This window comes from Monodelphis domestica, chromosome 2 (genome assembly GCF_027887165.1).
Source record: "Monodelphis domestica isolate mMonDom1 chromosome 2, mMonDom1.pri, whole genome shotgun sequence".
Classification (NCBI taxonomy): domain Eukaryota; kingdom Metazoa; phylum Chordata; class Mammalia; order Didelphimorphia; family Didelphidae; genus Monodelphis; species Monodelphis domestica.
Window position 1 is genome coordinate 499998760 of NC_077228.1, and position 143847 is coordinate 500142606.

General features: G+C 41.1%; 4 protein-coding genes across 26 annotated transcripts in view; 3 read left to right on the forward strand and 1 right to left on the reverse strand.

Annotated features, from left to right (window-relative positions):
* The window catches only part of RAD51D (RAD51 paralog D), a 19044-nt gene extending 18918 nt beyond the window's left edge, over positions 1–126 (forward strand). Inside the window, 1 exon segment of the mRNA XM_001373702.4 lies at positions 1–126. This exon segment is cut by the window's left edge and continues 2785 nt beyond it. The gene's annotated coding sequence lies outside the window, so the exon portion shown is untranslated.
* Positions 127–9973: 9847 nt separating this feature from the next.
* RFFL (ring finger and FYVE like domain containing E3 ubiquitin protein ligase) lies at positions 9974–83965 on the forward strand. Of its 20 annotated transcripts, none has more exons than XM_056819452.1 (11): positions 29140–29250; positions 50497–50550; positions 59991–60366; positions 60704–60840; positions 61262–61372; positions 62207–62394; positions 68954–69364; positions 73212–73295; positions 74073–74283; positions 74770–74793; positions 81348–83965. In XM_056819452.1, the coding sequence occupies exons 6-11, from the start codon at positions 62215–62217 to the stop codon at positions 81527–81529; spliced, it is 1092 nt and encodes a 363-aa protein (XP_056675430.1). In that variant the 5' UTR covers positions 29140–29250; positions 50497–50550; positions 59991–60366; positions 60704–60840; positions 61262–61372; positions 62207–62214; the 3' UTR covers positions 81530–83965. The 20 variants fall into 20 exon arrangements, with proteins under 20 accessions (XP_007485595.1, XP_016284721.1, XP_007485581.1 ...); XM_056819450.1 differs by having other exon boundaries at positions 29194–29311; XM_056819453.1 differs by having other exon boundaries at positions 29194–29311; positions 61262–61317.
* A 3582-nt stretch (positions 83966–87547) lies between these two features.
* On the reverse strand, positions 87548–114891 carry LIG3 (DNA ligase 3). 3 transcript variants are annotated; one of them, XM_056819445.1, is made up of 21 exons: positions 114722–114891; positions 109896–110035; positions 109194–109750; positions 108167–108310; positions 103266–103463; positions 102790–102941; positions 102437–102603; positions 102202–102279; positions 101773–101941; positions 98949–99104; positions 96694–96825; positions 96145–96224; positions 94785–94872; positions 94336–94413; positions 93790–93913; positions 92834–92976; positions 92107–92181; positions 91873–92019; positions 89780–89987; positions 89069–89160; positions 87548–88272 (listed from the first exon to the last, which is right to left on the reverse strand). In XM_056819445.1, exons 3-21 carry the CDS (start codon positions 109744–109746, stop codon positions 88039–88041), a joined length of 3018 nt encoding a protein of 1005 aa, XP_056675423.1. In that variant the 5' UTR covers positions 109747–109750; positions 109896–110035; positions 114722–114891; the 3' UTR covers positions 87548–88038. The 3 variants fall into 3 exon arrangements, with proteins under 3 accessions (XP_056675423.1, XP_056675424.1, XP_056675425.1); XM_056819447.1 differs by lacking the exon at positions 87548–88272 and adding an exon at positions 88770–88899; XM_056819446.1 differs by lacking the exon at positions 109896–110035 and having other exon boundaries at positions 114722–114876.
* Positions 114892–137450: 22559 nt separating this feature from the next.
* The window catches only part of CCT6B (chaperonin containing TCP1 subunit 6B), a 72735-nt gene continuing 66338 nt past the window's right edge, over positions 137451–143847 (forward strand). For both annotated transcript variants that reach the window (XM_056819459.1, XM_001367903.4), the window contains exons 1-3: positions 137451–139561; positions 139711–139859; positions 143270–143333. In XM_056819459.1, the coding sequence (XP_056675437.1) occupies positions 138818–139561; positions 139711–139859; positions 143270–143333 (957 nt within the window). In that variant the 5' untranslated portion in view covers positions 137451–138817. The remainder of the gene's footprint in view (positions 139562–139710; positions 139860–143269; positions 143334–143847) is intronic.

A 143847-nucleotide genomic window follows, 5' to 3' on the forward strand; every position in this document is an offset into this window, starting at 1 on the left:
ATTAATTTGGAGTCAGGAAGACTTAAATCCTGCCTGAGGTACCATCTGAGTGACCCTGGACATCACTGAAACTCCTTTGGCCTCAGTTTCCTTCTTTATAAAATAAAGATAATAATTACACCATCACAGGGTTATTCTGAAGATCAGATGAGTTTTAAAGTGTCAAATGCTTTGCAAACCTTAAAGTGATACCTGAACATCAGCTAAGCATGTGCTGGATGCCCTGGATCCTAATGCTTATGAAGCTTTCAAGGCCTCAAGGAACCTCCAGGACGTGGTAGAGCGTGTCCTAGCAAACCAGCAAGAATCGGAGAAGGTGCCAGGCATGAAGCGGACACTCAACGTCCAGGCATCTCTTATGACCCCTGTGCAGCCCATGCTGGTAAGGAAAGCTCTCTGGCACTTCTGGCCTCTCTTCTTCCCAGACCCTGCCCTTGCCCCATTGTTTTGTCTCCAGGACACTTAGACTTACAGGCCCAAGTCCTTAATGTGCATAGAGACTGGAAAAGACAGTGAAGGTGGGACGAGAATGACTTTCCTATTGGACAGTTGAAAGATACCAACAGGGCAACCAACCCTCGGAGATGGGCCAGGAGACATGGGTGTTGTTAGTCTTTGCCCTACACCGATTATCTATGTGACTATGGGCGACTCCCTGTTCTTTGTTAGGCTTCCCATTTCTCCTTTGTGAAATGAAGGCTTGGACTATATTTGATGAGGTCCCTTCCAGGCCCAATTCCCTGTGATGTTCTCAAGCACCTCTCCCAGTGCCCAGGTCAAGGATGGGGATCAACCATTTGTAGCACCAGATTTTCTGCTCTGCTTCAGGTTCTTGGAAATCAGAGGCAGATTTGTGCCCCCCAACACCAGAATATTCAAGGTTCCCTCTGCTTTGAGACAGTTGAAGACATGAGAGATCTTGGTTCCACAGAGATTATTTCCAGCATCTGCTTATTTCATGGGAAATGAGATTTATCTTTCTGGTCTCTTAGTTTTCCCATCACATGAATTCACTACTAGAAGTCTTTGCTGACTTAGCAAAACCCCAAGCAGATGCCATGAAAGACTCTCCAGCACTATACTTGGCAGTGAGCACTGTCAGGTTTTCCCAATGGCTAAAAAGACGTCCTTGCCCTTGTGAGACATTTTGGGTTATTTTGTTTTTCTCTTTTCCTCCGTCGGATAACCCCCATGGCACATGACCTTATGTTTGGGGCAGGGAATATGAACTTAAGATGGAGAGGGAAAGGACCGCTAGACCTCAGAGACCAGGGGGCTTTTCTTGTGGTGGTTCTTTGAGCCATCCTGTCTCTTGCTTTAACACAGGTGGGCCATAAGGCTTGTCACATTTGGATCATAGGGCTAGAGTCTGAGATCTTCCCAGTTCTGATGCTATGACATCCATGACTTCCCTTCAAGAAGTTCAGCTTTCTGCCAGTTGAGGAACCAAGTAGTAGCTCCATCAGACATGTGTTATCACTGAGGGGTTCATGGAACTAGAGGCCTGTTTTGGGAAAAAGGGGAAAGTCACTCCAGATATCAGCTGGTCTGACCCCCTTATTTTAGACATACAAAAGTCGTGACCTGCCCAAGGTCACCCAGAGAACCCAGTTCCTTAGAGCCCCAGTCCATGTATGTACTTTCCTTTAAGTACTTTCTGGTCTATTCAAGATTATGACATGCGGTACTTCAGTTAAATATACCTTGTGCTGTATAGTGCTGTATAGGGTGTATGGGGTGCTCAGGGAGGGGTAGTATCTCTGGTATGGAGGGCTTGTCGTGCCCTCCTAGGGCAGCTCTCCAGCCTCTGACCCCCACCTGACACCCAGCTCTCACTTGTGGCTCCTAGTAGCTGCTAGCATGCAGCAGCTGCCACACCTCGGGCAAGGGCTTCGACGGGCCGGCTAAACCTTGCGAGGGTAGCCATTGGGTAGTCGACCCCTGGTGAACCAGGGCTTTGCTCACCCAGCATGTGAAGACTGCTCTGGCCGAACAGATGAAGAAACCAATAAGAAGGTTCAATGGCTGAGAGGGCGATGCAGCAAAGCACTGTGGAGTGCTTAGGGCGTGTTGGAGCACAAAAGACAACACGGCCATCCAGTGCAGCTGAGGAAGTCTCCAGGTGTAACGACCTTTCCTGCCACTGGACCCAGGCTTCCAATGCCGAGAGTGGGACTGTCTCTGTGCATCGACTTTTCCACGTAAATCTCCTTCACGCACAAGTGTCTTTGTGCACACTCATCTATACACCATAGATGAAACCGCACAAAGACAATCGTCATCCTCGGTTACCGAAAGACAACTACTGTATAGCTATTATTACTGTTCTAAGAGAGGAAGGCAAATAAGACTGGGAAATCTAGACAGAGGGGACAATCACCTGAATAAACAACAGAATATTATTTTTTAGGAACAGGAGGATACATATTTGTCTAGAATCTGGTGAGTGGGAAGGAGATTTAAGGTGAGAAAAGACCTGGATGACCTCATTGCTGATTTCTACACTTAGCTTCATGCCTGGCCCAAGACAAGAAAAGGGCATTCAATTTGTCCTGGAGGGGCAGTAGAGGCAAACCCTTGATGTTCTAATCTAGAAACCAGAGGGTGAAGTTCAGGTCCCAGGTCTGTCCTGGGATGCACTGAGATCTTGGACTAAGATACAGCTTCTGCCCCCTAGATAAGGCCCAATGAGGAGTGAAATAGAATAGCCTGGGATCTTTAAATGGTTTATTTAAGGATCATATGTCACTCCCCCTCCCCTATGATAATCATTCCATTCCAGCCTCTCTCTTCTCAGCATGATATACCATTAAAAGGTTCTAGGACAGATTCTTCTTTACCAGCATTTTCCAAAGCCACCAGGGAGAACAGAAAAATGGATGAAATCAAGAGTGGAAAACCCTTGGAAGGAAAATATTACATAGGTAACCCGGCTCTTTCTGGCCAAGGGAGAAACCTCTCCCCCAGGTTTTTTTTTTTTTTAATTTCCAGAATCCTAAGATTCCTTTGACTTGCCCTTTGGTCATTTCTAGGGGTGAAACCTATTTAATTCCTGACTCAATTTCTGCCAGAAGAACTAGGCTAGATCAGCAAAAGGGTTTGAGTGAAGGCCATCATGTTGTTCAGTCATTTCTGATTCTTTGGGACCCCATTTGGGTTTATTTTGGCAAAGACACTGGAGTAATTTAGCTATTTCCTTCTCCAGCTCATTTTTTAAATGAAGAAACTGAGACCATGTTAAGTGATCTGTCCAGGATCACATAGCTAGGAAGTATCTGAAGTCATATTTGAACTCAGGAAGAGGTATCTTTCTGCATTCGGACCTGGCACTTTATCTCCTGTGCCACCTAGCTGCCCTTCATTCTGTACCCTCTTTTTTTGGCACCTCTTGTCTTTTCCTTTTATCCAACCAAATGCTGGTATTGAGGGTTCAGTATGTTGTGGGTTGGTATAAAAAATTAAATGGGAGTTTTTAGGAAGCTTTGCAGAAGCCACAGATGGCATGCAAAGGCCAGCAGGTAACAGAAAAAGCTTAAAAACTAAAGTTTAGAAACATATATACACCTTAGGGAATATAGGCAAGGAAGAACAACAGACTGATTATATAGAGGCTTGGGAAAGAGAATGTAGCCAGAGGCTAGAATACTTGGAACCTGGACCTAGATAACTATAAGAGAAGCCAAGAAGACAAAGGATAATTAAGATTTGATTCTAGAATGATCTAGGGGTGATTGAGGGTTTAAGGCTCAGTTTAAAGGACAAGGGTCAGTAAAGGGGATTTCTTGAAGGCAAGTTATCAAAGACAAGGGTCAGTTTGGAGGTTCATAAAACAAGATAATCAATGATGACCTATATAGAGCATATGACCAAATGCAGAACCCAAATTTTACAATAAGATACTGTAACTACCCCATAAAGGAAAAAAAAAATCAGACTTCTCTGGTACAAAGGGAGGGTCAAAATATTTTGTACATTATTATTATTATTATTATTATTTATTATTATCCCTAAGACAACCTCCCACCCCCCAGGGTAGAAGGGATACCTGTATATGTTTCTTAACCTGAAATTCACCAAATAAATTCCTTTTCCAGGATTATTTTCCATGAATTCCCTACAGGTATCCTACACTTCAACTACCAATATGAATGAGTTATCAAATATTTGTGTACCTACTGTGTGTGTGTGTGTAGGTGGTGATGATAAGCTAGCAGATACAAGGTAGCTGTCCAGGAAATGCCCCCAGAATTAGGTGATACATTACTGAGTCTAGCCTACACGTAGTGGGTCAAGTAAGAGGCACTCAGCAGTGAGGATGAGGCAGTAAGGGTTGGGCAATGGGGCTTAAGTGACTTGTCCAGGGTGACCCAACCAGAAAATGCCTGAGACCAGAACTGAACACAGGAACATGTCTTTCTGACTTCAAGTCCCACACTCACCGTGCACTGTGGCACCACGTAGCCACTCTGTTTTCCACCTCTTGCTCTTGTACCACCATTGCTACTGAAAAATGTGGCAATCACCTTGTGATTCCATTCCCAGTCCCTGTGACTCCCCAGACCCAAACTCCTTTTCCTAACTCCACTCCCCTGTATGTGTCAGGAGGGCAAGGATTGATTCACTGTCTGGCACACAAGATGCTTAATAAATGCATGTTACATTGGTTCAATCACTCATTTATTCATCCCCCCCTTTTTTTTACCCTTACCTTTTATCATGGCATCAATAATGATTCCAAAGGAGAAGAGCAGTAAGGGCTAGGCAATGGGAGTTAAGTGATTTGCCTAGGGTCACGTTTGAACCCAGGGCCTTCTGTCTCTAGCCCTAGCTGTTCCCCATTTATTCTTTCTTGTCTGGGATCCTACAATGAAAGACATAACTAGGTTTCCTGACCCCAAATCCACTTCACCCTACTGTGGGTGGAATATTAAAAGTCTATCGAGCTCAGACGATATACCCAAAGGCACACGGGCACACAGGGGGAGCTGGGTAGGATTTGGATTTACTGACTCCAGGACTCTGGATTTCTCATAAGGAAAATGATGTGATTTATATGGTTTCACCACTAGTGGGGAAAAGCAGGCAATTCATAAATATGTATTGGGAAATACTTAGTAAATGAGTCGAAATAATGAAAATATGTCAGAGTAAACAACAGCCATAAATATGTCACTGGGTAGAGGAATTAGTGCTTTATGACTACAAAATGCCTATTGCTTTACCGGATAGGATTACAGATTACTTGCACAATGGGTGTGCTATTGAGTTCCTCTGAAGAAAAGCCCCAATAAAAAAGAAAAACAGCAGTGATGATTATAACTAACTTGGGGAAAGGAAGGTATCTGGGGAAATATAGTTCTGGGACCTCTCAGCCTTGGTGATATGCAAATTATTTAGCAGCATTCCAGTGATTTACCTACTCACTACATAGTCAGAAGATGCCAGTTAATGATTTGCCTTGAATAGTACTATTAAGAAAAGGTACAATCCTTGGGTCCAATGGGTGAGTTAAGTACACCCTTTCTTGGAAAGAAGTCAGGTGCTCTGTTCTTCGGTAAGCTCAATTCTTCCAGGAAGACTAGGATGACTCTGTCTTCTGTCCCACCAGGGTATTTAATTTTCTGGAATTGTAGGTAACACTCAGGGGAAGGGAGATGGGGCAAGAGATTGGTGGTCCCTGCTCTCTTACAGGACAGGGTAGGTACACCTAAAAGTTGGTTCCTCTCAATAACAAGAGAGAAAGAGAGTTTGGAATCTCAGAGTGAGTGGCCAGATGTGGGAGGGGGAGAGAGTAATAAATCCATCAATTCCATGGGGAAGGAAATTGATATTAGGTGATATAATTATAAGAACAGTCAGAAGAGAGAAAGTGGGATGTGTTGAGCTCAGGTAAGGCTCCCATTTGAAGGTACACTGTTTTATTCATTATTTTAGATTTTTCAGTAGTTTTGAACACTAACTGGAGGAAGTGTAGATGAATAAACTGAGGCATGAAAATGGAATTAATTACCTAGAGGGAGGGTTCACTTTACAACCATCTATATTTATGTTAGGGTTCTGCTTAGCTCAGGAGGTCTCGAATCTCTTTGGGATGTCTTCCTACACTCTGGTTCTTATCTTTTGAAATACAACCCATTCTTCACTGTCCAAGCTGTATATCACATCTTCAGGAAGCCTTCCCTGTTCCAATAAAGCTCAGAGTGATCACTGTCTCCCTCCCCTGAACTTCATTAGTATTACTCATGGCAATGACGACAATCTACCTTGTATTTATATTTTTGTACATAGCATCTCCCCTACTGGACCATGAGCTCATTGAAGGCAGGGTCTGTGCCTTACTGTCTTTGGGTCCACTAAGTGCTTTGGCATCAGTAAATGTTGAATGAGTCAATGCTGGTTTTCAGGAACAGGAGCCAAGGGAATGTGTATGGGTTAATGCAAACCCATTTTAATGACTCTGACCATTTTTTCTTTTAAATCTTTATCTTCCATCTTAGAATCATTGCTATGTACTGGTTCTAAGGCAGAAGAGTAGTAAGGACCAGGCAAACCCATTTTAATGACTGACCATTTTTTTCTTTTAAATCTTTATTTTCCATCTTAGAATCATTACTATGTACTGGTTCTAAGGCAGAAGAGTGGTAAGGGCTAGGCAATAGGAGTTAAATTACTTGCCCAGGGTCATATAGCTAGGAAGTGAGGTTACATTTGAATTCAGGACTTCCCTCCTCTGAACCTGACTCTGATCTTTTTTTCTAAGTGCATGTCCAATGGATGGAAGATTAGTCATATCCACTTCTGAGTAAAGATCAGAACAGTGAAATCACTTATTACTTATTACTACTTGTGCTAAGCATCTACAAAAAAATGAAGTCCATAGATAAGAGTCTCTGGGAATTTACATATCAATTGATCAATAAATTATTAAGTCCCTACTATGAGAGCCTCTGGGAATATAAAGAAAAATAAGATAATCCCTACTCTCAAGGAGTTTACATTCTACCAGGGGAGACAACATAAGCATATGATTCTTTTGTTTCTCTGGAAAGGTGCTAAAATGAGCCCATTAGCTTGTGAGTTCCTTGAAAAAGGGGACTGTCTTTTGCCTTTCCCTGCATTTCCCGAGTTTAGCATCTCCTGGAATATACTAGGTGCTTAATAAATGTTTATTGTTGATTGACTGACTAGCAGGGTGGGTGCTTGTGCCTGGCTTTGAAGGGAGTTAGGAGTCTGAAGAGGTAGCAAACCCCAGTTGTTGGGGGAGGATTACCTGTAAAAAGGCATGGAGACAGGAGTTTTGAATGTGAGAGCCAGTAAGGTCTACTGGACTGTAGAATGTGTGGAGGACAGTGATGGATCATGAGGCTAAAAATATAGGTTTAAAGTACTTTCAATACCAAGCAGAGGAGTTTTTACTTGATCCTAGAGCTAGAAGGGAGCACCTAAAGATTGTTGAGCAGAGAAGTGACCTGTACTTTTAGGAAGATCTGCTTTGGTAGCTATGTGGAAGATAAACTGGAAAGAAGAACAGACATGAGGGAAGGAGGCCTGCCAACTGATGAGGAGGGTATTCCAACAGACCTGGTGAGAGGTGGTAAAAACTAGAACCAGGGTGGTGGCTGTGTGAATAGAAAGATTTGAGGGGTGTCATGGAGGTAAAAATGGATAAAATTGACAACCAATTGGATATAGAAGATTGAAGACAAATTCTATCTGGCAGAAATTTTTTTTTATTAATTTAATCCAAGAATTATTCTATTGGGAAGAGAAATGTCCATAACAATGGAGTCCACTCCTGGCCTCAAATATACCTCTGACATTTTGTTGTTGTTGGGTTGGACTCCAGAGGGGGGTTGCTATATTTAAGTCACGTCTGACTCTTTGTGATCTTATTTGGGGTTTTCTTGGCAGAGATAATGGAATGGTTTATCATTTCCTTCTTCAACTCATTTGACACATGAGGACACTAAGGCAAACAGGGTTAAGTGACTTGCCCAGGGTCATACAGCTAGCAAGTTCCTGGGAGATAGGCACTATTATCATCCTCACTTTACAGATGAGGAAACTGAGGCATCAAAGGTAAGTGACTTGCCCAGGGTCATAAAGCTAATAAGTGCCTGGGAGGTATGTACATTATTAGCCTCATTTTACAGATGAGGAAACTGAGGCATCAGGGATAAGTGACTTGCCTGGGTCACAGAGCTAGTAAATGTCTCAGGCTGAATTTAAACTAGAGTCTTCCTGACTGAAGGGCCAGTACTCTAGCCACTTTGTCATCTAATTATCCAAACAGGAATATTAGGCAACTAGTTGGCACAATGGATAGGGTAAGACTATGAGACTTGAAGTCAAGAAGACCTGAGTTCAGAATTTGCCTCAGACACTTTGTAGCTGTGAGAACCCTGGGTATCACCTTTCTTTGCTTCAATTTCCTCATCTATTAAAATGGGGATAATAATAGCACCTACCTTGCAGAGTTATTGTTGGAATCAAATGAGTTAACATATAGAAAATACTTTGTAAGTCTTAAAATGTTATCTAAATGCTAGTTATTATTCATTAACACAAGACATTTTATAAGTAACATTTATGGGAATCACGAACAAGAAAAACTTCACAGTATGATGAAACATAGTGGCTACACTGAGCATAAGGAAAACATTAACATTTTGCATCATTCGATAGTGCAATTGTCCCTTAATTTTTCCTACACACCCTTATGGAGTCATTTCCTTAAAACCATTCATTCCTTCTATGACCACCTCCCTCTGGCTTTCCACTCCAAGCTAGGCAAGGGTGTATTGAAGTAATCAGAAAGAGCTCCTTCTTCTGATCAATACTGGAATACCTTCAAAAATGGAAAGAGAAAGGTCAGCTTTTGGGTAAGTCATTACTTTGTTCTCCAGATGATGGAGAAGGCAATGATTGGAACTAGATAAGTAGCCCCATTTCCTTTTCGAAGAGTGAGTACCACCTTTGATCTATGCAAGAGGGAGGGAGTGAGTCTTACCTTTGATTATTGACGTTTTGGGGGATGTGCCTAAAAAAAAGAGCATCTGGACATAGTAGAGGCCATTATTTCCTGAGAAGTTTGACTAAAGACTGATAACGTTTATTTCAGGTAAGTTTGGAAGAAATATTTATTTCTTAATCTTTTCCCCCAAAGAAGGTCTTTTAATATGCTTCCAAAGCAGGGAGAGTGAGTTGAAGTTGGGAGCCAAGATGACCAAGGGACCCAGTGGTGCTCTCGACAGAAACGAGAATGATTAGGAAAGGGGTGGGTTTTTGGGGAAAGATACTGTTTTGGATTTGGATACTGTGATCCTGAGACGCATTATAGGACATCCAGTTGGAAATGTCCAAAGGTAGTTGCAGTACCAGGTGCTCTGGTCCCAGGGCTAAGGAGAGGGCTGGATATTTATCTAGTCAAATCAACAAGCATTTATTAACATCTACCAAACTATGTGCCAAGTACCAAGAGGGCAAAAGACAGCCCTTTCTCTCCAGGACCTCACAGGCTATTGGAGAAAACAGCATGAAACTACTATATACAGACAAGATGTAGACAAGATAAATCGGAGTCAACAGAAGGAAGGCACGGACATTAAGGGGGATTGTGAAAAGCTTTCAAGTCACTTGATTTCCATTGCCTCTTGCCCTTACCGCTTTTTTGCTTTGGAACCAATATTCTAAGACGGAAAGTGACGGATTGAAAAAAAAAATGCTTGTTGCCTAGGCACTGGACCTAGAGGGCGAACAACCCGGCGGCTCAGCTTAGCCACCTGCCCACCCTTTCTCCTCCTTTAGCTCGGCTTTGGCCCTCTCAAGAGAATCGCACTCTCCTGGGTCCTCTTCGGGCCCTCAGGGGGCGCACGCGGGCTTCACGGAGCCTCTCTAGCTGCCAGCCTCCCGCGAAGCTCGATGGTGCCACTAGCGGAGGACGGCGCAAGCGCGACAAGCGCGCTCGAGGAGGGGCGGGGCGTGCGCGCCGGGGCGGGGCCGCGCTGGGCCTGGGGAGGAGACTTCCTGGGGCCGCCGGGGAAGATGTTGCGGCCACCCCCCTTGGCCCCTCATCCGCGGAGAAGCCGCCGCCGCCGCCCCCACCGCGGCGCTTGAAGCGGCCCCTCCCCGGCCAGGATTCGGAAGCTGGGTCCCCGCCTCTGCGCGGGTGGAGCGGGCTACGGTGGCAGGTGAGGCGGGGCCCCGGGGAACTGGGGGCCCTCCGCTCCCCCCGCTCAGTCCTGCGCCCCTCCCCCACCGTCCCTCTGACCCCGCCCCCTCCCCATCAACCCTGACCCCTGAAGCAGTCACTCGCTCTGGAGTCCCACCACCTGGGTTCGAATGTTGCCTCTCTGCTGTTCACTTCTTCGTGCGACCTTGAGCAAGTCGTTTCCTTGCGCCCTGTCTACTGTAAAGGTGCTCAGGCTGGGATTTGACACGGCTTCTTTCCTGAATTCAGACTTAGGCAAGCCCCCTCTTTGTATAGAGGTGGAAACTGAGTCCCACCTCGTCTCTTTGTTGGGTGTTCTGGGGTATAATGTGACTGGGAATAATTTTAGCCAACATTTATGCAACGCCTACTGCATTCCAGGCGGTGTGCTAAATGCTTTAAGTAGTAATAGCCAACACATAGCACCTACTATGTGCCAGGAACTGTGAAGGGCAATAATTAATAGCCAACATTTCTGTGCCAGGCATTGTGCTAAGTGGTTTACAATGATCTTATTTAACATTCATTGCACTGCCCTGTGCGGGGAGCTTTACATTGATTATCTCATTTGATCTTTGGGTTGGGCAGGTGCTACTATGCTCATTTTGCAGATTGGGAAACCTAGGCAGGCTGCAGTGCAGTGAGTTGCCCAGGGAACTCAGCAAGGAAGTGTCTGAGGCCCACTCCATGGCTCTCCTCATTACACTCTAGCCTCACCCCCCTCCCCCAACCCTGGATTTGGAGTCCCCTGCAACTGATTTGAGATCTGTTGTGAGATGAAGGTGATCATCCAGGCAGTTTGTGACCTCCAAGATCTTTTCCTACTTTAGATGAAAGATCTGGGCAGCCAAGTGGTCCAGTGGTTAGAGTGCTGGGACCTGGAGTCAGTAATTTAATTAGTAATAGCCAACATATAGCACCTACTGTGTGCCAGGCACTATGCCACATCCAGCCACAGACACATTTTTTTTAAACCCTTACCTTCCGTCTTGGAATCTATATTGTGTATTGGTTCCAAAGCAGAAGAGTGGTAATGGATAGGCAATGGGGGTTAAGTGACTTGCCCAGGGTCACACAGCTGGGAAGTATCTGAGGTCAAATTTGAACCTAGGACCTCCCATCTCTAGGCCTGGCTCTCAATCCACTGAGCCATCTAGTTACCCCTTCCCCTCCCCCACATCTTGACTGACTGACCTTGGGCAAACCACTTTACCCTATTTGTCTCAGTTTCTTCAGCTATCAACTGAGCTGGAGAAGGAAATGGCAAATCAGTTGGGTAAATCTCTGCCAAGAAAACCCCAGAAGGGGTTATGCCGAGTGGGACAGGACTGAAAATGATTCAGCCTCAACAGAGTGACCCAGCATTTGTGAAGTGGTTTTCTCTTTGAGCCTCCTGTACCCTTAGTTTATCCTGTGTACAGCTCATTTGGTTTTAGTTAATTTGCTCGTGGTCTCTTGGACTCGGGTCCAGGAGATCTGGGGCTACTTTTTCGCCTTTTTTTGCATTATTCCCAGTTCTTCTCTCTGTGGCTGGCTCAGAGATAGAGCTGAATAATGCTTGTTGACTGACACCCAGGGACACTGTAAAAGTTAGCTATTATTCAGTGAATGAAGGAGAAAGCATTCATTAGTGTACGGAGGGTTGCAAACTGGAAGCTTGAGCTGGGGACCCAGATATTAAAAGCAAAGATACTTCCTGCTCTGGAAGCCTCCAATCTAATGAGAGGGAAGAACCAACCCCCTTTCTCCCTCTTAACTTTGGGGAGTAGATATGGTATAATACCATCACCTCTCCCTCCTTGTTGATTCATCCTCAGAGACCACTGAGGGGAAGCCCAAGTGCTCCTGTTTCTGGAGGCTGATATTTTAGGGCCCTTCTCTCTGGGAATTTCTTGAATCACCTTGAGTTGAATTATAGGAGAAAGTGCCTTGTTTATGGCTGGAGCTAGAGGGAACTTGACTTTCTTTCCCTTGAGAAAGACCCTGTCTATCTTTGCTTTTTTAAAAAAATAATTGCCACATTGGAAAATGAGAGGATCACTCCTGGGATTTGATGGGGATCTTAGGAGAATTGGGGTTTCTCTGCAGTGTCCATTACCCTCCTGGGATCTTTTGCTCCCTGTGTGTGGAGCTGAAATGCTGCAGGAAGTGGTGGTTTCACTTCCCTGCCCCAGGAAGTGGTGGAAACCAGGAAATAAAGCAGGATTGTCTTCTCCCAGCCTTGGGTCCTAGACAATATGGTACAAACCCCACGGAGTGGATTCTTTTCTTGGCTTCTCCAGTCACTAGAACAGAGCATTCTGCCCTGAGCAAAAACTGCCATTGAAAAAGAATGAGGTGTTGTTAACATTACTGGAATAGCCTTCCCAGCAGGGAATGTAGTTGGTGCATTGCACATGGTTTTTCCCATTTCTGTTGGATTCTGTTTGGATTCTACTTAATATCCAGTGTAATGAGGTGATGAATAAACATACATGGGTGTATGCAGCTTGCCTGGCAGAAGTTAGGCGTGGGCTCTGTCCTTAGAGACTTGGACCAGCCTGGAGGGTGTCTGCACTTTTCCCCCTGGGCCTAGTAGATGGTGTCAGGGCCTCCAGGAGACCAAGGGGGCAGTGCCAGCTGATCAATGTCTGCCTTGTTGTGAATCCAGCCAGTGCACATATTTATGACTTTGAAAGAGAATTGAAGTTTGTCAGGTTAGACTTTTCTTCACAGACTTAAGGAAATAGGAAATGCATCTGAAAATTTGTTGTGCTTCCTCCTGGTGGACGAACAGATTAGAACAAGTTGTAGTTAGGTGGGGAGTCTTGACCAAGGTTGGCCCGGATTAGAGTCCAGAAAAATGACCTCTGACTTTGTCCAAGGGAGGGGCTTTGGCATTTTTGAACTTGCTGTCAGAGGAGGCCATGTGGTCACTGGTTTGGGGCAACTGGGAGGAGAGGGGAAAAGGATGTGTTGGGAAATGAAGATGAAAAAACCAGAGATAAAACAACTTCGAGAGCTACCAGTGGCATGCAGCCTCCATAGGCTAGATGGGGTTCAGGTAGCCTCAGCATCACAGGGGTTTGTTTCTAGGAGGCACTTTATGCCCATTTTTTTGTTTTTTTAAGTAGTAAAGGGAGTGGATTTTGCCCCATACAATTCCAGATTACAGTGGTATGGTGAATAGCAAAAAATTTGCTTTGGGCTTGAAGAAAATGTGACTGTACACATTTGAAAGTCTATATCTAATTACAGAGACCAGACCCCTAAAAACCTCAGTATTGATCAGCCCAAAAGCTCGTCTTGATTGTTTACATTGGAATGCAAGGTTGTAAATTCTCCATATTGATTAGTTAATTTAACCAGTTATTAATAGAGTAGAGAGTATGCTGAAAAAGAAAAGAGAGCATGCTTAGACATTAGGAAGTTTAGAAATCAATATAGTTCAAAACTTTGTAATGCCAAGTGAGTTTGTGTAGAGTCTGATTTAACACCTTTTAAGTAAATGCTAAGGTTAGTGGAATGGGGAAAAAAGAGCAAGCATTTCTGTGACATCTGCTTGTACTAAACATTTTACAAATATGATCTCAATTGATCCTTATAACCAAACTGTGAGGTAGGTGCTATTATTATACCCAGTTTATGGTTGGTAAAATTAAGGCAAATCAGGTTAAGTGACTTTCTCAGGATCATACAGTTAGTATATGACTGAGACCAAATTTGAATCCAAGTCCTCCTAATCCCAGGCCTGGTGCCACCTGACTGCCTCTGTGGCAGCTACTGTGGACATTTCTTGGCAAGTAAAGTAATTTGACAAGGAAAAACACTTTGGTAGGTAGTTATACTTTCTATATTCAAAGTAGTCTGTGTATTGTAAACTAGACACTTCTTGCCTTTTGCTTTTGTGTGACAAGCCTGAGAGGAAGTTGATCTACCTGGGCCTCAGTATGCTCATATGTAAAATGAGGGCTTGGACCAGATCTATGAGGGTCCCTTCTAGCTCTATAACCCATGATCTTGTGACTTCTTCAGATGAAAAGTGTTATAAAATTTTGAGTAAAATTGGTTAGGCAACTGATGAATTATTCACCTTACATATTTTCTCCATACTATTATTATTTTTACCTATAGGAGAATCCCTGATATTTTGGGGAGCACATGGAAGGATATATGTAAAGTGTTTTGTAAAGTAGATGCTAGCGTTTATAGAGTTGCTTGAAAGTTTGCAAAACTCTGTATTTATTATCTCATTTGACCATATCCTAAAGGTCATCTAATTCAGTCTCTTCATTTTACATATAAAGTAACAGGCATCAGGTGACTTGTCTAAGATCACATAGTAAATGACTAATCCTGGGTTATCCTTAAGTTCTGTGCACCCAAGCCCTGTCCCCAGGAGGAGCTGAGATGAATAGAATTGAGAAACTAGCAGGGACAATAGAAATGACTACTGCCATTATTATTGGGGTGGTCGGAGTGGGGTGGAGGGATAGAGGGATGGATGGACCTGGCCTGAAAAGAGACTTTGGCAAATTATAGCCCTTTGGCTAAATTTTGGCCTGCTTTTGTGCCACTTGTGAGTAAAGGGCAGTTTTTACATTGTGAAATCCGAGAAAACTATTTAAAAACATGAGAACCATTCTTAGCCACTGCTGCCATGCCAAACCAGGCATGCTACAGTTAGCAGATCCCTGTATAGACTAATTATATTGGTCTATAATGACAGTGGCTATTCTTTTACACATGCAGTTTTGCAAAGTGCTTTGCATGATAGCACCTGTCTTCCATGGTTGTTGTGAAGACCTACTGAGAGCATGTTTGTTATAGTCCTGTTATTACCTGAATTTTGTACATGAGGAAACTGAGGCAGAGAGAAGTTAAGGCTCTTGTTTAGAATTACATAGCTAGGAAATATGAGGCAGGATATGAACTGTGTCTTCCTGACTTTAAGTCCTGCACTCTGTCAACTAATTAGCAACTTACTATGTATGGATATCTACATTAGACACTGAGGAAGTATATAAATTAATGGGTCCTGGTATAGGAGCTTACAATGTGGAATCTCCCCAGACTCCCCAGAGTATATCCAAAATCCATGTAATAATGGTTGATGCTATAAGTTATATTGGATTACATTTCTAGAATGATGTATTAAAAACAAAATAGAGAATTATGTAACTGCTAATAGGGGAAATATTTTAACATGTTTAAAGGGAATGACTGCTTTTTTTTGTAGTTGAGATTTTTTGTAATGGAAACATTTTGAATGCATCTGATTAGAAGTTCTTTTGTAACAGGAAATTTTATTATAAACACACACACAGAGTAGTAAGATTTAATTATGCCTAGTACTGCCCTCCCCCATTCTCCCAGGAGGAAAAGCCAGTCACTAAATGGCTCCTTTGGCTGCTTATTCCAGTGTTGGGCAACTCTGATGGTCTGAAAATTTGTTGTATTTCATCCAGATATGGCAGGGTTGCTTTAAGCTGGTTTCCTCAGTGGATCAGGAGAATAGGTGTTCACCATATTTGGCATGCTTGAATTCTCTTACTAAATTGCTCCCTCATTTTTTTTCCACTCAAGAGTGAATAATCCCCAGTGTTGATATACTAAGTTTCATCATTTTGTCACTAAACTAATTTACTAGGATTCCATTTCAGTGCTTTTCAGCTGCTTCTTTTATTATTTTAAAACCCAGCATGAACTCTTAAGTTTCCTATGGGGAAAACTTTTTGAGCCTCTAGTACAGACAGTTCTCACTTTAGGTAATTCATATTCTATAATTTTTACTTTCCATAGAGAATTCCCAAGGAAATCTGAATTCCAAAAAACTTATGTTAACTTTACTGTATAGTGTAGGGCTCTCCTGGCTCCTGCCTCTGGGCTGGGCCTGGGACACCCACCCCACCTACCTCTCCAGTTACCATGTATCTGTCCCCTATGCTAGTTCTTTCTTCTGCTCTCATTTCTCTTTCCTTGGCCCCACATGTCCTTGAACTGTTTGTGGGCCCCTTTCCTCCTGCTTCCCTCCCTTCCCCATGGCTCCAGGCAAATTTGCATTTGTAAATCTAAAACCATACTGTTAGAAAGTTGGGTTAGCTAGCATTCTGTCAACTAGAAATATTTAACCAGCACTCCTGGGCTTTGCCAGTTTTAATACTGAGCTTCATTATGTTGACTCTGAGGCCCAGGAAGATAGTGACATGCCTTCCGAATCATTGAAGAAATGCTCATTATAGATCTTATTTTATCCAACATTTTTGGAAATTGGAGTATGAATATCTCCTTTCTTTACTTTGCCAGGTAACTGAAGCTTGCTCTATGCCTTGCTATTCAGTATGGGGCCCCTTTCAGCTGTATTCCCTTTCTTTAGCCAGGAGATCTGGGCTTGGAGGAGCTTCACTGGATTCCTGAATGACCAGTGAGCATTGCTGTCCAACCAGCCAGCAGCCTGGCCAGACCATCTGTTCTGTCTCTAGCAGTTATGTTAGGACTTCTCACACTGGGAGAATTTTGAAAGCAGCCAAAGTAGCTTTCCAAATTCTTCTATTTTGGAGGCCCTTGTAATAAAGTAGATTTGTGACTCCCCTTGGGGAAGCCACTTCCTCCAGTGGAAGGTCGGTTCATCTCTACCTATCCCTGGTCTTCTCTTTTGGTTTTTGTCCAGGGCCTTTCATCAGTTTGCAATTGAAACTGTGTCAGCCCCTGGCCTGAGGGAGGCCTTTCACCATCTTGTAGAGACCAGGGTAGCTGGAGGCCTCCTGTGCTTGTTATCTGTGTTTCTGTGGGATACCTGTGGCACATGACCGACCCACCTTTTCTGAGCATATATTACTTGGATGCCAATTCCTTTAGAAGCTCCTTGCCCAAAAATCGTCATGGGAAATAGGCTGCAGCCTACTGAAGCCCACCAGGTGGCTCTCCATTTCACTTACCTTTTTGGGGGCTAGATTTGTGATTTCACTGACAGACAAAAGAGAACTTCTCTCTACCAATGTGAATCAACCCTGCTTTATACCAGGCACTTCTCAAAACCCAAAGTATCCATGTCCGGTTCTCCAAAAGCCTGAATTCTAGAGTGAGTGTGTGTGTAACATGTGCCCTGTGCGCGTGTGTGAATGGATGTGAATCCCGGGGAACTGGGAGAGGAGGGATGAGATCTAGAAAGGCCCCACTTAGGAGGAGGCTGGGCTAAAGCTGAGTCTAAGGGAGGGGGAGGGGGAGGGGAGGCCAGGGAATGCATTCCTCAAATCAGGGGACTGCCTGAGCTAAGAATGGCCCAGAGATGAGACTCAGAGCAGCAAGACAATGCTTTAGAAGGAGAGAGAATGATGTAGAGCCAGGTCAGTCCAGCTTCTGAGGGGCTTTAAATATCACACAGGAGTTTATATTATATCTTAGCATCTGTTGGGGGTCACTGGAGTTTGTTAGGAGGGGAGTGATAGGGTCAGACCTGCACTTAAGGAAAAGGACTTTGGGAGTTGTGTGGAGGGTAGTTTAGAGGTTGACAATTTGTCATTTTAGAGGGTTGCCTGGGACATGAAGAGATCAAATAATTTGCTCCTGGTCATTCAGCCAGGATTTGGCTGGGGGCAGGGAGGGCTTGATCTGCTCCTTGAACTTCTGATTCCAAAGCCAGCTGTCCCTCCTTTATACTCCCTCTCCTTGATTATATTTAAGGAATTAAAATTTTGGATTGGAGCCTTTGCTGATTTCATGACTCTTCATCTATTTTTTGGGAATAAAAATGTATAAGAAAATGCTTTTAATAATCTCAGGCCACTTCCTGACACAAAAACTTAGATTTTTGTATTTTTAAAATATATTTATTTATTAATTTAGAATATTTTTCATGGTTACATGGTTCATGTTCTTTCCCTCCTCATCTCCCTCCCCAACCAGCAATTCCACTGGGTTTTACATGTGTCTCTGAATCAAAATTGCTTCCTGGGGCAGCTAGTTAATGACTTGCCCAGGGTCATGCAATAAGTACAGCACTTAAATACAGATTATTCTAGTTCAGAGGCTGCCTCTGTAATGCCTCACTGCCTCTCTATAGCAGTGGACAGCCTTTTTTTAATCCTAAATCTTGGAGTTCTTGAAAATCACTAAGGTTTAACTTGGGAAACTAGAAAGACAGTTGGTAGACATTTATGTATGGATTGAATGGATTCTGGGGGAAATATAATTTCTTTGGGAATGTTGAATTTAAATGCCTGTGGTGGGACTTCCAGAGGAGATATCCAGCCAGCAGTTGGTAATCTAGATCTGGAGTTCACGAGTGAGATTAATAATAGCTAACATTTATATGGCACTTACATGCCAGCCACTGTGCTAAGAACTTTGAAGATTCTCCTATTTGATCCTCATAATAATCCCGGGAGATAAGTGCTATTATTATCATCTCCATTTACAGATGAGGAAATTAAGGCAAACAGGTTAAGTGACTTGCCTACAGTCACTCAGTATTTCAGTCCAGATTATGGTTAGATATATAGTAGGGCTCCCATATGGTAGTGTGGTGGGAGATAGGCTTTGTTCCAAGAGAAACTTCCACTGGATGTGAACACCTACTGATCCCATATATATGTGCTCTTTCTCCCCTCTTGCCCACGATTTAGTGATTCCTGGCCTTCCCTTTTCTTCTCTAAAAACTGACCCAAAAGTGAAAGTGAAAGCAAAAAAAACTTGACCCCTTTTCCTCTGGGTGGCCTCTGGCACTTCATGGTTGATCTGGGATAACTGAAGCTTGGGAAAGTGAAGCCAGTGAATAAGGGGGGACTTAACTGTGAGGTTTGTGTAAATTGTGTGCATAGAGTAATTGTACTCTTGGGATTTTTGTGTAAGAACAAATAGAAGAGGGCCTAGGACAATGCCTTAAGGAATGAAGAAGTTGTGATATAGAAGATACCATTTTAGGTATGTGGGATGAGATAAGTTTATCTGGTTAAGTAGTGAGAAAAGACAGTCTCCAAACAAAAATAGAATGGCCTCTGCCCTTGCTCCAGGAGCATAATTTTTATTAGAGAAAATGGCACACACATAAGAAGCTTCAAAGCAAATACCATTTTGGCAGATTGAGGTTAGATCTGTACAGTCCAGGAGATGATGCTTGGGTTGAGTTTTTTTTTTTTTAAGCCCTTACCTTCTGTCTGAATCAATACTGAGTATTGGTTCCAAGACAGAGGAGTGATAAGGACTGGGCAACTGGGGTTAAGTGACTTGTTCAGGGTCACACAGCTAGGAAGTATCTGAGGCCAGACTTGAACCCAGGATCTCCCATCTCCATGCCTGATTCTATCCACTGAGTCACCTAGCTGCTCTTTTGGTTTGAATTTTAAAGGCAGTGAATGTGAGGAGAGGATATGTTCCAGGCATGGAGTATTTAGAGGTTCAGACACAGTAGATAGAGTGATGCATGTTAAAAACATCAGTTTGAATGAGTCATAGTGTGTGAAGGGGAGTAATATAATAAGTGTGGAAAAGGCAGCATTGGGTGAACGGTTTAGAGATCACATGCCCAAACTGCACCTGTGAGCCGCCTGAATTACACCAGAGTTCAGAAGAAGTCTTGCATTGGTCTACTGAATAGAGGGGTGGGGCATGCAAAAAATGCTATCAGGTGCAGTGGAGGGGGGGGAACACAGCAACCCCCTCCATGCTGCTGGGGCATGAGTGCCATGTCTTTGCCAACATGCTGTAGAGGGTTGAGGAGATGGCCATTTGAAGAGGAGGCATGCTACCCAGCCTCCACGTATCTATTACAGCAAAAACCTAAAGTTTTTATCAGGCTGAATAATGATCAAGAAATCCAGTGAGAAAATACAGAATATACTTTCACTCTAGAGTGATACAAAAAGGGAAGTAGGCAACAATTTTAACAGTACAGGGCACTCAGAGAACTATTTCTATTGAAGTCCAGGGTCTCTCAGTCAAGTTAACAGTTAAGAAGAGAGTGAGAGGAAAAAAGGGGAAGGTACATTGATTGTTGACTGCCTTTTCAAGGAGTTTAGACAAAAAAGGTAAGAGAGGTAGAAAATGACAGTGGGGACGCTAAGGTTCTTAACATTGCCCTGAGACATTAGTAGAGACCTTGAAGGTCTAGTGATGTTGGCCTCAAAGATTCAGGGGCTCAAAAAGTGCTGGATAGAGATTAGCACAAGAATCTAGGGAGCCTAGGCTAATTCCAAGCAGAGCTAACCACTCTACCCAAAAGAGCATTAGAAGGAAAAGCCTTACCAGCATAAAGCCCTAATTCAGGAACGAAAGCTGGAGAGACGAGAAAAATCAAACAAATACTATATAATAATGAAAATTACTCCATATATAGCTGTAGCAATTGTCAACAGAGACTTTTAAAAAATGGATTTTCCATAAGGTCTACACAAATATCTAGAATAAAGCAAGAGCTAAAAAAGTAGAGTAAAATTTCTCAAGAATTGGAAAGAGAATATTTTGCTTAGAAGAGAAAGTGGTAAACTTTACCCAAACAAATGGAATTCCTGAAAACAAGACTAAATATAGCAGCTAGGCAGCATAGTGGATAGAGTGTTGGGTCTAAAGTCAGGAAGATTGAATCTTCCCGAGTTCAAATCTGGCCTCAGACATTACTAGCTATGTGACCCTGGGCAAGGCTAATAACCCTGATTGCCTCAGTTCCTCATCTGTAAAATGAGCTGGAGGAGGAAATGGTAAACCACTCCAGTATCTTTGCCAAGAAAACCCAAAGTGAGGTCATGAAGAGTTGGACACAATTGAAATGATTGAACAGCAACAACAAAGACTGAATATAAGTCAGTGCCCCCATGAGGCATCAAGAAATATTAGAACAAAATAAAAACATTGAAATATAGTCATGTCCCCCAAAAGATGGCCATTGTAATGTTTTTTTAAAAAAGCACACAGAGAGAACAACGTTGAGAAAGAAGCAGTGACTAGCAAGAGGGTTTGAAAACATGTAAAAATGATTCTGTGCTTTTAAAAAAATCAGGTGGTGTGAAATGGAAGTTCATGGTTTCATATAGAATCATCTTTTTGTGTTCAATGAGTGTGACCATGCTTGGGGTTTTTTAGTTCATATTTTTAAAAAAATTAAAAGTAAAGGAAGGCAAACTGGAATGAAATGATGAGAATTTTAAATGCCAAAGGTGTTTATTTTTTATCCTAGGCATAATAGGGAGCCATTGGAGTAAGAAATGATTTTGGCAGCATTGTAGAGAATGGGTAAAAGAACAGACATAGTAAAAGCAGGGAATACAATTAGGAAACTTGTAATAACCCAAGCAAGAGTTGATGAGGTGCTTGAGTGAGAATGATGACAATGTGAATGGAGAGAAGGGGAGAAAGATGTTAGGGAGGTAAAACTGATAAGACTTGGCATCTGAGGGATGGTGAAGAGAGAGGAGGGCTCTGGGGATTTGAACTCTATAGTGGTGGTAAGGTCCACAGAGATAGTGGAGTTAGGAAAAAAGATGAATGGCAGATTTTTTTTCCCTTGGATGTAGAGTGAATTTTGTTTTGGATGTTTTGTTTGATATGCCTGTGAGACATCTAGTTGAAGACATCCATTAGTGATATGGTATTAGAACTCTGGAGAGTGTAGAGCTGGACTGGCTGGATTCCTCAGACAGACAATTAAAATCCAGACTTCTCAGACTAATGTTTTTGTTTTTTTTTAAATGGAAGGAAATGCAGTTACAGTTACAGATTAGTGTGAATAAAGGAATAATTTTTTTCCTCCATCTGACTTCATGGACCCAAATTAAGAAATCTTGAAGTAGAATTAGATATAATTTGCCTGGAGATGATAATTGAACATATAGGAGTAAAGATTACTGAAAGGAAGTGTGTAGAGAGGAAAGAAATCTGTGACATTCTTGTTGGAAGCCCAGCAAAGGAGCCTGGGTGATAAAATAGAAACCAAGTATCTGTATTATAAGAATCTTAAGAGAACAGGAGTAGGGGGAGAGGGGACTCTATAGCATCAAACTACAGAGGGGTCTAGAAGGATGAGGACCAAGGAAAGGTCATCTTATTTGGAAGCTGAGATAATTTGTAAGTTGAGAGAGAACAGTTTCAGGTGAGTGATAAAGTTGGGAGGCAGATTGCAAAGAGACAATGAGCAAGAGCTGAGAAAGTGGAGACCATGGAGGATAAAATAATGTTTTTTTGGTTTTTTTTTAAGGAGTTTGGTAACAGAAGGGGAGAGGAATAAGACTATAGCTTAAAAGGTTGATTTAAAAAAATTAATTCAGGGGACTTGTGTGTATTTGTAGACAGCCCTGAAGCAGCCTTTAGATAGAGACTGAAGATTAGAGAGTGAAGGCTGATTGTGGGGTCAGTCTGCTGGAGACTAGAGGGTGTTGGATCAAGGTACAGGTAGGAAAGTTGAGTAGGTCAACAAGAACTATGGGGAGTGTTGATAGAGCCAATTAGGGAAGAACAGGAAAATTACCTTATGACAGTGAGGGCCTAGTTAAAGTTTGAGAACAATTTGGGGGGGAGGCATTCAGACCAGTTCCCATACTTCCTGCTACACAGTTTAGCAGCAATTGTTAGTAGGGGTGGAGGGGGCAGATGTCAAGTGAGACTAAACCAAAATTTGAGTGTGTGGCAAGGTAAAGGGGGCAAGGGATTTGAGAGTAGAGAACAGTCAGTATACCATTTACCTGACCAATTATACAGTAAGGATTGGGAAAGAAAGTGAAACCAAAGCAGGGGTGATGGCCTGAGAATCCTCTGATTGAGGATTGGAGGGTATTGGAGGTCACAGTGAGGGGCACAAGTAGGTTTAGGAGGTATGAGGCATCTTTATTTATTTTATTTAGTCAATTTAGAACATTATTCCTTGGTTACAAGAATCATATTCCCTCCCTTTCCTACCCCCACTCTTCCCATAGCCCACGAGCAATTCCACTGGGTATTACATGTGTCCTTGATCAGAACCTATTTCCAGGTTGTTGGTGTTTGCACTAGGATGTTCATTTGGAGTCTATATCCACAGTCATATACCCTCCACCCATGTGATCAAGCAGTTGTTTTTCTTTGGTGTTTCTACTCCCCCAGTTTTCCCTCTGAATGTGGATAGTGTTCTTTCTCATAGATCCCTCCAGGTTATTCAGGATCACTGCATTGCAACTAATGAGAAGTTCATTACATTCGATTGTCGGTCTCTATGTAGAATGTTCTCCTGGTTCTGCTCCTTTCACTCTGCATCAATTTCTGGAGGTTGTTCCAGTTTCCATGGAATTCTTCCAGTTTATTATTCCTTTGAGCACAATAGTATTCCATCACCAACATGTACCACAATTTGTTCAGACATTCCCCAATTGAAGGGCATCCTCTCATTTCCCAGTTTTTTGCCACCATAAAGAATGTGTTTATAAATATTTTTGTACATATATTTTTCCTTATTATCTCTTTGGAGTACAAACCCAGCAGTGCTATGGCTGGGTCACAGGGCAGGCAATCTTTTAGTGCACTTTGGACATAGTTCCAAATTGTCCTCCAGAATGGTTGGATCAATTCACAACACCATCAGCAATGCATTAATGTCCCAACTTTGCCACATCCCCTCCAGCATTCATTACTTTCCTCTGCTGTCATGTTAGCCAATCTACTAGGTGTGAGGTGATAGCTCAGAGTTGTTTTGATTTGCATCTCTCTGATTATAAGAGATCTAGAACACTTTTTCTTGTGCTTATTAATAGTTTTGATTTCTTTAGCTGAAAATTGCCTGTTGATGTCCCTTGATGAGGAATCTTTAGATGTGGGATAACTGGAGGTTATGGTCAAATAGAAGAATAATAGGTTTCTTGATCATGGCTGGGAACATTATGGGTGAGGGTGAGGTCAAGGGAAGGCCCTGTGTTTGGGTGAGGAACTTAGTGAAGCCACTCAAGTCATTTAGGCTGGTGTTCTGATTTCCCTTGAAACCTCTCCTGAATATCCAGATCCTTTAGGAAATTCCCTAAGTCTGAAAAATAACATTGTTATGAGCTAAGAGAAAGATGAATAAATAAGTGAATCATAAGACAGATAATATATATTTTGTAAAATATATATTTGGAATGCATACCTAATGTTTATAATTAGAACCAAATTGCATTCTTTATCCAATGCATTTATTGCTCAAAGTCACTAAGCCCTTTTACTAAACCCTAATTTAAGTTGAGTTAGGCAGACGAACTCATGGGACAATTAATTGGTAACCTTGCTCCTTGTATTTCTCTGTTTTTTAAAGTATCACTGAATAAAGAATAAAGTTGCTTAAAACTAGAGGAAATAGACTTTATCTTAAAATATCTATCATCCTCTTCTTTCATATTCTTTTTTCCCACCTCCTTCCTTTTTCTTTTTCCCCTTTGACCATGCCTCTGTTTGGAACTTGCTGGTGATGCTTCCTGCAAGATTCAGAGGCCTGTTACTGACTGATGCCTGCCTTCCATCTAAGTGAGTTGAAGCTTTCTAGTCAGGATTTGTTTTTAAAAGCTGACTGGTAGAGTGCACATTTAAAAGGATTATCACTGATGCTTGCCCAGTGTGGTAAGTCATAAAATAAGAACATTTTTAGATGTAAGTTACTCATACAGAATATTAATTTTTTTACATGGAACTCTTTGAACTTTTATTCCTTATGTACCTATAGTAACTAAGATGTTTCATTTCTGTCATATTGATTGCGGTAATTTATATTCTGAATAAGTTAGAGCCCTTAAAGGGCTTTCAGGTTGTGTTGGAGTCTAACTGCTGATTTGTTAATACAATTAAAGTTTTGTTCACTAGGACTGCTGACATAATTAGTTTAATTTCTGTTCCTTCTATATTTCTTTTGGCAGCTGGGAAATTAAAGTACTACAAGTTGCATGAAACTGCCTTTTTGGGGTGGTATTACTATCAGATGAATGGACTGCATCCCCCAGGGAACATTCTTCAGGATGTCTTATTCAACTTTTTGTAATAGGCTCTTTCTCTTCTGCAGCATTAATGCATTAGGCACATAATTGGCTATTTAAGCATTCAGAAGGAACAATGTTTGCCCTTTACCCATGATTATATATTTTCCTTGAATTTCTTTTGAAGAAATATATGTAATTTTTAGAAACTTGAGGCTATTACTGCTAATACAAGTAAATGAATTTTTTTAGTCGTCCTTCCTGAGAAGCATGTTGTTCTCTGATAAGCTGCATTATTTTATTTTGTCTTTCCAAATCTTCATTTTGTTCCTTTCAGATACAGCTTCTGCAGATTGAAGGTGAAGGTGGAAGGTGTATAATTCGTAGTAATTCTCTTCATATTTTTCTAAGATATGTTTCACTGTAATGACCTAAATCCTTAAGAATTGTGGTTGCTCTCAAGGAGATTTTACATTTAATTACTCTAATCCATACTTAATTTCCTACAGAATTCTTGGATAGATTCTGTTTAGTTTGGTGATCTCATGGCTTTTGAGGTGTTACATAGTGACCTAATTAGATGACTTCTATCTCTGAAGGTTACATTCCTCTTTTCAAGTAAGAGTAACCTTGGCATAGAAATGTCCCCATTGGTTTTTTCCAGTAGAAGTTGATACAAAAATCCCTTTTTTGTTGCTTCTGCACTTTTTCTTTTTCTGTTGATAGGCTAAATTGAAGGGTTTTTTTTGGGGGGGGGGGTTATTTTGTATCTTACCTGTGTTTTCCCTCAGTTTTTAAAGATAGCTTTGCTCCAAATAAGTGGCATGTATATAATGTTTATACTAAAGAAATGCCATTTCAGCCTTGGGTTTTAAGATAATTCAGTGTATGTCTAGTTCTTGCCTGGCTTTGCTTTAATGTATAAATTAAATACATATTTTTAATTTTAAAATTAAAAAAAAATTTAATCAGCTGCATTATATTTGTTCTCTTCCATGAGAGTAATCTCTTTGAGGTCAAGGATATGTCTCAAGGATAGTGGCCAAGTTCCTTCTGGAACTTCTAGGCCAGAGTTGTTAAATCCTTAGAGGGCTTATGAATTAAGGAGGCTTTACTGTGTCCCACCAATATTTTCAGTGTTTCTAGTCTATTTCTTTCTTTCTTTTTTTAAACCCTCACCTTCCATCTTTTTAAGGCAGAAGAATGGTAAGGGCTAGGCAATGGGGATTAAGTGACTTGCCCAGGGTCACACAGCTAGGAAGTGTCTGAGGCCAGATTTGAACCCAGGACCCCCTGTTTCTGGGCCTGACTCTCAATCCACTGAGCCACCTAGCTGCCCCTATTTCTTTTCTAGTGATACAGATCTATGCCTTATTTTTTTACATTGCCTGACCAACATAATTTTGCTAATAGCCTTAAACATATTTTCATTGGACCTCACTGTAATATTCCTAGAAAACTTTTTTCCCTCACCATTGGATTGCCTAAAGTGAAAATTGTAATATTGTTCCTATAGAAACTACTTATTATAACATACCTCTTTTCCTGGAGCCAATAAGGAACACCTGTTCCTTAAAGGTGGGCTATACTTGGAGTGTTTGAAATAAAATTTCCTTAGAGAATTGGAAACAACACCAGATTTAGAGTAAATACTTGGGTTGGAATTCTGACCCTGCTATTTAATTACTTAATCCTGGGTGATCATAGACAGGATCCTGCTACTTTCTGGTATTAGTTTTCCTTATTTATAAATTGAAAAGATTGGATTAAATCAGGAATTCTTAACCTAGGGACTGTTGACACCAGATTTCAGGGGGTCTTTGAACTTGTATGAGAACTTTATTTTTCTTAACCTTTGTGTTTTTTTTAAAACTCTGATGAAAGAATTTGCTTAAAGAATGGTTTCATAGACTTCTCAGATAGGCATTGTCAATGATCCTGGTAACTTCTTCCCTTATAATATCTGAAGTAAAGCAATGTGTACAGGCTAAGAGAGGAGAGAAGCTTTAGGGTAAATCACTTTGTATTCTGCTACTAAAACCATTAGATTAGATCCTCTTGGCATGATTGATCCCCCTTGGAGTCAGTGACCAGGCTCTTGTACATCTTCAGAATTGTAAACAGATTCATTGGTGGCCCAAATTAGATTTGGGTCCTGTATTTGAGCAGACTGTGAATGCCTACCTCTATGGTTCTACCTCAATCACAGTTTTCTATCTTCTTGATCTGTATCTCTAGAACCCTGACCTGTACCTGGGCATCAGTTAGTGACATAATTCTTAAGAGTGACATTTTTGAAGATATCTTACCTTGAAGAAAGAGCCTTGAAGAAAGAAAGAGGCTTTCTTTGAAGATGGGTTGTGAAGAATAGCAAAGGGCTTATTAATGGTTGTGTTTTTATAATGTTAGACTGCTTACTGATTTGGAGCAGATAAAACTTCCTTTGCACGCTTGGCATCATGGGCTAATTGCATAGCTGGATGAAATGTCAAACTTGATAGATTATTGGAGTTGTTATTTTTGTGGTTAAACAATAATGAAACTGTTTGGATGTTTACAGAGAAACACTGCTGCCTGTGTTTGGACTTTGGACTGGAGAAAGTTTCAATTGTTGGGAAGCACTATTCTTCATGTGGCTCATTGCACAGCTGTCCAAATGACTCTATCTCTCTCGATCTGCCATTTGCACAAGTATGACCTAACATTTTTGGGAAACAATCTATGTTTCTGATTCCAAGAAAGGCCCATGGTTGACTTGTCTGGTCAGTTGGAAAACCTAGATACTGAAGAAAACAATCTTCTACATGAATTGATCAAATAGATCAAATACAATGTTTCTCATTTTCTCTTTGAATGTCTAGCTTCTAGCATAGGACTTACTGAATTGGATTGTCAAAAACAAGCATCTCTAGAACAAAAGCCTCTTTTTAAAAGTAGCACTTTGTACACACCCCAATGCTTTTTAAATCTGTTGTGTCAGATTGTACATTGTAGTTTTTATTTGGTCATTGTGAACTATCATATAGCAAAGATGTATGTTGCTGAGGAACAAAACATTTTTTAAAAGAAAATAATATTTGAGGCTTTAATTGAAAATGTTAATTTATTCTGGATCCAGATATATTGAAATTTGCTATTTGATATGAACATTTCATATATTCAAAGAAGTCTTAAAATTTTTTTTGCTTCCCATGATTTGAAGTCTGCTTCCCCCATTTCCTGTAATTAAACATTTTTGCACAGAAAGTACACGAAGCATTAGAATATTCTGCAGTTTATTTTGCTCTAATGAATTTTTCCAGGTGAGATTTGTTCTGGATGAAACAGGATTTTCTGGTTTGAATTAAGGGAAGAATTGCTTCTGTAAAAAAGTGGGCAAATTTTGTAGAATATGTTGACTAAAAAGTGTCTTCTATTTAGTTAGCACATTAACATATAGAGTTTTGATAGTGATGTGTGAATTGTTTTTAGGATAGGCTTTTAAATACTTGATGTCATTTTGTTACATTATTCTTGTTATTGTTGGCAGGCCAATTTTAAAATTATTGTGGTCATTATGTATTTAGTTGTGTTAGTATTTTATTGTTTAATGGTGATTTCCTAATTTCAAAATTTCTTGAGTGAATTTGTTGAGAGTCTATATTACCTCAAAATGTATGTAGCTAAAATCTTCCAGGCAATCTAATTTGCTGTCAAGAGTCCATTGCTAGTATTAAAATGGCTTCATAGAAGAATCAGAAGTGTGAGTTGGTGGTGAAAGCAACAGATCCCTTTGTTTGACATATTTGTGGGAAGGCCCAAAAGGGAAGGCCAAGTGGTTTAATTGGACACACCCAAGGGAGTAGGGGATAGAGACAAAGGAAGGATACTAGGACTAGCCTTTTATAAGCCTCTCAGTGGGACCAGGACTGACACCTCCAAACTAGGGCAGTCCTTTAACCCCCTCACAATGGGTATGGGATTGACACCTCCAAACTTAGGTTAGCCCACCAAACCCCCCTCAGGAGGGGGAAGCTAACACTTCAAAAGTGGGACTGGGAAGAGATACCACCTGGGATGTCACCAGAGAGCCTCAGGCAGGATGGTCTTCAGGTCATAGCTGGAAGGAATCTACCATGGACTCCTGAGGGATCCATTCTTCGAGTCAACTCAGGGAGCTTTTGGGTCAGGGCAGTTCCTGAATCAGCTACAGTGTTATGGCCAACTCCAGATCAGAGTGGCTCAGGTGTTTTTCTAGGGGTCCTACTCAGGAAGGTCTGATTGGTTTCCTACCTCTGAGGTCACAGGCAGGGAAATACCAATCACCTAGGAAACTGGAAGTTTCTACCCTGGAGTGTTCCAAATACAGAGGTTTCCAGATCTGGTGGGGGAAAAGGGAGTAGGGTAGGATTATGGAGAGGATATGAGTATAGAATAAACAGTCTGTTGTACAAAGGACTAGCCAGGAAAATCAGAGCTTTTTTCAACATTTATGCTCAGGGAGAATTAGGCTTAACATTGTCATACCTTGTACTGACTGTTGGAAATTCTACAATGGATGCTCCTATTTTTGGATTCCATTTTGCTGATTGTTTTTGTACTTTGATAATTTGTGGATAATATCTGCAACATTGAGAAGGGCAAGCCCATCCATGTCTTCTCATCCTATGGAGTTCTTAACTGTATTTCCTAGAAATCTTATGTGGGATAAACACCCAGTGTTTGGGGGCCTTCTTATAGATTTAATGTGTGGATACTAGTGAGGCATATGCATATCTGTCAGTCATCCCTGGCCTTTGCACGTCTATCCTATCTTGTTTTAGTTATATATCTTTCTCCACTTCTGTTACAAATCCTTAGTTAGTAATTTTTTACAGTTTATTCACCTACAACATTCACTTCTGCATTGTGGACAATTCAACTTTAATTCTTTGACTTAATTATCCATGTCTTGGGGCATGGAATAGGACAATTTCATTTAGGATCATCACTAGCAGATTCCCCCCTCCTTCATCTCCTTTCACTTATCAGTCTTTCCCTATCTACTGGCTGTTTCCCCTATTGCCTACAAATATGTATGTCTCAAAAAATCCTCACTTGACCCATACATCCCCACTAGCTATTGTCTAATATCTATCTTTTGGGGGCTAAACTTCTTGAGAAGACAGCTTCCAATCAGTGCTTCTACTTCCTTTCCTCTCCTCAACAAACTGCAATTTGGTTCTGGCATCATTTAACTGAAATCACTCTACAAAGTTACTAATGATCTTGTAATTGCTAAATCTGAGCTTTTCTCAATCCTCTTTTGACCTCTCTACAGCCTTTGACACTGTTCTTCATATTCTTCTTGATAGTTGTCCTCTAGTTTTTTGTGACACCGTCCCCTGGCCTTCATTCTACCATCCTAACCACTCAGTCTCCTCTGGATCTTCATCTAGAATCATACCAGCTTAACCAGAGATGTTTCTCAAGGCTCTTTTCTGAGCTTTTTTCTCCTTCCATATTTTTTCTTTGATGATAATCATCAAATCCCATGTTGTCTTAATGGAGATGATTCTAAGTCTATTTGCCAACCTTAACTTCTCTTTTGACTGCCAGTTCTGCTTATCCAACCATGCATTTTCATATTGAACACTTCAAACTGGGGATATCCTATAGATATTTTAAAGTCAACATGCCAAAACCTAAACTCATTATTTTTACTCTCTAGCTTTTCCTCTTCTTAACTTTCCTTTTTTTTTGTTGTTGCAAATACCTCCATTCCCTAGATACCCAGTCTTGCAATCTAGGTATGTCATCCTGGGTTTTTTATTCTTTCTATCTTTTTATTCAATCTGTTGCCAAAGCCTGACATTTCTACCTTTGTAATATCTCATATATATTCCCTTCACTCCTCTTACACTGCCATCATTGGCCCTTATCATCTCAAATCTAGAGTATATTGCAATAACCTTCTTGAAGTTGGTCTCTTGACCTCGTCTCTTCCAAAGTCTCATCCTCCACTCAGCTGTCAAAAAGTACAGTTCTGACAAGGTCACCTGACTATTCATACAGTTCCAAGGGCTCCCTATTGCCTTCAAGATCAAATATAGCATCCTCTATTTGACTTTTAAAACCCCTCTATAACTGACACCTTCCTATTTTTTTAATTAAATTTTTTAAAATTACACATAAAAATAATTTTGACAATTGTTTTGTGCCATTTTGCTATTCATATTCTCTCCCTACTTCCCAAGGCTGTCCCTTCCTACCTTTCCAGTCTTATTACACTTTCCCTTTCTTTCCATAACATCTCATCATGTATCTTTGATACACTAACACTGACTGCCTTGTTCTTCTTAAAACATGGTCACTCTTATCTCCCTCTTCTGGACATTTTCACTGGCATTGCCTCATACTTGCAACTAACTCCCCCTTATCTCTGATTCCTAGCTTCCTTGGCTTCCTTCAAGTCTAAACAAACTTATAACCTTTCTTAGAGCTTAGGATTTTTAGTACTTTCCTTCTGAGATTATCTCCAGTTTACCACATATATATTTTGTTTGTAGAGTTGTTTATATGTTGTCACTAAGCTGCTTGAGAGCAGGGGATATTTTTTGTCTTCCTTTATCTCTAATACTTAACACAGTGCCAGGTGTGAAGTACCATACCGGAAGTACCAGCACCAGAATAATATTGATGTTAAAAAGATGAGTCTTTGGAGAAGCTTGAGGGTCCTTAAAGGCACTCTACAATTTTCCTAAGGTGTTAAGCCCTACCTAGAACATTGTAAAGCCTACTACAGAAGATGCATAATCACTCAAAAGAATTGGACTTGCCCATCCACACAGGGAAAACCAAGTGGATAAAGAAAGCTTAGGAAGATTATATGATGGGCAGATGAATGAACACCTAGATGATACTGATCCATCAGTATGTCTAGTTTCGCCAATACTGTGGACAGGGAGCTCAGATTCAGAAAAAAACAGGAGTTGGAGATACGACTGGTGAAAGGCCATCTTTGTAAAGTTGTGAGGTGCTTTTAATGACTCCAAGCTTCTCTTAGAAATAGATCCATCTTATAAAATCACTGGACTTGAGGTGTACTTAGGTGTAATGAGATAATGGTGGTAGATCACTTTAATTCCACATTCTGTGTTGACATGAAGAGCCAGGTAAATAAGAAAAGTAAAACATGAAATTGATTTGTTTTGTGATCTTCATAGTGCTTTGGCATATATCTTATTGTCTGTGCATTTATGCCGTAAGACAGCACTGGAAGGGGAAGCATGTGGGAATCATCCTTAATGTTACTTTTCCCTGATCTTCTCAACCCTCTCATTGTTAAAATCGTTACTGTGACAGTTGCTGTAACTTTTGTAAGAAAACTATTTTCAGAAGCCTGTCAGATGTGTGGTACCACACCTGGTGAGTACATCTTAAATGAATTTTACTGCTTTAATTTGCCTAATTAGTGCTAAGGTATGTTTGATTCCAGGCAGATCCTAGTTGGATCATGAATTTAAATACTTAATTTTCAGGGGGGTGGAGGTGGCGGGGGGGGGGGGGGGGGGGGCTCTTCTAGCTCCATTATGGCACTAGGGTAGCTTGTATAAAAACATAAAGAGGGGAAAGAACTCAGATACTCTTAACTAGAAAAGTAATCCTGAAGGTCTTATTCCCCTGGCCATTTCAGATGCTACAGATTACTTAATAAAACTAGTAAAAATATAAGCTTTCTTTCTTGACTTTTATAGTGAAATATTCAGCTTTTTATGTAGTTCCAGCACTAGACTTTTCTCCCAGTATTTTCTCAAGCTATTTGTATGACTGCATCTCCAAATAAAATGAAAGTGCTTCAGAATGGATCTTAAAAACAAAACAAAACACACCTACCTTTGCTTAGTTTTAAAACTTAAATAAGGGGTTCACTGAATGGGCATTTCCTTCTGAAGAAATAGGGATGAAAACCTTAGCTTTGAAACACTTAAGTTAATTGCCTTTGGATTTAAATAAACTTGAAGTTTATTTCCAAATAAACTAGAGAGCATTTTGAGGAATTTCTGTATGTTAGCATATTTTTCTATTTTATTATAAATAATGCAAGCCAGATTTTATGATGCGAACTCTTGAAGAACCTCAGGGAGAGAGCAGTGTGCACAGTAATCTTTAGAGAATGTACAGTCTTTTGGGAATTCATCTCTTCATGAGCAGATGTAGGCAGATGGAGTGTTTTCTTAAGCACTACTGAAATGTGCAATTCAGTTCTGATTCTGGAATCTCTCCTGCCTTCTCTGCCTTTCTCTCACCTTGCTTGGATGGAACATTCAGGCTGTATGGCCTTATTCTCTTATTTCTCTATCCTGCAGAATCCAGTTTGAAGATTAACTGTGAGTGGACAGGTAATCCGATCTACTTGGTAGAAACTGCCTGTCAAAATGAAACAATATGGGTAACTGTCAACAAAGGTTCCACAAGGCTGAGGAGTAGAGGGAGGTTAATCTTTGGCATTTTTAGTGGAAATCATGGTGAAAATTCAGTTGGAAAGGCAGGGTTAACTAATAACAGAGGAATGTACAAGGAGACAATAGTAAGTGGCAGAAAGGACAGTCAGTAATTATGAGTTTCAGCAAATTTCCAATCCTTGAAGAACTCCCCATCTAGATTGCAAAGTTGCAGGCCAGAGTCATTCACTGAGAGTTACTGGGGTAAGGGGGAATGCTGGAACATTGTTGTATTACTTCATTTCCCTGCCTTTGAATTTATTAATTTATGGAGTCTTTTTGTTTGGGGTTTCATCCCTTCTCATTCCTGCTTTCCTATTACCTCTCCCCTCACCCTTTGATTGAGTAGAAACAACTTTGTGTAGGAAATTTCTTGCCTTGAAGGTTTCCAAGAATTCTGATGCTAGTTGTCTGAGCGGAGCTGCTCGAGATAATAATTTGGCCAAATCAATGAATTCCTGATTCCTGTTTCTGGCATCAGACCTCCATACTATGACCTTGTCTGTGTTGGACTTTTAACGGCCTCTGTTTTTTACTTTTTTCAGATACTGATTTTAGGAACCTAGGCATTCTGGTGTGCTGGAGATAGGTGTTTAAGCTTCAAGTTTGGTTCTTGATAGCTATTGGTCAGCAGTCACCTTCGTGCATATTTATAGCACCAAGAATTTTTAAAAAATCAAATCTTGGAGTGATCTTAGTACTGAGCAGATTCTAGTGACTGGCATTATGGGGGACCTGATTTACTAAGGCACAGCTTTCACTTTCTCTTTAAAGTAGCAGCATTGTGTGAACCCTTTGCACCCTTGGCTGCCCCAGGTCCCAGTGTTTGAAAGTGAAAGTGGCTCCTTAAAGATTAAAGGGACTGGCAGTCTTTCTGGCCCCAGGTTGAAATGATCCCTGTTATGGCGACAGGTTTTATGTCCCAGGAGAGGCCACTTTATACAGCAGGTCTTTGCTTCCAGTGTTACAGTAAGCCTGTATTTGCTGATGGTGCAGCGATAAGTTGGCATTGGGGTACTCTTAAGATACTTGAGCTGAAGTATACTGAGGTTTGAATTTCTAGGTAAAACTGGCACATAAGTCAAAAGCTTTCCCCCCTTTGTTTTATATGACCTAGAAAAGAGTTAAGAGGGCTTTAATTTGCACAGTGGTAAAAATTACATTATGTGACATACCAGGTGCAAAAATGTCTCTGAGTAATAAGGCTTCATTCAATAGTTGAAATGCTCAATAGTATTTAGTATTTAGGATCATTGGCTGAGGAGCCTCCTAAAAAAGAATGGTTTAACTCATAAAATAAATAAAAATTCAACTTTTTTACTCCCTGGCTATTATTAGGGCAGAGACATTTTATTTCTGGGCTTTTCCTGTAGAAAGTAAAATCTAGGGGGCAGCTGGGTAGCTCAGTGAATTGAGAGTCAGGCTAGAGATGGGAGGTCTTAGGTTCAAATCTGGCCTCAGACACTTCCTGGCCATGTGACCCTGGGCAGGTTACTTGACCCTTATTGCCTATCCCTTACTACTGGCCTTGGAGCCAATATACAGTATTGATTCCAAGATGGAAGGTAAGGATTTTTTTTTTAAAGTAAAATCTAGCTTGTATAATCCTCTTAAAGATATTTAATTTTCCTTTGTTGAAAGCACAGGAGATTTGGTGAGTAAGAGGAACAATGTATTCTGGAAAAAATGTCTACCACCAGGAAGTGATAGATGTTTGTATTGCCCCACTTTCCACCCCTGCCCCACTTCTGTGACTTGTGCATATTATAATAAAAGGATTTTTATGTTTAAGACCTTGTCATCTGGCTAGGGAGGAGAACACTCCAAATTTTTAAAAGTAGCATAAATCTCCAAACACTAAAGATTAAAAGTAAGTAACGTTTCATTTCAAAAGATGAGCGTTCATTAAATGAGGAAAGAATGTTACCATAGGAGAGTAAGGCAGCTTAGAAGCAGTAAGCTGTGCACATGATATTGTATAGTTTCTTTCTTGTGAGTATACAAAGATTGCCAAATAGATTAAACTCATTGTTTTCTTTGGTTATGGAATATTTCATAGCAGTCACTGAGAACTGATGTATTTTATTTCTGTTCTGACAACTGCTTATTGTTTATAATGTAAAATACATCAAAAGAAAAGGGAATGTGGGCTGTGAAGAACATTACATATTTTCTCTGGAGCAAAACAACATGGGTGTGTGTATATATAAACTTTCAACATCTGTTGTGACCATCCATGAAAAATAAAACAACCTGTTATAAATTGCTTTTGGGTGGTAAATTACCTGTCTGAATTCTAAAATATGCTACTGAAAGAGCTACAAGTCTAAAGCTCAGTTTTGTTTTCTCCTACTCACTGACTTTGTGTATTTTCATGAAGTCCCAGGTATTTGAAGGAATGGAATTTCTGAAATGTGGCAATAGTATATGTATTTGGATGAAAGTCAGTATTCTCCTCCCCTACTCAAAGAAGATTATTGGGGCTGCTTGTACAACTCTTTGTGACCTTGTTTTGGGTTTTCTTGGCAAAGATACTGGAGTGGTTTGCCATTTCCTTTTCTGGTTCATTTTACAGAGGAGGAAAAACTGAGACTAATATGGTTAAAAGACTTGCCCAAGGTCACATAGCTAGTAAGTGTCTGAGACCACATTTGAATTCAGGAAGATGAGGCATTTTGACTCAAGGTCCAGCACTCTAGCTGCTCCTTTGTACAAATTGTATCACTGTTGTCATTGTCTGTCTTGAAGATAGGATTATTAGTGTAGATGCTAAAGGTCATTTCCTAGTAGACTGCTATAATACATAGCTTGATTTCAGAAAATTTAATTGTTACTAACCAATTGTCTCTAATAGTAAACAACTATGAAATGGGAGTTCTCATCTTCCCAGTTACTGCACAGTGACATGTATGGAAGATGAATGGTTCTTGTAAAATTCCTATTTATTTCTGAGGGTCCCCATAGTTAACATCTGACCCTTTGTGTGTCCAAACCACTGAAGGATCCATTTTGTTTCACCCAATTAAAAGGGACAAGAAGCCCTTCTTTCTCCCAAGTCTGTTTTCCTTGAAGTTGCTCTCAAAGTAGCCAACTCAGAGAGCAGTTTCTTACCTTCTTAATAGAAGACATGTGACTCTCTTATCTTTAGCTACAGAACTATTTTAGCAGTGTGGCATGTGAGATATAGTTTTCACCAAATGTAGCTAAAGTAGACAACTCATCATTTTAAGACTGCTAATTAACAAATAAACTTTAGGGAATCTTCTTAAGCTAACCACTACCTTTTGTGAAGAAAGATGTAAAAAGAAGCAAATTATGTATTTTACAGAATGTTGCCAAACCTTAATCACTTTAGCAAATACTCTGCTCAAAGTCATTAAGGAGAATCCAAGGAGTTTGGAGATAAAGAATTAAATTGAACACAAATTACCTCTTCCCTTTCCCCCTTCTCCCCTCCCTCCTCTCTTTTCCCTCCTTCACTCTCCATCATCTCAGCTTCTGATTGGATGCATGCATTCTGTTTCCAGACAAAGTAGACATGTTATCTTTTAAGTGTTTTTTTTTTGTGGCACCATAGTTGCCACATGGTTGGGGAAATTTAGTAAATATTAACAAATAATTATTAACCAGTACATTTTAAGAAGAAAAGTGAAACAAGAAATAAGAATTTACCAGGCTTTCAAGGATTTTGGAAAGTAGTTATTGATGCTTCTGCTTGAATTTCATGATGATTTTTTTCATCGTTTTCCTTGTTTATTCAGTTAAAATAGTAGCCAAAAATTTAGTTTCTATTTACCTCACCGGAAACCTTTAGAGTAAATTAAAGCTGACAGAATAGTTGAAGTGCTTCTGTAATAATAAACCAGGCTTTGTGTAAAGAAAATGGGGAGTAGAGGCCTGGGGGGGAAGAGAAGAGAAATAGCCAGGTTTGAATTGACAAAATTCACAGGAATGATCCAGCCGTGCCTGGGATGAATGGACAAGTAAGTTCCCAGGGGCCAGTGACCCAGATGCAAAGTAACTTTCTTTATCCCTTTTCTTGGGAAATCATCAGAATTTACAAATGGAAGGATGCTGGTAACCTAGCACTGTTGAACTCCCCTGCTGTTCTCAGATGGAATTTCAGAAACTGCCCTCAGGGGCTCTCAGGAAAAGTGTCTCAGTAAGAGCAAGCCCAGGAGCAAGCAATACTGCCATTGTGAATGCTTTTCTTCTTCTGAGTCATTGGTTCTAAATTTTAAAAAGTCAACTCAACTCGATCATCTTCTCTTGCTCATGGAGGGCATCCAGAAGCTTTGGGTAAATTGCAGTTTTGCACTTCGTGAGTCAGCACTTCCCAGAGTAAAGTTTGCACTGTTACAGTATTGCTTGCCAAAGACATCCCCTGGAGGCCCCATTCACTTTTCCTGAAAGCTGCTGCAATTGGTTCCTGAGATGATCTCATCTGGAAATGGCTTTGGTGTCCCCAGCTGCAGGAATTGGAGGGAGCTCGCTTTCTGCTTGGGCAATGTTATGAAACAGGCAAAACCAGGTAAATATGGCATATTTCTTTGAGGCTCCTAGATCCTGTAGGGCCTGAGAAAGTTATTAGGTTGTCAGTCTAGCACCTTATACCTTCTATTTAGAAGTTAATAATAATGACTCTCTGAAGAAGTAGTAGAGGGAGGAAAGTTTAATTTCCGCCAACTTTCAGTTGACTTCTTAATTTAGCCTATTTTGACTTCAGATATCAATACCCGATAGAACAGAATTATAGTATGGCTAGTCCCTGCTTCTCTTGGGTCAATCTTATGAGATGTTTTTGTCAGACAGAACCATCCCAAAAGATAGAAAGGCCAGAGTCATTATTAATTTAACCCTTGTGATACTGAAGTGGTGATCTCTTCTATGATCAGAAGCCTGCATGGATTTTCCTCAGCATTGATGAAACAGCACTGCTGTTGTCAGTACTGTTGTTCTGCCATGCCCCATGGTTTTTTTTCTGCGAAACTAGGAAGGATATGTGGTAGAGTTAGGAGTGGAACTCTTGTCTCTGTTTTGACTACTTACTGTATTAATTACCCTTGGAGGGAAAGAGGGGGGAAGAAAAGGGAAAACCCTTAACTTGATGAAGCCTTCGAGACTTTACCTGCCAGCTTCCAAATTTTGCCCCACCCCCACCCCTCCCCAGAATGTTAATGTCAATCTCTAAAACAATCTCTCTGATCAGTTAGCATTAGTTTGAGGATTTTGAAGGATGTTCTGGAGCCAAGTTTTAATCAGCATATAGTTGAGAAATTGAAGACATGTTCCAGAATGCATTTATGAAGTATATTAGTTAATGGTTCTTTTTGTTTGTTTTGTTTTTTAGAAAAGGTTAAACACATTATAACAACATTATGGTAGCAAAGTATTTGTAGTTACTGAAGAATTTACTGTCATGGATTATTTGAGATCACTTCTTCATTTGGGCAGAAGGAACAGTATATACAGTGCCCACTTATACACTTTTACAGTGCCTAGGATCTAAAGAGACAGAATTTCTAGAGGGCCTAGAAATAGACAAATGCTCTGAGACTTAGCTATCCCCCTGCCCCCCCCCCCCCCAGGCATCTTTGGCTTGTCCTGGCTCAATTCTGTTAAATTTAACAAAAAGTACAGTCTGCACTATATGCAAGATACGGTGGACACTCTTCAGTAGATGCACAGAGAGTTGACACTAGCTTCTAGATCTGAGGAGAGAATGAATACACAAATTCCATTCACATCCCAATCCCTTGTAGTCTGACTTTTGTCAAACTGCATTTCTGCAAGGTCAACATTGATCTCACTTTTTTTCCAGTTCTCATCCTTCTTGTCCTCTCTGCTGAATTTGACACTGGACCATTCCTCCTTCAGTTTGCTCTTTTCCCTCTGGGTTTTCATGACACTAGTCTGTCTTTATTCTCTTCCTACCTCTTGGTTGAATTTATTCTTTTCTGTCTCCTTTACACTATTTGTATCCTGCCACTTATATGATAGGACTTTGTCTTGGGTTCCCTCTTCTTTCTTTACATGAAATCTTGGTGATCTCATTATCCCCCATACATTTGATTATCATCTCTATGAAGATGGTTCCCACATCTCTATGTATAGCCCTCATTTCTGTCTTGAGCACTACTCCTGAATTTCTTGTTGTCTGTTTGACACATCTCCACTTAGATATCACATAGGTATTTTCCATTCTCTTCTCTTTATTTATGCCACAATCATGTGAAACTAATCCCTGATAACTTCCTTTTGAACTCTTACAAAAATGTCCTCATGGTTACCTCTATATCCTCTCACTTAATGACCTTGTTTGCTTCCATGGATTTAATTATCATTTCTTTGCAAATGCCTCCTAGATCTCTGCATCTAGGATTCTCTTCTGAGCACCAGTGCTTAATCACAAATTTCCTACTAAACTTTTTCAGTTGGATGTTGTAAAGACATCTCTAACTCAACATGTCCAAAAGAGAACTCAGTGTATTTCTTGCCCATCTATCCCTTTCCCAAACCCTTGAGGTCATCACCATTCTTCTAGTCATCCAGTTTTTAAAATTTTGGTGTTATCCTTCTCTTTTCTCTCATCCCACATATCCCATTAGTTGCCAAACCTTATAATTTCTACCTTCCATACATCTTTCTTTCCACCCATACAACCATCACCATATTTCAAACTCTCAATCAATCATCAAGCATATATGAGGAATGTACTATGTGTAAGGCACTATGATAGGTGCTGAGGATACAAAAGCAAAAGGGAAACAACTCTTGCTCTCAATGAGCTTATAGTCTGTTAGGAGTAGGTGACAGCATGTATAGATATGTAAGTATATACAAAATAGTTACAAGATAATTTGGGGAGAAAGTCATCAGCAGCTGGGAGATTAGAAAGATTTTATATTGAAGGTAGTACTAAGAGTTGGAGGTAAGAAGGGAGTGTATTCCAGTCATGAGGAACAGCAGTACACAGGCCCTAGAGATGAGAAATAGAGTGCTATTAAGGCCAGTTGGCCTGTTTTTCAGACTTACTTTGTGCATTACTTCACCTTGTACACTCTATAGTCCAGGCAAATTGGCCTTCTTGCTGTTCCTCATCCACAACACTACATTTCCCATCTCTTGGCATTTCTTATTCTCCATTACTGGAATTTGCTGTCTCTTCACCTCTACCCATTAGAAACCCTTCTAAGACTCTTTATATATGTCACTGATTTTTCTAAAGCTTATTGTATCTTACCCTCCCAAATCATTTAATATCTATATTTTTTTAAGTCTTTTCTTTTTCACATATAGTATATAGTAGATACTTAATAACAAAGGAATTGCTTTGAAATTTTTTAAATTTTATTTTATTTTCAGGACCAAATTCTTTCTCTCCCATCCCCCCACCTCTTTGAGAAAACAAGAAAAACAAAGCCCCTCTATAAGCATATACAGTCTAGCAAAACTATTTCTAGATTGATCATGTCCAATTAAAAAAAGTCTCAGTTTACACTCTTGAGTCCATCACTGTCTCTTATCAGGAGGTGGGTAGCCTGTGTCTTTATGAGCCTTGTGGAAGTGTAGTTGGCTAGGAGTTGCTTTTTGATAGATTGATTTATTTGTTCTTAGTGCATCCAAGAAGGCTCTTCTTCTCCAGTCTGTTCCATAGCTATGCCAAAGTGTTATTCTTAAATTGTTGGTTTGACTATATCACTGTCTTGCTCAAGAAACTTCAGTGGCTCTCTGGTGCCTTGAGGTTATAATATAAACTTCTTTGTCTGATGTTTAAAACCTCTCACAGTCTGCCTTCAGTCTGTCTTTCCAAGCTGATTATGTGTTATTCCTCATATACTTTATGAACTCCAGCCAAACTGTCCTGTAAAGAAAGGGTATCCTTTCCCTGTACACAATATCGAGCCCCCTACCTTTATGCCTTCTCACATATTGTCTGACAATGCTTGTAATGCCCGTTGTCCTCAGCCTCTTGGAATCCCTAGTTCTATCCAAGGCTCAGTTCAAGCACTACATTTCTCAAGAGACCTTTCCTGAAACCCTAGTTGTTAGCAGAGTGCCCTGCCTACCTCTCCCTCCCATTTCTGTGTATGTGTATATAAATATGTTTACAGATAACATAAAGTATTACATTATGGGTATGTATATGTTTATATACAATATATGTATCCGTGAACATGTTCATCCCCCCTAGTAGAATGTCTCATTTTTGATATCCCAGTCTCATTGCTTGTCATAGTCTTAGCCCAGAGTAGGTACTTAATAAATATTTGCTGGCTGGCTCATTGAGAGTAAAAAGAGAGATCCAGATAAAGTACTGAGAAATTTCAGGAGGGAGAAATCACTTTCATATCCAGGATATGAGATTTTTTTTAGGGAAAGCTTCATGGAGGAGGGAGTGATTTGGGCTCTGAAGGGACAGAAGAACTTGACTCTAATGGAGGTTCAGGAAGGAAGTATATTTATAGGAATGGGGGAGGAAGGTATGAATAGTAGGACAGATATGAAAAGAGGCAGGATGAAATTAGATTTTGGGATAATGAAATAGAACTGGAGGCTTATGGTTCATCTCGGTCAACACTCCCCTCCCCCCATGTTACAGTGACTTATCTAAGGTCATATAAGTAGGGACATAACTAGTATCAAAATTTGAGTTCTTTGACTTTAAATCCTCAACTTTTCCCAGAAGAAATTCTGTAGCTAGAGTGATCAGGATGAACAAAGGTTTGGAGGTTGGAGAACAAGTACATATTTGGGAATCATAAATTGTAGACTATGGAAGTGGTGTCCTTTTTAAAAAAATTATTAAATTAATTTAGACTATTTTTCCATAGTTATATGATTCATGTTCTTTTCTTTGCCTCCTCTCTCCCCCCTCCCATAGCCAATGAGTAATTCCACTGGATTTTACATGTATCATTGATCAAGAACTATTTCCATATTATTAGTATTTGCATATAGAGTGATCATTTAGTCTCCATTCCTAGTCATGTCCCCATTGAACCATGTGATCAAACAAATGTTTTTCTTCTGTTTTCCTACTCCCACAGTTCTTCCTTTTGATGTGGATAGTGTTCTTTCTGATAAGTCCCTCAGAATTGTCCTGGATCATTGCATTGCTACTAGTAGAGAAGTCCATTACATTCAATTGTGCCACAGTATATCCACCTCTATGTACAATGTTCTCCTGGTTCTGCTCCTTTTGCTCTGCACCAATTTCTGGAGGTTGTTCCAGTTCATTATTCCTTTGAGCACAATAGTATTTCATCACCATCAGATACCACAATTTGTTTAGCCATTGCTCAATTAATGGACACCCCCTCATTTCCCAATTTTTTGCCATCACAAAGAACGTGGCTATAAATATTTTTGTACATATATTTTTCCTTATTTATCTCTTTGGAGTACAAACCCAGCAGGGGTATGACTGGATCAAAGAGCAGGCAGTCTTTTAAAGTCCTTTGGGCATAATTCCAAATTGCCATAGAATGGTTGGATCAATTCACAACTCTACCAGCAATGCATTATTAATGTCCCAATTTTGCCACATCCCCTCCAACATTTATTACTTTCCTTTGCTGTCATATTAGCCAGTCTGCTGCTAGGTGTGAGGTGCTGCTGTGAGGTGGTACCTCAGAGTTGTTTTGATTAGCATTTCTCTAATTATAAGAGATTTAGAACACTTTTTCATGTGTTTGTTGATAGTTTTGATTTCTTTATGTGAAAATTACCTATTCATGTCCCTTGCCCATCTATCAATTGGAGTGGTATCCTTTTTGAGCTTTGGAGGTTAATGCATCCTTTACAGGTCCACATATGAAAGTAGGGAGGAGGTGACAAGAGACATTATGGAAAACTTGAATGGCAGGTTAAGAAATTTGGATGTCATTAGAATAGATGGTAGGGAACAATTGAAGGAAGGTTTTTTTTTTTTTAAAGAAGAAGTGACAGCATCAGAGCTGGGCATTAGAAGAATTAACCTCCAAATGACATACTGAATGGATTAATAGAGACTCTTGCATGCCCCTTCATGAGGGTTTGAAAGGTAGTGAGAACCTAACCTGTGTTGCTGGTCATGAGAATGCAAAGGAGAGCAGAAATATTGCTGAGACAGATTTTTGAATCTTGGTGACTGAATGGAGAGGGAGGCAGGTCATGAAAAGAAAAGGAGGAAAGCTTTTGAAAAGATTGGATCTGTGCCTGAGTAAATAGAGTGCAATGAACAGAATTACAGATGAAGAGCCAATTTGGAGAGTTTCTTTTGAACTTAGGGGGAGTGGCTAGACTGAAGATGTAGATCTGGGATGGGAATCTTCCACAAGAGCTGACATTGTGGGAATGATTGAGTTTACCAAGGGAGAGAGAGAGAGTTGTAGAGAAAAGAAGACCAAGAACAAACCCTAACCCTTAAATAGGGGGAAGGAGGAGGAGTCAAAGAAGAAAATAGAGAAGGGGAACAGGAAGAAAGGTCAAAGAAATGGGATAGGGCAGTATCATAGAAGCCAGAGGAGAGGGGTTACAAGGAGGGGATGATACCAGATGCTGCAGAGAGGTCCAGGAAAAATGGCTAATAATCGCTTTTCGATAAGGCTTTTTAAGGTATGCAGAGTACTTCACAAATATTCTCTCATCTATCTTTGTACAGCAATGCTGGGTAGTAGGTGCTCTAATTATCTTTAATTTACATGTGAGAAAACTGAGGCAAGACAGAGGCTAACTTGTAGAAGCTTTCACATAACTAGTATGTGTCAGGCTGGATTTGAACTCAGGTCTTCCTTATTCCATGTCCATCACCCAAATTTTTGTATTGCACCACCTAGGAAAATGAAGACTGAGAAAAGACAATTTAATTTATTAGTGAGAAAACCATTAATCCTTCTTAGTTCCTCAGGCTACCTCTACCACCCCTTTCCCTGTTCTTCTCAGCAGAGGTCCTGCATTTGTACTTGACTGCTGCAAATACTGAGAATATCTTCTGTGAGCTCTTTCTTCTGTACAGTCTGTACTTAACTCACCATCATCCCTAATTCTTTTTCTATTGCTCTAAGTCTTCTGCCAAAAGGTGGTCCTTTTCCTTGCCAATACCACATCTTTCTTTTTATCCAATTTCTTCCTATCTTCTCTCAGCTTGGACCATTCCTCCCCCTCTCTCTTTTAGTTTGCCTTTTCAATCTACTTAATAATATCTTCAGATCTCTCTCATCCTTAAAACTTTCATTTGATCATAGCAGCCTTTTAAACTGTTACACCATATCATCCCTTTCACAGCTCAACTCCTACCAAAAGTTATCTATATTCCCTTTGCCTCCATTTTCCTCACCTCTCATTGGCTTCTCAAACCCTTACAATCCAGCTTCTGGATCAATTGAAGCTATTCTCTTCAAGGTTGTTGAATCCAGTGGCCTTTTCTCAATTCTCATTCTTGACTGAGATCTCTGCAGCATTTTGTATTGTTGATCACCTCCTCCTAGACACTGTCTTTTCTAGGTTTTTATGATTTTTGTAGTTCGGGTTTTTCCTAGTTCTCCTTTTCCCTGTTTGGGAGGGAACTACTTATTTGTCAGTCTCCTTTGCTTAATTATCTATATATCCTTACCTCTTAATTTATTACTGCATACACTCTATCCTTGGGAGTTTGTCACTGCTCATTTATCATTTTTATTCATATGACTTCCAGATCTGTACATATCCAGCTCTAGTCTTTTTTTCTGAACTTCAGGTCTATATACCAGTTACCTTTTAGACAGCTTGATGTAGTAGATTTGGCATGATAGTTGATGTCAAGAAGATTTGGATCCAGATCTTGCCCCAGACACTTACTATAGCTTTGTGATTGCAGGGCAAGCCACTTCATATCCCTCAAATAAGGGGCATGGAGTTGAAGGACTCTTAGGTCCCTTCCAGCTCTCCAGATCATCCTGATCTCCAACAGGATGTTCTATAGGCATCTTCAAACTCAACACATTCAAAATAGAACTTCTCTTTGCTTCAAATCATCCCCTCTTTCTAACTTCCTTATTTCTCTTTAGGATACCTTCATATTTCCTGTTAGCTAGGTACGCCACTCTGAGAGATAGATTCCTGACCATTCCCTCTCCCTCACCCTCATATCCATTGCCCTCACCCTCATATCCTTTGAGTTGCCAAGATGTATCTATTTGACTTCTATTTAAGAAAGCTCTTGTATCTCTTCTACATGAAATACTTTCTCATTAATCATTTGAGTCCTCTCCCCTAGACTATTGCAATAACCTCTTAATTGCTGTTCTTGCCTCTTGCCAATTCCTTTTCCAACCCATCTTCTATACAGCTGCCAAATTTTGTTATACTTGTTCAGATTTGATCATATCACTCACCCACCAAACAAAGCTCCAGCAGCTTCCTGTTACCTCTAGGCTTCAAATGTAGTCTCTTTTGTTTGGCTTCTAAAGAAAGCCCTTTGCTATCTCCAGCTGACCTTTTCAGGCTTGTTATACATATTTATTCTTCATGTTCTTTTCTGTTCCATCCAGACTTGCCTCTTTGCTGCTCCCCAAAATTCATGACATTCCATCTCTAGTCTCTTTGTGTTGGCTTAGGCTCTGTCCCATGTCTAGAAGGTACTTTTTCTTCACTTCTGCCTCTCAGAAGCTCCTCAGGCTCAGCTCAAGTGCTATCTGGCCACAGAAAGCCTCCTCTGATCACCCAAAGAGCTAGTGTTTTTCCCCTTTGAAAATTCTTTGTATATTCTTTCTATTATTTTTCTATGTGCACATTTCCCCCCAAGTTTAGAGGAACACTATGGGAAATACTATGGACAGAGTTCCTTACTTTTTTTTTTAACTTAGTAGAAATTGCTTGATACAATAACCATCTTCTCCAAATCCTGGCACTACCCACCTCTATGCTTTTGCTGAATGATTTTCAGTAGAGCGGAGGTGTGCCATATGACAGATGGCAAGGGTTTAATTAGTGACTGGTTGATGAGGAATTGCAGCAGGCATGATAGACTTTAAGTCTGGAAAATGAAAAGGACAGAGAAAATTACCATATATGATGGCACGGCCACATTAATGGGAAAGTGTTTAGTATAAAGGAGACTGAAACATCTATTAGCCAAATAGAAGCCAGTGAAAAGGAGGAAATTAAAATGGAGGAAGGGCAATGGGGAGAAGGGAGGATTTGGTGAATGTGGGAAGTTGGATAAATATAGAAGACCACTATCAAAAATACCAAGGAATTGCTATCTGTGAGGAAAAGTTTAAGTTAAAAGCATAAATTTGTAGTGGAATAAGAGTAGAGAAAATGGATCGTGTCCTTATCTGGGGTTGGAGATTGGCAAAACCTGTGTGGTACTTGGTCTGTGTTGGGGTCTCAGTGAGATTTTTATTCAGTTGGAGAAGTTTGAGGTCCAGACTTGTCAGGGAGACAAAAGAACTCTAGAAGGAATTGGAAGGGTTGATAAACTGAGAACAAGGAACATTGGAAGGACAAGAAGTCTCAGTTAGGATGAAGAACAGATTCAATTCAGGGGGATTGAGGATGCTAGTAAGGTGAAAGTTCTTGTTAGACAGATGACTTTTGGACTAAAGTCTGGCATAATTCTTTATAGTCTCGGATTAGTGTTTATTTCCTTATTCTGTAGCAAGTCAATTCTTTTCCTTCTCACATAGTTATCCCATTTAACTACCAGCAGCTATTGCAAGGCCAAGTTCCTATGGAAACCTGTTCCTCTACCTTCTCAGTTCAGGACCTTGGCCCTTCTCTTTTACTGAGAAAATTGAGAGGCCATTTGTAACTCTGCCTCCTCCTCATCTCACATCAACTGAGAAATCTTTCCCCAAACTCTTCTTTATTTCTGTCTCATGTGAAGAGTGCCAGGGGGTAAATTCCTCTACATGCAACCTTCATTCCATCCCAGGTGTGATTAGGTTGTTGGGTGGCATAGTGGATGAGCATGGGGTCTGGAGTCAGAAAGAGTCCTGAATTCAAATATGACCTCTGATACTTATTAGCTTTGTGAGAACGTATCTGCCAGGGTTATTATGAGGATCAAATGAGATAATATTTGTAAAAAGCATTTAGCACAGTGCCTGGTCCATAGGTGGTGCTACTTAAATACTTACTCCTTCCCCCTCCTCCAATCTTGGTCTTTCCAGTACATTGTCTCCTCCAACCAAACCATAGGTCCTGCAGACTTAGTATTTACACAATAGAGCCCCCACTCCCACCCCAACCCGGCTCTTAAGACTCTCTTCTGAACCTCTCTACTTACTTAGGCTCATCATGATCTCAGTGGCACATCCTTGATCACTTGCTCTCACCCTGAACCATAGGATCTTGTTCTACTTTCCATTGCACATGCCCTTTCCTCTCTGAGACTCCCAGCCATGGCGTCAGTGTGGATCCTTATCATCTCATTTGGACTGTTGCAGTAGCCTGATAGTTGTTCCCCTAACTCATCGTTCCCCAATTCATTTTATCCTACATTTAGCTTCTAAAGTTAGCTTCAAGCCCCACTTCAGTCAGTAAATTCAGGTGGCTCCCTGTCACCCACAAGATCAAATATAAAATCCCCTTTTTAAACAGCTTTTCAAACCCTTCCCAATCTTGTCCTCCATTCTTTCCAGCCTTGTCACACCTCACACTCCTCTGGCTCAGTAAAAACCATCCTATTTACTATTCCTTAAACATAGTACTTTAGCTTTGAATTCTGTACCTTTTCACTGGTTGCCCCTATGCCTGGAATACTTGCTTTTTCTTCCTGGCTTCTTTCAAGATTAAACTCAAGTCCTACATTCTGTAGGAGGTCTGCAGGAAACAGCTCGATGGTGCAGTAGACAGAGAACTGGGCCTAGAATTAAGAAGACCTGAGGGGTAACTGGGTGGCTCAGTGGATTGAGAGCCAGGCCTAGAGACCAAAGGTCCTAGGTTCAAATGTGACCTTAGACACTTACTTGCCAGCTGTGTGACCCTGGGCAAGTTACCTAATCCCCATTGCCTAGCCCTTATTACTCTTCTGCCTTGGAACTAATATACAATATTGATTCCAAGATGGAAGGTAAGAGTTTAAAAAAAAAAAAGACCTGAGTTCAGATCCAGTTTCAGGCATTTCCTAGCCCTGGGACCTTGGGCAAGTCATTTAACTGTTTTACTTCTATTTCCTCAACTTCTAAAATAGAAATGATACCATCTAACTTTCAGGGTTGTCATGAGAATCAAATATTTATAAACTACTTAGCACAGCATCTGGCTCTTAGTAAGTACTATATAAATGCGTATCCCTTCCTTCTTCCTCTCCCCCTACTTGCCCATCTCTTCCTTGTGAAATTATCTTCTATTTGTAGTGTATATGTCTTATATGTACTTTTTCTGCTTGTTGCCATCTTCATTCAAATGTGATCTCCTTGAATCTCCACCTCTTAACCTACCTGATTTTTTTTGTTGATGACAAGATTCTCATCTTTCCTTTGACTTTATGGTTTCTTTTATTTAAACCCTTTTTCCCTTACTGTGAGTTGATTTATCTGTTTTTAGTTCATCCTTTTTGTTCTGATTTTGCCTCAATCTTTCTTTTTAGAAGCTGGTGGGCTCAGGGTAGCTAGGTAGCCCAGTGAGTAGAGAGCCAGGCAGATCTGTGTTCAAATCTGTTCTCAGACATTTCCTAGCTGTGTGACTCTGGGCAAGTCATTTAACACCAATTCACCTAGCTCTTGTTGATCTTCTGTCTTATAATTTATACTAAGATAAATAGTAAGAGTTAAAAAAAATAGAAAAAGAAGTTGGTGGAATACCACATGCTGGGGTTAGATTTTTTTCTGTGACCATCTTAATTTTTCTTGTGGGTTCTGTTATTAGTGTAGAAACAATTCTGATTGCATTGGACATCATTAAAGAAGCAGTTTTTGAGATTTTCTGGACTATTGCTTTCTAGGTGGAAGTAGGTTTCAAATCTATTTAAAAAAATCGAGGAAAACCTCTTCCATCTATTTTGAGTATAGATTAAGGATATATAGATACACATTAAGGCCTCTTATTTTCACCAGAATACAAATATGAGATAGTAGGGAAACTGAAACCATTAGAAATTACTCAGAATTATAAAATTGTTTTAGAGCTGGTGGAGACTTTAAAGAGCATCTTTCTAATCCTTTCATCTTAAGAGGAAACTGAACACAAGAGAACTAGAATTGCATAAGCCCACCCTGAATATCTTAACATGTTGGTCTTACAGGTTACTCCTAGTCCACATCAGTTCCAACACTGAAATCAGTTGTTTAAAGAATCTAGTGTGGTGCTGGAAAGTGATCTGTTTTTTAAAAAACTCCAGCTTTTTGTCTTAGAATTGGTGCTAAGTATTGGTAGAAGAGTAGTAAGGGCTAGACAATTAGGGTTAAGTGACTTGCCGAGGGCCACACAAGTAGGAAATATCTGAGGCCACATTTGAACCCAAGATCTCCCATCTCTAGGCTCAATACTCTATCCACTAAGTCATCTAGTAGTTCCTGAAAGTGATCTCTTGAATTTTGCTTACGGGAAGGGAAGATTTTGGCAGTTCTTTTACTGAGCCCTCTTCCATTGTAGAAATCAGTTACATGGCTTTTACCTATTGGTGATAAATCTTTCATGTGAACAAGTGGTTCAAAACCCCACTTCATTTGGGAAATAACCATATGTAATCATCTAAACTTTGTAGTTTTCATGTTTACTTTTCTTAGCTTTAAATTATAAATTTTTGCTTTAACTTTATTTCTACCACCTGGGTATTATTTAAAATTTTTCGAGTAAGTCTTGAAGTTGTATTGCCCTTTCCAAGTTGGATGTTGCCAGAAAGCATGGGTTTTCTGAATTCTAGGAGACTTCTTTGAGATGTTGGATTATTTTTATTAATGCCCATTATTCAAGACCAATTATAGTCACCCAGTACTTAGTAGGGGTAATTTATCTTTGTTCTCTTCTATACAACTAGGAATCTATTGAACTGCTTACCTGACTGGATGTCAGGAAGATCAGAGGAGATAAGGTATGTAAGAAAGGGGTCAGGCAATTAATTGTTAGCTTTTCTTAACATCAGGCACTTAAAATATTGTTTGTTCTTCAAGTCAGTTATGATAGCATATCAGAAAGGTTGCCTATTTGTCTTCTACTTCCTTATGCTCAATTTTTATTGGCAGTGGGAATAACCGTAGAAAGACAGACCAGACTACACAGAACAGGAAGTTGATAACAAATAGGGTAGTCTAGTAAGGCTCTAGGTAGTTGAAGAAAAGAAGTGCTGTATTTGAACTGGACTTTCAGAAACCCTGTGTTCTTTCAAGTATGGAACAAGGTTTTACATGGATTTGAGTCCACCCACAAAACTTTAGATGTTTCTCTTTTCTACGGGTTAATTTTTCCCTTCTAGATATTACAGCATATTTCATCCATATGAACTGTAAAATGAAACCTTTGACTGTTGAGCTGGTGTGGCTTTGTGGAAGACAATCTCTGGTGGGCTATATATTTTGTAATAGCAATAGGAAATTCTGGGCAACATTTGAGTTGACCTGTTATTTGCTATTCAGACTTTTCATGTGGTTCCTTTAGTTAGGACCTGTGTTGTGCATAGATTGGTGTGTTTGGGCAGATCTTGACCACTATCCCACCTCCTTAAAATTCTTGGGAGATTGGATTTGATATAATGGTTAATGGTATTTGGGGTTGCTAGTACTACTTGAAATAGTACGTTAAATATTGTCAAACATGCATTTGTTTCATCTTCAGCCAAGTTTGCATGGAATAGATTGAATATAATTAAACCTATTTTTGGAAACTTGATTTATTGTTATTGATGAGAATTGGAGGATAGAGGAATCTCTTAAGCTGCTAAATTGGTATAAATGCCTAAAGAATAGGTCTAAACTTTACATTTGCTTGCTCAGGAGGCTCTAGTGTCTTCTAATTGCCTCTAAGACAAAAGTTTAAAAAAAACAAAACAAAAAACTTCCATCTCTGGCTCTTAAAGCCCATTGCAGATTATTCTACCTTGTACACTTTGTTCCTGATAGACTGATATGCTTGCTGGATTTAATCTTGCCTTTGACACTTCCTAGCTGTATTACTCTTGAGAAGGTTAACCTCAATTGCCTACCCTTTAAAACTTTTCTGCTTTGGAAACAATATAGTATTGATTCCAAGTTGGAAGGTATAGAGTTCCAGGTATAAACAAATCATGAAAGTATTAAAGATGCATTCAATAGCTGACTCTTATGAGCAATATGCTCATGTACCAGACATGGATATATTTCTAATATTTTACATAATTGATTTCTGGATTCTTGAATTGAATTGGGACTCAAATTTTGTAGTATTCTGACCCCTCCCCAATGCCTGCTGTTTGAACATCAAATGAACCTCTGGGCTGGGCGTTGGCCACTACATTGTCTTAGCTTCCTTCTCTTTCATCTTATTGTTGTTTACCAAGCTGATGTTAAATTCTCTACCATGTCACATGTTTGATTAACTGTCTCCCATTCCCTGGAACTTCAACAAAAATTGTATTCACCTGTAATGCTCCCTCTCATTCCATCAGAGGAGCACCACTGAATCCCATGCTGAAATATCCTGCTTCTCTGTGTCTCTTTACCTTCTTTATGTCTTCTTCATCTTAATCTTTAAATCCTTCAACCCAAATTCCCTCAGTCCTCAACTTCCCTTTCAGGTGGTCAACCCTTAACTGCTGATCAACTACAGAAGGTAGGGTTAAAAAAAATCATGGGAATATAGATATAGAGCTAGAAGTAATTTTTGTGGTTATTGAGTACTGTGCCCTCATTCCTATTTTTCAAATTTAGAAATGAAGCCTTGAGCTTCTTTGCACCACACCAAATGACATGTTTCTACCAACTCTCCTTTGGATTCCATATTTCCATGTTGCTGGAACACCTTAAAGTTTATTGTATTTTTCTGCCTCATTGCAAAGAACCTGATCTTTTGCATTGTACTTTTGGGAACAAATTACTGTAAAGAAATGTATTTCAAAACCTTATTGTGGTTCTGGGATGCTTATGTTTTATTTACAGAACATTGTTTCTATCCTGGTAGGGTGAAAAATCTGTCCCATTGAGGAGGAGAAGTAGGGAGATCAAAATTGTCAGACAATTGAGAGGAGCTGACTCTTAGACTGACTGTTGGTGGGGGGAGGGGAAGAGAAGCTTTGAGGGGGAGGGTGATGGATTAACTGGATGTCTTATGAAAGGATACTGAGATAAATGTGAAGGTCTCAGGTATGTAATCTTTATACATCTTGCTTTGCTGTATTTATTTTTGTTTTCCTGTTCTAGGTGTTCCTGATCACTTTATATTAGTAAAAATTCCCTTTGACCAGTTATGTGCTCTCTCAAATACTTGATCAGCTGAGGTCCTTGACCTGTCCCCTAAGGAAGGCCAGATAAAATGCTGATGGCAGCTTTTGGTTTAAGGGATCCCTGACTACTGCAGTGTAGGATGATTTGCCACTGATAGACAAGAGTGTGAGCAGGTGTAGGAACTTGGAAGTAGGACTTATTTCTGGTTACTGTCCAGATCTTGTACATAGACTGGTGGCATGGCTTGTCCTGACAACTTGAGCCAATATCCAGGAAAGTGATGAAATTGCTGTAGTCAACTTTCCACCTCTTAAATTTGGTGGTGATAATACTTCTAGGTTTGTTTGTTTTTATACAGTACAGTGTTCAGGGCTAACAGTAAAACAGGAAGGAGACCTGGATTTGGACCTCAAAAAACAGCTTGAGTTTTGAGGTACTGAAAAATTATCAAACTCTGTGATTTGGGGAGTGTTAACAGGGTATATATCATGGTTGGTCAAAGAACTAGAACAAGATTGTGGATTTCGGAGTTCTAGCATCAAAATGGCAAATAAAGATTTCTAGGGTGGTGCTGAGCTGACAATTTGACTTAAGTCACAGAAATTGAAGTTTTATTCTAGTTTTAGTATTTATTGAGGGTCTACTATATGTTTAGCACTGATTTGTTGAGCAGTTTCATTATCCTGAACTGGGGCCAATTTAACATAATTTGCAAAATAAGATTCCCAATAAGGAATTAGTTCCAGAATACAGGTATACAGTTCCATGTCAAGTCAGTATGCATTTATTAAGCACTTACTATATGCCAGGTCCTGTGCTAAAACTCTTAAGAATCCAAAGACAAAAACTAGTTTCTTCCCTCAAGGAGTTCACAGAGCAGTGAGGGAAACTACATGCTCAATTCTCTATAGAAAAGGTATATATAGAAGGTAGATGGAACATCATTGACACAGAGGAGGTACTAAGATGAAGGCTTCTTGTAGAAGGTGTGACTGACTTTGCCTGGGACTTCAAGGAAGCCAGGGAAACTGGGAGGTGGAGATGGTTGGTCCTGGGTGTTCCCAAGGAACTTGCCTGTTCTCTCTCTATTTAAGCTTCAGGAGCAGAGAGGGTTTAGACTTAAAGGAAATCAGGAGGTGGAGATGAAGCTTCCTTTAAGTTCCATCTTAAGTCCCAGAAGGGAAGAGTTCTAGGCATTGAGGACAGGGAGAAAAAATGCCTTGGAATTACAAGATGCTGAGTTTTTGTTGTGTATTAAGGTGTTTCATGAATAGTATAAAATACAGCCTCCCTTCTTTCATGGCCAACAGATGGGATATGGGTCCTTTTTATTCTTAATAGACTTTGCCAGGTAATTAAGCCACAGGTCTATTTATTTTTTGTTTTCAGGATTATTAGTTGACTTCTCTTTGAACTACTCTTAACTGACTGAGTTGGTCCCTGGGGAAAGAATTAGGTTAGAATGAAATTGTGTGGGCTTTCTTTTGCAGAATTCAGGCTGTCAGCTATTCTGAATCCTACCCTGGTTAGAAGCCACCATCTTCTTTATCAGACCTGTGGGCAATATTTTGGTACAATTCTGAAATTGGTCAGAATTATTTTTTATTGAACTATCCCTGGCAGATGCTTAGTTCCTTCTACATGCATTTGTCATGGAATAGATCAAATATGGGAATTCCTAATAACATCTACAACTCAGAATGCTTCTTCCTTATATGTAAGCTCTATTTAAAAAAAGAATGCATTCTTCTAGTGATAGTCTCATTTTCCATGGCTGATTTGAATATGCTGTCTGATCCAGACATAGTAATTCCTTATTTTTTAAATTTAAACCCTTTTCTGTTGAAGATTTAATCCTAAATTATCAGTTCTAAGACAAAAGAGTGGAAAAGGGCCAGGCAGGTGGGGTTAAGTGACTTGCTCAGGGTCATACATCTAGGAAGTGTCTGGTGTCAAATTTGAACCCAGGTCCTTCCAACTCCAGGTCTAGTACTCTATCTACTGAGCCATCTAGCTGTCCCAGCATAGTGATTCTTTACAGTGATTCCCTTGCAACTTGCCCCCCACACCCAGCTACCAGTGCCTTACCTCCCCCCACAAATTACCTTGTATTATTTTGTATTTGCTTTGTCAATACTTTGTACAGATATGCAATTTACAAACATGTTATCACCCCTGATAGAATGTAAGTTCCTCATTTTTGTCCTTCTGTTCCCAGTGCTTTTGATATATTGAATGGTTTAAATCTTAGCTCTTGACATCGTTCTCCCTCCCTAAAAAAAATCTCGTTCATCTAAGACTTGTTTCACTTTAATATAATGTGTTGATATTAATTGGCAAAGCTTAGTGTAAAGCTGTAGTTTATTTGATATAGATCTTCATGACTGCCAACAATTATTTGCGTAAATAATTTTTCTTATTTTCCAGATTGCTATTTTTCTGGTGGGGTGGGCTAGGTGGTTGGAAAGGACAGTTTTAAGCTAAGAAACAACCAACCACCAGAGAAAGGCATTGAATGTGGATGAGAAAATACTTGGCTGTTTTATTTATCCATCCATCTATCCATCCATCCGTTTATGTTGTTACAGGGGAAAGAAGAGGGATGAAAGCACCTTGAGAGCAGAGATTTATTTTTCATAAATTTGTGGCCCCATTGCCTACCACTCAGTATTGCCTCGAGGCAATTACTTAGTAAATGTTTGTTAAATGATGTGTAGTTGACACAGATCTGTTGTGTAATGCAAGTTCCTAGTTTTGGATGTATCAACTCAAATTTGCTGCTGGAACCACGTGACAAAGCCCATCTTTGACATTTTATGCTTCTTTTTTTTGACAAATGGATCTGTGGTTTTCTCTTTGTACTGAGCTCTTGGTGAGGAATTGTATTGTACAATTGATAATCTTTAAGAATTGCCCCTGGTGCTGAGCATTTAGGGAACTTGCCTCAAAGACGTCCCAGCAGGCTGGTCAGGTCAGTACAACTTTGTGATCTGATTCCTTGGGGCCTCTGCTGCTACTTTAAGAATGTAAAAATCTTACTATTCTTGTTGCAAGTTGTTCCTAAACGACACCTATGGAGATATGTTAATATGGGACTTTTTCTTCAAGGGTTTCATGATTCCAGTTTGTTACTGAACAGATTATAAAACGAGATTGTTGGTGGTGAGGGTTTTTTAAACATAAATTTAAGTTTTTGACCTCTTATTACTATCAGCCTAATGGCAGAGATCACAAAACTGTAGTTGAGTCATTGATGGTGGTGAGAAGCACCCAACTTGAAACTGGTTTGTAATACCACCAAGAAACAGAAGCATTCTTTCTAAAATGTCAGTAGTTTTAAGCCTTTATCATTTTAATTTGGGATTTCTGTAGTACGGGACTGCAAGTTGGAGTTACAGAAGAATAAGTGGCATAGTTAATTGAATTATCAGTAATACAAATTTAAATTCAAGGCCTCTAAGGAATATTTTGCAGAGTTGAATGATCCTCAGACCTGGGGTATCCCTTTTTTGGTTTGTGCTGCTAAATCTGTAGCTGGGCAGTAGTTGCCCCCTATGCTCATGATATTCTTGAAAAGTAGAAAATATTTAGCTTTTCTCACCTGACTCATAGACTTAAAATGAAACTTGCATGCAAGAATTATTTGTGCATTTCCTAACTCTATGTGGACCCTGATTCAGGGCTGTCTTTGAGGATGGAGTGTCTATTATGATTTAAAACTTCATAAGTGCTTTCAACACTGTGAAGTAACCTTGCAAAATATCCCTTGTCCTGCCCATTCACTATTGCAGTGGTGTTGTTTACATTAATTCAAACCTGTGAGTCTAGCATTTGCCGGTGTATTTGTCTCCTTTATGACCAAGGTGCTCTGGATTTTATGTTCTAAAATAAATATCTTTGAAATAATCTTAGTACCCCAAAGACCATGCTTCATTGCATAGTATCCAGTAAGTTAAAGCAGCTAGTTATTTCATGATTTACAGTGTAATTTTCTTATTAACCCCAACTGTAGTAGTGCCATTTATGCTCTTCTCCTTTTTTTTTTTTATCACATTTTAAATCATTTTGGTCAAGGTGGATTTATTGGAAAATTCTCTTTGCCACTTTTAAGATTTCCTTTAAACTGTTTTAGGGCTGTTCTTGCATCCTGCTTAAAATTTTTTGTTTCAAAACATAAGTAAACCCCTAAATTTAGATGTTTTAAACACCATATATCAACTTAAATTCCCAGGCTAGACAGCTGTTTACTAGATGGTATCATCTGCTATTGCTAGACCTTCACTTTGCATTGCAAAGTTCCAAACATAAAATTGAAAGATCAGAGATAGTTTGATTTTCATTCTTGAATGTCACTTATGAATTCCTTCTGTGCCCTTTAACTCCTTTTGATTAATTTGGAGGTTATGTCTCCTTTGTTTTCTAATTTAAAGAAATTTTTAACCCTAACCCTCTATCTTAGTAACAACTGTAAGACAGAAGGGGCTTATGTGTCTTGCCCAGTCACACAGCTGGCAAGTGTCTATGGGCTAGATTTGAATGCAGGCCCTCCTGACTATAGGGCCAAGCCCATTGATTCTAAGATGGAAAGTAAGGATTAAAAAAAAAAAGAATAGCACTCCTTCCTGTTTTTAATAAAGGGACTTTAAGATCAAGATCAAGTCTTAACCAGCCTCATTTTATAGATAGGAAATTGAGACCAAGCTGATCACTCAGAAGTGACTTGTCTAAGATCACACCATTAGTTATTGACAGAGTCCATATGAAGAGCCCAGGTTTCCTGAATTTCATTTTGCTTCCATGAAAATGGATCACAGGACTCCATATTATCTCCGTCTTGTAATTTAAATGTACCATTCTTGGTCCATTAATATTTCAAGTAGGGACAGCTAGGTGGTACAGTGGACTTATAATCAAGAAGACCTGAGTTAAAATCTAGCCTTGGACACTTGGTAGCTGTGTGACTCTGGGCAAGTCCCTTAACTTTTGTTTGCCTCCATTTCCTTATCTGTAAAATGGGGATAATGAAATGGGGACAAAAATAGCACTTAAGTTGTTGTGAGGATCAAATGAAACAAGATTGTATTTGTAAAGTGCTTAGCATCTAGTGAGCGCTATATAAATGAGAGCTATTGTTATTTTGTCCCAATAATTCCTATGTTTCAGAGTCTGAAACAATAAACCTGAGAATCTTAAACTGTAACTAGATTTGGATGGTTAAGAGAACTGCCTATAGTAGTTGTGACCATTGTCTCTAGCTACATACTCAACTCTGATTTAAATCTAAGTCTTTGAAATTCACCTTGTATACTGATGGTTATCAGTCTTGGGCCTATGGCACCATTTCTTCCTACTCCTTTTTGGGGAGAATTGGGCCACACCTTCTTATCACCTTTCCCTTTTTTTGTTTTTTCCATATTTGACTTTCCCTTAGCTTCTGGTTTTTTATTTTCCACTCCTGGAATGGTCATGTCATTTAATTGCCTTTTTTTTTGTTCACTCACTGGGATTCTCCAACCCCAAACCTTCCTCTCTAGTCACCAAACCCTTATATCAATCGTCTTTCCTCATTAAACAGTAAGTAAGGGTAAGCACTGCCTTTCTGTACTTGAGTTCCTAGTGTTTATTTAGTACAGTATAGTTAGGCACATAGTAAGTACTTCATCAATTCTCATTCATTCATTCATTCATTCATTCATTATAACTCTAGCCTTCCAAGCCCCTCTGAATCTTGTTTATGCTGTTTTAATATTAGACTGACTTAAATACAGGAATTTAAACAATTCCTTTTAAGAAAGTTATTTACAAGAACAGTTGGCCTGCTTTTTTTTTAACTTCTCAAAATATGTAAGGAGGTAAAATTATTTCTGAGACTTAGCTAAAGATTGATAGGTTTTTCAGGGCACTTGCTTTCAGAGCCATTACAGTTAGAGTTCTCATTTACGTCTTTAAGGGTGTCAGACAAGATGAAGCTAGGTATATTCTATATGAAAAACCCATAAGACAACATACTTTTCTTTATGTCCTCAAAGCATAAGTACTTAAACCACCCTAGGAAAGCATTAGCAAGGATAGGGAATGCCATCCTGAATAAACAGTGAAATCTTTAGTATTTTCTTACTCTTAAGTCAGAAATCTGATTTCTTATGTCAGTAATGTGATTCTTAGAAGTTTTGCGTAATTTTAATTAGGTTTTATTGAAGAGCAGATATTGAGATAATAGCTATTTTAAATTTCATTGGTATACACAGATCCCAGATGATGAAATTTCTCCTAAGAATGGTCATTGGTGTGTTCTCTGCACATCAGTTGTATGAGCATTGACAAATTGCCTATTACACATGAACTGTGGCAACTTAAAGCAGCTAGTTTTGCAATAGACTGGACTTGAATTGTGAAGAGTTTACTGGTTCTATGTGTGTTGTGCTTACTAGTAGGATGAACTCTTCAAAGTGGTGATGTAAATAGGCACCAGATTTTGTTGTTGTTCAATAGTTTGTCAGTTATGCCCAACTCTTTGTGACCCATTTGGAGTTTTCTTGGCAGAGATTACTGGAGGGTTTTGCCATTTTCTTCTCCAGTTCATTTTACAGATGAGGAAATCGAGGCAAACAGGGTTGAAGTGACTTCCCCAAGGTCACACAGATAGGAAGTGTCTGAGGCAAGATTTGAATTTAGGAAGATTGTTCTGCTGACTCCAGGCTCAGTATTCTATCCCCTGAGCCACCTAGTTGCACTCAATTTTACCAGTCATTTGAAAAATATTAATTGTTTCCTTCAAGCACCTCCATATTGATAGTGCTGTTTAAATTATTTGTAGGCAAGCAGGCCAAAATTCTTATAGGTGAAGTTGGTCACTCGTGGGAGGGAGAGGCTCACAAAGGAGGCATGTTTGGAATTACTTCGAATTATAGGGCTAGCTAGCACTTAATCTGTCACCTAGCCTATAACTATGACTAATACTTAATCTAGAACAGAGAATTTCTCTTACCCTGTTATTAACATTTGTAATTTTCCTGTTCAGCAGGGCCAGCAAGTGACTATTGAGAAAATCTAACATTCCTATCAAATGGACATAATATATACATAAACATCTTCTCTTGATCCTTTCCCTTTTTAGATAAACACAAGTTAAGCAGAGAGACGCTGACTAAAAACCGTGGCAGATTTCAGAGCACCTTGGTAGGAGAAGAGGGTCAGGCCATTTTAATTACTCAATAGGAAATGAAAACTCATCTCTCTGAAAAAGTGTAAAGGTGGATAAGAGAGGATAGAAAAGGAACAGTTTTTAAACTTGCTGAAGATTGATAGGAAATTTTGTTCTAAGATCACTACACTAATAGGGTTGAATACTGGAGAATCAGGTTGAACATGCTGAAAATTTATTAGGAAGGATTCTCTTCTATAAGCCTGCAACTTGAGTGGTTCTGCTACCTGTGACACACTGTAAAATGGGAACATCTAGTAGGGCTGAGAATAAAGGCCTGTTCCCCAAGGTAAGGCATCTACTTGGTATTGTATGGCCAAGGGCCATACAATTTGGTTTAGGATTTTCTGAAGCCCCCTCAGAATGAACGCTGAATGAACTCAGCTGTGCCATGATTAGTAAGGCAATTTACCCTCCAGGGCTCCCCCCCTCCCCCATGTGACTGTGTTGCCTTTTACAGGCAAGTCAGATGTTAGATGAAGATCAAAGACTTCATTGCCCTTTCTGTCCAATTTGCTTCAGTTGGGTTTGGGGGATGACTAGGTCACATATTGCAAAGCCAAATTCTTCACAAGAAGGCAACTACTGGTGTGGACTAACAACTAGAGGATCCCTTTCTTCCAAAGATTCTCTGGAAGTGAGGACTGAGCCAAAGTGGAGTCAAAGTGGACCGTAATTCAGAGAATTGAGAGGTGATCTCCAATTCCAGCCAGACAGGATTGAAGTTTAATTGAGGAATTAAGAAATGTGCAGAGAGAGGCAGGTAGGTGGCTCAATAAATAAAGCACCAGGCCTAGAGAATTGAGGTCCTGGGTTCTAATCTGGTCTCAGATGCTTATAGCTGTGTGACCCAGGACACTTTAACCACAAAGCCCTTACCTTTCTTCTGCCTTTGAACAAATCAATTCTAAAACAGAAGGTAGGGCTTAAAAAAAAAAAGAAGAAGAGATTACTGATTTGTTGAATTCTGTAACCATATTCTTGGCCTTAACTCTTCTGATGAATAGGGTTCATATAGAAGAAAACACTTCTTTTCCCTTTTTTGTTAAAAATTTCAGGCAAAATTAATTTTAAAATTTACCTTGTTAACATTGGGGTAGATTGAGGAAAGGATGGGAAGACTACACATATTTACATTTTAAAATACTAATCACCTCTTTTTTTTTCCCCCTATACCTCTGAAGGCCAGAAGCTTGTGACTTTCTCTTTGGTTTACTCTGTGACTGTGATCGGATTAAAAGTTGAGTAAAGATCTTCAGATGTCTGAGGCTTCCCAAATTCTTATGGAAGGAGAGGTTGTTACAAATACATACATATATACATACATGTTTTTATAGTGATTTTGAGGGAGAGAAGTTGGTTTTCCTTGGTGTTCCAGGGGACTGAAATCAAGAGATACTACTGTTAACCCAAGAATATTTATTTTAAAACAAATAACTTCTAAATATAGGTATCCCTTCCACATTGTGGCCTAAGGGGCACAACATCCCTGTGTAAATCCATGTAAAATTTTTTTGGCCTTCCCTTTGCACAAGAGAAGGAAGTCTGAATTTTTTCTTTTTCTTTTATGGGGTGTTTACAGTACTTTCTATGCATTTATGAGTTACTAAACTTTTTAAGATGGTTCTGTATTTCTGGCCTTTTGTGTGTCATCTGCTAAATTTCAAGCTTTTTTTGCAAGCTTTAACTTTTTACTTATTTTAACTTTAAAAAGAAACTGTGTGAATTTATGGTATTAAAAAATAAAATCTGTTGATACAGTAGAGTTGTATTTTCAGACCATTTTTATTTTATCATGGAGCAGCAATCTTTTAGAAATGGAATGTTAAGTTAGTGAACACCTCTAATTTTGATATGTGGTGGGGGGGTTAATGACTAAGAACTTGTCATGTCATATTGGGATTGACTGGCTGATGATAGCAGCTGTTGAAAATCACTGGCTCTTGTGCCAACCTTGGGAAGTGCATTGTAGGTTTCAAACAGACATTAAATATAGCCCAGGGGTTTTGGAGGTAAACCACCATATTGACTTTGCATCATTAATTCATTGACCCTAGCTAGGGAATGCAACACTAGATGCCACAACTTCATTCTGCTGTATGGTTTTGCTTTTTCTGTCTTACAACCAGGTCTTACCATGTGGGCAACTTGCTGCAACTGGTTCTGCCAGGATGGACATTCTGAGGAGATTCAGCTGCCCCAGGGAGCCAGAACACAAGCATATTCCAATCCTGGATATAGCTCCTTCCCTTCCCCTACTGGCTCTGAACCTAGCTGCAAGTCCTGTGGGGCCCACTTTGGCAGCACAACCAGAAAGGTAAGCAGCAAGCCTTCCTCTTCCTCCTCCTCCTGCTTCTGCAGAGTAACTGAGCTTTGGCCTTGGGTAAATCAGCTAACCCTTGACTACTCTCAGGATACAGACCTCCTTCACAGGATTGTGGGGGAGTATCAGATGAAACCAATGCTGAAGCCCTTGGCAAATTGTTAAGTTGTTTCAATTGTGTTTGACTTCCCATGACCTTATATGGTGTTTTCTCAGCAAGAATAATGGTTTTCCAGTCTTTTCTCTGTCATTTTACAGATGTAGAAACTGAGGCAAACAATTAAACTTGTTTAGGATCCCACAGTTAGTGTTTGAGGCCAGATTTGAATTCAAGAAGATGAGTATTCTTGACTCCAGGCTTGGCCATTGCCTTCCCTATCCAAAATAACAAGGAGTAAATGTAAGTAACTCCTGAGTTACCCATTATAAAAATTTGTTCTCTGTATTGAGGGCAATTTGAAGCACCCCTAAATATAGAAAAAGGCTTAAAATGACAGACAGAGTTGCAATTTGTTTCATTTGAAATGCTTTGTGATCAGTCTTTAGATATTTCTTGGCAGAAAGGAAAGCAATGTACAATATAATGGTTTATGGCTGTGGGCCACCACTGACTGATGCCTGAGTGATTGGATGTTCCCAGCAGCCATGAGTTAGTGGGATAATAGGAAGAATACCCCGGCCCATATAAATGACTTCTGAACCCACTCTTAAAGAAAGGAGGTTTTGGTTGTTGGGAAAACCTCTTCCTTACTTAGTGATTACTTTTCCAACTTCAAACTGGTAAAGGATTGGCGTTTTTTAGGCATGAACATCAGTGTAAGTAAAGGGTTGGGCAGAAAGCAGAATCCTTATGTAACTGGTAATTCTCATGAGAATTCATCCTGAGAGAATGCTTCATGTTGACATATATCTCTTTTTGGAGTCAGAACAACTGGTTAAGGAGCAGGTTTGCAGTCTTGAAGTAGAATAGATCTGGTTAGAGTCATGTAGTCAGAATCCTTCCTGCTACTCTAACAGAAAAACTATTTGTTACAATAACCAATAATACAGTTACTGAAGTTTTTCTGGATTAGTGGAATTCCTTTGAATTGAAGTTCCTTCTGGGTTTTCAGAGTACCTGCTTCTGCTATCATTAAACTCAGCCTCTCAGTGATAGGGAGGGAGGCATGGGGGATGCCACTTGTCGATATAGAAATGAAATTTAGATAAAACCCAGGCCCTATTCTCATGAAGTTTGTAGTCTAGGTGGGGATTTCAATGCAAACATAGATAATAACTGATAATACAATAGATGATGATCTCATCATCTATAGGTGCTCCTTCCTTCCATTCCAGCTAGTCTTTTTGGAGTTGCAAATTTGCCCTCTCGTGGTCTGGGAAATGGACATCACTTAGGGAATGGAATATCAGAGCGGATTGATCAGAGAGGAAGACCATTTAAAAACAGGAGAACAGAGGGGATAGTGCAGAGAGCAGCTTCATTTGGAACACTGATAATCTGGAAGGAGGCAATATGACATGGGCTGGAGAGGAATTGTGGCAAGAGGTTATGGTGAGCTTTGCAGGCCAGGGGACCACTGAAAACTCTTGTGCACAGGAGTGACATGAAGTGAGCAGAGTTATTTATGAGAAAGATGCTGACAGTGGTAGGATGAGTGGGAGTGGGAAGATGGCAGGGTTGGAAAGAGAATTTGGGAGCAAGCCATGTAAAAAGTTCTAATAAATCACATTCATAGAATGCTAACTATTTGCAAAGCTACTTTGCAATTCATTATCTCATGTGATCTCATTGTGACTTCAGTGGGCATAGATTTTCATTTTACAAATGAGAAAACTGTGACTCAGAGGTTGAGCATGTTGTCCAAGGTCATAACATTGGGTTTCACAGTGGGGCAGCCAGGCAGTGCAGTGGATAGAGAGCATGGGGCCTGATGTCAGGAAGATCTGAATTAAATCTGGCCTCAGACACTTAATAACTATGTGACCTTGTTGCTTATTTTAGAATTTGATAGTGGAAAAAAGTAGGATTTGTGGGAGTAGGGCAATATTTAGGGGAAGGTTCTTTGTTTAAAAAAAAAGTTGTTTTTTTTTAAACCCTTACCTTCCGTCTTGGAGCCAATACACAGTATTGGCAGAAGAGTGGTAAGGGCTAGGCAATGGGGGTCTAGTGACTTGCCCAGGGTCACATAGCTGGGAAGTGTCTGAGGCCAAATTTGAACCTAGGACCTCCCATCTCTAGGCCTGGCTCTCAATCCACTGAGCTACCCAGCTGCCCCCAGGGAAAGGTTCTTTGAAAGCATGTTCACTTTCTATTTTAATTTCCTTGGGGATGGAAATTTTTTATTTTGTTTCTCTTTGTATATATGGATGTTTGATAATGCTTATCAAATTGATTGTTTGAAAGCAGAAAAGGTGCTTGTAGAGAGGGAGTGATTGAAGCTGAGTCAGAAATAGGTATTAATCAGTTGGACAACAGTCAGGAGGGAGAGTGAGTAGATTATGGATTGAGACAACATATAGAAGGGTTGGGGAGTTTTGCCATGGAATAGGAACTGTTGTTCCTTTTGAAAGTGGAGAGAACTTAAAAGAATGGGTGCTGTGAGTCCTATTTGAATGGGAGAAGAAGATAGATGAGGAACCTCACACCAGATAGCCTAGATTTCTTTTGTAAAGAAAAGGTGGCATTTCTTCTTTCAGAGTTGAGGGTTTATGGAATGAAATTAAGGGCTTAAGAAGAGTAGAGTTTGGTGCATATTCAGACATCATTTCAAAGTAGTAAGCAGATAGAAAGGATGCTCTGTACGACCCTCAGACTTGCTGATCTGGTTTGTCTCAGAAATTTCCCCTTTTACCTACATTGTCTTTGGTGTGCCTAGTCTCTGAGAAAATGCTTGGCTTCCAGGGCCTGCAACATCCAATCCTGCAATGTCTCCCTCAGCCACTACAGTAGAAGGAAGAAAGAAGACTCTGTGCCAGATTCATCTGCTTTATTTACCCTTACTCTACTCTGTTGCCTCAAGCCAGGACATATCTAGCTTGGAATCCTTGGAGATTTTAAATGTGTTTTTGTGGGGTTCACTCTTGTATCTGCTTATTGTTCTTGTTATGATTAAAATTTAGTTTCTCTGCTAAAAGTATTATATTTTTAGAGGTTTATTAAAGATTAAGAAATAAAGAAAATACAAAATAAGAAAGCACGTGCCTAGGAGGGCCAAAAGACCCATTCAATTTCACTTACACTTCACCTTGAGAGATGCATGTGCTTGGAAGCGGAAGCAGGGAGAGAGAGTAGGTGGTACAGCCAGTTTAAATAGCCATTGTTTTCTCGAACTCAGATGAGATTCAGGGAGATTAGAGGGCAATCTGGGAACTAGCAAGGACTCCTAGGGATTGAAGTCTGGGGTTCAAATCTCCATTTTTACATTCTCTGGGCTCAGCTGATTGGCTGTAGGCCTACAATGCAGCCCACTGACTAGAAGTGTATTTTCCTTCCTCACCAGAAAACCCCTTCACTGAGTCAGAGATCTGTTCCTCTGGATTCTTGGGATTTAATGCTCCAATCCATTCTGTAGGAAAACCTTCAAATGGCATGGAGAGCTTTAAGGGCTAGGCAGTGAAGGTTAAGTGACTTTCCCAACATCAAACAGATAGGAAGCATCTGAGGCCAGACTTGAAACCAGGACCTCCCATCTCTAGGCCTAACTCTCAATCCACTGAGCCACCCATCTGCCCCAGCATGGAGGGTTTTTATTTATGAAACCAAATGGGGCTTGTCATTTTACTAACAAAGAAGCTTATATTCTAAGGAGGGAGACAACATGCATGAACGCATAAAGCACATATAAAATAACCTTAGAGGGGAAGGCACTAGGTGGTGACTGGGGGGAACAAAAAAGACTTCATTTTGAAGGTGGAGCTTGAGCTGAGTTGATTCCAAGAGATGACAGTGCAGAGGGAGAATATTCTAGGAATGAGCTATAGCTAGCCAGCTCCAGTAGAAAGGGTTTCTTATATATATGAGTTTCCTACATGAAGAGTAGCAAGAATGACTAGACTATAAAAGGTGGGGGTGGAAGGGTGGAATCTGTAAGAAGGCTAGAAATGACAGTGAGCCCAGGAGAGTGGTTTTGAATGCCAAACAAAAAAAACATATTTTTTTATCATAAGAGGCAGTAAGTAGAGAGCTACTAGAGTTAATTGAATGGAGGATAAGGGTGGCATGGAGTGGCATGGTTTGATCTTCCATTAGGGAGGTCACTTGGCAGCTGTGGAGGATGGATTGGAATGGATGGAGGAGAGGCTAGAGGCAAAAGGAGACTAATTGGGAGACTATTTCAGTAGACCAGGTAAGAGAAGATGAGACTCTTAAGGTAGTGAAGCTATATGTATAGTTGGAGGGAAGGAGACAGATAGATGAAAGAGTTGCTGTCAAGTTTAAAAACAGCAAGATATGAGAACATATTGGATGTGGGAGGCAAGGGAGCATGTGGAATCAAAGGTGACATTGATCCTGGGTGACTGGAAGGACAGTGGGTGGTGCCCTGGACAAAAATTGGGAGGTCAGAAAGAAAAGCGGGTTTGGGCCAAAAGCTAATTAGCTTTGTGTTGAGGAAGCCCTCTGGTCTGCCATAATACCTTCAACGTAATAAGTTATTGTTTTTTTTTTTTTAACAAAGATTGGATTGAATAAATTGAATGAATGAATGTAATGGGCACAGAGGAAGAGCTAGGATCTGCTGGCAGTTTGGTAGAGAAATTGGTAACAATGGTTTAATCTTTTCCCCCCCTCAAGATAACTTTCTCTTCCTTGTTTTTCTTGGCAATGTTTTTCAGATGCTTAACATTTTTGTTAAGTACTCTTGGCAGTTTCATGGCAACATTTCCGAGGATAATTCACCTTCCAACCATCTCACCCCTCGATTGTTTTGAGTAGATTTTAGTGTTTACCTGTTAGTATTTCCTTTGCTAATTCTATCTGTGTTTGTTGACAGGTTGGTTTTTTCTTTTCTGTCTCTTTAGACTAGGATTTTAGCCCCAGGCATTATCTTACTCATTTATGGCACATTTCAGAGAGCTGCTTATTCAGAATCCCTGGTGAACAGGGTACATGGTTAGCTATAGCTCAGATTTAAATGTTGCTGTCTTTGCGTTTTGATCTCGAACCTAACAAGCCAAGTACATTTGGAAAGAAGACCTTGGGACCACTGGGAACCTCACTGATTGGTAGAACAACTCAAAGCTTTTATAATTTATTAGGTATCGCGCAAAGCTGTGTCTTGTAAAACTACATCGTCTTGAGTAATGTTCCTCGGCACAACCTGAGGCTTTATGACTCTCAAGTCTCTAGATTTCAATATCTATCATCCTAAACTTGGACTAATCGAGTACATCACATTCCCAATAGAAAAGCTTCACATATGGATGAACTTAAAAAAAATACATCCATTTTCCAGTTGAATGCTGCTGTTCCCAGAATTGCTATAATGAGTGCACGTGGGCATGCAATTCAGTCAGGCAGTCTGGAAATTTTATTGTGACACTAGAACTACTCAGAGAATATCAGGTTGGTTTTTTTCCCTCTAAGCCTGGAGAGTCAAAATCGAGATGGGACAAAGCTGTGTTAAATACATAGAATATGTTTATTTTTATTTTGGTGGTTATATTGGTGGCATATGTGAAAAAATATTGGTGGCATGTGTGAAAAAACATGAACTGTCTGAACTTTTGATTCAGTTCCATCCACAACTATTGAATATTTGGAGAATTCCTTGGATATACAAGTGTCCTGGTCTCCAGGGCTTTTGTGTTTAAAAGCAATGAAGCTGAGCTAGCAGGTAAAAGTTAAAGGAGAAGTGGTAGCATCTTTTGAAAGGATTAGTGAGGAGTGTTCCAAGGTAACACCTCCCTGGTACATGAGTGGGACCTGCTCTTCCGTGTAGGAATAGGACTCCACCAATGTCCCTGTGATCTCTTACCCTGTGAGAGGAAGAGCTGAGACACTTAGACATATTTGCTTTTGGAGCCATTGACAAGCTCTCAGTATCTCCTTTGAGTGTCAATATATATCTTTTGTCAGACATTACCAGTTTGCATGTCAGATACTTAACCACATTTTCTAAAAAAAGTATGCTCTCACAGATGAGAACTCTGATATTCAGAAACTTTTGATAACTGTCTAAATATTTGCCTTAGATATGGTCTTATGCGCCAAGTCTCTAGCATCTTCACTAAACTTGTTGTCAGTAGGCAGGCTTCATTGTGGCCAGAGTGCCGGATTGGGAGTTGGGAATGTGGACAAGGCAGGTTGCCACAAGGCTCAGTGGGACTTGACAAGAACCTCAGTTGATCGACTGTCTATTGATTTAAGAATAGTATCCTCCAGTTTCCCCACCGGGCTTGATTACGCTGAGCTTTGAGAAATGTGTCATGCCCTGTAAGAGGTGGGAGATTTCTTGCTGAGCCACAGTACTGCCCAGCTCCTCGCCCAGCCGACTGCCTCTTTCATACACTCTGAACCTATATTCATTTTCTCCCCCTTCCTTCCACTGAGCAGCACACGTGCTTAGACTGTAAGAAGAATTTCTGCATTTCCTGCTCGAGCCAAGTAGGGAGCGGGGCCTGTCTCTGCCACCTCTGCCAGCGTTTCCGAGCCACAGCCTTTCATCGAGAAGAACTGATGAAAATGAAGGTGAAGGACCTGAGGGACTACCTCACCCTCCATGACATCTCCTCTGAGATGTGCAGGGAGAAGGAGGAACTGGTGTTCTTGGTGCTTGGTCAGCAGCCGGTGATCACCCAGGAGGACAGGACTTTTAATACCCCTTTCCCTTCAGGCCTCCCTGAGAATCAGGCCTTTCTGGCCCAACCTCACACCAGCACAGCACCTCCTACCTCTCCCAACCTTCCTTCATCACCGGCACAGCCCACCTCTACTCCCTCAGCCCAGGCTCAGGAAAACCAGCAGGTATGGGTCTCTTTTCAGTCTATACCACTCTGAGCTTAACTGCTTTCTGCTCCCAAATTCTGAAATAGTTGGAGAGTGTGCATGTGTTTCTTGTTTCCTTGACTCTTTAAACTTCCTCTATTCGTCCTTTTTTCTATAGTCAGGAGCTGCTCACTGGATGTTGCTTTGGCAACTTTAACAGGGAAGAAATGACTTTCCTGGAGGTATGCTCCTAGGTGACTATTTGAAACCTGTTTTTATTACCTTTCATTGTTGTAGTTTGCTGAATGTAGGTAGTTCATTTGGGGCTTTTGTAATGATAATAGTCTAGCATTTCCAAAAATAATTTTGAGAAAACCAATGTACCAGCCTCTGAATTCAGCCAGCTATCAGAAATACGTATTTCTAAAATATGCTAGACTTTCCTACCTTGTCTTACTTACTGAGGAAGGGTCATCTCAACTTTCTAAACTTTACAAGTAGACCCAGCCACCTATGTGCCTGCCAAGGGACAATTGGGTTCGGTGATCAAATCCAAGAAATGACCTCTTTGCTATGACCCTGTTTGAATTTTTAGCCATTTTTATAGCCCATAGTGGCCTTGTGTCTCTCTTACTGTATGCTAGGGAGCAGTGACTTGAGAGCCATGAGTCTGTATGGAGATGCCTTAGTTTTACTTATTCACTGCTATTAACTCAGGGCTAGATTAGGATTCACTAATTTCTGCTTTTGGCCTTGTTACTGATTTGAGTCCCCTTGGACAAATGCCTTTATTTGTTAGCCTTTAAATTGAAATGGAGATGGCAGGCCTGAATCCCTGTCTAATTCTATGGGATGTTTGGAAAGATTAGTGAGTTATCATATATAAAGAGCTTTGAGCTACTTAGGGAGAGGTGTCCACTTTTAAAAGCCTGTTGTCATTCTCTCATGTGTTCTATGGCATGCTCTTTCTTCACACAAGTCATTTCACTTGCCAGGACTTGGTATCTTGATTCAGCTCTTCATGGGTATTGGAGCTGAAAGTCCAGTTTGAGATCATAATTTTAACTGCAGCGCAACATTTCACTAGATATTTGCTTGGACACTGAAGAGTTTTTCATTGTAGAATGCCAGGATGCCTTTAGCCCATTAACATTGCCTTGCTTCATCTCTAGCTGGTAAAACCTGGGCCTTCCAGAGCACTAACAGTGTTTATGGAAAGATTATAACAAGGAGAGGAACCTGAGGAAGAAATTCTTTTCCTTAGTAAAACATTCATGGGTCTTCCACTGATGAGCATAAACAGAAGTACTTTGTTTTTAAGGATAGTATTTTCTACAGTTCACACTGACAGGGCACCAAGATACCTGTGCCATGTGAGTGGCCACAAGGAAGCTTCCAGACACAGGATGTTATTGATCACTTTTCTCTTGATACTTTCAGAGCATATCTTGGGTATCTTCTGGGCAAGGAGGGAGGGTTGGTGGGTGGTAGGAGTGTGCTTATTTTGCAAAAGGAGAAAAACAACCAAGTCGCATTATTTCCTAAAACTATGCACCAAAGAGGACAATGGAGCTAGGCCTTTTCTTACTTTAGAGCTCTGGAGTCAGAGTAGCATTATTGGAATATAGAGTATATCTAACTTTAAGTAAGTTCTCTAAAAACATTTCATTTCTCTAGCAAAGGGAATAAAATAAATTGTAACTAAGCATCTTCCCCCAAATCCTTTAGTCCTTTTAAAGAATGGCAAGAGATTAATTTAAGTCATGTATGAAGGAGGTTCCTAGAAGTAGAGGTCTTTTGGAATCTTATAAGCCCTGGCTCTTTCTAGATTAAATAGCATATGGTTGGGTACAGAAGGTAACATCTGTTTCCCAAGATTATTCCTTGACCAGTTTTCAAAGCACTGAATGGGAAGGGGGGGGGGGCGGGAGGGGAAGGAGGTGAAGTCCAATAGCAGAAGGAATGGGACTTTTGACTTTTGTAGGGCTTTGACTTGTACGTATTCTAGGCTGACTTCAGAGGAATTGGCTAGTTTATGAGTTTATGCTCTGAATCCTTTTGATGTTAGTGAGGGAAATCCAAAAAGTATTTTACTTTTAAGTGTAACAAGAAAGCCCTACTATTAAACCCTTAGGAGAAATCTTCTACACATTCTAGGTGGGGACATTTGAAGTCTTAGCATATTATGCAGAATAAGTCTCTTAAAGGGGAAATTGCACGCATTTTTATGCTAATATGGTATGAGACTTGTATTCAAATCTAGAGATAGTAATTTTCTTTGTACTCTGCCTCAGTGAAACCAGATAGGTGCATTACACTTAGTTCTGGATATTCTACTTGAAAGACAATGTTGGCAAATGAAAATGCATCCAGGGTGGCTTAGTCCAGAATGCTGAGGGGCCTAGAAGTCATATCCTATGAGGAATCATTGAAGGGATATCTTGGAAAGGGGGAAAAGAAGAGACTTTCAGGGGACGATATGATATTTGTTCTTGAATGTTAGTAAACAGCTGATTTTAGAAAAATGACATTTTCAATTAATCCTCATAACAACCTTTTGTAGATTTACTCTGTACCTGCAGAAGGCAGAACAAGTATCAGCAGGTAGAAATTCTGGAGAGGGTAGATTTTGTCTGGATATGATGACTTCCTAACTTTTTGGCTGGATATGATAACTTCCTAACAAGTTTGAGCAGTAGAACATTATAATGGTCTAGCCCAAGCAAGTAGTCAGTGTTTCTCATTTTAAGTATTCAAGACCAGGTGCCAATATGTTAGAGATTTCTAGGAAGGATGCTCTAGACTCTGAGGCTCCTTCCAACCCAGAAGAGGCTGTGATTCTTTATACATTGCTCAGTCCACATAGTAGGCATGTGGTAGAAATTTAAAAAGGGATACAAATAAATAAATGAAGAACATGGACACTGGGCTCGGTAATCCTTTATTCTTTCATCTTCTTGTTCCCAAACTCAGTGGTACCCACCAGTGTTAATGAATTACAACTGACAAGAGCCATTATCCATGAGCTAGGAGCTATGGAGCTTTTTTCTAATTAAATATTTTTTTCCTATTACAAGTTAAAGCAATTTTTAACATTAAAAAAATTTCTTACCTTCTGCCTTAGAATCAGTATTGTGTATTGGTTCCAGGGCAGAAGAGCAGAAAGGACTAGCCAGTGAAGGGTAAGTGACTTGCACAGAGTCACACAGCTAGGAAGTGTCTGAACTCATCCCTAGGCTTGGCTCTTAATCCACTGAGCCACCTAGCTGCCCCCTTAACTTTTTTTTTTTTAATTTAAGTTCCAAATTTTCCCCTTGTTTTCCTCCTCTCCTTCTACCCCCATTGAGAAGGCAGATAATTTGACCAGATTATACTTGTACAGATATTCAAAACATTTCTGTATTAATCAAGTTGTGGGAAAAAAAAACCAGGCCCCCAAAAAACTGAAACAAAAAAAGTAAAACAAAAAAAGGATGCTTTTTGATCTACATTCAGACTCCATCAGTTCTTTCTCTGGAGATGGATTGCATTTTTCATCTAAATCCTTGTCTTGGTTCTTTGTATTGTGGAGAATAGTTTCATATAATATTACTGTTGCTGTGTACCCTGTTTCTCTGAGGAATTCTTCTGAATGACTTTTGTCTATTTTCACAGTTACTCCCTCTGTAAAGGTAGTTAGTGGGGGGTGGGTGGGAGGGAGAGCACAGTTTGGGGCTGTTGTTTTGGGATGCTCTTCACTTGTTGACAGGTTTCTGGGTATCTTATGAACTCACTGTCAGCTTAGACTATATATAGTAAAAAGGGGCTGGTGCTACAGAATCCCAGCAGTTACCCATGAATTCTCTGAGACTTTCCTGTAGCTGTGACAACATTTTATTTCCTACAGGCTAATGGCCATGTGCCACAGGACCAAGAAGAAGTGATATGCTTGGAAAATGTAGCAGGCGCTCCCACGGAAGATGAAACACAGGTGAGTCAGCTCCTATGGGACTTTGTTCCTTCCCAACTATTGCTGAGACATTGGATAGGAAACAGGAAGAGCATCTCCTTGGCCTAATGCAGAAACCTAAATATTCTGTCCTATCCAAGATCTCAGCATCCTGAAGAACCAGAGATGCCTAGTTTGGGCGCTGTTGTATTTCATCCTTTATGGCAGTGGTTCTCAACCTTTCTAATGCCGTGACCCCGCAATACAGTTCCTCATGTTGCAATGACCCCAAACCAAAAAATTACTTTGGTGGCTACTTCAAAACTGTAATTTTGCTACAGTTATGATTCGGAATGTAAATACCTGATATGCATTATGTATTCTCATTGCTACAAATTGAGAGGTTGAGAAGCGCTGCTTTATGGCTTTCTCTAGGGGCAGGATTCTTAGGGTGCCATTTTGTTAACTCTTTTCCCTTCTTCCAGACAGTCTGGGAAAAAGCAAATAAGACAGAGCCACAGGTCTCACCTTTCACAAACCACAGTAGCAAAGGTGGAGAATTGGGAAAGGTTTGAAATGAGAGCTGTGAGAATGGAGTTCTCATTGTCAGGGAAACTGAACCAGTGATAGAGTTCTGCATGGACTGAGTGGAGAGCCAGGGTTCATGGACTAAAAACAGATTTCCTTCTTTGGAAGTTAGAGGCCTGTGATTAGAGCCATCACCAAAAAGAAGCTAAGGGAGTGCCAGGGACCTGTGGAGAGAGATACTTAGATGGGGAGAAACTGGGATAATTGCTCAATGCCTTTTGTACTTTGCAGTCTATTGACTCCGAGGACAACTTGGTACCAGGGCGGAGGGCTTCACTGTCTGATCTGGTGAATGTGGAAGACATTGAGGCCCTCACTGTGCGACAGCTGAAAGAGATCCTGGCTCGAAACTTTGTGAATTACAAAGGCTGCTGTGAGAAGTGGGAGCTAATGGAGAGGGTGACCCGGCTATACAGGGAACAGAAGGACCTCCAGAATTTAGGTAATGGGCAGCATTGGGACTTGTGTGTGCTTTCTTGGATGCCTCCTGATCAGACACTTCATTCTGGCTAAATCTGCATTCCTAACTTGAGAAAAATCATTTTCCTGCCCCAGAGAGCTCTCTATGTTGTGGGTGCTCCTAGAATATATCACCCTGTTCCACATAGATTTCTCTAAACTCTTCTTGGGTTGCTGACAGCAGCCACGATAATTATTCCTTTTTTTTCCCCTTCAGGCATTGTCCAACTTTGTAGTTTTCCAGTATAACCCTCTCTTCCCACTTGGTTCATGCAAACCTGTACCAAATGCTTGTTTCTAAGACAGGGACAAAGGAATGAACAGTTTTTATCCTGTATTCTGGTTCTTGGCACACTGGGTGTGCCTGTGGGGAAAGAAGTCCAAAGTAACCTGTGGGCTGGAGGTACCATGTCATCAAATAATAGCTTCCTTTTCTTTCTTTCTTTCTTTCTTTCTTTTTTTTTGGCAGTGTCTGGCACTGGAGATCAAAATGGTATGTACTATTTATTTGCTTTGAGAACTGGCTTATTATTTTTTCCTTCCTTTCCTCCTTCCCCCTTCCGACTTCTGATTCTTGTTAAAAGTCTAAGGTCTGAGCATCTAGGTATCACAGAGAAGTGTGTGGGAAATTTAGAGATAACTAGGACTTGTCAGCATCTTTCTGACAACCTTCTAACTCTGCCCCTGATGGAAGAATTGCAAGTAGACCCTTGAGCAAGCTCATTTGCAAGTCTCTGTGTTGCTGGAGTTTAGAAGCTGTGGCTCATAAAATATTTAACAAAGCTAGTAGTGGCTTACATCACACTTACCCTATTTTTCCTTTTTGTGGCACTGAGGTGTTTCCACCTTCCCTCTTTTGCCTTGGTTGGTGGGCTTTGTGGGTACAGTTTTTGAGAAAGATCTGCAGACTAACTCCTTCCCAGCAGCCCCAGTAGCAGATTGTACTGTTTGCCCAGATAGAGGATATGGAGCTTTGGGGGAGCCTTGTTAGTGCAAAGTTTTCCAAATGAAATGGTTTGGGTTAGACTGTATTCTTGGAAGGCATGTAGAGGGAGTATAACACATCTCAGCCTCTCAGGTCAGGCTAACAGAGACTAGTGTTCTCCTTTCTGCCTGCCTTCTTCTGACCCTATTTCTTCTTCTTTGATTGCTAGGAAGTATCCATTAGTCTGAAGAGCTCCCAGCCTGCAGAAGTAGGGCTTGGGATGTCAGTGTGATCTTTTTATTTTTTTTTAAAGGGAATTAATGTTTATTATGTGTCAGGCACTCTTCTAAGTGCTTTACAAATATTATCATTATCTCATTTGATCTTCACATGAACCTTTTGAGATAGGTGTTATATTTTTTATTGTTCAACTGTTATTTTATTATTTTTTATATGTTTATATATATATATTTACCAATTACATGTAACAACAAATTTCCAAACATTTTCTCCTAAGTTATATTATTGAACTTATCTCTCTCCATCCCTTTCCTGCACCCTCCCTGTGCTGGCAGGTGATTCATTCAGCATTATACATGTATTATTTATGCAGAACACTATATTGTTTATTTTTGTGAGTAATCTTATAAAATCCAAACCCCAAAATATAAACCCAAATAAGTTGAAAAATTGTATGCTTTGATCTGCATTCTGATTCAAAAATCTGGAAGTGGATAGCATTCTTTGTCCTGAGTACCTCAGAATTGCCCTGGATCTTTGTATTGCCAATAATAGCTAAGTTTATCACATTTGATCATTCCACAGTATTGCAGTTAGTGTGTATAATGTTCTCCTGGTTCTGCTTATTTTACTCTGCATCGGTTCATGGAGGTCTTTCCAGCTCTTTCTGAAATCATCCAATTCATCATTCCTAATGACATAATAGTATTCCATCACTATTACACATCACAATTTATTCAGCTGGTTCCCATTTGATGGACATCTCTTTAATCTCTTTGCCCCATCACAAAAAGAGCCACTATAAATTATTTTTTGTACAAGCAGGTCCGTTCTCCCTTTTTTAATCTCTCCTGGATATAGAAACTAGTATTGGTATTACTGGATCAAAGGGTCTGCATTATTTTATAGCCCTGTAGGCTTTCGAATTGTCCTCCAGAATGGTTGGATCAGTTCAGTGTGGTCTCTTCTGAAGGAAACAGTTTAAGATTATGGGGCTTGGAAAACGAGGGGATGCCCACCAATTGGGGAATGGCTGAACAAACTGTGGTATATGTTGGTGATGGAATACTATTGTGCTCAAAGGAATAATAAAGTGGAGAAGTTCCATGGAGACTGGAACAACCTCCAGGAAGTGATGCAGAGCGAGAGGAGCAGAACCAGGAGAACATTGTACACAGAGACTAATACACTGTGGTATAATCGAACATAATGGACTTCTCCATTAGGGGCGGTGTAATGTCCCTGAACAACTTTCAGGGATCCAGGAGAAAAAAAAACACCATTCATAAGCAAAGGATAAACTATGGGAGTGGAAACACCGAGAAAAAGCAACTGCCTGAATACAGAGGTTGAGGGGACATGACAGAGGACAGACTTTAAATGAACACTCTAATGCAAATACTATCAACAAAGCAATGGGTTCAAATCAAGAAAACATCTAATGCCCAGTGGACTTACGCGTCGGCTATGGGGGGTGGGGGGGAGGAAAAGAAAATGATCTATGTCTTCAACGAATAATGCTTGGAAATGATTAAATAAAATATATTAAAAAAAAAAAAAGATTATGGGGCTTGGGCTATTTACATGTGGATACCATTGAGCTTTTCAGAAAACTTCCTGTGGACTTGATCTCATTAGACAGGCCTTAGGGTTGGGGATGGAGGGATTCTAGGTTGGTTATGGTGCTAGTCTTCTTAGAAGCACATGTTATTCTTGGCCAGGACAAGGAACACCCTCTGCAGCTTTCTTTTCTGTTTTGCTTAGCTAGTCCCTAAGGAGGTACCTTGATATTTTTGAGACAGAACCTTTTCCCTTGGGCTAATAGAAGCAACAGGAGAACAAGTCATTGAAATTCAGATAACTTCTTCTATGCCTTTAGCATAGAGACCTAATGCATTTCTTGAAATTTTCTCCTCTTCCCTTTGGCCCTGTCCAGAAAAAAGGAGGAAGGGAAGCAGAAGCAGCTGAGGGGCTTGGGTGAGTGACTGTTAGTCCATCAGGGCTAGCTAGGTCTTGTGCATGTTGGAGTACAGGTTCTTTGAGGAATCCCCTGACATAGTTACCCAAGATGGGTTCTTCTTTCTGGCAGCAACTCCAGGGATCAAGGCCCTCGAATCTAGAACTAGGCAGAAAATGACCAAGTGCAAGATCTCCATTTTACAGAGGAAGAAATTGAAACTGAAAGAGGCTGCTCCAGGGCATGCCCATCATCCAGATAGTCGACGATGGACCCATGTTTGAACCCAGATCCTAATTCCAAATCCAATGTTCTCACCATGCCACATTGCCTCTGCTGTGATCGCCTTGGACCATGAAGCCCCTTTCCAGTGCCCTGTGGTTAGGCCAGGACTCCCTGTCTCCTCCTGCCCTTGGGAAGTTCATCCCAAGCATGGGGGGAGAGGTGTACCATCTACTCCTGCTGTTGAAAAGTACAAGGTTAGCCGAGCTCAAGCATAACCTCCAGCACTGTTTCATGGTCCCCCTTGCATTTTGCCAGAAAGATAACTGAGATTACTGCACAGGCAGAAAGCAACAACAATTTGTCTCCCATTCAGTTGGTACTGGAAGAGATGGTATAGATCACCTAATCCAGCCCTGTCATTTCATAGAGGAGGGGAAAAAGGGAGACTCAGAGTGCCTCAGAAATTGCTCAAGATTGCAAAATGGGCTAATTGACAGACCTGGGACAGGAATTTGGGTTTCTCAACAGCCAGTTTATGTCTAACATCCTAAAGCAAATTGAACTCTACTCTTAGGTCACTTGATACAGAGTAAAAACGCTCTACTGGGCCATTGAGTGAGAAAGAAAAGAGGAGGAATTGGAACTTAAATTATTTCATGAGACTAAAAGGAGCTTAACCACTTGAATTTTCAAAAGAATTTCTTATCCACAAATTTTCTGCCTACCAAGCCCCAAAAGCTTTGGAAATTCTTAAAAAAAACAAAAACAAAAACAAAAAACCTTAGAGGTAGACTCTCTTGACACACTTATAAAAAGAGGCCCACCGTTTCAATTTGTATGCTGCCTTGGAGGTAAGATAAACAAAACTTCAAATTTGTAACTGGCAGGACATAGATAATTTGCTGCCTTAGTAACCTTGTTAACTGGTTCCTTAACGGCCCATCCAGACTCTGATTACACTAAGCCCAAAAATGCCAGCCAGAGAGGCAAGCAGAGCTGGCTGAGAGTCCTTTCCTAGAAAGTTTCCTTGTCTGGTAAACTTCCTTGAATGAAGCTTCCAGACACATGTATGATGGTGACAGAGGCATCTGCAGTGAAGAGGCAAGAACAATCTGGAGGAAATGGAGTTTGTGGAGGACCCAAGAAGTGAAGGCACAGTAAACCAGACTTTCTCAGCAGGAACCCTGGGGCTCCTGGAGCTTTGGCTTTTGAGCTGAGATCAGAATAGCTGCTTCATTTGGTATTCCCATATAGGAACTGCCTGGCCACTTAATCTTGGGCCAAAGGAGATTTATAATGGGCCTAGCAACTGAGACTGATTTTCCTAGACTCTTCTGTTGGTTCATATGAGCCAGATGACAGTTAGCTGTATAGATCCCTCATCTTTATCATGTGGTCAGCATTGGCAACCAGGGAGGAATAGAAAGGTGGAAAGAGACTCCTCGACTCCTTACCATTGGAGGAATTTCAGTCAAAACTGGACAGTTACACATTAGGAATACTGGAGGGGAGAATATAAATGCCATCTTGGGCCATGGCAGTGGTCCATCACTGCTGATAGTGGCCCCTGAAATAGAATAAAAAGTGAACTGAAGAAACTACTACTTGTTGAAATAGAGAAGGCAAACTGAGGAAACTGTTTCTTTCGCAAGACTGCTATTCTCTGGCTTGTGACTAGAGAGAGCTGCTAAGGGAACCTGAAACTGCTTATTTGTAACGGAGGTAGGAATGAGAAATGCTGAGGGACATGCACTGTTGCTTTCCAGGACATTATACTCAGAAGTTTATGGATAAAAGCAACCCAGAAAGTTGTGGATCTTAGTGGAGTAGGAAGCACATTGGTTTAGGAGCTGAGAGATGCCTTCTCCCAGGACCAGCTTTGCCAGCAGCTTTCTGGGTGAGCAACTTCATATCTTGAGTCCAACTTTCAGGTTGTGCTAGACCAAAAAAAATTTAAATTAGGGTTTGCAGATATATTATTATTATTAATATTATTTTGGCAGGGATGGGGTGGTATCAGTGCCTGAACTTGGATGGGGAGAAAAACTATTAATTTATTTTTAGTAATTCTTGGTTTCCTTTGTAATCCTATGCATTTTATTTTCTGCATTAAAAACATTTGGAAATTAGGGGGACTTAGAGTAGTTTACCTAGTAGATTTATGGAGAAGGGAAAAATTTATGACCAAACGAGTTGTAAAAGCATTATAAGATGTAAAATGAATAATTTTGATTATATTAAAAAGATTTTGTACAAGCAAAACCAATGTAACGAAGACTAAAAAGGAAACCACACAAACTAGAAAAAAATTTGTATAACATTTCTTTGATAAAGGCCTCAATTTCTTAAATTTATAGCAAACTAAGTCAAGTCTATAAGAATAAGCAATTTTCAGATGAAGATATAAAAACTATCAATCATGAAAAAATGTTTCAAATCACTCTTGATTAAAGAAATGCAAATTAAATAAACTCTGAGGTACTCCTCATACCTATCAGTTTGGCCAGTATGACAGTAAAGGAAAATGATAAATGTTGGAGGGGATGTAGCAAAATTAGGACACTTAATGCATTGTGGTGGAGTTGTGAACTGATCCAACCATTCTGGAAGGCAATTTGGAATTATGCTCAAAGGATTATAATCCAATAATTCAGTAAAGGACTTTAATCCAGTAATAACACTATTGGGTCTGTATCCCAAAGAGAAAAAAAAAGGGGGGTAAAGGTCCTACTTGTACAATATTTATAGCTGCTCTTTTTGTGGTAGCAAAGAATTAGAAATTGAGGGGATGGCCATCAATTGGGGAATGGCTGAACGAATTGTGCTTTATGTTGGTGATGGAATAGTATTGTGATGAACAGGATGATTTCAGAAAAATCTGAAAAGACCTATATGACTTGATGTAGAACCAGGAGATCATTGTATACAGTAACAGCAATATTGTGGAATGATCACCTGTGAAAGACTTAGCTATTCTCAGCATACAATGATCAGGACAATTCTGAGGGACTTAAAAGAATGTTCTCCACCTTCAGAGAAAGAACTGTTGGTGTTGGAATGCCAGTCAAAGCATGTTTTACAAATTAGTTTATGATTTTATTTGGGGGTTTTGGTTTTATATGAGTATTCTCTTACAAGTGACCAATATGGAATTTTGTTTTACATAATGATGATGATGATGATGATAATAATAACAACTATAATCCAGACCAAATTGCTTACCATTTCCAGGAGGGGGAAGAGAAGAGAATGGAGGGAGACAATTTGAATCTTGTAATTTTGGAAAATTATTACATGTAATTGGGAAAATAAAATATCTTTGAATAAAGAAAAAACAAAAAAATATTATTCTGAGGAGTCCAAAGGCTTTCCCCCACTGGTCTTTTAAACCCAACCTTAACTCATCACTCTGCCTCTATTTATACTTAAACTTTTCCTGAATCTGCTTATATTTCCAGGTTGGATCTTGTTTAGGGGTATTGAATCCCTTTAGTGACTTGCTGCTTTACATTTGCCCCAAAGCTCCATTTCCCCCAAGTCTGAATGTTTTAGGATTCATTGATGAGGTCCATAGTCCCCCAGGCCATGTCATTGTAAGAGATCACAGAACAGAGAAGTGATGAGGGTTGGGGGGGTTGGTTAGTCAGGAAAGGCACAAACTTCCTTTTTGACCTCTTGCCTTCTTTCTTTGTATGTGTAGGGGAGCCAGCGCCATCTAGTGCAGAGGAAAACCTCTGTAAGATCTGCATGGACTCACCTATTGACTGTGTCCTGTTGGAGTGTGGTCACATGGTCACCTGTACGAAGTGTGGAAAACGGATGAACGAGTGCCCCATCTGCCGCCAGTATGTGATCCGAGCTGTGCATGTCTTTAGATCCTGATGGCTGGAACCAGACCCTTCAGTGCCTGATGGGGCATAGCCAGCCCCAGCCTCCACATCTGCTCACTTGTGGCTTGACTTGAGAGAATTGCAAAGTATCACCCCAAGGCGATGGCCAGTAAGGACAGGAAGAAACCCAGAGAACTTGCTGGTTGTCTGGTTAATCCTGCTCTTTTCACCACAAAATTTTCCATCTCAGTGTTGGAATCTGCTAGGGCTTCCTTAGCCAATGGGGATTTATTAGCCCTGCTTGGGGCAGAAATCAAATTGGGCTCAGTCCCTGTTTCATACGATCACTAGGTGACAATAAATTTGTGATGAACACAAACTTCCCACCATTCAGACCATGTGGGAGTGCTTTTTCCTCCCTTCAATACAAACCATAGTTTTTAAGAATCAAAATTATCCTTCAGATTTATTATAATTAACTTCTCTGTGGAGACAGCTCAGTGCTGATTTTTTAATCATTCAGAAATCTTATTTTTTTCCTTATACACATGGTTTTTTCTGTCTGGCTTCTTGTGTTTAATTCAGTCACTGCTAATTGTCTCTCTTTTCATGTCTTTCTTTGGCTTCTTCAGCTTAAGAGGCATTAATTGTCCTCAAGAATGGTTAACTGGCTATGAACTCTCACTAAAACCAAAAAGACTTTGTGCTATTAAACAAAAACCATGATGGCTTTTTGTCGTGGGGAGGCAGGGGAAGCTGCTCCCCAGACCATTCGGATCCAACCGTGCCCGTGGATTTTGGCTGGCTCCTTGTTGAGCCCCTTGTATGGTGCCTTAATTAGACTGACAAGAAAAAAGAATTTTTATGCCAGTGAATGTTTTACTCATTGAAAATGAATCTTTGAAGGTTTTCTGAGCGTGTGATGGGAAGGTATTTGTTTCTGTAAAGGCTGCCTGATTAAGCAGCAGGATCTCTCCCAAGATGAACAACTTCTTGTTAACTCTCTACCTACATTGCACATCAGAGAGACATTCTAAATGCCAGAGAGCTGTGAGAACTTCCATGGGCTTGGGATTACCTTGGCTATCACTTCTGGGGTCAGTGGAAGAAAAATGTGGGTAATTTACCTCTGTCCATTCAGTGCATTCACTGACTTGATCCAGCTGCCTCAACAGCATCTCCCATGACCAAAAGGAGTGCCTCCTGCCAGGTCCTTAGCCTGCTTAGTTCTCTCGTCCTCCAGCATCGAGATGAGCCCCGGAGACTCAGGTGAAGGCTCCTTCCTTTCCCAGCCATGCTCTCCATGAATGTACTCAATGGGACAGATCCCACAGGATCCTGGATATGTGGCTTCTCTCTGCTGTTGGACAGGTAGCAGAAAGTCTCAATGCCCAGGCGTCTTGGGGGAGCTCCTGGATCCCTTTCCTTTTCTCCTCCCATTGTTTCCATTCAGTATTAGAAGGAAGTCTGAGCTGCTCTTCCTGTCCCAACAGCTGAGAGGAACAGCAGTGCAGTAAGCAGGCTTGGTGTTGGCAGAGGGAGCCCAGGGACAGCAGCTGGGGCCCCCGTCTTGAGCCATTGTAGGCACACTCCATTCTCAGGTTCCTGAGTTACTTTAAGAAGCCTCTGGCATCCCAGCCAAGCACAAAACAGACAGCTTCCAGAGTGGCTGGATGTGCTATTTACCAGCTACCCCATGACTTAGTGACTATGCAAACTATCCACCTAGAGCCTTAGCAGGTTGACTGCAGCCTTGTTCCCTTTAATCATAAAGGGGGAAAACCACTGCTTTGGAAGACAGAGGTGAAACCGCTCTCTCCTAAGGAGAACAGCAATATTGGTACGGACTTTTGAGTGATTTCTTTTACCCCAACCCCCAACAAAGGGACAGTTTCAGGAAGGAACTGTCAGCTACTGACTCATCAATATGCCATTCAAGAATCTTCACCCTTTTCACACCTGAAAATTCTGATGAAATTCAGTGTCTCTCACTGCTGCTGCTGCTGTTGGTGGATGACATCAGTTTACAAACTATATAGCTTTGTTTTTTGTTTTTTTTTTTTGGCAGAAATGTAAATTGGGAGTCTTAAGGCCCCATCTGACCATGTATGTCATCCTAGTGAGCAATTTGATTTTATTCTTGAATTACCTCCTGCCTCACTCCCCACATCGTTGGGTATTTAATTTTCGCAGCAATGGCTAATTATCCTTACAATATTTTCTTTCCTTTTGATATGGTTGCAATGAGATTTCTGGTTAATGAGACTTCTAGAAAACTGTCTGGTTCACAGTCTAGTGGTATAGATGGATCTAAACTAATAAAGAGCTGTAAAGAAATAGAAATTTAAGTCTTTTGAAAGTTTCTGAGCTACTTGAAGTGGCTGATACTGAGATTCTGACTTCTAGTGGGTGTTCAAGCCCCAAATGTGTATTTTTTGTTACAGAGTTGTGCTTTATAATTTTGTAATAAAGTTGAAATATGATTGAAGAGGCCTGTTTTGCTATCCAGCGTGACACTGTTCAGTTAAGCCAGTGGCATAGGCCATTTACGGAGAACCAATAGCTGAGTAGCTGGGTTGAATAGATGCTCAATTCAGTATTCATGAAGCTCTGTGTGCAAGGCTATGTGTTCTGTACCTTGAACAGTAGAGGTAGAAATCAGCCTCCTTTCCCAATGACTTAACTCTCTAGCTCAGTGATGGCAAACCTTTTAGAGAGTGTTGGGGACCCCCCCCCCCTTATGGGCTGCTGGGCAGATGAAGTGAAGAATGCCCTTAGGCACATGGAGTGGCCTGAGCTCTCTGCTGTCTGTGAGCTGCCCACCTTACCCCTTCTGTGCTCCCATTGGGCTCCTGGGCAGAGGATATGAAAAAAATGTCATCAGGCATAGTGGAGAGGGGAGTCCGTCTGCCTTTCTAGTGCTGTTGAGGGAGGGGCAGCTGAGTGCCTACAGGGAGTGCCATTTGGTCATTTGGGGTTGGTCTTAAGTGCTCAGTAGTTACCCTTCAATTTTTAGATTTTCTGCCTCTTGATATTCTATAATCCAAAAGTTAACTGCATCAGGTTTGCTGTTGACTTTCAAAGGAGTCCTGAAGAATGCCAATAGCCCAACACAGGTTAACCTTTTAGGGGCCTGGGTCTTGGATAGGAAGAAAATTATATCTTAATTTCTCTATAATCAGTTGCTTTTGTAATCCTGTGTATTTTATTTCTTTGAAGACATTCAGAGAAGTGGTCTGTAGGCTTCACTAGACTGATGGCTGACCATCTCTTACCATCCTCATCATGCTGCTTCAGGCTCCTAACTCAGAGGCAAAAAAGAGCTGGGCCAGATGCCTGGTTTCTAAGAACCCTTGGTTTGAGGCTGAATAAGATGGGCAGGCAGGTGTGCCAAGCTTCTCAGGGAGTCCGGAAGGTAATAGGCTGGGCAGGCCTTTTTGTAAATGGTGATTGAGTCTACAGGCAGAGGGGAAGACCACCATAGAGACATGTGCATCCCTTCAAATGGGGGAGACCAATTTGAGAGCAAGGGGCAGTTGCCCCTTCAGCCACGCGGGGAGTCCCCAAGAAGGGTCAGTCAGTTATGAAGCTTCAGGAACTTGGTAAGGGACGTGATTCAGATTTTCTCTGTGGGAGAGCCGCACTACTTTGTCTTCCAGGGACTTGCTGGCAGCATGGCGGGAACATGGCATGGTGAGAAGGGTGCTGTATTTATGGGGTCAGAAGACCTAGGTTCAAATCCTTGCTCTGACACTACAGGCAAGCTATCTAATCCCTGAGCCTTTGTTTTCTCATCTTAAAATGGGAACGATACTTCCACTATCTCGGTTGCATCTGACTCTGTGACTCCATTTAGTTTTCTTGGCAAAGATGTTGGAATGGCGCACCACTTCCTCTAGCTTATTTGGCAGATGAGGAAATTGAGGCAAATAGGGTTAAGTGACTTGTCCAGGGTGACACAGGTAATAGACCAGATTGGAACTCGGGGCTGCCCCACTGTCCTTCTCCACCAGTTCCAAAGCTGATGGCACCCACTGTACTGTGACCCCAGGAGATTCCCAAAGCCCTTTCCTCTGTGCATCCTACAGGTATTCCTATACCCTTTTAGAGAGGGATTAGGAATCAGGAAGGTACAAAGAGGTATAGCATCTCACAAACAGTTGCAGGGTGATGCCACAACTCCAACTTTGGAGAGCAGTTGGTTATCTTCAGTTTCTGCCTCTGTAAATGGGACTGGTTGCTCCACAGGACTCGTTTACTGAGTGGGCTAAAGGCTAAGAGGCCTCTCTCCAAACCTAAGCAAGGTTGGCCACCTTTGGACTTGCATAAACCAAAGCTCTCCCAGGCAGCTGGGCATCGTCCCCACCATGGTGACTAAAGCACAGATGGAGGAAGGCAGAGTCCAAAAGCGTCTGGTTCTGTTAGGCCAGTGTTCTCCTCTCCCGAGCTGTGCTGCTGCCCTTTTTTCCCTCAGAACACAAGGACGAATTGGGAGGAACCTGCCTGGGGCTGGGCCCAAGAGGCCCATTTTTCTTGGGAAAACAGTGAAAGCAGGGAGCAGGCACAGGGCAGAGCCAACTGCCTCTGGCTCTTGGAGTGCTTCAGGCTGGTGTTTAGGAAGATAGTGCTGGAAGATGGAGCCAAGCTCTTGCCATGGGCAGGTCACAAATGGTGCAGATGGGTGGCCCCTAGTAAGATGGGATTAGATCTAGAGGACCATCAAGGTTTTTTTTTTAAACTCTTACCTTGTCTTAGAAATAATACTACAGCTTGGTTGTAAGAAGAGCAATAGGGGCAGGGCAATGGGGATTAAGCGACTTGCTCAGGATCACACAGCTAGGAAATGTCTGAGGCCACATTTGAACTCAGAACCTTCCATCTCTTGGCTTGGCTCTATCCACCGAGCCACCCAGACTCCCCAGACAAAGTTTTACCTGTTTGAGCCAGAAACAAAGCATGTCAGCCCTTCAGAGAAAAAGGCAGCAGGTCAGGCTTTTTTCTCAGGGAGGGCAAGAAGTGCTTGAACCCTGTCTTAGCTTGTCACTGCATTGGTATAGAGTGGGAGGCCCCATCCTTGGTCCTGAACCAGCCTGCTAGGGAGGGCTTAAAGGGAAGCCGGCTCCCTGCCTCCCAGTGAGACTGATGAAAGCAGGCTCCAGCACTTCTTTAAAGAGGTGGTAGTTTTCCACCCCCACCCCCCCAATGGGCAGGGGATGGGTTGCACCTCTTTGGCTTCCAGAGTATTCTGTTCAGTGTTTGTCCTTTGGGCTTTCCCAGGGCCCCTGCATCTACTACTAGGAATTCACTGGTGGAAGCAAACTCCACAGGTGAAGGAACTCCAGAAGATCGGCTGTTTGTGGTGTATTATCTTATTAAGAAGCTATTTTTATACCCATTTTTACATCTGAGGAACTGAGGCAGGCAGGTTAAACGACTTGCCCAGGGTCACATTGTCTGAGGCACATGAACTTCCTGATCCAAGGCCATCAGCTGTGTCTGGGCCGTGAGGGATTAAGTGATTTATCCCAGAGCCCTGGAGACTGTCAGCTACCATTTAGCACCTGCTCTGGGATACTGAGAGAAGGAAATAGTTCCACAGGGACTGGACTTGAACTCAGGGCTTGCAAACAGACTCTAACCAATGCACCACACCTTCTCCCTCTCCCTTAACATCAGGAAATGGCCCATCTCCGTCAGACTTGCTTCTCTTGCTGGTCCCCTAGCAGATGGTCTCCCTCCTCCCCCAAAGGGCAACAGCCTCAGCGTGGGCTGCACACTTCTTCCCAGCTTTGTCCAGGTCAGCCTCATGGAAGGGGGCAGCGAGAGCAGCTGGTGTTTGCACGGAGAATGTTCTGAACCTCACAAGGTGGGTTTGGGTTTCTGCCTATGCCTAGGGCAGAGCGTGCCCCACCTGGGCGAAAGCTCCAAAAACCCTGGGTGGGGGCTGCTGCTTCCCTGCAAACGCAAAGTTTTCTGGAAACTGGTTGGGAGGAGAAGCTATGGGGTGCTTCTGCCATGAGCCAGAACAAGCAGGTGCTGGGCAGATGTGTGCTAAAGAACACCATCGAGCGCCTTTCGGGAGTTTATTCTGCTAATCTTTAAAACGGACAGCCCTGCCAAAGGGCACCCCGGCTACGCACATCTGCTCTGTCCTTTTGAGAAGCGCTACCACACGGGACGGTCTTTAAACACCTTTTTAAAATGCTCCATGGGAAATGTAAGAGGAGAAAAGGGCAGAAGCTGCCGTCCCTCCCTCCCCGTGGGCCCAGAGTTCTGCCTCGGCCACTCTCCCCTTCCTCCTCTACCTGCCCCAGAGCACCAGGCCAAGAGCCGGGCAGAAGGTCGCAGCTGCTCTCCAGGCTTTTTGGCCAAAGACAAGAAGAGGCAAAGTTGGCCCCGGACCTGGCAGGTCCACTCGGGCAGATGGGAAGCGGATTTCAGTCGTGCCTCCTTTCACTCGCAGCACCGGCAGCCAAGCCTGTGGGGCCACACGGCAATGACCATCCCGGCCCTTGTGTTCTTGGTCCGGCCGCCCCGTCCCTGGGGCCCGTGCCCGCCCCTCTAGCATGGCGCCACCAGCCTCCTTTTGCGGATACACGCCCAGATCCATTCGGGGGAAACCCGCAGGGCCTCGGGGTTCTCGCCGCCACCACCCATCACGTGCGTAGCCGAGGCCGCGTCAAACTCCTGGACCAGATCCCCGTCAAACGCCACGAAGTAGCGGCGGAGCCTGCCGAAGTCCTGCGTGGAGGGCGGCAGATAGAGCCGCACGCCCGTGAAGATGTCCAGCAGCGTCTGCAAGCACAACAGCGCAGGCAGGCGAGAAAAGCGTTAATGAGGACGTGGGGATCTCGGGCCCCTCTGCCGCACTAGTCACACCCTGAGCTACTCTTGGGCAGGGGTCAGAGAGGAGGAGAGGACGTCCCCTTACGGCTGCCCTGCCCTATGGGGGCACCAGAGACCACAGCAGAGAAGGGGCCGACGGGCCCCACAAGGCCAAGATGCAACGGTCCTGACAGGGAAGAGAAGGGCGGGAAGAGAGCAGGCCTGCCCAGCTGCTGTCACAGTCCCGTGGGCTAGTAGGTGTTGGGCAGCCCTGGATACTCAGCCTTCCCTGGGCCTTGGGTGGGGAAAGGGCCACGGGGAGTCCTACGGAAGAGACGGTAGGAGAGGGGTGAGGGCCAAGGCCCAAGGTCGGGTCTCCCAGGGAGGGAGGGCGGCCGCATCCCTGCCCCCGTGTGTCCCCCGACCTCACGCACCCACAGCCAGGCAGACACAGGCCTCTACCCGGCTGCAGTTTAGCCACTTTAATGCAAATCACAAATGGTGAAAAGGCTGCTGGGCTGCTCCCCTGAGCCTCTGGCTGCTCTACCTCCTGCCTGCATGCACATCTCTCCTGCTCTGCTCTCCAACCCGTCTCCTCTGCAAGGCAACGAGAGTATCCTGAGTTCTGGGGTGGCCCCGGCCCCCTGCACATGCCTTTGGGGAAGGCCTCAGGTGGTGACTGCCAAGAAGGGGGAGCACCCAGACTGTGTGCCCCGTGGAGTCCCTGGGCCTCATGGCACCCCCCTCTCCCAGCCCTGGCCATCACCTTTTGGCTGGAGTCTTCCTCGGGGGCCTTCCTTTTCTCCCCCTGCTTCTCGCTCGCTTTCCCAGGGGAAGGTCTCCCAGATGGTTTGTAGTCTGTAGGAGAGAGAAAGGCTCACCCTCAGTCCAGATGGGCAGGAGAGAGGAAGGGGGGTCTCGCGCCAAGGCTCTTCCCCTTTTCTAGGCCCTGGACCCACTGGGCAGGCAGTGAGCCCTCCAGACCTTAGAACCGTGTGAAAACAACCAAGGAAACCAATTCTACCGAAGTACAGTATTGGCTAAGGCTAGAACCCGTGCACTAAGGGACATGAGAAGACAGATGAGAATAGGGTCAGGAGCCTGAAGTAGCTGCCTCTTGACTGTGGAAGGTGAGGAAGGATGGAAGAGTGGCTCAGTCTCCCCCAGGCTCAATCATTCATCATGGGCTTTCTCAACCCCTTGACTGTGTCAGAAACTTCTAGGAATCTAAACAAGGCCTCTGTCCCTGCTTTCTCCCTCTTTGCTATCTCAGAGTTCCTGCTTCCTGGCTGTGCTACCCAGGGCAAGGTGCTTCGCCTCAGCCAGCTTGTTTCCTCATCTCTAAAATGGAATAGCAATAGCACCTACAGTGGCAGATGTCTGAAGGCTGGTTATTATCATTACCCGGCCCTTGGGCAAAGCTTTGGCATTCTAGCCATCCCCTGCCCCTTCCCCCGTCTCCCGGCAGCCACCTTACCTGCAGGGCCCGGGGAGCCATTCCTCTTTATTTCTGCCTTTCTGGCCTGGGCAGAGGCCTGACTGGGAGAAGCTTTGGAGGCTCTTTGAGGGGTAGAAGATGCTGAGGTGCCCTCATTCTCTCCACTGCTGCCACTAGTCACAGAACTACCCTCATCTGTAGCCACCACCATGAAGTCAGCTTTTTCCTTAGAAAGATGGTACAGCTCCTGAGGAGACAAGAGACCCCCCCCGAAGCTGAGGAAGGTGGGACTTGACAGTGATTCCCCCCCTGCCATCAGGCCCAGGTGTGGGAGCTGCCCCCTCCGATGTCTGCTTCCAAACCAGCCCCGTCTTTATGTGCCCCTACAAAAGGAGAAGCTGCCAGTCAGGGATGGGGGTTGCTACAAAGGGCCAGATGCACTCTGACCAGTGATGCCTCGTCTGTGGGGTGGCACCTAGCAGGGAAGGACACTGTGGCACGTGGGGGAGAAAGAGCACTGCCCCAGAAGCCAAAAGCTGGGCTTCCACCCTGTCCATGGCTTCCCAGGCTGGGCCTCAGCTGCCTCGGCTACAGAGAGGGTGGACTGTGCCAGGTGACTTCTCAGCCATTCCAACCCAACAAATGCAAGAATGAGGAGCCCCTCCCCACACTCCAACAATGATGGTGTTGGCCCAGTCCAGAGCTGGAAAGCTCAGGCCCTTCTCCTTAGGTGGATTTTCCCAACACCCCTATGAGCCATTGCTCCAATGTGGCTCTGGGCACCAAGGAGAACGAGCCACATCCCCTCCAAACTTCTGAGTGCAGCCATTCTGCTCCAGCCCGCACTCCCTGAGGCCTCTTTTTAATGTCTCCTATGGTTCTTCACAGGTCATTATTTCCAGGTCCTGTAGGTCCCTTTCAGCTCAGGGACTCTCTTACAAGTATCCTGAACTTTGTAAACCTTAAAATTTCTTAGACTTATAAATGTTGGAAATTTCACCATTGGGAAATTTCATACTTGAAAAATTCCCTATTGATAGTGGGAACTCTATTGGAATGTGAACCCCATTGGCATGGGAGGTTCCTCCTCCTCCCTTCTTAAGATTACTTTAGGACAGAAACCTTTTGCTGAACAATGGAAAGGGCTTTGACCTATGCTTAAGCATAGAACAGGAAGTTCTTTGAGTCATGGTTGATTTTAGAATTGATACAATAGAGATACTTGGAATGACAGAACCAGGTCTTGGAAAATACAATTTCCACCCCACTCAGTCCTAACAGGATTTAGGAAGGGCTGCAGCAAAGGATCAAGATTTAATTATTGAGAATATGACCTTCAACAGACATGTGCAAAGCCACAGACCTCTGGGCGGTCCTGGGTTAAGCTAGAGCCACCATTGGCACAGGGAAGACATGGACAGTGATTGGTAGATGTGAGAATGGAGGGGAGGGAACTTGGATGGTTTGCTTAAAGAGAGAGGGGTCTGAGGACTGGGGGGGGTGGGGGGGGGGTTGGAGAGTTTTGGCTCTGAGAGGTGGTGCTCTGAGAAGCTTGCTCTGAAGGAAGCTGAAGGTGGGGGCCTCTGAGACTGTTTCTCCATTTTGGTCACGTGAGTAATAGGGACTGATCTCCTTTCTTTGCCCCAGCTATCTAAGGGCTTGGGCCTTTTGGCCCAGCCTAAACAGAAGGGGTATTTAAGTCTTATTCCCTTCTCTCCCCTTTCTCTCTCCCTCTCTCTCTCTATCTCTAATACCTTTCTTCATCCTGTTTGTAATTAAACTCCATAAAAGGTTGACTGCTGACTTGAGTTTTCATTTAGGAATTACATAGCTGAATTCCTTGGCGACCTTAAATTAATATATATCAGTCTTTTAAAGTGATTTCCTTGTCACAACTTAAACCTTAAAGAAAGCTGGACCTTTCCAATAAAGGCACCAGAAAGAATCCCCGAGAAACTCAGAGAACAAGGGCTGGACCGCGTGCCTATGCTCTTACTCAGAGGGAGAGAGGCAGCAATTCTTACCCCTGTCACCTTGAATGAAACAAAGGGAAGCTGTGAAGCCTGAACTTTAAAGGTCCAGGCTGGAGATGGGCCCGGCAGGGGGGACGGGGCATAAGGCAGCCCAGGTACCTTAAGCTGTGGGAGGTTGGTGGCTGATTTCCAATCTTTATCATCACGAATTCGTGTACAGCGGGGGAAACGGATTGAGATGCCATCGGCTGTATGGGCCTCAGCTTTGGAGAATTCAGCTCCTGTGATCTCCCAAACAGGAGCTTTCTGAAAAGAGTTAGGGAATTAGTGGGAGAAGAAATCATCTTCCAAGGTGGGCCACTGAGGGGAACAGGAAGGGCGGGCAGCTGGCACCTTTGGATCCGGAACGATGAAGTCGGGGTAGTAGTTCTTATTGATTTTCAGCCAGCTGGGAATCTTACTGGGATCCTAGGAAGAAGAAAGATGATGATTACCAGGGGCTCACTGTCTTGTGGTTTACCATTTTACCTGAGAATGAATTCAAGGGAGATAGTGGAACAAGTGGAGCTGATTGATCCATGGGCCAGGGTTAACATAGGAAAGGAAAAGGTTTAGACTTCAGTTCGGGGTGTTTAACCCACAAGGTGAGACTCCCACCTCCCTCCCCTGGTTGGACCTCTCCCAGGCTGAGAAGTTGCCCTCTTATAAAGTAGTGTTAGGTAGCAGAAACTAATGACATTTGAGCCAATGGAGCCTCTTCTATTGGTTAGACAACAGTTTCCCATCAGAAGGGGACTGAGTAAGGGGCAGCTGGGTAGCTCAGTGGATTGAGAGCCAGGACTAGAGATGGGAAGTCCGAGGTTCAAATCTGGCCTCAGACACTTCCTAGTTGTATGACCCTGGGCAAATCACTTAATCCCCATTAGCTAACCCTTACCACTCTTCTGCCTTAGAATCAATACACAGTATTGATTCTAAAATGGAAGATGAGGTTTAAAAAAAAAAAAAGAAGGGGACTAAGTAGTGACCTTTTTGACCCTTTTAGTTGCTTTAATCATTTCTTCCCAGAAGGCCAGCTTGGTCTAATGCTACTTCTTTTTCCATCACTATTCAACTCTACCTTGCTGATCTTCACCATATCCAGTTCGTTCTGCAGGCGGGCAAGTGTGGCATCATCGTGGCCTCCAGAACACTTGGTAACTGTGCACCACTTCTTGCTGCTAGGGTCATAGCATCCCATTAGGAAGATAGACATCATGCCACCTACAGGAGAGAGGAGGGGTGAGAACAGAGAGGGGCAGCTCTGAGAGCCTGAGGGAAAGCCTTTCAGCCAAAGACATCTAATCAAGCAATTCAGATGACTATTTGAGTCCTTCAATGCAAATCTGCTGGCTCCCCAGCCCCACTTCCCTTTTGAGTTAAGAAATGAGGCAGAGTGCTAACTCTGAAAAGTAAGGGCAACAAATGAATTTTTTCCCCCATCACTTTAAATTTTTTTTTAATCTCCATATTATTCATTCTGGTAAGTAAAGAATTCCATATAACCAAACCCCCCAAACACAGACCCAAATAAAGAAGTGAAAAATCATAGATTTTATCTGCAGTTCTGCTCCCACAGTTCTTTCTCTGGAGATGGATACATTCTTTTTCATGAGTCCTCAGAGTTGTCCTGGATCATTGTATCACTGATAGTAGCCAAGTCTATCACATTTGATCATCCCACAACATTGCTATTGCTGTTACTGTGTAGACTGTTCTCCAGGTTCTGCTTATATCACTCTGCATCAGGATATCGGAATTTCTTAGGGAAGGATTACTAGGTAGACACAAGAAACTCTCCCTGCCTGGTCTTTCCTTCTAATGAGCCTGCAGCTCTCAGAGTTCTCCAGGCAAGGGATAGTTCTGATTATGATAAGACTGGGATGGGCCCAGGTGCACGTGTCAAACATCAGGGTCCAGCAGGTTGCAACAAGTGTCTCTGGCAGTCCAGGAAACAGTCCTCCATCCATCCACCATCCTTCACCCAAAAGGCCTTCTGCATGCCCTAGGTTCCCTCCCATGAATGCTCAGACTGACCTTTATTTCCTTGTCCATAGAAGGCCCCAAGGACCACCAGATCTGCTGTGTCTGCCATGGCCCCCTCATTTAAGTAATCCTTCTTCACTTTCAGCCAGTGCCGCTTCCCTGGCTCATAGGTTCCCTGAGAAGACCAGGGGAATTCAAAGTGCTCAGTTCACAGCTGTCTGGGGTTCATGTACCAGGCCAAAGAGTCTCATGGGATGCCATGATGGGCCTGTATGACACATAGAAAAGCTGCCCCCAGAGACAAATTCTACCTGCAGTTCTGTGTCATTTCAGTTGTGCTTTACAGTTAACAAAATGTATGGACATACATTCCTTTAACAATCCTAGGAACCATTATCTACATTTTACAGATAGGTAATCGAGTCTCAGAAAGCTTAAGAGACTTATTCTCAGTCACGAAACTAAGAATCTGGTTCCTAGAAACTTGCTTCCACCTGCCACCAACATGACTGCCATCTCAAAGGGGATGGAAGTGAGGGCCATGGGCAGATGAAGGAACCAGAAATTTAATTTCTCTGGTAGAAAGCAGCACCATACCTTCACATCTTTTAGCACCAGTCCTTCTAGCCCTTCCCGGATGACACGGTTGATCATATTGGCTAAATGTGAAGCTTTCTGGAGGACAGAATTAGAATATTCACATTGCATCAATTTGAGGGCAGAGAATCTCCCCCCCGTCCTGTTCCCCTTTCCCCAAAAAAACTCTCCCATCTTTCTGGTAGCTAAACTTTATGCCTTTGGGCTTCCCTTCTTACATTAAAAAATATAAGCCAACAGATCAGAAACCAAAATGTAATAGAATAAGTATCTTGACCAGAAGGAAACAATACTCATAAAAAAACTCCACCATCCCCAGCGTCCTCCCTTCCTCATAACAGTGTACACAGGTCAGTCAGAAGGAGATGTCATGTTGTCAATCAGGTCAAATATATTAAGTGTCAACTTCATCCTTTGGGAGGCACTTCTAAGGAAGTATTGCAACTCACTGTGACGTGCTTCATTTCAGAGAACAGGATCCGATTGGGGATCTGAACCATGTTATCATGGAGAAACTTCCGTCGTTCACACAATGGTCTGTAGGGACAGAAGAGAAGGGTCAGGCTGGCCCTCAGAAGAGTCATGAGCCTGCAGCCTGCTCTGAGTAGGACCCAATGGAAGAAAGGGGCAGCTAAATTCAAGATGACATGTTAGTCTGCTGGTGGGCTCACGGAACCAGCTCCATTCTCCAGTTGCCTTGATCATAAACTGCAGAGGCTATTCTGACAAGGAGCTCCAAACTACTCAGTTCTAAAGTTTGAGATCATATGTCCTATTTGTCCCAAGAAGCCAGAGGAGGTCTGGCCTCTTTCCCAGTTAGACTTTAAGGAGTTTGGCAGAAATTTGAAAATGATCCTGAAGCTTATTCCTCACCCCAGATCAGATGGCTCCATAGGTAGGACAGGGGACAAACAGCATTTTGTATAAATGCCTGTGATCTGAAAGGCATTTGGTGAGCCTAAAGAAAATAGTCTCCTCTCCTTTTATTGTAGCTATGGTTTTCCCAGGACTACACAATAAGAGGGAGAGATGTGCTGGGTCCAAGGATACAGGAAACTGATGGAGAAGGAAGTAGGGACTAATATCTATGCTGAGGACCAAGCATAATCTCTGCTTCTTTCTGAAGGATCTTTTGGGTTAACCATCCCAGTGATGGACATTTACCGCCACTTGAAAAGTTACAATCCCTTTTCCTCCCTCACAACAATGATTTAGGCAATAAGAGCAGGTGTTCTAAAATCTCATCGTACAGATGAAGGAACCATTTCAGTGACTGCTTAAGGTAATGGTACACTGAGACTTGAACTGAGTCCCTCAAATCCAATGTTCTTTCTACTATATCTTGTTGCTTAAGACTACTTACTATACATGCATGTGTCCCATTAATTTCTAAATCAATGGTCATCCTGTCTTGGTCAACTCAGCTCCCTGGAAATGCTTGATATCACTTATCTGATGAACTGCCCATCTCAAGTCCTGAATGATGTGATTATCAAAACTCCCTGACATTCTACTGTGCTCACTTCTCTGTAGCAGAAGAATCAAACTGAAAAACCAGTAGAGCTGGGGTTGGTTTTTCTGAAAGACAAGTTTAACCATACACCAAGGAAGGAAAACCTGGTTTTCTTTCAAGCTCAGTAAGCTTGGCTATGGGGCAGCTTCTCAAATGAACACTTTGCATACATGCCTCTCTTCAGGATTCCAAATTCCCTCTATGATTTATGGGTTCTAAAAGTCCAATCTTTCTCCACTGGCTTCAAAACTAAAGCTGGATCCCTGGATTTAAGGATTCCTGCCAATAATCCCCACCTGTCCATCAGGCTGACATCATTGAAGTAGATGCAGTCAAACACAAATAAGCAAACGTTGGCATCCTGGAAAGCAGCTTTCTGAAAGGGAATTCAACATGACATGAGACTGGCAGGCTCTATACCCAGCTAGGCCATTAGAGAATATATGCGTTCAAACACCTGGTGGGCCAGTGGGCTGTTACAAGGTACCCAAAAGGGAAGCCCCTGGAAAACACTGGTTTGCGCTTTGGAATGTCACAGCTACAAGGCCATGGAGCTGATCCCAGTCACACATCTCCCACTGGGTTCATGTTGAAAAAATCATTATCTGACTCTCAACATTTGCTTCTTTTTTTTTTCCCCAGAGAAAAGCAAAGAGAGAGATCACTACTGAGGAATAACTTCAGAGCCATTTTACTAGGAAAACAAAACCCCACTCAAAACAAAGATACTTCACCCTCAAATTTAAACCAACAGAGTATGCTTGTGCAAGTGTGTACACACACACACACACACACACACACACACACACACACACACACGGTCTGGCAATTCTCCCACATTGTACCTTATGCACACCCAGAGTCCCAAAGGGCAGAGGTTTGCCTGTTTTGGTGTCGATCAGAAGAACCTCAGCATCTAGGATCATGCTGTGGCCACCTGGGAAAGCTTGTGGGATGTAGTCCTTAAAATGGGCCACCTGGAAGCAAAAAGGTAGCTTAGTTTGGTGGGCTGCAGGGATAGGATGAGCTGGCCATGGGTAGCCTCCCACAGGAATGAATGGTTTATGGGAAGAAATAATTTTCAGGAAAGGGAAGATAAAAAGAGTAACAAAAAGAAGCCAATGTTTATTTATACTTTCTCTACCTGACTCAAACATTTAAAATGTCTTATTTGGGACCTTTATCTGCATTCAATATTGCAATGTCCAATTCTTGAACTGGTGGTCTATGTTTGGTCTCCAAATGAAAGTTATAAGCATCATTAAACACTGGGAAAGGAAGGGCCAAATAGAAAGGGAAGATACTCTGAGACATTGGGCCTGTGTACTTGCATAATCAGGGAAGAAAAACAAATTAAGTGAGTACAAAATATGGAAGGGGCAATCTATCATTAGAATAGGCTGAGCGTGGCCAGAAGGGGTAAAACAGAAGTCAGGTGGCCTCAGCACAAGCATGGCTATCCCTGTGGCAGGTGCATGTGGGCTCAGGTCAGAGCACTCCTGGGCTTCCACCTTCTACCCCTGAAGCAGTGCATAGATACCAAGAACTCCACAGTTGGAGATGGCCAGTGGTGCTATCCCACACTAGCCACAAGGACTATGCCCAGAAAGTCCTGGATGCCCAAGCTCTCTAGGAAGCCCCACTCCATTACACTATGACTTCATCCCATAAAGACGATGCAGCAGCAACAGCTCAGGTGTGAATTTTAAAAATCTCCATCTTGGTCTAGCACCCAAAAATTGTGCACACCCACACTACATGGGCATGTGCTAGTCAATGACAAATCAGAAATAACTAACTGCCCACCTGGGCTATCCTAAGTCAAGCTTGAGCCACCCTTGGCACTTGTGAGGCACAGGAAGTGACGGAGAAAGCAGCCTCTGGAATTCGCTCACTTCCTGTGGACAGGGCTAGACGCCAGTTCATGTTAGGAGCTTGACCAGGGAGGAGGCCCGCAGACAGCTTCCCTTCAGATCAGTCACGTGAGTCAAGGACTGATTCCTTTTCACCTTGGCCCTTTGAGCCTAATTTCCCTCTGCCTTGGTCAGAGGTTGAATAACCCCTTTCCCTTTTCTCCTCTCTCCTTTTCCCTGCTCCCATTGTGATTAAACCTCCATAAACTCCATTCTGACTTGAGTGTTTCATTTTAGGAACTTCATAAGTAAATTCCTTGGTGGCCATTGTTCAATATTATAACAATCTTAAAAGGTGAAATTTTCACTACAACAGTTGACGACCACGAAGGGACAAGAATCAAGAATTCTAAAAGTGAGATGAGCCCCAGGTTGGACTGTCTCCACTTTGTCCCAGTGGCTGAGGAGCAATTATTGGTTTCTTTTTTTTTTCTTATCTCAAATTATTGTAATCTTTAAATTGATTGTGTTTTTATGATCCTTTGGGGAAGGACTTCTTCCCAGAGGATCAAACGGGGGGAAATGTAAAATTGAGATTTGAACTCTGGACTTCAATCCCCACAAGCCCTTGCTCCACTTCCCCAAAATGCTTTGTAATCTCACAGAATTCTGAGGTGGGCGAGATTGAGAAGGTATTTAAGCTGATTGCAAAGACTTTTGAGGTCTTTTAGACTTCCGTTTTGGGGCAGACGTGGCTCTTTTCATAAGGTAGGTGAGGTTGTGTCTAGGCCTCTCTGTGGCCTGGACATGTGTTTTCTTATCCTGTATTTTCTTTAATCCTTAACTTTTAATAAACCTCATAAAATATAATACTCCTTGCAGAGAGAAACTAATTTCTACCTGCCCCAGTCTCCCCTAAATTTTAATCTTTACACAGGTAAGAATAAACACTGAGGGGGAAGCCAAAAGAAAAGCGTTCGCCTGGAGGCATGGGTTCATCCATCCCCATTTTGAATACCAGACCAACAGTGGAGAGTTCTACATTTGTTTCATTTTATCTAAACTAACAATGCTTGTCAGAAAGAACCCTCAGTTCCTTCTAGTGCTCCTGGAGCCAACTGTCTGATTGAAGCAGCTGGTGCCAAAGCCAAACAGAGCTCTGGCCCTAAGCACTAACTGTGTTCTCCTATAGTAGAGACTCCCTGACCAGGCTAAGGGAAAGGGCTCTGGAGATTGAGGGCACTTACTTTGTGAGGCAGGACTGGCTTGAGGCTGCGGCTAAAGTAGCTGAACTGGTCCCCATTCTTGTGTACCTGTACCCGCTCACCATCATACTTGATCTCAGAGAACATCCCATTAGGACACTTCTTCATTGCATAGTCAATGGATTTGCAGGCTTCAGCCTGTTGGGAAGGAAGGAGGTGATGTGGTCAGAAATAGACAGGCCTACAGAAGGGCTCCAGAGGCTTCTACATTGGTCTTCACTCTATCTCAGTCTGTGGATTCCCCTGAGGATAGGGTGAGGATGGCCCAGAGAGATAAGGGTGGGAAAGCAATGGCTTAGAAGGTAATCTTATTACCTGGTATGGTCAGGGAAAAAGGAGATGAATGGCTTAATCTAATATTTCAAAAGATGGATGATTCCTAATATGACCACTTCTAGTCATTGACTGAGATTACAAGCCCTCTATCCTCCAATGTATTTGCTGTGGCAAAAATAAAATAAAATAAATAAAATACACCTACCCTAGTGACTAACCATCAGGCAAGGTGTCACTGCCCTGAGGGAGGCTAGTCCTTCAGATGCCAGACATTGTCTCTCCAGTTTGGCAGGACCTCCCTTGACTCTAAGAGTGTGCATGCCTGGCGTGACCTCCACAAAAGTAGGGTCACCTTTACACCACAAGGAGGCATTGGAGTCTGACTTTAATATATTAACTGCACTAGAGTTATATTTCTTTTTTATATCTAAAGGATGACTTTTCAAGGAACTATACAGTAGTTGTCTCTCGGTAACCGAGGATGACGGTTGTTTTTGTGCGTTTTCATCTATGGTGTATAGATGAGTGTGCACAAAGACACTTGTGCGTGAAGGAGATTTAAGTGGAAAAATCGATGCACAGAGACAGTCCCACTCTCTTGGCGTTAGAAACCTGGGTCCAGTGGCAGGAAAGATCGTTACACCTGGAGACTTCCTCAGCTGCACTGGATGGCCGTGTTGTCTTTTGTGCTCCAACACGCCCTAAGCACTCCACAGTGCTTTGCTGCATCGCCCTCTCAGCCGTTGAACCTTCTTATTGGTTTCTTCATCTGTTCGGCCAGAGCAGTCTTCACATGCTGGGTGAGCAAAGCCCTGGTTCACCAGGGGTCGACTACCCAATGGCTACCCTCACAAGGTTTAGCCGGCCTGTCGAAGCCGTTGCCCGAGGTGTGGCCGCTGCTGCATGCTAGCAGCTACTAGGAGCCACAAGTGAGAGCTGGGTGTCAGGTGGGGGTCAGAGGCTGGAGAGCTGCCCTAGGAGGGCACGACAAGCCCTCCATACCAGAGATACTACCCCTCCCTGAGCACCCCATACACCCTATACAGCACTATACAGCACAAGGTATATTTAACTGAAGTACCGCATGTCGTAATCTTGAATAGACCAGAAAGTACTTTCAAAAAAAGTATTTTCAAAATCCAGCTGGGCTTCAGAGTCACTTAAAAACATCAATTTACTGTATGGCACATGTATACTAGTTAAGGGCTCTGGGTCACAGATTGCCACCAGATAACAAGAAGCCACCCTCTATAAGCCTTAGTGTAAGGGAAAGTACATACATGGACTGGGGCTCTAAGGAACTGGGTTCTCTGGGTGACCTTGGGCAGGTCACGACTTTTGTATGTCTAAAATAAGGGGGTCAGACCAGCTGGTATCTGGAGTGACTTTCCCCTTTTTCCCAAAACAGGCCTCTAGTTCCATGAACCCCTCAGTGATAACACATGTCTGATGGAGCTACTACTTGGTTCCTCAACTGGCAGAAAGCTGAACTTCTTGAAGGGAAGTCATGGATGTCATAGCATCAGAACTGGGAAGATCTCAGACTCTAGCCCTATGATCCAAATGTGACAAGCCTTATGGCCCACCTGTGTTAAAGCAGGAGACAGGATGGCACAAAGAACCACCACAAGAAAAGCCCCCTGGTCTCTGAGGTCTAGCGGTCCTTTCCCTCTCCATCTTAAGTTCATATTCCCTGCCCCAAACATAAGGTCATGTGCCATGGGGGTTATCCGACGGAGGAAAAGAGAAAAACAAAATAACCCAAAATGTCTCACAAGGGCAAGGACGTCTTTTTAGCCATTGGGAAAACCTGACAGTGCTCACTGCCAAGTATAGTGCTGGAGAGTCTTTCATGGCATCTGCTTGGGGTTTTGCTAAGTCAGCAAAGACTTCTAGTAGTGAATTCATGTGATGGGAAAACTAAGAGACCAGAAAGATAAATCTCATTTCCCATGAAATAAGCAGATGCTGGAAATAATCTCTGTGGAACCAAGATCTCTCATGTCTTCAACTGTCTCAAAGCAGAGGGAACCTTGAATATTCTGGTGTTGGGGGGCACAAATCTGCCTCTGATTTCCAAGAACCTGAAGCAGAGCAGAAAATCTGGTGCTACAAATGGTTGATCCCCATCCTTGACCTGGGCACTGGGAGAGGTGCTTGAGAACATCACAGGGAATTGGGCCTGGAAGGGACCTCATCAAATATAGTCCAAGCCTTCATTTAACAAAGGAGAAATGGGAAGCCTAACAAAGAACAGGGAGTCGCCCATAGTCACATAGATAATCAGTGTAGGGCAAAGACTAACAACACCCATGTCTCCTGGCCCATCTCCGAGGGTTGGTTGCCCTGTTGGTATCTTTCAACTGTCAAATAGGAAAGTCATTCTCGTCCCACCTTCACTGTCTTTTCCAGTCTCTCTGCACATTAAGGACTTGGGCCTGTAAGTCTAAGTGTCCTGGAGACAAAACAATGGGGCAAGGGCAGGGTCTGGGAAGAAGAGAGGCCAGAAGTGCCAGAGAGCTTTCCTTACCAGCATGGGCTGCACAGGGGTCATAAGAGATGCCTGGACGTTGAGTGTCCGCTTCATGCCTGGCACCTTCTCCGATTCTTGCTGGTTTGCTAGGACACGCTCTACCACGTCCTGGAGGTTCCTTGAGGCCTTGAAAGCTTCATAAGCATTAGGATCCAGGGCATCCAGCCTGCCCAAGAGGAGGAAACAAAGACCCCAAAGCAGTTATTCCCAGGAATGAAAGCTGGCATCCTAGAACAACAGAACTACTCAGGTGACTCTCTCTGGCAATAGGGTCCACACTACTATAGAGAAGGCCTATAGTTCACCACAGAATGTACAAGAGAAGGGAGCCTTGGGTAAATGTGACTTGTCTGAGAGGCAGTCAGTGGTAGCCCAAATCCATTCCAGCTGGCAGGCTACTAGGCAGGCAAAGGGCTTGATACTTACACATGCTTAGCCCCCGAATTCATCTTGAGATCATGCTTGATGAGCCTGATGATACACTTGAGGTCATTGGCAGTACACCTAAGGGGAAGGAAAGTTTATTTCTCCTCTGTAGTGTCAAGCTTTGAAAAACTTAAGTGTCAACCATCTCATCAGCATTCAGCATTCAGCAATCAGCTCTTCAGCATTGGTCCATCCCTTAGTTGGATGGCCATCTACACTGGGGCTGGTTCCTTACCTGGAGGCAATGTCCTGTAGCACATTTTGCTGGTCATCCTCTTTTGTGAGTTTGGACAACTGAAGAAGGAATGCATCTACTTCTTGTATGGTGAGGAGGCTCTTGGTTGCTGGGGGAAAGGACCTGCTCTGCTCGAAGAACACGCGCACAGTCTCTGACACATCTCCCTGTCTCCAGAAACCAAAACACCCCAGCACAATTCACTGACACAGCCAAGAAATGGCAGAAATGGTCAGCTATCATCCCAAAAATTTCAAGTAAAAAGTGTTTTCTCTTCAGGATAAGAAGTTACCTTGCCCCCCAAATAAGGCACAGTAACTTTTTCTCCATCTATTCCCTCCCTGAATACCGACCTGCTCTAAGTCCCGGATCATGTCATCCTGACTGCAGTTAAAAATCCGACTGAAAAGCTTCACAATCTGTTTGTCATTCAGGTTGTAAACACTTTTAATGACACCTGGCAGGAGTAGCTTCACTGTCAGGTACACATCACCATGGAAACCATCTGGAAATAGGAAAAAAAAAAGGAATTCCTCATGAGAAATGGAAATTACTTCAAAATAGACAAAGAAAAAAGGAAGACCCAAGGGTTAGGGCATAAATCTAGGAAGATGAAGAAAATTCTATGAAAGACTGGGTATCAATTGCTTTGGGATTTTGAGCAAGTCACATCTCAGTACTTCTGGTTTCTTCAGTCACCACCAAAAAGGGAGATGATTTTCTAGCTCGCAAGACCAGAGGAAAGACGACAAAATGAACTCTTCTGATTGAAGGCAGAGTAGCAAAGCAAGAGGTGACCATTCAGCTTAAAATGGGTCAAGTCTCATACCACCGCCTGATCCTTTCTGCAGGAAGTCATGGATGATCTGGGTCTTCACATTGTAGCTGGGTTTGTCAGCCACCATGGCACACAGTTTCCGAAACTCCCTCAACAAGCAGTCTTTGTGCTTTGGGTCACACTTTCTAGCTGACAGAGTGGGCTTGGGGGTGAGGTATGAGACAGGTCCCTTAGAGGTGCTTGGCTTAGCTGTTGGGGAAATATAAAGAAAGGAAAGAAATAAAAAAAGATTACTGCCTTCCCTTCACCAAGGCTGACCCAGAGTACCCAGGTCAATTAATGAATTGAAACATTTATTAAATTCCTTTTGTATGCCAGGCACTTAAGAGATATAAACCATTAAATATGATATCTTCCCTTCCCTTATGAAGTTTACCATCTACTAAGGGATATAAAACATAGATAGCTCAAACTACAAAAGCAGACCTAAGGGCTTTGTGGGAGGTTTAAAAAGAAAAAGTGCCATGAGAAACCTCATTTCTGACTGGAATGGAAGAGTACATTGGAAGAGTTAAAAAAAGTAAGGTTTCAATAAGCAGAAGGGAATGGGGAAATAAGCAGTAGGGAGAAGGTAGAAGAAACAGCATTCTATTTAAAGGTAATGCTAGTGGGAAAGAATGAGAGAGGGACAAGTGGCATGGAGTGATTTTGTGAAGCAAGGCTATAGAGAGGGAGGGTGGCATTGGCATTAAATTGCAGGGAGCTTTGAATATCAGGGTCTTTTGTTGACAGGTATGTGGGAGATAGAGAAGGTTTTTGAGCAATGGAATAGGCATCATGAATAGTCTGGTTTGTAGTGGAATATAAAGGATGGACTGGAATGAGGAAAGAGAAACAGGCAGGAAGGTCATTCCCATAGTTGGCCTAGGAAGGCACTATTTTCAGAATCTCTGTTCCTTCAAGACAAAGCTCAAACATGGCCTTCGCATGAAACATTTCCAGTCCCACCAACAGCTAGTACCTCTTCTAAAACTATCTGGCAGTAGTGCTTTCTATTTCTTTATAATTATTGAAAGTATACTTATCTATGTCCTTCTAGTCTCCCCAGGAGAATTGTTAGTTCCCAGTGAGAAGGGATCATTTCATTCTTTGTATTTGAATCCCCAGTGCCTAAGGGCATGTAGGAGGCAATTAATAAAATACTTGTTGTCAGGATTAAAGGCTTCTCCTTTAAAGTACTTTACTATATAAATAATGTAAAGGCAACTGCAATTAACTACAGAATGGACAGTATTGAGGGATTATTCCAGGCCAGAGGAAGATCAGTGAAAGCCTAACCAATCAAGAGACAAGCATTTATTATCTGTCTATTATGTGCCAGGAACTAGGAATTCGAACCCAAAGGAAGACAGTCCTAGCCTTCAAGGAGCTTCTATTTTTAGGTAGATAAGTAGGTACAGAAGCCAAGTATACTTCTTGAGTAGGACAAGATTAGGCCTAAACTTTAGGAATGTTTATTAAGTGGCTGTGTGGAGGACATATTTGAAAAGGAAAAGACAAGGAAATGTAGAGATCAATGAGGAGATTGTAATGGGTGGGAAGAGATAATGGTGGGGATGGTGTGAGATGAGGTAAGCAAACAGGTACAAGACATGCTGAGGAGGTGCAATCAACAAGACTGAGCAACTCAATTTAAATGGCGTGAGGGAGACTGTAGTAAAAGTAAAGAGAAAATTAAGACTGGGGAAACTCTACTTGGTGAAAGATGACGCCAACTAATAAAAATAGTTAAGTCATGAAATAATTTAGGCTAAAATGCACTAATGAGAGCATGTAAAGTGTTCCATTTACTTTAAAGACAGACACTCCCATGATCCCAAATCTGACCTCTAGAGTGCAAAGATACTAGAAGAGTATATATCCTAATCACCTTAATGGAGTCCCCTTACAGAAGAACTGAGGTCCAACTTTATGCGATTGGAATTCAGAACAGAAGAGTCAGTCTGATCTGAAAAATAACTGCAAATTCCCCAATTTCCATCCCTCCCCTACTTACTATCCTTTCAAAATGGATAAATACAAGATGGTCAATAAACAAGATTTCCTGCCAGATCCTTGAAGAATTTCCAAATCAAATTATGAGTTTTCCTTTTTCCCCTTTTCACTTCAATTTGCAAAGCAAATGAATTTTGGGTGCAGGTAATAATATATCATTAGCAAATCTGCTGCTGATGCAAGCTGTCTTCTTGTCTGTTTTTTTACAAGTTCTTAATCCATCCTTATCTGTAACCTATAGGCCTACAGTTCCAAAGACCATCCCTGTAGGGACCAGGGAAATTTGAGAATAAATTTTAAGGTCAAAGCTCAGCTATGTTTCAGCATAAATGAGACTTCCTAAGTATAAAAAACAAGTTTCTCTCATCCTATTTCTTGGCACGACAGATCTTCATTAGCACTGTTCTCTCTTTTCTGAAAGTCTACCATGGCCCACCCTTCAAAGAAGCCCAGCTAAAATTCCATTATAAAGCTAGTTTTTGTCTAAAACATGCTGGTTCTTGATGTTGTAATTGTGCTCCACTAATCTCATGTAATTGTGCTCCACTGATCTCATCATAAGGAAGTACTGGGGTCACAGAATTAAGATCTAGAAGACATTTTAGAAATCATACATAGCTTTCTTATTTGACAGATGAGGAGGCTCAGAGGCCTCATGGGTTAGACAAAAACACTGAGGTACTAAAAGCAGAGTGAGGGTTTGAATGGAGATCTTCTGATTCTAATCATAGAATCTTTTCACTATTCCACATATCCTTGCCCTAGACCCTTAACGCATGTGAATTTCTTTGATTATATGCTATTTACAGTGGAGCTAAGAAAAGGGGAGAAAAGAAATTCATATATTTTTTGTCTTGACAACAATTAATAATTGTCCTTCAACTCTATTTTGTCTCAACTATTCAAATTTTTACAAAAAGCCTCATGGCCTAGTGGAACCAGATTTCAAACTGTAGCAGTAATCATCAAAACCAATCGGTACTGGCTAAGGAATAGAGTCATTAGGCATATACAGTAAAAGACAACAGCAATCTAGTATTTGATGAACCCAAAGATCCTAGCATTGGGGGCAAGAACCCTACTATTACACAAAAATTGCTGGGAAAAGTGGAAAGCAGTTTGGCAGAGCTGAGGCAAAGACCAATAATTCATACTGTATATACTAAGATACATTATTTAGACATAAAGGGTGATAGCATAAGTATGTTGGGAAGCACAGAAAAATTGTACCTGTTAGATCTGTGGATAAAAGAAGAGTTCATGACCAAACAAAGAGATAAAGAGGATGATGCAAAGTAAAATGGCTAATTTTGATTTCATGCAATTAAAAAGTTTTTGCACAAACAAAACCAATGCAGCCAAGATTAGAAGGAAAGCAGGAAGCTGGAGGAAAATTTACAGCAAGCTTCTCTGATTAAGGCTTTATTGCTCATATGCAGGGACCTGAACCAAATTTATAAGAATTTACTAATACCCATTCCCCAATTGATAAACTGTCAAAGGATGTGAACAGTTTTCAAAAGAAGAAATCAAAGCTATCTATAATCATATTAAATATGTTCTAAATAACTATTGATTAGAGAAATGCAAATTAAAGTAACTCAAGGTATCGCCTCACACTTCAGAGTTTGGCTAATTTGACAGACAAGGAAAATGACAAATGCTAAAAGGGATATGGAAAAACTAATGTACTGTTGACAGGGTTGTGAACTGGTTCAACCAGTCTGGAGAATAATTTGGAACTATGCCTAAAGCATTATAAAACTACATATCCTTTGACCCAGCGATAATGCAAAAAGGCTTGGATCTCAAAGACATCAAAGGAAAAGGAAAAGGATACATATGTACAAATATATTTATAGCAACTCTTTTTGTGATGGCAAAGAACAGAAATTGAGGAGAGGCCAATCAATTGGGGAATGGCTGAACAAGAGGTAGCATATGAGTTTGATGGTGTACTATTGCCCTATGAGAAATGATGAAGAGGATCACTTAAGAAAAACTTGAGAAAACTTATTTGAACTGAGGCAAAGAAAAATGAGCAAAATCTAGAGAACTCTGTATAGGGTAATAGCAATATTGTAAGGATGATAAACTCTGGAAGACTTAGTTACTCTGTTCAAGACAGTGATTCAAGACAATTCCTAAGCTATCCACCTTCTAAAGAGTAAGAACTGATGAACTCTAAGAGCTGACTGGCAGATCATTTTTTAAATTTAATTTATTTTTCTTACTTTGGGGGGGGGAGCTGCTAAGCTAACATGGAAATATATTTTACATGATTTCACAAGTATAACTGATATAATGCTTGCCTTCTTGATGGTCGGAGAAGAGGCTGGAGGGAGAGAATCTGGAACTCAAAATTTTTTAAAAAGAATACAAAAAATAAAAATATAAAAATAAAATAATTTTTAAAAACCAACAAGAAACAAAAAATCCATCAGATTAAAAAAAGAAAAAGTAGGAAAAGAGACAGGATGGTGTAGTATGGCCAGGTATTTCAGGTTCTAGAGGTAAGGAATATGATTTTTTGTAGTGCATTCATCACAACAAAACTGCAGTACAATAAAATAATTTCGAAGTCATGTGCAGACTAGACTAAAGGAATTTAACAACTTATGTCTGAAGTTTTCAACAGCTTACAAATTCATAGGCCAAAGGTCTGAGAAAGACAATCACTAGGTCCTTCTTCCATGCTATATTGGAAATGCCAAAAGCTTCTTGTTGCCTGTGAGGCTGGATATCAGCAGCAGCCTACCTCTGCTGGAGAGAAGGGGCCAAGCTACTCCAGTATGGAGTGCAGTGCACATCTGTCTTCTAAACCCTAAACTCCAGATAACAGCATGAAACAGGAAATACCCAGTCTGAAACATGGCCCCAAGGCCACACTATTTTACCTGTGTAACCAGAGAATTTCCGGGGATTGGTATTAATGACTGAGGAGGATCCTTTGTGTGGAGAAATCACCTGGCCAGTGGTTGTCAGCTTGGCCTGGACTGTGGCTCTCTTTGTTGGTGTGCTTGCTGCCTTTGAGGAGAGTGCTACAGGGCACAAACAGGAAAGCCATCAGGGGAGGGGACAAGGACAGGTATACTCTAGGGGGAATCACCAATAGGTCAATTTGATACTGAAACTTGTTATTTATTCAAATTCTAAAGCCAACTGCCTCATAGAACTTCTCCCATTCTTCAGGAAATCCCTATGCAGATGGAAATTCAGTTGGCAGCTGAGCTATTGTTCCTCTATCAGCAACTAGGACTCCCAGCATTCCTTACTCTAGCAGTAATTTTAAGACTGCAGGCAATAAGAATGGCTCTCTAAGAATCCCTGACAAAGAATACCTCACCATTTTACACCAGTTTGGTGTCAGAGAGAGATGACAGTCTAGAGGCCATAGAGTAAGTCACTCTCTCCCTCCCCATCCACCAAACAGTGATTTCATTGAGGTAAGGAATTTTAGATGAGGTCTTTCCACCACTGCATATCAGCAACTCTCAAGGCAATTTCTAATCTGAGAGTTGCCTGAGGCATCAAGTGGTTAAGTGACTTGTCCAGTGGCAGTGAGACCTTGTCAGAGACAGGACTACAACCCAGGGTTTCAGAACTTCAAGGCCACTTGCTAGACACTCTGCTATATTACCTCTCTGAGCTAAAATTGCAGAAAGAGCTAGAGAATTTTCAACAGCTGAATATACTAACTTAGGTCACAAGGAAAGGTATAGAGCTGCTAGCTCTCTATATATCCTATACATCCCCTTATGTGGAAAAGGGGGTTTTCTGTCTATCTTGGAAGGCTTGGTGGCCTGTTACAGCAGCCACTTCCCACAAAGTGTCCTCGGTAAAAAAAAACGAAGCCCTCATCCTGCGGTGGGACTCATTCCCCTGTTCAGTGCTGCCAGAAGGGAATATTTCCCCATATCTCACCTGCAATGTGCTCATTGATCTGATCCTTCTCTGCATCCTGGAGCTCTTCCCAGCCCTCAAGTTCAGTCAGGTCTTCAATCTTCTTGGTGGTAGCCCGGGCCCTTTCCAGCTTCTCGAACATGCACTTGATATGGTACCATTCCTTCATGTCACCCCCAGATTCTGAGAAGGGGTTGGGCATCACTTTGCCTATTCGGCACGTACCCTTCACAATCTTCTCCTTGCATTTCTTGCAGCCAGCTGTACCACGCTTGGCGTAGTCCACACAATACCGTTGTTCAGCCATCTCAGAAGCACCTGTGCAGAACCCCACATGTGACACTGGCAGGAAGGTAAATCGAGCAGTAGATGGTCTTGGGCTGCTCCCCTTGAACCAGAGAGAAGGCCTCTTCTTCACAAGGAGCCAGGAGCCATGACAGTGACCTGCTCCTGACACACTGAAGAGCCAGTTACTTAGCTGCCAATGGAATGGCTCTCGGAGCAAATGTGATACTTTCCTTTGGCCAAGAACTCTGCAAGCTTGCTGGAAGAGGACAGTCAAAGACAAAGTCATCCAGCTGTAAAAGATAGGCAGGAAAAAGGGAGAAATGAAAATTTTGACTGCATTCCTTAGATCTATAAACTAAGCTGAATAATGTATTTCACTTCTATTCAAACAGTACTGAATGGAGCTTAAGGGGTGAGTTACCCCATCGGGCTTACCAGATCCACTACAAATTGGGAAGGCAATTCCTCTTCAACTGATTTTCTATTCCTCTGCCCATAGTGGCTGTTTCTAAAGTCTTCTCTCCTTGAGTCCCCAAGCTACTCTCTTAGCTCAGGACTCCAACTTTTGTTCTTTACTGAAAAGAAAAAAGAGGCCATTGTCTGAGTTCTCTCTCCTCCCAGTATCTATATCATAACCCCATGAATATCATCCCCTAAGATCACCTTTACTCCAACCTTTGATGAGAGGATGGTCCTTGTCACCAAGGCCAACCCTTTCTTGTCTGATAATTGGCCTCAATCATTCCATTCCCTCCCTCTAATTTTCAATTTCTCCCTATTGGCCAGTCCTTTTCCTGACACTCCCATTTTAAAGAAACTTTCACCAGGCTCTACCATTCCTTCTACTTATCCTCTATCTTTCCTCCTTTTATCAGTTAATATAGAAAAAGCTGTCTACAATCAATGCCTCCATTTCCTTTCCTCTTCTCTACCCTTTGCAATCTAGTTTCAAGTCTTGCTACTTAACTGAAATGGTTTACTCAAAAGAATTCCTAATTACTAAATAATTTTCTTAATCTCCATCCTTCTTGAGATCTCTGCAAATTGTGGCATTAGTGTCTATCCTCTTCTCTTAGACAATCTTTTCTTCTATAGGATTCTTTTATAGGGATGCTGCTCTCAAGACTGTCCTCTATAGATCTATTCCTCCTTTGTTAGATCATCATCCACATTAAAGCCCTCTAACACTAGTAAATATAAAAGCTCTGTCCTAATTATCCTTTTCTTCTCTCTATATTCAGTGACCTTAAGACTCCCCTTGATATAATTACCATTTTTATGCAGTTAGGTGGCATAGTGTTGGGCTGGTAGTCAGGAAGACTCATATTCTTGAGTCAAAATCTGGTCTCAGATACCTACTAGTTTTATGTTACCTTGGGCAAGTCACTTAACCCTGCTGACCTCAGTTTTCTTATCTAAAAAATGAACTAAAGAAGAAAATGGCAAACCACTCCAGTATCTTTGCCAAGAAAACTCTGAATCGGGTCACAAAGAGCTGGACACAGCTGAAACGACTGAACATGAAGGTAAACCTTAGCTATAGATATCTAGCCTTAATTTCTCACCTCAGATATAATCTCACATCAAAAAAATTGGACATTTGGAATTAGATGTCCTATAGGCATTTCAAATTCAACATTTCCAAAATAGAACTCATATCTTCCCCCAACCTACCCCTCTTACATACTTCCCTGTTTCTGTTTAAGTAACCAACATTCCAACAGTTACCCATGTTTCAGAACATTGGTGTTATTCTCAATACCTCTCCCTTACCACACATATCCAAAATCTGTCAAATCTTGCTATTTTTATCTCCACAACTCTCACACTTATCCCTTTCTCTCCATCCATAAAGCCATCATCCTAGTTCAGATCTTTTATCACCTCTTAACTGAACTATTGCCTACCTGCTACAGCCTAGTTGATTTTTTCTTAAACTCTAGCCTCCTGACACAAATCACAAATGGTGATGATTTTCCTAAAGTGCAGGTCCAACTACGTCATTCCCCTTTGAAAACTCTAGAGACTTCCTATTATTTCCAGAATCAAATACAAACTCCTTTTTGGTATTTAAAACACTTCATATCCTTGCCCAAACTTACCTTTCCAAGCCATCATATTCCCCTTTTCTTATATTCCATAGTACAAATTGACCTTCTTACTGTTTCTCATAAACTACACTTCATTTCCTGTACCCTTTAATGCCAACACCTTTCTTCTAAGATTCTCCTGCATTTGTCTTGCTTGTAATCTTGTTTGTTTATGGTGTTTACATGTTGTGCCTCCCTTCTTCTCCCCCACTGGAATGGGAACTCTTTAAGGGCAGAGTCTGTGTATTTGTCTTTCTTTGTATCCCTAGCTCTTAGCCCAGGGCCTAGTATAATGTTGATTTGAGTAGTTCTTCATAGCAGGCATGAATTCTTTCCTAACCTACCTTTCTTAGAATCTCTCTTGTCTTTCAAACTCCCTTAAAGACCACTTTCTAAATATGGTCTTCATGGTTCCACCCAGAAGTTTATATCCTTCCCTCACTCACCTCCTCCAATCCAACACCTTTTATCTACTTTACATATACTCAAATAGGTACATGTAGGCTCCTGGTACAGGGCAGGGACTATGACACTTTTGTGTATGTATCCCCAGCAGTAGATGTATAATATGTTTTTGATAGATTGATAATACAAGAAGATTCTTGTTTCAAAGAAACACAATATAGAACAATCTAGTTTACAATGTAACCTAGACAAAGACAAAGTAACCTAACATTGTATAGTGATAACCAATGTTCATAATGAAGACCCTTATGCAAGATCCTTCACTTGAAATTATATCAAATTCAATATAGTATTAGTGTTAATTATATAGTTGTTGTTCAATTGTGCCTGAATCTTCATGATCCCATTTGCCGTTTTCTTGGCAAAGATACTGGAGTGGTTTGCCATTTCCTTCTCCAGCTCATTTTAAAGATTGGGGTAAAAACAAGGTAAAATGACTTGCTCAAGATCACATAGCTAGTAAATGTTCAAGGCCACATTTGAACTCAGAAAGATGAGTCCTCCATGCCTGGTACTCTATCCACTGTGCCACCTAGCTATATTATAGTTAAGTGTTAAGTTCTAACAGTTTCACAGAATCAAAAAATGTTAGAGCTGGAAAGATCTTCTGGTTTTCCTCCCACCCATACAACTATTCCTAATTTTGCAGAGGTGATAACTGAGGTCCAGAGGTCCTAAAAGTAAAAAGGTGAGTAGCAGAAAAGAGATTAGAACCTACATCACCAAATTCTTCGTTTAGAGCTTTACCACTTCTGCTTTATCTAATTCTTGGAAAAATAAGTGATTCATGATACACACACACACACACACACACACACACACACACATTAACTCCTTATTAAGCAGAAAATGCAATTACTCAGAAAGATTAACTTAATTGACAGTTTCTCTGGTATATCAAAAGGTTGGGTTAAAGCTCAGCAACTACCTGAATGTGAAATGGGAATGTTATTGGAAGCCAGAAGAATTTACAGTAAAAGGGGCAGAAATCTACTACCAACTGCAAATCAATCAGAGGATAAAGTCTTTATGAAATAATAAAACAAATCAGCTGGAAGACATTGTTGTTCAATTTACACCAAGCTTTTCAGAGAAAGAGCTAGAATATAAACTAGGGCAGGCATTCTAAAAGTCTATTCTAGCTAACAAAGAACTCTAAGACTAGGATCATCCCCCATCCCCTGGGTCCCTAATGGTGATCACATTTGTAGGCTTCAAATCACATAGATATCCTCCTTCCCCGAGGATAGTTTCTCAGATACTTGTCAGATATTCCAAACAGAAGTTGCTGGTCTAGTTGAGGTTCCTTAGCCCTCTGATCTGCTGAGCAGTCCAGCTAAACACTCTGCAAGGTAATTAAAAGGAAACCACCAAAGCCTACACTGCCACCTGTCAGCAAAGTCTAAGAGAGTTTTAGTCATCGCTGTCACACCTGGCTGGGCAACTTTCTGCTTCTTTGTACTGAAAGGGTTTCCTTTGATGCTTTCTAGAAAGAACAGCAACTTTTTTAGCCTTCAAAGGCAAGGATCAGAGCAGCTGGTTGGGGGGGGGGGGGGGAGGAGGAGGTTCGATAAGAATTGAAAAGAGAGACAGATGAAGAAAACAGAGAATAGTAACCTAAGAACTTTGCTGCACCCAAAGGTGGGGGGAGCCCTACCGCATTTAGGGGACCAAGACCACTTGAGGATAGCTCTCTAGGATACCCCAAGCAATGGGTAATATTGGTTAGTGCCTCTTGGGGTGGCTGAAGGGCGGGATTCCGAAAATCAGAGTTATCGCAAAAGGCAGAAAGTGGATGAGTGAGTTGGGGGAGGGGGGGAGGTGGAGAGAAGGGGACTTCATCCAAAGACCACCGGAATGGGGGCAGGGCAGGTGGGCAGACAACTCTGTGCCTGTGTATGGGTAGGATGGGATACTGTGTGTGGGGGCATGGGACAATGCCTTGGGTAGTGAGGTGTGTGTATCGAATGAGGACGCTACAAGCATGGGGGGAGGGAGCGCACTACCAGTGAGTATGTGTGGAATTGCTCGTAGTAACAGTGGCTGAGGGCAAGGTTGGGGAGGGGTGGGTTGCCACATCTAGGTAGGTGTATGGGAGGGGCAGCGGGATGTCATATTGAGTTACCTGTGGGGGTGGGGTGCCGTGGGGATATGGAGGGGGATGGGCTGACAGTAGGGGGTTGGTGTTACAGGGGGTGCCATTTTGGGACGGCGTGAAGGTGTATGGGAGTTTCCAGTACGGGTGTGCTGTGTATACTGGGAGGAAGGGGGGAATGGGACGGACTCGGTGTTTCTGTGGGTGGGGTTAGTCTTGGGGGGAAGGGGTTTGACCCAGTGGAGGCGGGGTTATCTGAGGGGGTGGGTGTGACAAGTGTCTGAAGGTGTAAAGGGGGGCGGCGAGATGGCATAAGGGATTATTTGGGGGGCGGGATACCGTGTAGATGTGGAGGGATGGGGCTGACACATCGGGCGGCAGGGTGCCACGTGGACGTATATAGGGGAGCGGCACAGGGTGCGAGGGATCGGGAGGAATACCCCGGGAAGGCCCAGGTTGGGGGACCACTTTCTCACGTGGAGAGGCCAGAAGGTCTGGGTCTGGGGGAGGGGAGGGCTCCCAATATCTAGGAACGTCCTCCCCCCACGTTGTGGGCCCGGCGGAGGGGTGCGGGGGGTGAGTCTCCTGACTTCCCGTTTTGCCCTCCTTACCTGTCTCAAACGTCTTCGGGCTTTGACTCGACCTGGCCCGGATCCGGCGCTCACCACAAGCCGGAGTCTAGACAGAGAAAGAGGCCACGAGCCAGAGGTAGTTGAAATTAAAAATTCCTTTAAATCCGGGTCCTTGGACACGGCGACGGCGCGCAAGCGCAGGAGGACGCGGGGCGGTACTAAGCTCGAGAGTCGCTCAACAGAGCTGAGTCCCACTCCCATAGAGTAAGTCCCGCCCCCAGGACGAGGCCCCGCCCCTAGTATGGTTTCTGAAAGTTGTCTACCTCCCAGTGACTTGGAACCCAGTTATGCTTTGATCTTCTCTCCCTGTTCTTCTGCAGCAAAGAGCAAAGTTAGAGGAAGCGTGACCGGACAGGTGTCCAACTTGGAATCCAGGACTTCTGGATACTCTTAAATTTTTTCTAATATGTTTTGTTTTTACATCACCTAAAATCCCTCCTTATGCAAAAAGGTTCCCAGTTCTCCTTAATGCTAGTGCCTTCCATCCGAATTTTATCTTCAGTTTACCCTATATATTTCTTCTTTAAATCTAGATTATTGCATGTTTTCTCCTCCATTTTATTATGAGCTTCTTGAGGTCAGGACTATATACTGAGCTTAGCTTAGTCCTTGACACACTGTAGGTACTTAATTTAAAAATATATATATATAATATGCATGTTGTCTTGACCTGATTCACATTTCCTACTATATTTTTCCCCTAACTCCTCCCAGAGATCTATGCCTTATCATAAAGAATTATAAGGGAAGCTCCCTTCCCCCCTCAATACATTTAAACCCTTCAAATCTTATCATATTTCTCAAAACAGTGGGAGGATGCAGGGAGAGAAAAAGGAAGCTTCATTTCCAGATAATTGGGCCCCCTAGGAATGATATCTGTTAATATAATCTATTTTGCAAGATAAATAAATGTAATAGAATTTTACAAGTGTTTTTAGCTCTCTGTTCATTTGATATCAATTCCATCCTAAGGGAGTCCTTGATTCTATCTTTTAAAAAATATATTTTTTAGAAAGATACTTTATTTGACCAATTACATGTAATAATAATTTTCCACTTAAGTTTTCTGAAGTTATATGATTGAAATTGTCTCTCCCTTCCCTCCCTCTTCCCTGAGATGGAAAGCAATTTGATCTGGGTTATATGTGAATTATTGTGCAAAACATACTTCCATATTGTTCATTTTTGTAAGAGAATAATAATGGAAAAACAAAACCCCAATAAATAAAATCTTAAAATAGTATGTCTTGATTTGCATTCTGACTCCCAACAGTTCTCTCTTTCGAGGTGGAAAGCATTCTTTTCATAAGTCCTCAGAATTGTCCTGGAATATTGAATTGCTGAGAATAGCTAAGTCTTTCACATTTGATTATTCCATAATATTACTGTTACTGTGTAAGATGTTCTCCTAGTTCTGCTTATTCCACTCTGTATCAGTTCACGTAGATCTTTCCAGCTCTTTCTGAAATCACCCTGTTCATTATTCCATATAGCATTCCCAAACCATCACATACTACAACTTGTTCCCCCATTCCCCAATTAATGAACATCTCTTAATTTCCAAATCTTTGCCACCACAAAAAGGGCTGCTATAAATATTTTTGAACAAGTAGTTCCTTTCCTCTTTTTAAAAAAAATCTCGTTGGGATGCAGACTTAGTAGTGGTATTACTGGATCAAAGGGTATGTATGTATTCTTCTATAGCCCTTTGGGCATAGTTACAAATTGCCTTCCAGAAAGGATGAATCAGCTTACAACTCCACCAACAATGCATTAGTGTCCCAATTTTGTCACATCCCCTCCAACATATATCATTTTCTTTTACTGTCATATTGGCCAATCAGATAGGTGTGAGATGATACCTCAGAATTGTTTTAATTTGTGTTTCTTTAATCAAGAGTGATTTAGGGGGCAGCTGGGTAGCTCAGTGGATTGAGAGCTAGATCTAGAGATGGAAGGTCCTAGGTTCAAATCTGGCCTCAGACACTTCCCAGCTGTGTGACCCTGGGCAAGTCACTTGACCCCCATTGCTTAGCCCTTACCACTCTTCTGTCTTGGAGTCAATACTTGACTCCAAGACAGAAGGTAAGGGTTTTATTAAAAAAAAAAGTGATTTAGAACTTCTTAGCTGTTACCCAGGGTAAGTCACTTAACCCCCAGTGCCTAGCCCTTACCATTCTTCTGCCTTGGAACAATACATAGTGTTGAGTCTAAGATGGAAGGTGGTAAGGGTTTAAAAAAATGATTTGGAACATTTTTCTATGATTATTGATAACTTTGATTTCTTCATCTGAAAACTATTTGTTCATATTGTTTGACCTTTTATCAATTGGGGAATGGCTTCTATATATATATTCTTTTAAATTTGACTTAGTTCTCTATATATTTGAGAAACAAGACTTTTATCAGAGAAATTTGCGTTAAAATCCCCCCCGTTTGTTGTTTTGTTTCTAGTCTTAGTTACATTAGTTTTGTTTATATAAGAAATTTTAAATTTGATAAAATAAAAATTATTCATTTTGCATTTTCTAATGTTCTCTATCTCTTATATGGTTATAAATTCTCTCCTTCTCCATAAATCTGACAGATAAACTATTTTTACCCTAATTTACTTAATGGTATCATACTTTCTGTCTAAATCATATACCCATTCTGACTTTGTCTTGGTATCAGGTGTGAGATATTGGTCTGTACCTAGTTTTTAACATACTGTTTTCTAGGTTTCCCAGAAATGTTTGTCAAATACGGAGTTCTTATTCCCAAAGCTGGGCTCTTTGGGCTTATCAAACACTAGATTGCTGAGGCCACTTACCCTTAATCTATTCCATTGATCCATCCTTCTGTTTCTTAGTCAGGATCAGATTCTTTTGATAATTACTGCTTTATAGTACAATTTGACATCTGGTACAACTAGACCACCATCCTTCACATTTTTTTTATTAACTCCCTTGATATTCTTGATCTTTTGTTTTTCCATATGACTTTTGCTATAATTTTTTTGTAGTTCTATAAAATAATTTTTGGTAGTTTGGTATGACAATGAATAAGTAAATTAATTTAGGTAGAATTGTCATTTTAATTACATTAGCTCAGCTTACCCAGGAGCAGTTAATGTTTTTCTAATTGTGTACATCTGACTTTATTTGTGGGGAAAGTGTCTTGTAATTGTGTTTATATAATTTCTGAGTTTTGTAAAATTTGTCTTGGCAAGTAGAACCCCAAGTGCTTTATATTGTCTTGAGTTATCTTAAATGTAATTTCTCTTTCTTTCTCTTGTTACTGGACTTTGTTGATAATATGCAGAAATGTTGATAATTTATCTGGATTTTTTTTGCATCCTGCAACTTTGCTAAAATTATTAACTATTTCAACTAGTTTTTTAGTTGATTCTCTAAGTATACCATCATATCATCTGCAAAGATTGATAGTTTAGTTTCCTAGCTGTCTACTTTAACTTCTTCAATTCCTTTTCCTTTCTTTGCTAAAAGCTAACATTTCTGGTACAATAAGAAATAATAGTGGTGATAATGAATATCCTTGCTTCACTCTTTTTCTTACTGGGGAGGCTTCTAACTTATCCTCATTGCAGATGATATTTGCTGATGGTTTTAAAGAGATTCTACTGCGTGGAGTGGAATTCTGGGGAGGCTCATACTCCCACCCCCCAAATCACTCTAATGAGCAGACAGAAGACTAATAAGATTCTGGCAGAGAAAAGCAGCTTTATTTGGAGAAAACAGTGGACAGCAAGGGGAGGGAGATAGGGGAAGGGAAGGAAAAGGGATTCTATCCCCAGAAGTGGCTTGCTGGAGGCAAAAATGTTCTCTCTTCTTCCAGGTACAATCACAGACTTTTATAATAATCCTGACACAATCCTCCCCTCCTCCCCTCTGTCCAATCCTGTACAAGGGAGGCTGTGACATTCACAGTCTTGAGCATATAATTTTCATCATTATGTACCCCTAAAGACCCCCATGATCAAGAAAAACCTGTGACTACCATGGGATTCCCAGTCTGGGACCATAGTGATACTTTTTTTTTTTAAACCCTTTTTTTAACCCTCACCTTCCATCTTGAAGTCAATACTGGCTCCAAGGCAGAAGAGTGGTAAGAGCTAGGCAATGGGGGTTAAGTGACTTTTCCAGGGTCACACAGCTGGGAAGTGTCTGAGGTCAAATTTGAACCCAGGACCTCCCATCTCTAGGCCTGGCTCTCAATCCACTGAGCTACCCAGCTGCCCCCATAGTGATACTTTTGAAACTCTGTTCCTTCTTATCTTGTAGTTGGCTTTCTTCTCAGGGTACAGATAAATTCTTCTCAAGATTTTTGAAAACAGGTCAGGAAAACTAAAAGTTTTATTGGATGGAGGTGGGGGCAATTTTAGTCTAAAGAATAGAAATACTAAAGGTCTTGAAAATTGGGTTTATAAGCCAAATACTGCTCTGAATCTCATCCCACACACTCCTTATCATTTGAAGGAAAGGTCCATTTATTTCTATGCTTTCTAGTGTTTTTAATAGGAAAGGAAACGATTTTGTCAAAGGCCTTTTCTGCATCTGCTGAGATAATAATATGATTTCTATTAGTTTGGTTACTGATATGGTCAATTATGCTGATAGTTGTTTTTTTTAATATTAAACCGGGCCTGCATTCCTGGTATAAATCCCACATGGTCGTAATGAATGATCCTTGTGATATATTACTGTAATCTTTTTCTTGTATTTTGTTTAAGATTTTGATATCTCTATTCATTAAGAAAATTGGTTTGTGATTTTCTTTCTGTTTTAGGTCTTCCTGGCTTAGGTATTAGCACCATATTTGGGTTAAAAAAAGAATTTTATAGGACTCCTTTGTCTATTTTGTCAAATAGTTTATATTGTCCTGGGATAAATTGTTCATTAAATGTTTGATAGATTTTACTTATGAATCCATCTGGCTTTAGAGATTTATTCTTAGAGAATTCTTTGATGGCTTCTTTAATTTCTTTTTCTGAGATGGTATTATTTAAGTATTCTATTTCCTATTTTGCTAATCTGTGCAATTTATGATTTTGTAAATATTCATCCATTTCCCTTAGATTGTTAGATTTATTGTCATATAATTGGGCAAAATCACTCTTATTTATTAGTGCAATGATTCTTTTATTTTCAATTTTAACTTCTCCCTTGATTTTTAAAATTTCCAATTTAGTCTTTAATTGGGGATTTGAAATTTGTTCTTTTTCTGGTTATTTAGTTGCATGCCCAATTCATTGATTTGCTTTTTCTCCATTTTATTGCTGTAAGCAGTCAGAGATATACATTTTCCCCAAAGTACTGTTTTGGCTGTGTCACCATAGAGTTAATATGCTGTCTCTTCATTGTTATTCTCTTTAATGAATTATTGCTATGACATAATCTTTGACCCACCCCTTTTTTAGAATTAGATTGGTTCCTAATTAATTATTAATGTCTTTCCAACAACCCTTATTTAGTATAATTTTTATTGAATTATAATCTGAAATGATGCATTTATTATATCTGCTTTTCTGTATTTGGTTGTGAAGTTTTTATACCCTAGCAATGGTCAGTTGCTGAAAAGAAGGTATATTGTATATGCTTTTTTATCCCCATTCAATTTTCTCCAGAGACCGATCAAATCTAACTTTTCTAAAATTTCATTCACTTCCTTTACTTCTTTCCTATTTTTTTTTGTTGTTGTTAAATTTTTCTAGTGAGAGGGGAAGGTTGAAGTCCTGCATTAGTATAGTTTTACTGTCTATTTCCTCCTTAAGTTCATTTAACTTCTCCTTTAAAATTTTGGAAGCTATAGCATTTGTGCATATATATTTAGTATTGATATTACTCATTTTCTTTAGTACATTTTATCAAGATGCAATTTCATTCCAGATCTATTTTAATTAGATTGATTTTTGCTTTAGTTTTATCTGAGGTCATGATTGCTACTCTTGATTTTTTTACTTCAGATGAAGCCCAATAGATTCTGCTCTATCTCCTTACCTTTACTCTGTGTGTGTCTTCCTCCCTCAAATATGTTTTTTTTGTAGATAGCATATCATAGGATTCTGGTTTTTAATCCACTCTGTTATTTGCTTCCATTTTATGGGTGATTTCATCCCATTTTCATTCACAGTTGTGATTACCATCTATGTATTCCTCTCCATCTTATTTTCCCCTTTTGAGCTTGCTCTTTCTTTCTCCTTTCATTCTGTCCCTCCTCAGGAGTATTTTGCTATTAATCATCCCAATTCCCTCTCCTTTATATTAATCCCCTCCCCATTCCCCATCTTACCTACCTCCTACTTCTCTATAGGGTAATATAGAATTCTATACATCAATGAGTATGGTTATTATTCCCTTTCTTAGTCAATTCTGATGAAAATTACGCTTAAGCATTGCCCGTCATGACCCTCATCCTCCTCTCCGCTGTAATAAATTTTTCTCACTTCTTTAGATGATATAATTTACCCCATTTTACCTCTCTCTTCCCTTTTCTCTTAGTGCAATACTTTTTTATCTTTTGATTTTATTTTTATATGCCCTCCTAAACAGCTAAACTCTCTCATATCCTCTGCCTATATATACTCCATCTCACCACTCTAATAATGATAAAAATTTTAAGAGTTACAAATATCATCTTTCAATGTAGGGAATATAAATAGTTCAACCTTATTGAATCCCTTGGATTTTTCTTTTCTTATTTACCTTTTTATGCTTCTCTTAAGTCTTATATTTGGTCATCAGATTTTCTGTTTAGGTTTGGTATTTTCATCAGAAATGTGTGGAAATCTATTTTATTAAAGGATCATTTTTTTTCTGCTGAAAGAATATACTCAATTTTGCTAAATGGGTGATTCTTGGTTGTAAATTTAGTTCCTTTGCATTTTGGAATGTTCTATTCCAAGCCTCCCAGTCCTTTAATGTAGAACCTGCTGAGTCCTGTGCAATCCCGAGTGTGACTCTATGATGTATAAATTGTTTCTTTCTGGCTGCTTACAGTATTTTCTTCTTTATTTGGGAGCTCTTGATTTTGGCTATACTATTCCTGAGAGTTGTCATTTGGGGATTTATTGCAGGAGGTGATTGGTAGATTCTTTCAATTTTTATTTTACTCTCTTGTTCAAGAATTATCAGAGTAGTTTTCTTTGATAATTTCTTGTAATGTGATGTTTAGGTTTTTTTTTTCTATCATGACTTTTTCAGATAGTCCAATAATTCTTACATTGTTTCACCTGGATCTATTTTCCAGGTCAATTGGTTTTTGAATGAACTATTTTATATTTATTTCTATTTTTTCATTCTTTTGATTTTGTTTTATTGTTTCTTAATGTTTCATAAGGTCATTAGCTTTTGTTTGCCCAATTCTAATCTTTAAGAAATTACTTTCTTCCATGAGATTTCAAACCACATTTTCCATTTGGCCAATTCTGCTCTTTAAGCTATAATTTCATTTTTCCATTATATTCATTTCCCTTCCCCATTTTTCTTCATTCCTTTCTGTTATGATTAAAATTCTCTGGAGACCATATCTTAATTTTATAATAATTTATTAAATAACAAAAAAACAGGTCAGAGAAAGAGAGAAAAGCATGAACTTTATGGCCAGTGACATCCTCTGTGAGCAGTTTAAATCAGCCCAGAGCCAGAGCTCTGGCCCTCCTGAGTCCCTGGTTCCTGAAAAAAGAGGGCCACTTGCCTTTCCTCTCCATCAATTTATGCTCTTAGTGATGTTCCTTTCCTGAGACTCTTTGATTAGACCTCAATCAAGATAAAAGGTGGACCTTCTAGACACTGGAAGTAAATATGGGCATTTAGAATGAGTGCACAGCTGCATGTGCATTTTCCCCCATCAAGCACAGTGTTTCCCAGCATGACTGGCTAGCTGACTGGCTCCATTACCTAAGAGAATCCTTGTTTATAGATACTTATAGGTAAAACAAAGAACTTGTCTTCAGACTGCCCATATTTACCAAAGACAAAAGAGGTAGATAAAAAGGGGGAGGACTCCATCCATGGTCTTTGCCTGAGTGGAGATACAGTTCTAGCTTTAGCTCTAAAATCAAACTTTTTTTACCTTTAAAATCAAAAGGTTGTTTTGGGGGCCAAAAAGGAATATAAATTAGTATTAACTTTCTACAATTCTCAGAAAAGAGCAAAGGCAAGGGCCAAGGAGGAAAGTGAGTGAGAGAGAGAGAGAGAGAGAGAGAGAGAGAGAGAGAGAGAGAGAGAGAGAATCTTCTGATCACCTAGCCATTCTAATTCCTAGTACACACTGCCTTGTGTCTTCCCAAGAGGCTTATCCTCAAGTGGCTGCAAGATAGAAAGCGAGAAAGCCATGTATGTTTAGCAAGAGAGTGTGGGCTTCCTGTGTCCCCTTTCATATGTAGCCAGTTTTTGCAACTCCTCCTGGGGTTTTCTGGTTAGACATGTTTAACTTCAGACTTGTTTAACTTCCTGACTTCTAAGCATGCCACCCTTCACAGGGGGACGTCTGCCATTCACTGGGACACCACATAGTTAAAGTGTGAGGCTGATACTGATCAAAAATGAATTTTCAAACAGAATTAGGGGGTATAATTTCTATTAAATTCACACACTACAAAAAGTATCAAATATTTTGGCATATATGTCATTGACCTCATTGGTTATGCCTAAGAGTCAGAAAGTTGGTTCAAACTCAAACTACAAACTATTTATTAACTTATTTCTCATAAATCCAAATAGCCTTCCATAATAGTTTCAACTAATTTGCAGCTCTACTAACAGTATATCACCATAGTGTGTTGTTGATGACTCCATTTCAGATTTTCTTGGCAAAGAGAATATTTGCCACTTCCTTCTCCAGCTCATTTTATAGATGAGGAAACTGAGACAAACAGGTTAAGTGACTTGACCAGCTAGTAAGTGATTGAGGTCAGATTTGAACTCATGAAAATAAGCCTTCCCGACTAAGCTCTGCATTTCATCCATTGTACTATCTAACTGCTATCATTACCATAGTATTGATTAAACACCCAGATATTATTCTTGGAGTTTTCTCTCATTACTGTACTAGCTTGCTTTAGGCTCTGAGGTTGGTCATCTAACAAAGGGAACAGCTGGTGAAGAAAGTCTTATGGGCTATTAGATAGATATTTATTAGATCCCAGAGGCTTATAGGAAAAGGCACTAAATTGCAAACCAGAATGCCTGGCTTATGTCTATTCCCATTGAGTTTCTCCAAAGACTTGGGTTTTGTAGAGACCTCCAGAAGTCATTAAGACAGTTTTCTCTATCTTTGAATTATGTTTCCTCCAGGAAATCGAGTCTACTTTTTTTTTTTTTGCTGGTTAGAGCCTCAATTTCCCTGTCCAAGACTGCCCTTTCCCTATATTTCACTTTAAAATGTTTTATGGGTCTTCAAAATGGAAAACAACTTCAGGAAATAGAAGGATTTCTATCTGCATTTTCGAGGTATCTCATCTTGAAAAAGTTGGAAACCATTGAGAGGAAGGAGGAGGATGTTTCATCCCTGTATCCCCCTGGCTAACATTCTCAATGGGTTCTTTTTTTAATAAGAGTCAGGCTATGAATTCCATAAATCTGAGCAGATAGAGCTGGTTTTACAGCTTGGTTTGCTTAAAAGCCACATAATTAAAATAAGTTGTAAAGATGTTGGTGTCATTTGCCAAGATAAATATTTAAAAGGGAACAGCTGCAAGGAATACATAACAATTCAAATAAGCCCTTGGCTCTTCCTTTCCAGGACAGTGATGGCCCTGGTTTGTCTTTAGTGAGGGAGGCTTTCTGGCTTTTTGCCTTCTTGTCCTTATATCTCTTAGAGGAAAGAAAGAGTACAAAGAACTGTAGACACTATTCTTCATTAGAGAGGAGGCAATGGGAAGAGCCATCTTGAACATTATAATTGGAGTCAAAAGACCAACATTCAGATTCCAATTTTTCCACTTACTCCCTGTGTGACCTTGGACTAGACTCATAGCCTCTCTGGGCCTCAATATCCTCATCTCTAAAATGAGTGAAATAGGTGAAAGAGAATAAGCATAGGCCTGCAGGTAGAGTGAGTAAACAAGTTTAGTTAGAGCAGAGTAGTGGAAAGTAATGATGAAATGGTAAGTAGGGGGTAAGACTATATAGAGCCTTGAATGCCAAAGTAAAAACCAAGTGCCTACAGGCAATGGAAAGACACTGAAGATTACTGAGCAGGTCTCTGACATGTGTACAGTGTTTTAGGAAGCAGCTATTCCCCAACTATTTCCTCTATTCCCTTAGAGAAAGGTCTGAAACTGGTGAGTATAGAAATCTGTGGTGTGGAGTTGGGGGGAGCAGGTTAGGATTAAGATTTTTTCTGCTTTCAGTGCCCATTTTTCCTTCCTTCCATCTCCATCTGCTGAAAGTCCAATCTATACTTCACAGTGCTTGATGCAAAGTCAGCTATTTAATAAGGTTAGTTGAATGAAAAAAATTAATGAATGACATGAGAAAGAGCAATGTCACTGGGAGACAGATTTGTATGAAGCCTAAACTTCATGGAAACTAAGGATGTTAGAACTTTTTTTATCTATTAAAACTGCTTCCACTGATAAGAGATTAGCAGGATCAGGACTCTGATGTTGTCATGCTCATCCCTCACAATGCTTTATATGCAATATGTGTTTAATTTGTATTTGTTGCATTGAATTGCATCCAAAAACCATAGAAAGTTTCAGTGATGGGTATTGCTTCCCCCATTTCCTGATGAGGCCTGAAAGATTATTCCACCTAACTTTAAGTTATCTATATTCCTTAATATTTAATAGCCAATTTTCCTAAGCTTAATTAGAAACTCTCCTTTCCATCTCTCCCTTTTTAAATAGATAGTGTGTCATCAGTGAAAGAAACCTAGTTTGGGAGATAAGCCAAATCTAGTCTTTAGCTATCAGCCTGCCTTGGGACTGTAAGGAATTAAATTAAGAGTTTGACTAAAATGTATAAGAATTCTAAGATGATACTGTGGTCGCTGATTAAAAAATGTTATAGCTCAAGCCCAAATGACTTTTAGTTAGTTTTGTTTACAAGAAGGTGGAAAAAAATGAAAGTAGAGGAATGTAAAAAAGGGTAGAGAAAATGTCTAGCCTATCACGCTAAATATTTCTCCAGTGCTTGGGTCAGTCCAGGAAGGCTTGTTAATTCTTCAGCCAGAGGACTCCTTGGTGAATTAAACAAGGGTTCAACCCATGAGGCCTTGGAGGCTTCTCTGGAACTAATCTCTCCAGAAGCCAGGAAAGGAGGGTCAGGTTCTCACTCACCCAAGCTGAAGCTCCAAAAGGAGAAGATCTAGGAGCAGTCTTACCAGAAGCAGTCCAAGAGCCAGAGTCCCAGATCCAAGTCATAGCTCTAAGCCTCAGTCCCAGTCCAAGATCCTCCAACCTGAAAATTCAGGACGAAAACCTCTTGGACAGGAAGTTCAGGATCCTATATAGTCCTTTTTCCACATCACTTTCTGTCCCTTCCTCCACTTTATGGGAGCCAATTGCAGTCTTTAAATTTGCTTACTATCTGGGGGTGGTCAGTCATCTCTGGGTTTTCACCCACTTTTAATAAGTAGCTCAGGAAACCTCCCTTACTTAGTGTCAATTAGTTTTTGTTGATTTATTTAAAAATAGGCAAGGGGAGAGTTCTTCATAGGACTAAATCACTCTACAATCTTAGTTTCATTATTTGGTCCCATATCTATGGGAGATGTCTGTTTGTGGGACTAAGGGGTAAGAGTTGTCAGGAGGTGGAGAAAGATCTTTTCTTTAGGAGGACCTAGGTTCAAATTCAGCCTTAGATACTTCCTAGCTATGTAGTCCTGGGCAAGTCATTTAACCTCAACTGCCTAGCCCTTGCTGCTCTTCTGTCTTAGAATTGATACTAAGAAGGCAAAGGTAAAAAAAAAGGATCTTGTGAGATTCCAAGGAATTAACAGGTGTATGGAAAAAATTACAAGCAAGACACAAATATGAAAAAAATTACTATTATTGTTTCAAAAAAGTATTGGCAGTCTAGTTTGGATGTTTCATGCCAAAATCCAACCAATGACCGTATAGGATTGAGATGACTGACACTGTGCTCTCAAAGGCTATGCCATTGGAGTCCAAACTTTGACAGTTCTAAGTTGAGAAAGACTTTTAGTATGTGTGCAGCAAAGGACTCCCATCTGTTGGCCAAAGTCCAGACTCTTTAAGTTGGAGAGGCTCAGGGTTATACAAGGTTGGTCACCTAGTGTCTTAGGCCAGTCCTGAATCAGGACTGGAATAGTGAGATTAGACAGTTATAGATCATCCAACACTTAACAATAACATGAAAGGTATGTTCAGAAAGGACGCAGCATTGGTCCAAGTAGACACAACTTTGTCCCTTCCCCTTTCATATCCAACAGAAAGGGGTCAGAAGGGTTTGTTGGGTCAGGAAGGTATGTTGACCTGAATGATATGAAGATATTCATCAAGGCTGATAAAGGCGCTGATTCCTTGCGAACTGGACTTTTTAGACTCTGGGTGACCTGGAAATTCTAGCTATGGTTTAAACCCAGAGTACCATGGACAGGATGTTCGTGTCACAGATTTTTTTGAACTCTAGGATAAAATTTTTGGAACTCTAGGATATATTTATTTATTTTTGAAATTTTTATTTAATTAGTCAATTTAGAACACTATTCCTTGGTTATGAGAATCATATTCTTTCCCTCTCCTCCCCCACCCCTTCCCATAGCCAACATGCAATTCCACTGGGTTTTACATGTGCCTAGGATACATTTATACTCCACTATTCCAGTGGTTCTGTAATGTCCTTACTATAGATATTTCCTTCAGTGACATAGTTTTCAATCCACTATCCCTACTCATCCATTGTGATTCTTCTCTATGTTCTCCCATATTTTCACCACAAAGGATTCACACAATGTAATATTGGCCTCTCTCAAATTCTATTGACTATGAGGATACTAAAGGGGAATGTGGGCTGTTTTTAAGTTAATCCATGCTCTTGCTAAATGATTCCAAACAATAATAAAGTGGAGGAATTCCATGTGAACTGGAACAACCTCCAGGAATTGAAGCAGAGCGAAAGGAGCAGAACCAGGAGAACATTATACACAGAGACCGATACACTGTGGCAGAATCAAATGTAACTGACTTCTCTACTAGCAGCAATGCAATGACCCAGGACAATTCTGAGGAACTTATGAGAAAGAATTCTATCCACACCCAGAGAAAGAACTGTGGGAGCAGAAACATAGAAGAAAAACAACTGCTTGATCACATGGTTCGATAGGGATATAATTGGGGATATAGACTCTAAATGATCACACTAGTACAAATATCAATAATATGGAAATAGTTCTTGATCAATGACACATGTAAAACTCAGTGGAATTGTGCGTCTGCTATGGGAGGTAGGTAGGGGTAAGGGAAGGAAAGAACAAAAATCTTGTAACCATAAGAAAAATATCCTAAATTAATTAATTAAATAAAATTCCCCCCAAATAAATAAATGTTATTCCAAACATATTTACTGGATGACATCCTTTATGCGACTTCTCCTTATTCCTCCTAAATTTTGTCTTATTAGATAGATCTATAATTGTACCTTATTGAAATTCTGCCACCCAGTGTGGTAAATACCCTCCTCATCTGCAGATCTGATAAACACGGCAGCTTTGACTTTATCCTAATAAGCAGTTCTACCCATTCCTCCCCAGGGAAATCCTTTGCTTTCCTGAAGGCATAAGGAATTCCTTTTGGGCAACAGAAAGGAAGTCTGCAAACACTGTACATCCCTCCTCCATATCCACCTTTTTTTAGGACAGATTTAGACTTTTCTCTGTAGGACCATCACTAGGAAGGCGAGGAAGGTATACTTTTGTTGTAGGAGAGCTTTTTATTACTGGGGGGTGGGGTAGAGGTGGGGCTGAAAGGAAAGTTAGTAAATTATAGCCCTTTATGAAAATTCCATTAAAACATTTTTTTTAAATCATTACCTTCTGTCTTGGAGTCAATACTGTGTATTGGCTCCAAGGCAGAAGAATGGTAAGGGCTAGGCAATGGGGGTCAAGTGACTTGCCCAGGGTCACACAGCTGGGAAGTGTCTGAGGCCAGATTTGAACCTAGGACCTCCCATCTCTAGGCCTGGCTCTCAATCCACTGAGCTACCCAGCTGCCCCCAAAACATTTTTTAAAAAGCAAGAGTGGGAAATAATTCCCAGAATTAATCATCTTATGAGGAAAAAAAAGTCAAAACTCTTAGAACTTCCTAGTTGTCTCTTTTATGAATTTCATGAGTTGGTTTGATTTTACTATGCACTCCCAAGCAACTACACTTAATGTGTACTCATTGAGTATCCCAATGGATTAAATGTTTGGGCTTTGTGTCTCTAGGCAAGAGTGGTGACAGACAACCAGAAACTAATCTAATTCTAAATTCTATCAAGACTAAATGAGTTCCCCCAAGGTTTTCTAGTCTTGGAGTTTCAATCTCAAATTTCATGTTTGCTTTAACTTTGTTCCCTTTTAATTTATGCTACCCTTCACACTTTTGGCAATTGGATTTCATATCTGGAGAAAGGGGCAATAATATGCCTTGGTGGGTTGTAAGCAGTTTGACCTGATTTGAGATAACTGTTCTAGGCGATCATGGAACTATTCTGAATGGCTGGTTGACTTGTCTTAATCTTTAAAAGATCTGTATTTAGTGATTTCTTCCTTCCTCATGTGGTGCTCATTCAAATAAACACTGTTTGTTGTTGAAGGTCTTTAAATTAATCCATATTCTTTGCCTACAAGTTTAAAGCCCGTATCTTTTGCTTTATTCTATCCAAATTTATCACCCAATCCAGATCCTAGTAGCTTTTCCTACCCATTTCCATAAAATAATCTTCCTTCTTTGTCAATAAATTCAGTTACGGACTCAGTTTTTCTCTTCACCCTAACTTCTCCCTTAGTATGAGGGGACTTTAACATGTATGATGATGTTCCCTAACCTCCAAGTTCCTCCATTTACTTAATTTTCATAATCTATTTCTGTTTCATCTCAAATATTTGAAGGGATGGTCAGACCTTTGGTCTTGCTATCACCCATAAGTGTTTCACTTCCATGATCAAAAACACTTCAAAGTCATTTAAAGGACCATAATATTATATCATTTTATCTCCCCCTACACCTCACTCCTCCTCAACCTATTTTTCATCCTCACCATTATCTCCAGTATAAGATTTTCACCTCTGTTTTTGTTACCCTCAGCTGCCAAAGTGATTTTCCTAAAGCACAATCCATGTGTCTCTCCAAGTCAGTGAATGCTAGTGATTCCTATTACCTTCAGGATTAAGTATAAATTCCTCTGCTTGGCATTTAAATCTCTTCATAGTCCTGACCTCTTCCCATCTCTCCAGTGGCCTTTCATGCTGACTCCCTTTTAGAAACATTATGGTCTTATTATTTGTTATATATTATTATGTAGGTACTGACCTATTTGCTTTCCTTACACACAATGAATTCTCTCCCATTTTTATGCTTGAGTATTGACTGTAATGCTCCTCTTTACTCCTGATTTTTAGAGTCTCTGGATTCTTTCTAGATTCAGTTCAAGTTCCACCTTCTTTAGGAAAGCTTTAGAAAGTCTCTTAGAGTGTCTTTTGCTTCTAGTGTCTTCCAAGGCTATTTTATATTTGCTTTGTATGTCTCTTGTATACATTTATTTTGCAATTTTATTCCCATGGTAGAATGTGAACTCCTTGAAAGCAGAGACTATTTCATTTTTGGAACTTAAGTGCTGTAAGAATTTAAATTTAAGTTTTTATGCTAGTATGAAAGTTCTAAAGTAATATTGTGCTCACTGATTTAAAAATATTACAGTTTAAGTCAAAATGACTTTTTTTTACAAAGAAGTAGAAATAGTGAAAGTGGAAAGTGGAAAGGACCATAATATTATATCATTTTATCTCCCCCTACACCTCACTCCTCCTCAACCTATTTTTCATCCTCACCATTATCTCCAGTATAAGATTTTCACCTCTGTTTTTGTTACCCTCAGCTGCCAAAGTGATTTTCCTAAAGCACAATCCATGTGTCTCTCCAAGTCAGTGAATGCTAGAAAGTACTGCCTAGCTACAAATATCCTGAGTTTAATCCTAATGTCTCTAGACCCCAAATGCGAATTCGAAAGCGAATCTCACCAGAATCCAAAGTCCTAATTAGGAAGCCAAAATCCTAAGAGCCAGGAGACCGCTGAAGAATCCTCCGAGAACCTTCAGTGCACTCGAGGCTAAGACCACCAAAAATATCACCAGAACTCATGGTGAAGGGAGTATCCCACCAAATATGCCACATAGGGGATTCCTGTTCAGCTATGGGTTGGTGTCAAACTCAAATAGAAACAGGGACCATTAAGCCATACATAAGGATTCCTGCAGGCTTGACTTGAAAAACCACATGTTATTTATGTTCTAGTGTATTTTTATTTATTTTGTTAAATATTCCTCAATTATATTTTAATCTGATTTGGGCTGCTCTCAGGTTTGACAACTCTGGTCTACATGATTCATGAGGTTCATTTAAATCCAATGTTCCAATGACTCTTCCCATTTGTAGATGCTGTGGATTGATATTTCTTCCATTAAGATTCAGAGGAATTGTGTGATAAGCCCAGTGGAGAGGGGCTATCATTATATTATTCCCCAGTTTTATCTTTATTTCCAAAGCAGTCTTATGGTGAGTTTGTCTTCACAGTTAAAGAATGGTCTCTCAGGTTCCAGTGCAACTATTGGAAGGTGGGAAGGAACTGCACTTTTTCTCTGTTTCTCTCTATTTCTCTCTGTCTCTGTGTCTCTCCACATATATATCTATATCCTGAAGACTCTGACTTGGAGCATCCTTCCTCTTATATGACACAAGGCCTTATAACAGGAAATTAAAGGTATTTCACATCTCTAATGTCTAATTTCTTAGAAGAGGACTTACACAGAGTTTGGGACCTAGTTATTCTCCGTTATCACAGAATGTTGACAACTTATTGTCCCATCCTATAGAAGAGGAAAATTTGTCTTTGTCCTGGCTCTGGATAGGTGGAATAATGAAGACTTAAACCAGGGGTTCTTCACCTGTCTTGTGTCACAAACTCACCTTTGCCAGTTGTTGGCAAAATCTATGGACTCCTCGGAATGTTTTTAAATGTATAAAATAAAATGCATAGGATTATAAAACTAAGTATACTGAAAAAAATGCTTATATCAAAATACTACAAAACAGATTCACAGAACCCAGGTTAAGAACTCTTGACTTAAGTGGATGGAATGTTGGATATTAATTTAAATCCTACACCTCTGCCTCTAGTTTCTATCCTTTCTAATGCATAGTTTTTAGCAGTAATGCTAATTTAAAGATTTAGTAAAATCATTAAAAATTACTTTTATTCTGAACTTACTAAATACCAAATAACGAAAACAAAAAGAGGACTGTAAATGAAACCGCAAAACTATTATGTACGGCTTGCTTTTCCTTTTAAGTACATAAGTTTAAAATGTGACCTTGGAAGTTCTCTTGATTATTTTTTTTTTCCTTCTGGCCTTTTTGTTCTCTTTTAAGCATTTAAAAAATGCTTCAATGATTCTTGACTCCCTACCACCCCATCTTCACCTTTTTTTAAAATCAGCTCAATCACTAGTTCCTTTTCCCAGTTATATCTTCCTTTGAAAATAAAAGTAAAGCTTTTGTAACAAGTATGCATAATCAAGTGAAACAAATTGCCACATTAGCCAACACCCCAAAAAGTTTGTCTCATTCTAACACTTGAGTCTATCATTATCTGTCAGGAAGTGGGAAGCATAAAAACATCTTTGGGTCTCTGGAATTGTGTTTGGTCATGGCATTGATTGGATTTCTTAAGGCTTTCACAGTTGTTTATCTTTGTGATATTCTTAGAGTGCAATTTTTTTTTCTGCATCTGCTTACTCTGTAACGAAAAATTTCAAAAACATGACAAAATCAAAGCCCCCAACCTCCTAATGTGACCAACCACCTCCTCTTGTCCACAGGAAGAGGAAATACAACCTTGTTAGCTTTTCATTTAAAGCGTTAAAACCTTATCTCAACCTATCCTCTAACATACCCCCCCCTCAGAATAATTATATTTATTTCAATCAAATTGTAATTGTTCTTGAATGTACCTTTTCACCTTCACCTAGTCTCTTCATTGTCCCCAATTGTTATGCCATATCTCCTCTCCACTTAACTAGATTCTACCCAATTTTCAAGTTCCAACTTAAATTTATCTTCTTTAAAGTCTTCTTTGACCACTCAAATTTGAAGTACTCTCATTTCTTTGATCCAGTGGGAATATTTCCTTCTTCTGCAATGAACACATTTCTTGTATTACTAAGTATTTTACCTCTGTCTGACATCTCTTGTATTATTTAATTTCCCGTGCATCTGTTTTTGTTTCCCCAACTCTATTGTTAGTTCCTTGAGATTCTGTCCTATTAAATCTTTGAATCTCAGAGAATTTAGCAGTGTCTTGTATACTGTGTTCAGTAATGATTTGTTAATTGATGAAAGGACCACTTACTCTATGACCTGTATCCATTAATCATCTCCTGTTTTCCATCTTTTAAAAAATTTTTAATTTTAAAATTTTAAACCCTTATCTTCTGTCTTAGAACCAGTACTGCATATTGGTTCTAAGGCAGAAGAGTGGTAAGGGTTAGGCAATGGGGGTTAAATGACTTGCCCAATATCACACAACTGGGGAGTGTCTGATGCCAGATTTGAACCCCAGGACCTCTGGTCTCTAGGCCTGGCTCTCAGTCCACTGAGTCACCCAGCTGCCCCCTGTTTTCCATCTTTATTTTCTCTCTCATCCCTGGCTGCTTCTCTTCTGACTACAAGATATATCTTAAAAACAATGTTTCTGGGGAATTTAGGTAGCAGAGTAGATAGAGTGCCAGGCTTGGAGTCAGGAAGACCTGGGTTCAAATATGACCTCAAACACTTCATAGTTGTATGACCTTGGTCAAGCCACTTAACCCCAACTGCTTAGCCTTTGCCATCTTCTGTTTTAGGATCGATACTAAGACAGAAGGTAAAGGTTTAAAAAAATAATTAAAAAATGGAAACGTTCCATGGACCCTCCTACCCTTTAAGATATAGTAGGTATGAAGCTGGTCACACTTCTGAATGGAAGACTTTATTCAATGTTTCCACATTATTTTGCTCATTCATTTAACTCCTTGCAAACAAGATTTTACATCCCATTAATCTCAAAATTATTCTCTCCAAAGTCATTAACGAACTTCCAATCACTAAATCCAATGGACTTCAAATTACTTTCCTGCATTTTTTGTTATTCTGAACTTTGAAAATATTAGCAAACATCATTTCAAAGATTGTACATGAAGGCAGGAAGTGAGCCAAGAAGGTAGAGTAGCTGGAAGTACAGCTGAGCTCTCTCTCTCTCTCTCAACTCAACAAAAATAATCTAGAACACACAATGAGCTAGAGTCCTGATCAGTAAATTCAAGAAAAAAAATAAGTGATTCATTTTCCCAATCCTATGCCAAAGGGAGACAGTTACAGTTATATAGATACTGGGGACTAAGATCTAGCCAGGAACTGTCAGGAATAACTAGCATAGGGACCAAGGCTGAGAACCAGGCAAGACTGAGACCAAAAAGGGGAGCTTAACTTTGTGAGGGATGCAGGAAAAGGCTGCAACTGAAGCTTTTGTTTACCACCCAAATCCTGCTCATAGATCCAGAAATGACTTGCTCTTGGTAGTAGGCCCTGGGCTGTGTAATGAATGAACAAGGTGCAAATCCAGAAGCAAGCAGTAGTTGTGTCTCGGAGTCAGGTGCACAGCAGGGTTTCATTTTGATTCTTTAGCTCAGTCTGAAGTATGCAGTGGAATAATCAGTGTGAATCCTAAACCAAAAGGGAGCCTTCAGTTCTGTCAACCTGAACCTGTATAAATATAGTAGCAGTCTACTGGAATTCCACATGGGGCCAGCTCATAGGACTAGTGCTCAGACCCAAATCAATGTCAGGAACTCAGACCAGCAATCAGACTTTACCTTGGAACAGACCATTTTGGCATGTAATGTATGGTCTAAATGGGAAATACAGGGGAAATGGAGGGAGAGAGAAAGAATTGAGGCAACATTGAAAACTTGCAGATCTCCAGCCTGAGCTTGATCCTGAGATCCCAAAATATTCAATAGCCCAAGAAAGCACTAGCAAGAGCAGCACTGAGTTCTTCCAGAAGTACCTTCAGCCTGGCCCTAACATAAAGCCAGAAGGTAGGCTGGAAGAAAGAGTAAACAATCTCATCAAAAGGAGGCATGATAATGAGAGGGGGCACTCAAGGCAGAAACCCAGAAGAAACACTTACAGGCAAAGCATCAGAGAAAAATACAGGTAAAATCCTTCATCCAAAGTTTACAGGTTCTTTTTGGGTTTCCTGAACATTATTCAATTGAGTCCCCTTTAGAGCTTTACTGGAGAATATTTGGGAAAGATGGTATACTTCTATGACCTTCCATTTTACCAATTTAACCAGATATTCTGCTTTCATGCTTTTTTTTTAGGCCTCATTCTCCTTGAGTTCTAAACTGTCTTGGAGGCGTTATCCATTCCCATGGAATCAAGTATAGACTGTAAGCAGATACTTATAAGGATCTACCTTACTCTTGCTTCTAGTTCCCTCTTTAAGTCCTTGAAACGTCCATGGCTCTTCTACCCTACAAATCCTTTCCCTTCCACTCAAGGCTTTCTACCATAGATCCAAGTCTCTCATACTTTGGGACCAGCCAAACTCCTAGGCAGAGAAAGAGGACTGATTGTGCTATACTTGCTTCCTCAGCTTGATCTCTTGGGGAATTGTTTTAATTTTTTATTATTCTCTATACCTGAATCCCCTGACTCCTTGTCCTATTGCCTATTATACTTTGCTAAATCCCAATCTTGCTTACTCCTATCATCTGCTTCCTCCTCACAGGCAGGCATGGAGCACAGGCTGGATATGGGGGAGGGAGATGTGAGATAGTGAGGAATCCAGGACTCCTAGGTTGTGAGCCTGAAGGAGAGGGATGGTGTTGCCTTCAGCAATAATAGGGAAGGTGGGGTGAGGGAAGGGCTTAAGGAGAAATATGAGTTCCATTTTGTACATATTGAGTTTCAGATGTTTGCTGGACAGCCAGTTCAAGATGTCTAAAAAAGTAGTTCAAATTTTAATTTGGTGGAATAATGGTCAGAAGCCAGTCTGCAAGGGATTGCATCTCTATGTAAATGATTCCTAGATCTATATAACTTCATAAAAATCTACATCTTTCCCAGTCTCACATCACTGACTTCTCTTTTCCAGTCTATCTTTTAGTCACTTGTCAGTAATTTTATGAAAGCACAGTTCTGTCCATGTCACCTACAGTGGACCCCTATTAACTCTAGGATTAAATACAATTGATGTGCCTTTTACCACCTGGTCCCTTCCTGCATTTTGAATTGTCTTTTCTCTTCTCAACCTATTTTGTGTTTGGGGTATTTTTGCTCTATTTGCTGATGCTTCCACATGAAGCTCCACTTCCTTTTCACTGATAATTTCCCTTACCTGGAATGTTATCTTATTCTCCTTTACCTCTTGGCTTTCTTGAACTCAGCTCAAATACCACCTTCTGTGAAAGGTCTTTCCTGGTTACTCCCACTGTTAGTGCCCTCCACATATACCATATAGATCTTGGATATGAAGATATTTACATATCATCTCCCCATCAGAAAATGCACTGCAAAGAAGGGACCAATTTCTGCCTTTGTGTCTAATCCCAGTGTTTAGAACTTAATTGTGCTGATGGGCTAAAGGGGTTTCCTATTGCTTTTAGAATAAAACAAATATCTATTTAGCTTTTAAGAACCTTTACAACCTTGCCTCAATTTTCCCCACCTCACTGCATGTTATTCACTTTTCCACATCTGTGATTAAGTCAATTTGGCTTTCTGTTCCTCAGAGAAGGCTTCATCTCACTGACTTTGTAGTGACTGTCATGGATGCCTGAACTATGCAAAACTTCCTCCTTATCTCTGCTATACAGAATGCTTTTTTCAGACATAGCTCATGCACCACCTTCTATACCAAACTTCTAATCCATCTTACTCACAAATACACACATATGCATTACTCATTTTTTTTTATCCCTGTTAGAATGTCAGCTGAGAGTAGGAATTGTTTTATTCTTTGTATTCCTAATAGCAAGCAATATCTGGAACCTAGAAAGTGTTTAATAAGTGCCTATTGATTTTTCTGTTTCAGAAATATCTACTGCATCCATGCTATTTTTTTCCATTCCCATTGCCAGGCCACTTACCTGACATTTTCCTTTGGCTATTTCATTAAGTTCTCTGAAGGGGGGGGGGGGATTAGGTTTCTGTTTTTTTGGGTACCCTAAGATGCCCAAGATTTAAGTCTTACATGACTGAGGGACTGTGTTTGGGCAGCTTCTCCATCAGCTTCCAGCCTTATCTTTCTCCTTAGTTCCTTTCATTAGAGGTGCTTGAACAAACAGATTCACCAGGCAGACTGAGGGAAGAGAAAGAAATTTGGGACAAAGGGATTTGTGTCACCAGAGAGGAATCACAATGGGGTGACTTTCCTTAGGTCTCCTCAGTTACAGGGGTTTTTCCATCTTAAAACTGTAACAGTTAAAAATTTTGGGGTGCCAAGTGAGAGGATAAACCTATTTTTAAGGCTAGAACCTTTCAGTGAGAAATTATCTACTTGGTTACAGGGATAGTTTTTACATAAGCAGTGAGAAGGCAATTCTTACTGGGATTGGTGGAAGCCCTTCCACAATTAAGTACATTCATTCCAACCTTGCAAAATCCCAACTGAATCCAGAGGTAATAAATTTAATGCAGAAAGTAACAGCTTCAGGACAACTTTTTTTCTTTTTAAAACTTTGGCCAGACCCCTTTCTCTTTATTTCCTTCTAGTACACCTAGTATAAATGTGATCCAGAAGCCCCTTCTCTTGAATCCTTCAGAGGTGGGCTCCAATAGGCTTAATTTCTTTGGACTTCTAGTATTTGACAAACTGCTAATTGGAATGCCCAATATTGTGCATATACACTGACTACATCCCTATCCTTAAATGGTCATCTTGCAAACCCTTATTTGAGATTACACAAGGGCTAATGAGGATGTGACTGGTGTAAGTACTGTTACTACTGGAAAAAAGTACACGACAATGGACATAAACTCTTAATGTAAAAAAACACCCAGAGTTGGGAACAAATAAAGTGAACTTAGTATTTTATAGTTCTGCCACAGGAACTGGACCCCAGGAATATTAAATTAGAAATATCTATTGTAAATATATTTAACTTTTTTTACAACATTTACAATTTGCAACACTCATACAAAATGATTTTGCATTTTAGACCTAGAATACTGAGAGGAAACACTTAGAATTCTAGTGTCCAGGGGGAAGTTCTCAAAATCTTTGAATGCAAAAATAAAATAAAAAACAATTTGTACCATTTCCCCCTAAAGAGCTCTCTCCTAGTTTTTCATTTTGTCCTATGTCAATACCAAAAGAAATGGCACTTGCAATCTTTTCTTCAACGTTTTACAACAGAGCTCCCTTCACCCTCCAGTCCTGAGAGAGCAGATCTTGCAACTCCCCCTCATCATCACTGCCTAGGTTATTCTCGTCCTCCTTTTTCTGCAATTCCCTCAAAGTCAGTACTTCCTTCAGTTTACTTTTCAAGACGTCCTGGCGGTCCCTGAGCACCTCCACCCGACGATAGCACTCGATCTGTTCATCTATCTCCCCGATCTGCCGGTCCAAACGACCCTCCTCATCCTCCTCTGCTACGATGGCTTCTGAAATAGTGTTGACCTGCCTCATGGCCTTCTGGAACTCGTCCCACTCCTTGTCCATCTGGTCCTTGGGTGCGTCCACTTTGCGCACCTTGGCATCGATTTCAGGGTCATCGAAGAACCCCTCTGGTAGAGCCTCAGCCGTATTCTCCCGCCTTTCCACCACCTTCTCTTGCACTTCGGCCTTCTGGATCGACCCCGAATGGAAGACAACTGGGGCCGTCGGGGTCTTCTGGTCGAAGAAGTCAGCAGGCAGCCCGCTAGCCGCAGCCTCCTGCGAGGAAGGGGGAAGGGCGGGAGGTTGGGGTTCGCTAGCCTCTCCCTTTTTCTCTTCCTCCTCCTCCTCCTCGTCGTCGTCTCCGTAGTCTGGGAGCAAACTGAGCCCCGATGCTTTTCGGGGGGCCTCCTTGGGCGCCTCCTTCCCGCCCGAGTCAAAGAAGTCGGCCGGCAGCCCGGGGGCGGCCGGCGCCGAGGCCTGGGGGCCGCCGCCCCGCGCTTTCTTTGCGTCCGGGTCCTCCGACGGTTCAGGGCCAGTTCTCTTGGCCGGCGGAGGGTGCACGGGCCCCGGGGCAGGTTCCTTGGGCCCCTTCAGCTGCGCCACCTTCTCCTTGTGCTGTTTTCCCAGGACGTGGGTGGGCCACAGCAGCTCGCTTTTCACCGCGACGCCGCACAGCGAGCAGCTCAACTGCCCCAAGCGGTTGTATTTGGCGAAGGGGGACTCTACTTTCTTTCGGCTGGCGCTCAGCCGCTGCTTCTCGGACTTCATGAGCCGTCGCAGCTCATCCTGCTTCACGGTCCGCTTTCCAGCCGAAGCGGACGACGCCATCTTGGCGGTCAGAATCGGCGGAGACTGTCGCGCTTCCGCCTCTCTGCTGCGTTTCCACAACATCCGCAAACATCATTTCCGGATGCCGTCAAGGCACGCCGGCTCGCGGATTGGCCAGAGGTCCAACCAATGAGAAAAGGGGCGGGCTGTTTCTCCTAGCGGCCGCGGTCAAGGGTGGGCGTTGGTCCCAGCTGTTTACTGTCGATTTCATCTTTATTTTTTCTTTCCTTCTTCTTCTCCTCTCTTTTTCTTTTTGTCTTTGTTTTTAGAGGAGCCCAGAGATGGCGGCGGTGAAGGCTCTCAACCCCAGGGCGGAGGTGGCGCGAGCCCAGGCTGCGCTGTCAGTCAATATCTGTGCGGCCCGGGGGCTACAGGACGTGTTGAGGACCAACCTGGGGCCCAAGGGCACCATGAAAATGTGAGGGAAGGAAGAGGAGGTGGCTCGGGTCCTGGGGACCGTTATAGAGCGTTAGGGGCGAGGTTCTCGGCGGGCTCTGATCCAAGCCCAGACTCGGTGGGCAGGGGCGGTTCGGGAGTTGTTTGGGAAAGAGTCACTCTCTCTCCTCCCCAACCTCCACTCCAGCCTTAAAACAAACAAACGACAACAAACCATCACCTTCTCTTTTAGATCCAATATCGATTCTAAGGCGGTAGGGGCTAGGCAATGAGGGTAAATGACTTGCCTAGCGTCACCCAGCTAGGAAGTGTCTGCATTTGAACTCAACTAGGACTTCCTATTTCCAAACCTGGCTCTCTGTCTGTTGACCTACTTAGTTACCTTGTTAAATAGCCCCATTTTATTATTTCATTTGATATTAGTGGGAAAGAGCAGTAGATCTGGAGTGGGAGAACTTGGGGGTTCAATATGGCTTTTGCCAATTGCCTTCTCTATGACCATGGGTTCCCAAACTTTCTGGGCCTTAGGTTCTTTATATGGTAAATGAGGGGGTTCATTAGATAGTCTACAAGGTCCCTACCAACTGTAGGCTTCTAAGGAAGGAAAGAAAGGAACAAGCACTTTTTACAGATACTTTTTTTTTGGTCTGCAACAATAGGTACTATTATACCTATTTTACAAGTTAGACAGGTTAAATAACTTGCCCAGGTATTCCAGACTTCAGACTCAGTGCTCTCTCTATCTGTTACACCCCCTAACTTGCTTTCATCCTGTTGAAAAAAATAAAACCCTCCTTAGCCTCTTACTTTTTGTATAATGGCCACAGTTTTGAACTGCTTTCCTCATGCAGGATTCTGTGGTGTCTATTTCCTAAATGGCTAGCAGGTCTAGTCTTTGAAGCAAGTGAACTTCCTTGTCATGATCCAGGTCTGAGAAGAGTAAGTTGAAGGCCATGGAAAAATGAAAAGCTACTTTTAATCCCAAGAGCATAGAGTTAGAGCTGGAAGGGAGCTTATAAGTCATTTAGTGCTGACAACTAATTTCCCTGATGAGGAAATGGGTTCAGGGTTAAGTTACTTACTTACCCAAGGTCATACCATGTGTCAGCATGAAAGTGCTTTACAAATATCTCATTTGAAGCTTACAACAGTTCTGGGAGGTTGATACTGCTATCATCCCCGTTTAAAGATGAGGAATCTGAGGCAGGTAGGTTAAGTGACTTGTCCAGGGTCACACAGTAAGTGTTTGAGGCTGGATCTGTACTAAGATCTTACAGGTGCTAAGATCTCTGCTTTATCCAATGTGCCACCATTCCACTATTCTAGTCAAGTAGTGTTTAAAAGTAGAAGTCATAAAGAGGTAAAGACTGGATTTGTAATTTCACAGATATAAAGAATTCCTGGAATAAGGAAACTCCTTTTTTTCCTTGTAGGTTGGCACCTCTTTAATTAATTTTTTAAAACCCTTAACTTATGTCTTGGAATTAATACTGTGTATTGGTTCCAAGGGAGAAGAGTGGTAAGGGCTAGGCAATGGGGGTTAGGTGACTTGCCCAGGTCACCCAGCTAGGAAGAGTCTGAGTCAAATTTGAACCCAGGATCTCCCATCTCCAGGCTTGGTTCTCCATCCACTTAGTATCTTGCTGCCTGTAACATAAACCTTTAATAGTAAAAAAACAAAACAAAACAAAACAAACTATCCAGAGGGAGCATGGAAGAGTGGAAAGGGTAAATGATTTGAAGTCAGGGGCTGGTATGGAATCTCAGCTCTTACTGTGAGAAGGATTTTAGATTTGCACACTGGAAGGAACCTGAGAGACCATCCAGCCCAGGCCCCTAATTTTACAGATTAGAAAGTCAGGCACAAAAAAGGTTGTGATTAACTTTTAAGTACCTGAAGTGTGATGAGTCCAGTGCTCCTTTTATTCCATCACATTGCCTTTCACTAGCTTTTTCACCCTCAACAAATCACTTAGGGCTTCAGTTTCTTTATCTGAGAAATGTGGGGTTGGATGAAGAAGCAGCAAGCATGTAGTAATGGGTAGGATCTGGAGTCAGGAAATCTGGATTCAAATACTGCCTCAGACACTTTAAAGCTGCCTAGTCTCAGTTTCTTCATCTGGAAAATGAGAGTGGACTCTAAGATATCTTCTATCTCTAAATCTATGAACATCTAATTCTTCAGCTTCACACAATAGCTAATGGTATACTTTTCATGTGACTGGGACGGGAACAACAAACCTAGCCAGGGTGCTTTGCAGAAATCCTCATGACAGGATGTCAAACATTTCCTTCTTCTAAGTAGCTGGAGGGGTGGCTGAACATATTACCACACTTTCAATGGGGGTCTTTCTGACCTTCAACAGCATAAAGGATACGGAGGGCCAGCAAATGAATGAGCTGTGAACTACCCTAAAATATTCTTTTTTTTTTGTGCTTTTAATTCAGTTTTATTTTAATATCTGCATTTTCTCCACTGCCTGTCCTTTTATTGAGAGTGAAATAAAAACATGTCACAAACATGGATAGTCATAAAAAAAATTCCCGAGTTGGCCATGTCCAAAAAAGGTCTAAATCTGCATATCATCTTTCTCTCTGGAGGTGGGTAGCATGTTTTATCATGAATTCTCTGGAATTATGGTAGGTTATTGTGCTGATCAGAATTGCTAAGTCAAAGTTGTCTCTGCAATACTGTTGTTATATTAATTTTCACAATGAAATAAATAATGATAGATTTTTAGATTGGAACAAGATTTGCTTTTTGTCCAAGGGCAAAGGATCTGAATAGATGGATAAATTAGGGTCTGTTAGAAAAGAGAGAAGGTAAATATCATATATTTTTTATGCTGAAAAAAGACCTTAAAAGTTATCCAGTCCAACCCTTTCATTTTACAGATAAGTATATTAAGACTTAGAGAGGGTTTTTTTTTGACATGTCCAAAGTCACAAAATTAGTAAAGTGAGTGAACCTGGACCTTTGACCTGGGCCTCCTGACTTCATATTTTTTTTTTCCCCTAACATACTAAACTTTTTGGAAGACAAAGGCAGACACAGAAAAGGAGAACACTGAGGAAGGAAAGAAACATTGAGAGTCCTGAAATAAAGGGAAGTAGGTTTATAGATGAATCCCTTTGATTTTGTCAGTTTAAGTCCTCAGTTATCCTGTTTAAACCTTAAGAAGCTCCATTTTTGAATGAGATGGCCCTAGCAGCTCACTTAAGAGGAAAATTGTTTTCTGGACTGTAGTGGTGGTGGCTAGAGTAACAGGATTATGTGAAACAATTGGAGGTTTCCATATCTACTTTTGAGGATAGTAAGGGATCCAGCTCTTTGAATTTTGTTTAGGTCAGTGGGTGGCAAATGACAGATGAGTAGTGGCAAACATTCTCTTACCATATATATTTATTAATAACATGTTGTTCTTTGACCAGGCTTGTTTCTGGTGCAGGAGACATCAAGCTTACCAAAGATGGCAATGTTCTCCTCCATGAAATGGTGAGCTGTCCATGCTTGTTTTCCTCATAGTATTTATAAGTGGACATTAATTAAGAACAAGGGGGATGCTAATCGAGAATTTAAAAAAAATCCATAGTAAGCAGTTTGATACTGTAGTGTTAAGATAAATTAGGTTAAATTGCACTTGTCAGCAGCTTTTAAAATTTTATATGTATCGTGAAAAATGGCTGAGGAATCCCTTTAAGTTAAAGTCATTTAAAAATGCACTATATCTTATTCTATATGATCAGGGAACAGTCAGTCACCCTTTGCAATTTTAGTAAATGTATTCATCTTTGAGACGGAAAGATTTAATCTTATCTTGAAAGTGTCATGTCAACATAATACATACCAAAGCAATTGTTTTATTGTATATTTTTCTGCAGTCTTGAACTCTGAGATGGTGAACCAGCCAATTAACTTCTTTGTTTGGCTTGTTTTAGAATAGTTTATCCCATCAAATAGAGAATAGACAAGAAGAGTTTGTAAATTTGTGAAATGAAGTTTAATTTCA

Excerpts from the sequence above, each read along its gene's own strand:
- RFFL (XM_007485519.3), top strand. The coding sequence starts at position 29,143 with ATGTCACCAGAGAGCCTCAGGCAGGATGGTCTTCAGGTCATAGCTGGA. Across the intron at positions 69,365-73,211 it reads AGGCTCAGGAAAACCAGCAG|GCTAATGGCCATGTGCCACA; the intron begins GTATGGGTCTCT and ends TATTTCCTACAG. Across the intron at positions 73,296-74,072 it reads CCACGGAAGATGAAACACAG|TCTATTGACTCCGAGGACAA; the intron begins GTGAGTCAGCTC and ends TGTACTTTGCAG.
- LIG3 (XM_056819445.1), bottom strand. The coding sequence starts at position 109,746 with ATGACTTTGTCTTTGACTGTCCTCTTCCAGCAAGCTTGCAGAGTTCTT. Across the intron at positions 101,942-102,201 it reads AATTCGGGGGCTAAGCATGT|GCTGGATGCCCTGGATCCTA; the intron begins GTAAGTATCAAG and ends CCTCTTGGGCAG. Across the intron at positions 88,273-89,068 it reads AGGAAGACTCCAGCCAAAAG|ACGCTGCTGGACATCTTCAC; the intron begins GTGATGGCCAGG and ends TTGTGCTTGCAG.